At 46.4% G+C, this 144,179-nt stretch overlaps 1 protein-coding gene across 1 annotated transcript; it reads left to right on the top strand.

The window, feature by feature from the left end:
• The first annotated feature begins 53,132 nt into the window (after positions 1-53,132).
• Positions 53,133-140,249, top strand: IL16 (interleukin 16). The gene is made up of 19 exons (XM_065870923.1): positions 53,133-53,148; positions 57,182-57,594; positions 95,088-95,196; positions 100,246-100,388; positions 102,695-102,805; positions 106,272-106,386; positions 111,230-111,303; positions 112,520-112,739; positions 115,651-115,768; positions 117,950-118,082; positions 122,045-122,132; positions 122,850-123,310; positions 126,833-126,983; positions 129,561-130,659; positions 132,392-132,560; positions 134,663-134,764; positions 137,058-137,316; positions 137,547-137,672; positions 140,056-140,249. The coding sequence occupies exons 2-19, from the start codon at positions 57,283-57,285 to the stop codon at positions 140,247-140,249; spliced, it is 3,984 nt and encodes a 1,327-aa protein (XP_065726995.1). The 5' UTR covers positions 53,133-53,148; positions 57,182-57,282.
• Positions 140,250-144,179: the final 3,930 nt, after the last annotated feature.

The following is a 144,179-nucleotide window of genomic DNA, read 5'->3' as shown; positions in this document are numbered from 1 at the left end:
GCCTGGCGTTGCTGCATCCTGAATTTTTAATATCCATCTCCTCCACGTGACTGTGAGCTCTTCGAATACAGAAGCTGCACGTATGCATACATGATCTTCATCTCCGTACCCTCAGCGTTCACACCACTAAAATGCTCGCCCCCTCTTCCCCCTAATTTCCAGGTAGATCAGTGAAAGCTTGGAGAGGTAAACTGTGTCGCCCAACATTGCGCACGAATTAGCGCTCCCTCTGCACAGCACTTGTCACTCTGAGTTGTCATTGTGCGTTTACTCCTCCACGTGCCATGCATGACTGCAGGCTCCCTAAGGACAGGAAAACCGATTTGGAGTTCCATCCCCGGTGTTAGAACATGACCATCAAGATCATCATCATCGTAGCTAACATTTAAGGAGGACTAGGCGCCAGGCGTTGTTCTAAGCACATTTTCATGTGTTAATCAATTGAATCCTCACATATAACTTGTGAGATGGGTGTCATCATTATCTGAATTTATAGGAGGGGAGACAGACATAGAACGGTTAACTTACCCGATGCTGTACAACTAAGTAGGGGCGCCAGGCAGTCTGGATCCAGAGCCAGAGCACTTAATCAGTGAGGGGTGCTGCCCCTCAGCCAGAAAGCTTTTGATGCATTTCTGTTGGATTGAACTGAATCAGTAAGACTGGAAGTTGAGCAATATTTAGTGCATTATGGGGAGCCACCATAGGTATGCCTTCGAGTTCTGCATTCAGAGCTGCTTTAAAGTGTCCTCCAAGGGCACCCGGGAGAGCCTTGCCGGCAGGACACGATGAAACGAGTGGGAGGGAGAGGGTAAGGAGCCTGGCAGCTCCAGAGCCATTCAGTCCTGGCAGCAGCAGGGAGCAGTGGCGGGGGGTGTGGAAGAGGCTGGGAGCTGCCACAGTCCATGGCGGGACCACAGGGGGCTCTTCTCAGCAGGAGGCAGTGCTCAGTTCCCTGGGCACCCAGGCTGCCTTGGCATAGCCGGAAGCTCAGTCACCCAGCTGCATCCTGCAAACCTGGAGGGGTGGTGTGTGGGCTTCATCTTGAGTACCAGCTCTGGATGAGTAGAGGCAAGACTGGGGACATGTCCAATTTCAGTGGAGAGAGCATTCCAGCTGTCCCCATGTGTCCAGCAGGGGGCCGTGGGCCATGCTGGGCAAACCTTCCCTCTGATAGACCCCGATTCCTGCCGCTTCTCCAGGCCTCCCTGGGCAGCCAGGCTGCCTGGCGTTGAGGCTGTGGGTTCTTTCTGGGGCACTGAGTGCATCAGGCTGACCCACCTAGGGCTCTACCCCAGAATGCTGACACTGTGGGCACCATACTCTAACTCACTGCTGGCAGGTCATGCACGAACTCCTCCCTCCCTCCTCCCCCAGAAGGAGGGGAGATGTTGTCTCCATGGTGTCCCCAGCTATGGGGCAAGAGCCATCTCCCCTCCTCTCTCCCCGCAACATCGTCTCTGTGCTGTGTTATTGTTGGCTGGTGTGAACAAGGTTGAACATCTGACAAACATCTGCTCATGTCTCCTGTGTGTGCTCCCAAACAGACGGGCAGGAAGCAGCACCACCCCTGGACCAAAGTGCCAGGGGCTGTGAGCCACCACACAGGCACACTGCCTAGCATGTCTGGGGCTGGTGGGATCCCTTGGGGTCTCTGGGAGCTTGCCAGGTGGTGGGAGAGCTCTCGTTCTATGTCCTTCCCCTCTTTCCCGGAAGGGACAGTACTACGGTCAGGGATCTTCAACAGAAGAGAGACCTGTTGGGGATGGCTGGGGGTAGGGAGAGGGGGGATATGTTAGAATTCCCCCCACCCTGGGGAGGTAAAGACAAGGGTGGATGTGGGAAGGAGAGTAGCTTTCTGGGTGCTCCAGGAAAGGGACCTTGATGTGAGCGCAAGCAGTTTATTTGGTGTGATTCTATTTGAGATGATGTGCAACAAGGAGGAGAAGAAAATCAATAAAAGGCGCTTTATTAAGCAGTTATTGTTGGGGGTACCTGGGACTCCATCCCACTGAGGAACCTGAAAGACAGCCTTATTCCCCCACCTGGGAGGTGGGCACGTGGGGACATTTCTTCTTCACCTCCCCTCTGCTGTCTGGAGAGCGGTGCCGAGGGCATCAGCTTCCTGACTTTTCTGCCTGCCGCAGGGAGTGGGCTGGGAGCAAGCCTGCAGGTGCAGAGGCCCCAGTGCTTGCAGGGAAGCCACAGAGGGGGATGGGCAGGACACGGAGGGTCCCTCCCACCAAGGGAGAAGGAAGGTCAAGGATGAGGCTAGCTGGGCATTGGCAGAGTGGTTGTTCCTCTTCCCTCTCTCCTCTTTTTCTTTCTCTCTCTACCCCTTTCACTTTGAGTTGGCCATCTCCTACCCTCTCCTGTGGTCCTCTCCCTTCTCCGTCTCTCTGTCATCTCTCTTACTCTCTCCTTTTCCATTTGTACCTGCCTCTCCTCTCTGTTTTACTTATGTGGCCCTAATCCTGAACAAGGAAGGGATGGAATCATAAAGCAACTTCATTCTATTTCCCAAGGAAGGGCCCTTCCTCCTGTTCTATGGGACTAGGTAGTTCCTCCCTGTCTCCTGGATGAGTACTCAACTAGTCCCTTCAGTGGTAAAGTGTCCTTTAACTACTTTATGTTGCTAAACACTTAAACATGGACTGCGGTTAGCAATTAAAATGTCATTTTTCCATGTAATAATCAAATTCTGGGCTTGATGGAAAATTGAGCCTTCCTTCCTCCTCCAGCTCGGCCCCCTGATGGCAGGAGGTTCCCTGTGTAGGTCTTCTCCCCCGTCTTACCCACTGCACTTTCTGACCCTTGTGGGGTTGGAGCTTGGGGGAAGAAAAAGAGATCAAGACATCAGGCGAGTTCTTTGCTGACAGCCAGTGCTGGGAGACCCAGCTTCTGCGTGCTCCCATCTTGGCTGATGGCCGTGGTGAGTGTCTGTCTTTTTTTTTTTTTTTGGCCGCACTGCACAACATGTGGGAGCTTAGTTCCCCGACCAGGGATCGAACCCGCGTCCTCTGCAGTGGAAGCGCGGAGTCTTAAGCACTGGCCGGCCAGTGTCTATCTTGAGGGTGCTGCTGTGTCCTCCGGGCATATCTCCCACTCCTGGGATCTTATCTAGAGTTTCCTGTGGAAGACAAATGCTGTTCTTCCTTGTTGCTTGCTCTCAGCCCCTGGGCATCCCCCATGTTTCTGGGTTCTTCCTCCTGAGGTCTGTTTGCTCTTCCAGGGCTCCTTCTGGACAGAACCTAAGATGCCCACATTGTCCCTCTTATGTGATTCATATCTATCTTACAGGAACAGTCATGGATTCCTGGAGTCCCAGCACATTCTAGGCGTGCAGATCTATCCCAGGGCAACCACCTGTTTAGTCACCGGAATAGTATCCCTTGATCTCCCGGGAAGAGGTGGTCCCTTTGCCCTCCCCTCTCCACAACAGACCAGCTCCCTGGGAAGCCTCACTCTCCCTGTCCGTGGCCCGCGCAGGGATCTGGTGAGGACGCACCGCCGGGCTGCTCACTTCGGTGCCCCTAACCGGCACTGCAGAGCCTGGCATTCAGCTAGTGTGGAGTCGGTGTTTGTTAAGTGGCTGAGCGAGTCCTTCGGCCTGGGCCGGGCGGGGGGCTCTGGGTGTGCTGGCTGGGCAGGCCCCTGGCACAAGCGCCAAGGAGGAGTCTCTTACTGAAGCTGATGTTCAAGGTCAGATCCAGCTCCCATCTGCTCTGTGACGTTAGATGCTGTCTTTAGCAGAGAGGGGGAGCATTAAGGGCTGGACCGGGAGACCCGAGTCTGGAACAACGGGAATGCCTATGACAGCTTTGCCTCCTTTTCGTTTGCTTCGTACCAAACGAGCCATTGAGAGAGCTGGAAGAGCTGAAGGAGAGAATGAAGGCTCAGACAGCCTTTTGCTCCGGTGATTTGTACAGCACACCCAGGAACTGGGACGGCTGGCTTCTCTCGGTACTGCTGTTCATCTTTCACTTGGCACAGGGTTGGTATGACACCCTTGTGCAAATTCTGCTTCTCAGAAAGCTGAGGTTTCCTCCTGTCATGGCCTCTTTGCCCCCTCACTGTCGCCAAGTCTTCCTCAGTCCCCTGAGCCTTCTCGCACCTGTTTCTATAGTTTTCCGAGAAAGTCGATTTTCAAGGAAAAACCTTTGGCTACAAGGTTGTTGGTTCAATGGAGTCCATCACTGTGACTTCTATTGCTTCCCCCTTTGCAGGCAGCAGGGTGATCTAAGAGAAGATTCTTAAAATGAAGTATGGTAGGAACCTGACTGATACCAATATGTTTAAAAAACATCGGGGCAATTTCCACAAAGGGAGATTATATACTGGGTTGAACCTATTTTTTATAGGCAACCATGGCTCAAAATTGGTAATTTTATATAGCTCAATCTAATATTTGGTGCAAAGTATGAGTTGGGCATCATGGACTCTTGTCATACTTCAGTGGCGAAGGTGTTGTTAAACTTGATCGAGCCATGTAACTTTTCTGGATCTCAGTTTCTTTGTCCCTTTGATGTTGATACTGAAATAAACTATTGATTCCAAAAAAAAAAAATAAGATAGGGACAAAACAGTCGTTTCAATCAAATGCTTCATTTTGAGGTGTGTTCATTTTACTCACTCATTCATTCAACAAGCCCCTGGTTGTGGTCCGGGTGTTGGGGTTAGATATTCCTAGGCTGGCACAGTCCTAAAAAAGGTTTCGTATAGTCATCACCACGTGCCTGCACACCACGCATGAAAAGAGAGCCTTTGGTCCGCATCTTGTCTTGCGGACTCCTTCCTTCCACGCCCCTGCTCGCACCTGGCTTCACACCCTCAGGCCATTGCCTGCGTGGCTGGCTCTGCTGCTCTTCTTGTCTCTTCTCCATGCCTGCCTTTACTCTTGGTTCCTATCCACAGAGAACCTTCTCAACCTTCCTGTCTTCTTGCCCCTCCCCGGGGTCTCCCAGGACTCATCACTTCTGGTACTTGAGGCTGAAGGGTTCACAGTTTTGTGAAACAAAGAAGTAAATGTGGCAGGGTTGGGACATCTACTCACAGTGCAATTTGAATGTGCCCAACAAAGGACTCTTTTTTTTTTAAACAAATAAAACTTTTCCTTTAAAAATATTTCATTACTTATAAAATGCAGCAGAGGTAGTATTAGTATATGAGTAACGATATAACTTACAAAGTGCAAAAAGTATTTCTGGTGCCGTACTTTTATATAATACGGTAAATAATCATGCTTTTTAAATGTGGTATCTTGATTAAGCATGATTTTGTGTCTTTCCTTTATGAAAATTCATTTAAAAAGTCATTAAAAGGTATACCTTTGGCAATTTTGTTTTATTTTATTTAACTTTGTATTTTGTATTGGAGTATAGTTGATTAACAATGTTGTGATGGAACAAAGGACTCTTATACTCTGCCGCTACCATGATTTTCTTCACAAAGCCCTACCTTTGGGTAAGGGGATGATGAGAAGGGCGCTCATTAGAGCTAGTGCAACCCTGGGATCTTCTTCCAGTGCAATAACTCAAACAGACCCTTTAGGTAAAATTTTTGATCTCTTAAGTTTGTGGTCATTGTCTTTCTCTACCCCTACATGGCATGTGGGGTATGCAGAGGGCTTACCAGGTGTGCCTGGCAGCAGGGGAGAAGGCAGGTCCTCCAGTCCACAGTCTGTCCTGTTGGATCCTCGCTGAGCTCTGCCCTGGGTCACCTGGACTGGTAACTGCTGAGGGGTGACCAGCTCCCTCCCCTGGTATCTGTGGACCCTGATGATAGGAGTCTGTGGTTGGAATGATTAGTGATCGGGCCTCTCCTTTGGCCTGGTCAGGACTTCTTGGTCTTTCCTGGTTGGCCTAGCATCACCTCAGTTCTCAGTGCGCTGTGGCTGTCTTTTTTCTTTTTTTTTAACACTTTTTATTTTATATTGGAGTATAGCCGATTAACAATGTTGTGATAGTTTCAGGTGTACAGCAAAGCGACTCAGCCGTACATATACATGTGTCCATTCTCCCCCAGGCTCCCCTCCCATCCAAGCTGCCACGTCACATTGAGCAGAGTTCTCTGTGCTATACAGTAGGTCCTTGTTGGTCATCTATGTTAAATATAGCAGTGTGTACATGTCAATCCCAAACTCCCTATCTCTTTTCCCACCCTTCCCCTCCGGTAACCATAAGTTCATTCTCTAAGCATCCCCTCAGCATCACCTGAGTTCTCAGTGTGCTGTGGCTGTCTTGATGCCTTCAGGTATGGGCTGCTTTGTCCCTGCAGCAGGGACCTGTCTGGTAAGCTCTCCAGCAAAACCCTCAGCTAACTTCTATGTATCCTTTTTGACAAACTGGAACTTCTCGGTCATGTGCACAGCACAAGGGAATGGGAAGCAGCTCGTTAGTGCTAAACTTGAGGGCCTCCCTCCCTAGTCCCACCGTATCTCAAGTTCACTTTGATGTGATTTCCCTCCAGGTCGTTTGGGTTGTAATTACCTGAGAGGTGAGTCCAGCTTGAATTGGGCAAAAGTATATTCCTCAACTTCCCTAAGTCATCAGGATCAAGGTATCAAGAGGGGATGTATCCCCTCTCCCTTCTTTTGCCAATCTCTCCTCCTGTCCGTTATCTTTTGGGGTCAGAGGTGAGGCTCCAGTTTCTCTACTTCCTCTGCATCGTACCTGCTCCCTCTTGGTCAGCATCTTAGGCCAGAGTCTCCCTCAGAGGGCAGAGGAATTTTCTCTCTATTATGGAAAAAACTAAGAAATTTTGTAACCAGACCTGCTTCCTGATAATCCAGGGGGAATGGGGATGAAAAACCTATTGGGAAATCCTTTTCTTGCAACAAATCTAGTTTATAGAACCACTGTGTGACTGGAGCTCCAAAAATCCCATGTGATGCATCAGAAGCTGAATCAGTAGTTTTGCCTTCCTGCTTTACTGGTCCCTATCTGTTTGCCTTTCCTTCCATCTCCAAGCACAGGTGTGTGCCTTAAGCTGTCTAGGAAAAGCACGGAAACAAATATGAAAGAGAAAAGCACATTAGTACATTTAAAATATTACTACTATCTAAATGCTACCATTAAATACATAGGACTGTGGGAGAACAGAAGAGGGAGGGACACTAGGATGCTTTGTGGGATTAGAAAGACTTCTCAAAGGAAAGGCTAACTCAGGAGAAGGAAGGGCCTGTACACTAGTGCATAATCTTGAAAGAGATTCTTGGAAGACCTATACAGAGAATGCAGATTTCAAATGATCAGGTCAGGTGAACTGTTAAGAACTGTTATCTCCCAAGCAACTGAGTTGACTTAAGTATTTGTAGTTTTCTTCTGATTACAAAGTAATAAATACTCATTGTGGAAAACTGAGGAAAATAAAATAAGTATCCCTAATTTTTAGTGTGCTCCCTTAACATATATATATATTTCTTTTTTTAAATGGCCGTCATTTAATGTGAGGTTTTTTTTTTTTTTTGCAGTACGCGGGCCTCTCACTGTTGTGGCCTCTCCCGTTGCGGAGCACAGGCTCCGGACGCGCAGGCTCAGTGGCCATGGCTCACGGGCCCAGCCACTCCGCGGCATGTGGGATCTTCCCGGACCGGGGCACGAACCCATGTCCCCTGCATCGGCAGGCGGACTCTCAACCATTGCGCCACCAGGGAAGACCCCTGTAACATATATTTTGTATGCCATAGATATGCTTCCAGACTCATCTCAGTCTTTATGTGAACAAGCAAGTGATGTGTTAAACCACTGAATTCGGGGGTTAATTTGTGACCATAATATACCCTAGCTTATTCTGACTTATTTAGAAATTGACAGTAGAAGTAAGGTGCCGCAGTAACAAAAACCTACAATACCTGGCATCGATACATTAGTTAGGTGATCAGCAGTGAGGAAACGGGAGTGGAGGAAACCACCAGCCCCTCTCATGCAGTGGTGAAATATTTGACTAGTCTCCTGTTATTCCTTGGAAGGCACATTTGGTTCCTAACGAACTTGTAGCTCCAGGAAAAGTGATTGGAACATAGAATGTTGGTAGTTGTGTTGGTTGTTACTGGCTCTGTTTAACAAGGTATTACAAGGCAGAGATGCACACAGAAAAGAATCGACTCCAAGAGTAATGAGAGGGAATGGAGCAAGGCCAGAAATGAAGGTTGGAAAAATGAACTGCCTCTAGATGATACAGTCAGAAATGGGATTCAGAAAGACTTCTGAGTGGCCAAAGGCAAATTTAGGTTACGGGTGTGGTACCCAATGTGGTGTCCAGTTGGAATCAGGGCAGAAATCAAATTAAAGGTGTGGGTCTGGTACCTATTATTAAAATTTCACTCTGGTTATTATGTCTCAGAGTAAATAGAAGAAGGATGTAAACTTCACACTTGCTGCTATAGGTTGCCTTAAGGCAGCCACTGTTGTATTGAGTGAAAGAGGCTTGGGGCTGTGAAATAAAGAAATAAAGCAGATCTAGGAACCAAGTCTTGAAAAAACAATGGGTGTGGTTCCTGGAAGATGAAACTGGAAACTGACTACTGAGTTTGAGAGTCATACTGCCAAAAAGAGAACCCTGGCCTTAAAAATCCTGTGATTATTTGAGACCTTTAACCCTCTAGCCACCCTGAAGCTCCAGCCATCTACAGGCAGCAAACAGGCTGAGAAAGCTATGCAGCCCCCAAGGAGGACATACTTTCCAAAGTCTACTTCAGATGTGGCCAAGGAGGCAATGGAAAATGAAGAACTTTCCAAAAGGGGTCCTTCAAGAGCAGTAAATAATTGCAGTGCCCTCCTGAGCGCAGAATAGAAGGCTAGTCAGGGAACACCCCCCCATCCTCAGGCTGGAAGTCTTCACAATGGCTGTCCAGTAGGATTTCAGAATGTCTGTGGACCAATGAGTACTGGGTTCTTCCCATTTTTCTCCTCTTTGAATGGGAATGCCATGGCAATTGAATACTAGGTGTGTAGAGGGCAGCTAAACTGACTTTTTAAATCAGCAGCTGGCAAACGCCACTGGTCAGATCCAACCTGCGGCTTGATTTTGTAAGTAAAATCTGATTGGAACACAGCCATGCCCATTCATTTACAGATTGTCAGTGACAACGGTAGAGTTGAATACTCACAACAGAGACCTTATGGCCCACAAGCCTAACATATTTACTCTCTGGTCCTTAAGAAAAAGTTTGCTGACCCCTGCTCTAGAAGGATGCTTCTCTGGACCGAGGGCAGGCACACCTGGCTCGATACAGGGACCACTGTGCATCTGCTGGAGATTCTGAGCTTTTGAGCTGCGGGCTGTGACTCAGTGGGACTGTGGGTCATCGTCCATGGATTGGGAGTGTTTCCTTGTGGGGGAAGGAGGGAGAAGAAGGATACTGGTGACCAGACTGTAGCCGAGACATTGAATGCTCACTGAATATCCTTGTGCTCTTTCTAGCTGCCCGCCAGTTGGGCACGGTCAGAGGGTAAGTTCTAGGCAATAGATCGTGAATGAAAATGACATGTGTCACGTCTGGCCTGAGGCACTGAAAAGCCCATGCGAAACAGGAGGGAAGGGGGCAGGGCACAACCTTTAAAAGAATGACATAGCCATAGTACATGATGAAACTACTGAGAACTAACTAGGTCCAAGAAGGTGGAAGATTTGACTTCCAGTGGACCTTGAGCCTCATTATACGCTCATTGTAATATATTAGCATAAGCTAAGTGACACACCCACCAGTGCCATGACAGTTCTGAGGCCAACCATAAAAGGCCAAAAAGCGGGTGGTGGCCCAATTCCTGGGAATCCCCGCCCCTTCCCCCAAATAATTGGAATAATCCTCCCACTCATTAGCCTACGAAATTACCCAGCCCATAAAAGTTAACCACGCTGTATTTTGAAGCCTCTTGCCTTCCAAAATGGCCCACCCTCTGTCTGTGGAGTGTTTCTCTCTAAATAAATCTGATTCTCACCTATCACTTCGTCTCTGAATTCCTTCGCGATGAGGAAAGAACCTTGAATTCACTGGGAACCCGTGTATAAATCTCTATGCCATCTTTTATTTTTATTTTTTAAACATCTTTATTGGAGTATAATTGCTTTACAATGGTGTGTTAGTTTCTGCTTTATAACAAAGTGAATCAGCTATACATATACATATATCCCCATATCTCCTCCCTCTTGCGTCTCCCTTCCACCCTCCCTATCCCACCCCTCTAGGTGGTCACAAAGCACCGAGCTGATCTCCCTGTGCTATGTGGCTGCTTCCCACCATCTGTTTTACATTTGGTAGTGTATATATGTCAGTGCTGCTCTCTCACTTCGTCCCAGTTTCCCCTTACCCCCCACCCCCGTGTCCTCAAGTCCATTCTCTACGGTTGTGTCTTTATTCCTGTTCTGCCCCTAGATTCATCACAACCATTTTTTTTAGATTCCATATATATGTGTCTGTCAGCGCACGATGTTTGTTTTTCTCTTTCTGACTTACTTCATTCCGTATATAACTCAGCAATCCCACTCCTGGGCATATACCTTGAGAAAATCATAATTCAAAAAGAGTCCTGTACCACAGTGTTCACTGCAGCTCTATTTACAATAGCCAGGACACGGAAGCAACCTGAGTGTCCTTCGACGGATGAATGGATAAAGATGCGGCACATCTGTGCCCTCTGGTCCTCTGTTCTGGAACTCTGCACGCGTCATGTTGAGACGGTGGAGACGAAGGAGACAGCCAGGGTCCACCCCCCACCCCGAGTCACCACTTGGAAAGTACTGCCTGGAGAGGGGCCTGAGTTGCATCAGATTTTGTGTTGATGAGAAATAAACTTCCGCTGGGGTTAAGATACTGAGAGCTGAGGACTGATTTTGCTATTGCAGCTGAAACCGTTATTCTTTAAAAAAATTTCTTTTTATTGAGGTGCAGTTGATGTACAACATTAGTTTCAGGTGCACAACATAAGGATTAAATATTTGCATATATTGTGAAATGATCACCACCATAAGTCTAGTTAACATCCGACAACAGACATAGTTACAGAATTGTTTTTCTTGTGTTGAGAACTTTTGAAATCTAGTCTTCGTAACTTTCAAATGTGCAAGGCAGTGTTATTAACCGTAACCACCACGCTGTACATTACATCCCCATGACTTATTTATAACTAGAATTTATACCTTTTGACTCGCTTCACTCATTTTGCTCCTCCTCCAGCCGCCCTGGCTGCCCACTTCTAGCAACCACTAATCTGTTCTCTGGAACTATGAGCTTGGGGGTTCTTTTGTGTTGTTGCTGTTTTTTCAGATTCCACATATAAGTGAAATCATACACTATTTGTCTTTCTCTGTCTGACTTATTTCACTTAGCATAATGCCCTCAAGGACCATCCATGTTGTCACAGATGGCAAGATTTCATTCTTTTTCATGGCTGAATAATATTCCAGTGTGTGTGTGTGGGGGGGTGGGTGTGTGTGTATCTCAATGAAATGAAATACATATGTGTGTAATATAATATATATAAAAACATAGCATTTTCTTTTCTTTATCCATTCATCCATCGATGGGCACGTAGGTTGTTTCCATATCTTGGCTATTGAGAATAATGCTGCAGTGAACATAGGGGTGCATATATCTTTTCAAATTAGTGTTTCTGTTTTCTTTGGGTTAATACCCAGGAGTGGAATTGCTGGATCATATGGTAGTTCTATTTTTGATTTTTTGAGGAATCTCCATACTGTTTTCTACAGTGGCTGTACCAATTTACATTCTCACACATAGTGCACAAGTGTTCCCTTTTCTCCATATTCTCACCAACACTTGTCGCTTCTTGCCTTTTTGATACCAGCCATGCTAACAGGTGTGAGGTGATATCCTTTTGTGGTTTTGATTTGCATTTCCCTGATGATTAGTGATGTTGAGCACCTTTTCATATACTGAAACTGCTATTCTGTCTGATATAATATACATCACACCTATATAATATCGATAATTTAAATAAAATTGAGTTTATGCTTGTATTAATTATCATTCAACTATACAATTTTATATTTATATAATTAATAGCTTTCCATACTATGTAAAATAATCTTTGAAAGATGACTTTTAATAACTTCCTAATATTTCATTGTATTATCTCATTGCTAATGCACAGTGTTTAGGAAAGTATGGTGAGAAAGACAAGTTTCTGCATTGCGTGTAAAGCGGTAACTTCGTGCAATCTTTCTGAAATGCAATTTAACAACATGTTTATCTCCTGTGATCCATTAATTCTGTATCTGGAAACTTATCATCAGGAAATAATAAGAGAGGCGGACGAAAACGGATAAACAACGATTTTTGTTTTCACTTTATAATATCAAAGTTGGAAATAATCTAAACATTCGACAGTAACCAAAGAGTTACATAAATGACAGTGCCTCTCCAGGCGTTGCCTGTTTGTTGATGTGGCATGTTTAGCATCAGATGCTTTCAGCTCGAGACGCAACATAGATCTGATCTAATAACTGGCAGGTTGGATGCCGCTGCCTTTCACACTGTACCTATTCATTCCCTGCTGACTGCCTTGGATCAGGAATGGGGCTGGCCAAGGCTTGTCTCCTTTTCATTTCTTTGGCAACTGATGACTCTTGGCTGCAAAGATTCTTCAGATGGTCTCTTGGACATCGAACAGCGACAGCCCAACATTTGGTTACGTAAAGTGCAAATGAATCATGAACACGTGGATTATATTTCCGTTCAAATACACAGGGATTTCAATTTATGGGAAATAGACCGTGGGCTGCACAGATTAGCGCTAGGTTTGGGAAATTGGTCAAATCCCTGACCAGATCCTCAGTTTGGTTATGTCCATCTGTTCCCCCCACCAACTCCCCTCCTTAGCACCCTAGAAAGGACAGCTGTTTCGTTCCAGGGGATGCTAAAAGCTAGTCTTTCCTCCAAGAAAGATGGGAGGCCAACTTAATTTGCCAAAGGTTCCTGAAGTTTATTTCTTTTGTCCCAAAGCCAGCGAAGACTAAACAAAATACAAAATGGACCCTCCTTTCCCCTTGGCTTCTGTGTTGGAACTTTCTTAATTTTTATTTCTCTCTTTAGTTTCTTCTCGGCCTTGATGTTGCATGTCTCTTCCATTGCTGATCCCTTAAATGTTGGAATTTCCCAAGGCTTCCTCCTGAGCCCGTCGTTCTTACTGTATTTTCTAGGTTATTTTAAACCTGAATCCTTGGCTTTGACTACTTTCTCTACACCTATGATGCTCGGATTTCTATCCCCAACCCAGATCTCTCTCCTGACCCCTGATTCCTGCATCCATAATGCCCACCAGGCATCTCTACTCTCTGTAGCCAACAGATGTCCAAATTGCTCTCATCCTTTTCCCCCTCGTTCCAGCCATTCTCTCTGTCTTCACTATTCTAGTAACCGGAAGTGCTATTCAATCACCAATGCCGTGATATGATTAGTGCAGAAAACTTTGAATCCTCACTGTATGTCAGCCACTGAGTTAGATAAGGGGACGCAAAGATGATTAAGACCTAGTCCTGGGCTTCCCTGGTGGCGCAGTGGTTGGGAGTCCGCCTGCCGATGCAGGGGACGCGGGTTCGTGCCCCGGTCTGGGAGGATCCCACATGCCGCGGAGCGGCTGGGCCCGTGAGCCATGGCCGCTGGGCCTGCGCGTCCGGAGCCTGTCCTCCGCAGCGGGAGAGGCCACAGCGGTGAGAGGCCCGCGTAACGCATAAAAAAAAAAAAAAAAAAAAAAAAAAAAAAAAAAAAAAAAAAAAGACCTAGTCCTTGCCCTTAACCTACTCATAACCTCGTGGGGTAGGTGGACATATAAATGAATAATTATAATTATATATATACATGTATCTATTATTTTTCAAATTCTTTTCCCAATTAGGTTGTTAACAGAATATTGAGCAGAGTTCCCTGTGCTGTACAGGAGGTCCTTGCTGGTTATCTACTTTATATATAGCAGTGTGTACATGTCAATCCCAAACTCCCTATCTATCCCACCCCCGCACCCTTGCCCCCTGGTAACCATAAGTTCGTTCTCAGAGGAGCGTTAGGTAGAGAGTATAACAATTTGATTTCTGCGGCTGTGGGAGAGTATGAATTTGAAGAGAGTAAGACAGAGGAGGGTGGAGAAGTTGAGATGCTAGAATTATCTGGGCTACATGTATGAGAGTCCAATCCAGGGAGCGTTTGAGAGATGTTTGGAATGTACACTGGCAGGACTTGAATTGAGAGTAGAGATAAGGAAAAGGAGCCAGGGATGGCTTGTAGATCTGGCTTGGGCGATGGGGAATCTGCTAATGGTGCCAGGAGAGAAAACACAGACGGTTGCACAAACATTCTCCATATGCTGGATCATAATTCCTGAACCTCTCCTGTTTCATGTCTCCGTACCACGGTGCGTGCTGGTTCCGCTGGTGCAGACGGGCTCAGCATCCTGACTCACCTGAACTCACCTGGTGAGAGTCAGCTTATTGGTCCAGAGCCTCTCCAACCTGGCTCTGCGTGGTCTCTGCCCTATTCTGTGCCCCCACGTCTCCCAGGACTAGGCTTTATCCCCGAACCCACCCCACGGCAGTGTACCTGTCTCGGTCCCCGCCATCACTCTCCATCAGACAGCCCCTGAGGACGGCAGCTTGGCACCCATCCAGTGGCTGCTTGCCGGATGCTGACTGCGTCTTGGGGAGATATGAAAGCCGCTCTTTCTGGTTATCAGGTTAAAGCTCAACGCGTCAGCAAGATGAAAACAGCATGGAGGGCATCTGAGCTTTGATTTTATGACTGCTGCTCTGGCGTGGGCTCAGGGAGGTTTGCCGCACGGTGGTGACCATCTGATGGTGTGACCTGGGGCTGTAGCGACTTTTTTGGGCCCTATCTGCCTGTTCGGTGAATAGGAAGTTTCACCTGTGCGAGTGGTTGGCCGACCCTTTGGAGGCAGAGTCCACTGACCGTGGAGTGTGGGCTCAGGCCGTTCAGAGACCCACGTGGGAGGAGAAGGGCGGGTGGAAACGAGGAGTAGCTGTATGAACAGCACGACGGCAACAAGAGGCCACAGCGAGGGGAGCCCAGATACGGGCCCTTCCCTTGTCTCCTTAGCTGCAAATGGAATTCTCGCAGAGGACGAGCACAGCAAATGATTAAGGTGTTGAGGACACAGGGTGGGGTAGTCAGGCTAGAGCAGTGGAAGGAAGAGGAGAGGGGACAATTGGCCCTAGAGGAGCAGTGTGCTGGGTCCACCGCAGACAGCGCACGCTTGGAGACAACCACCGAGAGGCAGGGGGACCGATGGCCTCCCTGGTAGTTCTCCTGACTGTGCGGCCAGTGTAGGGGGAAGGCGGTGTGACGTGGCCTGAGAGGAGTTGGGAGGGCGCCTTGGAGGGACTGAGACTGCCTTTGAGGTGACGCTTAATGCCACCTCCTCCATGAAGTCTAGTCTAGTACGTTGTTATCACTGGGGCTCCTGTCCCGCCTTGAGCTCACTCCAGACCCTTAAGCCAGTCCAGTCTGCCCCCGCACTGTGTCCTCAGCTCCCGATGTCCTCCCGCTCTGTGTTTTGGACACTGGCCTGGGGTCTGGTCTTGGCAACTTGGCTCTTGGGCTAAGCTTGAAAGAAAGCTCTGGCCTTTGGTGCCAACTCTCTGTACTTCAGACTGCCTTGGAGGGGACCCCTGGCCTTGGGTGGAGGCTGGGGCTCTTTTGGGTTGGCGTCCATCCAAGCACATCCAGTTCCCCCTGGAGAGGTGGGATTCAGACAGTGGTCCTTTGTCTCCCTGGCTTAGCACTCTGTCAACCTCCATCTCGGCATCCCCACTGAGCCACGGCCTCCCCCAGGTCTCCCCAGCTGGACCACTGAGTAATTTCTCCACTGCAAGACTAAACTCGCTAGACCTTCCAAACGGTGGGCTTATTACCTATCCACCCCCTCAAGGGAGAGCAAAGACATGACACCTCTGGGCTTACCATGGGGCTTTCATGTTGGTTCTGGTTCCCAAGTCATTCCTATGTCTCCCTCCTCCCCACTCACTGGGTCCCCTATTGCTTCCTGCATCCCTGCCTGGGCTGGTACTGGAGCGACTGTCCTTCTTGCTCCCTGTGCTACAGCAGACCGCCTAGCTGAAGCTCACTGGTCCGTCAGCCAGCCAGAGAGTGGCCGCTAGTATCTGTGGATAACTTGTTAGTTTCTTCCCTACCTTCTTGTCTAGGTTGGAGGAGATAATCAAGCTTTGATGAAGCATTCTGCAATGTGATGCTGACCACGCCTGCCTTAAGGACCTACTGTACAGCACAGGGAACTCTGCTCAATATTATGTAACAACCTCAATGGGAAAAGAATTTGAAAAAGAAGAGATACATGTATACGTATAACTGAATCCCTTTGTTGTACAACTGAAACGATCACAACATTGTTAATCAACTCTACTCCAATATAAAATAAAAAGTTAAAAAAAGAAAAAGAGCTTTAACAAACAGAAAAGGGAAAAAAAGAGGTCACAAATGCAACGTGACTACTACAGTGCCTGACACAGAGTGAAGACTCAGGAAGTGGTCGCTGTCATCACCACCACCATCACCATCCTCACCATCATCATCTCTGTCATCACCACCATCCTCCTCCTCCTTGTTGTTCATCACAATTACTTGCATATAATCTCTCCATTTCCCACTGTCCAGGCCCAGTCTAGGTGATCATACCATCACATGGTACTCAATCAGGGCGGCTGGCAGCCAGTGTCTTGAAGTGAAGGGTCTGCTCCCAGAGCAGAGTAAGCATGCTGCATACCCAGAGAGAGAAAGAAGATGAGCTGTAGTCCAGGGAGTGAAGCCAGGGGCCCTGAAGCTTGGGGGTCACTGAGTTCAGTCCATCCACGGTCAGTCTTGAGTTGGGGAGGGACTACAAAGAAAGAGCAGGATGGGAACCACAGGGGGCAGAGCTGTGGGGAGGGAGACAGGAGCAGGAACAGGTGGAGGGTGGCCGCTGAGAAGATGATGATGTCCTACCAAGAGGTGGCTTGGGTCAGACCTGTGAGGATGGAAGAGGGTGCCGCTGAGAGCAGGCATATGAGCTACCTGTGCTGGTACCCCCGCAGCCTGGTGTCCGAATCAGCACAGGTGCCTTGGAAATCCTGGCTGCCTTGAACTGACTACCTGATGCCAGGTATCATTGTGAGTTTCTTCCTTGTGGCCTGTGCTTGTTTCTCAGTTGCTCTTGGGGGCTCATATAGAGTCAACTTAATATTTGTGGAATTTTGTGTATCGGCTGTGGGTAAACAGTGATACATATGTATGTGTGCGTGTGTATATGTAACACACACACATGCACACACACACACACACACTGCAAAACCTTTGCAATAAGATAGGAAAAGTCCTCCAGAATAAAGCCTTTATACCTCTGGGTCTGCAGAAAATATTTTATGATAAATTAAAAATATAAGACGAGATAAGATATTTACAGGTGTGCTTTCACAAGGACCAAGTGTGTGAAAGATTGCGAAAGGAAGTTCTATCCATCTCTGTGATTGCTGGGATGTCTCCCTGCTTGGGGAACTCCTGTGGACAAAGGAGACCGACCAGGGCATCAGTGGGCTTCTCTAGATCATCTTAGTGTACAGTAGACTGGTCACTAAGGGGTGGTTGAATGGGATCCTGGGGGCAGAGGAGTGGTGGGCATGGGTGGCCTGAGGACTCTCACATTTCTCTGATCCTCTGTCCTTGAGCCAGTCCTTTCTGCTCTAGGTCTCAGTATCTCCACGTGTGTGATGAGGGGGTTTCTTTAGGACTGCTGTTTTCCAGATGTGATCATCAGAGCTCTAGCGGGCTGCTGAAGAGCCGTAAAGGGGGAGGCTGGGGGCCAGGATCACCCTGCCTTCAACCAGAGCAACTGATGTTGCTCTGATCTGCTTTATCTACTGATGTTCCATGTAAGATGTTTGAAAAAAGGGATCTGGTCCTCCTAAAATGTGGATTAGCTCCTCCCCAAGCTCTTCCACCTCTGACTTTCATGGTTCCATGACTATCCCAGCCAAGGCTTGGAGTGGGTACTAAAGATCACTGCCTTCCCATCTGGGGACATGAGGGATTAGTCCTTTTCACTGGTGCAGTTATCTATTTAGTTCTTGACTGCGAAACTGTAATAGGTGTATTTCTTTTTAAAAATATTTTATTGAAGTATAGATGATTTGCAATGTTGTGTTAATTTCTGCTGTACAGCAAAGCGATTCAGTTATACATATATATGTGTGTGTGTATATATATTCTTTTCCATTATGGTTTATCACAGGATATTGAATATGGTTCCCTGTGCTATACAGTAGGACCTTGTTTTTTATCCATCCTATATATACTAGTTTGCATCTGCTAATCTCAAACTCCCAATCCTTCCCTCTCCCACCCCTTCTCCCTCTTGGTAACCACAGGTCTGTTCTCTGTGTCTGTGAGTCTGTTTTTTTCTCGTAGATGTGTTTATTTGTGTCGTGTTTTAGATTCCACATATAAGTGATATCATATGGTATTTGTCTTTCTCTTTCTGACTTACTTCGCTTAGTATGATAAACGCTAGGTCCATCCACGTTGCTGCAGATGGCATGATTTCATTCTTCTCTATGGCTGAGTAATATTCCACTGTATATGTATATACCACATCTTCTTTATTCATGTGGTAGGCACATTTCTGACCTTTACATGAGAATACCGGGCACCTCACCTCCATCGTTTCTTAGTTCTGTGACCCCAGGCAAGCCTCTCAACTTCTCTGAGCATCCACTTCCACCTCTGTAAAAGGTGGGAGAGCAATGAGGATTATAGGATGCTATATCCGATAGGGTAGTTCTTTCTAATCTGAGAATGAGTGTGGACTGTCATTGTTAGGGGCTTAATAGTTAAGCAGGCTTTGTGGTTTCCAGCTCTGTCACAGGTGACCTGATGGAATTTCAGCACTTTTTTCCCGAAATTTTTGATCACCCAGTCTCCCAGTTTAGTCTGTATGTTTGCTCTTCTTTGAATGTTGTAGGAGGTTCAGTATGCCCTTAAAATGAACGTTTAAAAATTATAAAGCATTGTATATATCAGAAATTGTCACAATAAGCCATCTCTATAATTTTCTGAGTGCAAAAGTAAAATTTAAAGGCAGTAAACATTTTAAAGTGAATGCGGGGCTTCCCTGGTGGCGCAGCGGTTGAGAATCTGTCTGCTAATGCAGGGGACACGGGTTCGAGCCCTGGTCTGGGAGGATCCCACATGCCGCGGAGCAACTATCCCCGTGAGCCACAACTACTGAGCCTGCGCTTCTGGAGCCTGTGCTCCGCAACAAGAGAGGCCGCGATAGTGAGAGGCCCGCGCACCGCGATGAAGAGTGGCCCCCGTTTGCGGCAACTAGAGAAAGCCCTCACACAGAAACGAAGACCCAACACAGCCAAAATAAATAAATAAATTAATAAACTCCTACCCCCAACATCTAAAAAAAAAAAAATAAAGTGAATGGGTTGGTTGAACAAGAAAATTTAGGTGCATTTACCATCCACAGGGGTAAAGGCATTTGGGTCAATGATTACACATGAGATTGAAAAATAGTTTACTGGCTTTCACTGAGCCACCCCAAGCTCCCTTGGGGCCACTGTCATGCAGGCTGTCACATGTCCCTCCATGCAGTGTGGCAGCCCCATCTGTGGGCACGTGTGGAGACAGTGCTGACCTCATCTGAGGATAGAACAGGCCACTTACTGCTCTGGCCCTGGTAGAGAATGAAGAGGCAAAGCCTTAGAGGTTTGTGACCTTGGGGCGATGCCGGCAGACAATGGCTCAGCTCGTCCTTCGGTGTTAAATGTGACTTGACAATTTCAGCAGGGAACCCAGATGCCCAGGCAAAGGGGAACAGGAGGATGAGGGCTGTGGAAGGTGGTCCCTGGGCTGCTGCAGGCCACGAATCCATTATGCAATAGGGCTTGGGGGAGCTGGACTTGGTTTGGGCTGTTCCCCTTTGGGAAGCGGCCCATGCTGGAACCTGGTGGCAGCAGTAGCGTGTAGCTTGGAAGAATGGAGCAGGAACAGGCCACAGGCCAGTCTTCAAACTAGAGGCCCCTAAATTTGATGGAGTATACAGTCAAGGGTAGGCTCCAGGTCCAGCAGAGAGTGGACAGGCCAGTCAACAGAAGCAAGAGGAAGGCTTGACAGACCCGGCCAATACATGGGGTCCGGGAAGACGCAGGGCTCATCCAGGCATAGCAGATCCTGCATCCACAGCAGTGAGCATCCTCGTGGGCTCACCAGCCCAGCTCTCTGAGCCTCCAACAACCTGGCTGCCTGGTCAGAATTGGCTCAGGACGGGGTAGGGCTTACTTTGTAACTGGAGGTGTCTTTGTCTATAACCCTGAGGGGCTGGGGGACACAGGGACCAGCAAGGGAAGGCGACCCTATCCTCTGAAGTAAGTGTGATCCAGAGGACTTATTAAAAGTCTGTGTGTGTGGCGGAGGTGGACGGCAAAGGGCAAAGGCCTAGGGTCCTAGTACGGGGTCACTGCAGGTAGAGGCAGAGGCAGAGACCAAGAGGAGGACAGAGAGCTGGAAACGGGGGGGTGAGGTGCCATCTTTCCCCAGGTGATTTGACCAGTAGGAGATAGGACCCCCGCATTCTTTGGTGCAGACCCTAGGCAACAAAAAGATATCCTCTCAGTCACCTTATGCAGGGGAAGGATACCAAGGACAAGCCTTTATTTATGGGAAGAGGCCTTCACAAATGTGAGACCCCTCCATTATATTCCCTTATACTTTGTGGCTATATCTGAGATTGTGCCATTTGACCCCCTCTTCATTCGCTTGGGTTGGGGGTACCTTCTGAGAGTAAGGAGCTGTAAATACATACATATATATATATATATATATATATATATATATATATATAAAATATATAAATATATATGTTCCTTTTGGAAAAATAATTAGAAAAGAAATGAAAAGCACTCATAATTTTTCTCACTAGCCAGAGATAACCTCTATTTACATCTTGGCATCTACTAATAGACTATTTTCAGACAAAAGTCATGTATAAACATGCAGTCTTCCTTATTCCTCTGTTGTTGAACTTAACTCTTAACTCCCCATGTCTGTGGATGATGGAAGATTAATTTTGCCAATCCAAAGTAAATTTAGTCATTCCTGGTTTACTCCTGATTTTACTCAGGTCTCCTCTGGGTACCTACTCAGTCAGTTGAGGGTCTCCCTGCCTGGTTTCTACGTGATATGGTGGCGCTGGGGAAGGTGCACACGGTCCTTGGTCCCCTCGCTGAGACATTCACGGTAGAGGGAACCGGCCAGCCTCTCCTTTGTCCGAGAGGTTCCATCGCCACCATGTTGGCTGCCGAGGTATCTGGTTCTCTCATCACAGAGGTCACCCTGCTTCCTCCACACCCAACTGTGCAGAACTCCTGGGTCAGCTGGGGCATTCAGGCATTCTGGGTACCTCTTCAAGGCACAGGGAACTTTCAGCTACACTCTCTCCTACCCAACCCTCCACCCTCCCATGGGAGACTCAGGGGATTGTCCCAGGATTTTGGTCTAACTCTCCCAGGTGGACATTTCCACTCCGAGTTGGCTCAGGACACTCGAAGGAGGCTCTTTCCTCCCAGTATTTCAGATAGAAAGTGGGACACAGGTCTCTGTGCTAGGTCTTGTCCCCAGTGTGTACTACGTGTGTGTCTCAGTGCCAACCAGGAAGGGGCAGAAGTGAGGGGCTCCTTCCCAGGCCCCAACCTGCAGTCTTTGAAACTCATCCTCTCTTCAGTTGGGCAGACTTTTATCTCCTTTTAAATAAGAAAATAACTTCTCTTATATCTTCATACGTTTTCCCCAAATCTGTGGGTTTATGGTATAAATTTTGTGCTTTGTATCCTCCAGGCTTTGCTCTTTGTAATCAAAACCAAGCTTCTGGCATCAAACAAAATAAAAACAAATCCAAATGTGTTAGCGTCCTATTGCTGCTGTAACCAATCAACACAAAATTAGGAGCTTAAAACAATACAAAGTATCTTATGTAGTTCTGGAGGTCAAAAGTCCAAAATGGGTCTCCCTGGGCTAAAATCAAAAGTGTTGGCAGAGTTAACATTCCTTTCTGGAGACTGGAGGGGAGAATCCTTTCCCCTGCCTTTTCTAGCTTCTGGAGGCCGCCTACATCCTTGGCTTGTAGCCCCCTTCTCCATCATCAAAGACAGCAGTGTAGCTTCTTCAAGACTCTCTCTAACTCTGACCTCCTCCTCTGCCTCCCTCTCCCACTTTTAAGGACGCTTGTGATTTTATTGGGCCCACCTGGACAATCCGGGATAATCCCTTTATTTTAAACTCATCTGATTAGTAACCTTAATTCCATCTGCAACCTTAATTCCCACTTGCCTGTAACATAACAAGTTCACAGGTCCGTGAGAACAGCCTGTGGACACCTTTGGAGGGACAATTACTCTGCTTACCAGTCAAATAATAACTCCTTTGTCAAAGGCTTAATTCTTATGATCAAAAGCTATGACTTTCAAAAGTATAGTTTTTGTTATTGATTTAACAAAATCTACTTAGGAGTTCCAAAGCCAATGACTTGCCTTAAAAAAACAATTTTTTTTTAATTTAAAAATGTTTCTATCATCCTATAGGTGATACAGATTGGAAGCTATTACTGTTCGTTGACCTGTGGGGACAACATAATGGATATTGGAAAGCTCAGTGGATGTTGGGAAGCTCATGAAGAAAAAAGAAATCCCTCAATTTTAGGTCTCCAAATTTAATCTTGTTTCATGTATATGGATCATACTACACGACCTGTGTTTGTAACCTGATTTAAGTCACTTGAAAATGTAAAGCAGATATCTTTTTATGGCAATAAATCTTACTTTATTACATGATTTTAATTTCTGCAAAGTATTCCCTATTTATCTAGCCGGCTTCCCATTGTTGCTGTTACTGGGTATCACTAGAATGCAAGGCCCGTTTCTGGCCCTTATTGTTCTGCATGCGTAGTATAGCTGCAGCCTCCTGCAGGTTCATGACCTAGGCAGTTAGGTGGTTATTCAAAGCAAGGTAGAGCGGGCAGCAGAGAAGTGCCAGCTCTGGGTCCCAACCCTCATCTGGGGTAAGGATGACTCTCGGGGAGCTGTTCTGACTCCAGGTGCTGATAGCAGAGGTTTTCCTGGCACCCTGCAGCACTGCCCTGAGAAATGATTATTTAAGGGATGTGAGGGGTGAGGAGGTGGGGGAGGGGTAGAGTGGTCACAGTGACCTGGAGGTGCTTTGATCAAGTGACGGTGATTCGAGACTATGAATGGTGAGAGTGACATTGGTCAGGGGGCCAGAGGCAGCCATGGCAGGGGTCCATCCCTGGAAGACCTGGGCCACTTGGCAGGGGACAGGTAACCCAGGAACTGGACCAGGCTCTGTCACGCTTGCTTCCCTGGTGACTTTTTCCCTCTCCATCAAACAGAGCAGCCTTTCCCTTCAGTCTGCTCTCACATTGCTGCGTCCCGAAAACCGTCACATTTTTCTGCAGCTTTCAGCTCTGAGTCTTTGCCCACTTATTGTATATTCTTTTGGTCTTTTTGGTGGGGGAATCCAAGGATTTATTTAACCCAGCAATCAAACTGGTCATTTAAAATAATAGTACATCTTGTCCAAGTCTAAAAATAAATCCCCCTGGTATGGGAAGGCTAGCAAGGGGAAGTTGGGTAGAGCAGGCTGCAAACGTTTTATAGCCCAGTTACCCAGTGGGCTTGAGCCCACTTTTCTTTCATCCCTCCTTGTCCTGACATGGGCGGGAGTCAGAGCGCCTTCTGTTTGCCTTGATTAGAGTCAGCCTCCACCTTCCCCCAAGCCCAACTGCCCTTCTCAGGACACAGGCTGCATTCACCATGCCTCGCTCTGCCCCAGCCCTTTGCAGATTTTATGAAAGGCGTTTTCACTTGGATTAAACAGGCACTGTGTTTGTGTGCGGCGTGTGTAAAGGAGAAAATGAATCACTTCGACTTTGGGCAAAGGACTGGAGGTGTTGTGTTTGTCCTTCGCAATTACATAAACACACCAGAACCCATTAAAAAGAAAAAAAGATGTAGGGTGGGGAGGGGGAAAGCCGCGTTGAGGGCTTGGGATGATCTAACAAGTTTAGCACATTTCCCATACGTTCGATCTCAGAAAGCGTGTTCTGCCCGCTCACAACAGACTCCGAGGCCAAGGGAAAGTTTGAGGTTTTACATTTCTGTTTGTGGTACCGGAAAAGGCTTATGATCTGAGGGCTTGATTCAGTGAAATAACATCGCCTTCTACACATTTGCTTCGCAAGGAGGGCAGGAGTTGGAAGCGACCGTTTTGAGATGTTAAAGATTTGCTGGCAGAGGGAAAGGGATTTTTTTCCCTCCCTCCCTGCCGAGGAAAAACAGTTCTAACGAGGAGTTACTTTGTAATTTTAACTCCCATTCAAATACTCCCAGCCCTAGAAGCTGCCGTTGATCCCCCGCGACTTCTTCTTCTTTTTTTTTTTTTTTTAACATCTTTATTAGAGTATAATTGCTTTACAATGGTGTGTTAGTTTCTGCTTTATAACAAAGTGAATCAGTTATACTGAGAAGGGGCCAGTCACGGTGCTCCCTCATCCCTGGAGCCCCCGTCATGAGTTTGCAGAAGAGACTCTTCCCTGGAAGGGAGAACGGTGAGTGAGGCTGCTTCTCGGGGGCTTCACGGGGAGGTGGGGATGGAGGGTCTGACATTCTTTTTTGGACACCGAGGGGTGGAAACCTAGGGAAGCATAATTTTGGTTATGCCGTGTGGTGTGGTGTGTGTGGTGTGTGTGTGTGTGTGTGTGTCTGTGTGTGTGCACGTGTGTGGTGCAGCGGGACACAGTCCCTCCCAGTCTGTCTGCGTTGTCCTCACAGAGGCTGGCTGAATGCTCACTAGGCTGCTTGGTGGAGGGGTGAGAGATGGATGTATCACAGGACCCCCAAGGGGGATGAGAGTGAGCCCTGGCCAGGGCAGCTGCTTTCTACCTGCCTATTCTCCCTCTGTGAGTGGTCCTGGCAACGCTCAGGGGTGGGGATATCAATATCTAAATGCTCAAAGCTGTCAGGGTCCCCATGGCTGGGCTCCGCTTCTAGCAGGATGCAGAACAGAAGGGGGAGCTGCTCAGCACCTGGGGGAGACCGGGGAGCAGGTCTCTGGAGCAGGGGGCCCCCTGAGCCTCATGGATCTGAGCCCTGGGAGGGGCGCCAGGTACCCCGGCCGGACTCCCTGCCTTGCTGCAGGTACAGCCCCGTGGATCAGATCATTTCTTATGACAACCTCCTTCTTTTGCTCCAGAAGCATAAACAAACAGACATCAGGGAAAAGGATTTTAACCCCTCAGCCTAGCTTTTAAAGTCAACACTTGGCAAAACTTCAGCTCTGTCGTAACTTTGGCATAAGAGAATAAACACGTGGTTTTCTTTAAAAAGGAGAGCAAGGCGAGTCAAAGGCACATTCTGACTTTTTCTGCTCCAGGAAGATATGATAGAGACGGCTAGAACACTGGGATCCGTTTGGTTAGGTTCTGTTAAAGAATTCTCTGAATTCTGAAGAAAGGCAGTGGGGCACAGGGGCCCAGAACCCGGGCTGTGGGGACGGAATCTTGGCTCTGAGATGAACAGGCTAGTTGGTGTGGGGAAAGGTATTTAACCTCGCTATGGCTCAGCTTCCTCCTCTGCAAAACAGGGGTCATAAATTCCTACCACACAGGACTATAGAAGCCGTAAATGAGATGAAGCTGGTGAAATGGCCCGAGCAGCATCTGTGCGATACAGAGAATGTTTCAACCCCCAAAGCAGCTGCTCCCCTGTTCCCCTGTCGTGACACAGGAACCCTCACAGAGCACCCAGCCCTTGGGGGTGAAAGAAGGAGTTCTCGAGGGTCCCAAGTGGCCATGGCCTCCCTCTCTTGGCAGAAGGTGGGCCAAACTTCAGAGATAAAGTACAGGATGCATTTTCTTACACTGGGGACTGGACTTCACCTGGTATTTAGTAGGTGCTTGATGTTTGCTGAAACCATTTTATTCATTTTTATTTCCATGGGGTCCTGCCACTTCCTGTCCCTGGCTGCATCACCATCTTTGGTTGGGTTTCCCTGGTGCGTGTAGGAAGTTCACTGGAGAGTGTCCCTGGGCACCTGGGAGGGGTGAGGGAAGCAGAACTGGACAGAGGGAGGAGCTGGGCTGCTCCAACACAAACCTCAGCCAATCCAGCCGATCCCATGGGGCTTTGTACCCTTGCAATGGCCCATCACTGCATGTGGGCTGCCCTGGGGAGAGACTGCTGCCTTCAGCTGAGGGTAAGTCCTGGAGAGAGGTTCCGCTCTGAGCTGTCCCAGGAAACCTGTGTGCCAGCTGTGGGAACGAGTACTCAGTCCTGGGACAACAACCCACAGCATCACTCCTCGACGGTGATCAAGTCCCTTCTTTCCTCTGAGTTCAGCAGCTGGAAGGTTGGGGGTTCAATGCACGGACACCTGTTCAGTTACGTTCTTACACAGCATTGTGACCTTGGATAAGCTCCTTCCCGTATCCAGGACCACTGTCGCTGTCTGTAAGGTGGATGGAAGGTGTTAAGGAGAAATGGTCTCTAAGAACCTTTCCAGCGCTGCCTTTCCCCACGTGCAGATTCTAAGCATGTGACAGGGTGGTTGGTTGTACCCCCAGCAATAGTTGCGTCACGTGATCTCCTCCCCAGGTGCCTCCGTTCCTTCCAGCAGAAAATGGAATCAAGATATACCTGGGGGCCCTTGTGAGTCCCCATGGCCAGCTGTCAGCAGGGAGGGGCCGGGCCTGTGAGATGCAGAGGGAGGGTCTGTGTCGGGCTGGAGGGCAGGCGGTGGGGTTTGAGGAGAATTCTGCTGTATGCTTTCTCCCACCTCACCCCTGCTCTTCTCCCCAAAACAAAGTAAAACCACATTGGACGCTGCCATCCATCTTTTTCTTTCTTTCTTTCTTTTTTTTTTGCGGTATGCGGGCCTCTCACTGTTGTGGCCTCTCCCATTGCGGAGCACAGGCTCCGGACGCGCAGGCTCAGCGGTCATGGCTCACGGGCCCAGCCGCTCTGTGGCATGTGGGATCTTCCCGGACCGGGGCACGAACCCGTGTCCCCTGCATCGTTAGGCGGACTTTCAACCACTGCGCCACCAGGGAAGCCCTGCCCTCCACCTTTAATGGTAAGGAGGTATATAATGTTGCCTGAGACAGGCATGGATGTAGCTGGCTTTATTTTATTGCCTTTCCCACCCCACCACAGATTTTCTATTTAGTTTTCAACCTACAAAGAGTGAAGTCACTATCTCAAACACTTGGAATTCATTCTCAACAGATTATTTATTTAGAGCAGTCTGTGCTTCAGGCATCGTTCTGGGCTCTGATGATCTGATGGGAGACTTGAGATAAACAATCATACAAGCATCAATATATGACAAGAGGGTTGGTTTTTTTTTTTTTTGGAGTATAGTTGCTTTACAGTGTTGTGTTAGTTTCTGCTGTACAACAAAGTAACTCAGCTATACATATACATATATCCCCTTCTTTTGTGGATTTCCTTCCCATTTAGGTCACCACAGAGCATTGAGTAGAGATCCCTGTGCTATACAGTAGGTTCTCCTTAGTTATCTATTTTATACATAGTAGTGTATAGATATCAGTCCCAATCTCCCAATCCATCCCACCCCCACTTTCCCCCCTTGGTGTCCATACGTTTGTTCTCTACATCTGTGTCTCTATTTCTGCTTTGCAAATAAGTTCATCTGTACCATTTTTCTAGATTCCACACACATATGCATTAATTTACAATATCTGTTTTTCTCTTTTTGACTGATTTCACGCTGTATGACAGACCAAAGAGGGTTAGTTGCAATGAGAGGCTCTACCAAGGGAACCGGCCTAGTCTAGTGGTCAGGGCGGGCCTCCCTGAGGAGGTGCCCTTTGAGCTGTGTGCAGGTGTGTGGGAGCGAGGTCAGGTGCAGAGGTAGGGAAGCAAGCTCTAGGTAAAGAGAACAGCATGCCGAAGAATAAGGATGAGAAAAGAGAACTGTCTCAAATCTTACGAGCTTAACTTTGTCACTGTGAGCTCTGTAAGCATCCTTCCATCCAGTCTGTTTTCCTTGCAGAATCTTTTAAAAAATCATCCTGGTGACTTGTTAGCTCAGGGGAAAAGAGATTTTGCTGGTGAGGCCAGGTCTCAACAGCCCTCTCTCCGTGTGTCAGCTGGTTCTCTCTGTTCCCCACATCTGGTGGCCAACCCCCCCGAGGGTGCCTCCTGGAAATCTCTCTGCAAATACTAGCACCTCCCTCCACCTGGGCGCTTTTAGCACCAGGCGCTGATTTAGGACCCTGATGGGCACTGACTCACTGCATCTTCCCCCCACAACCCTATGAGGCCAATGCCTTGTCTTTATCGTATAGGTAAGCAAAAATGAGGCCTGGGGAGCTTATCCACATGGTGAGTGGCGGGACTGAGATTTGAACCCAGGGCAGGTCTGTTTCATTCTAAAGCTTGAGTTCTTAGCATGTGGCTGAAAAATAGCAATAGTGATCCTGAGGTACGTACAGGCTGATTCCTGTGCTGACGTTTCCACTTGGGGTTAGGGTTCTCAGTTCCTGCAAAGTTTTCAGAACCATCACCATTATGGTCCCCACATTATGGACCCTTTAGATTTCTTTCAGTGGTATTTTTTCCAAAATCTTATTAAAAACGTTCAAACATACAGGAGGGTGGAAAGAACTGTAGTCAACAAGCACATACCCACTATCTAGCTTCCACAAGTAACACTTCATTTGCCTTCTCACGTGACCCTCCGCCCCTCTATCCATCCACCCATGCATGCATCTTATTTTTTGAATACATTTCCAAATAAGTTTCAGGCACTACTGCACTCCACTTCTAAACAGTTCAACATGTATGTAATTAAATCAAGTTCAGGATTTGTCTGCTCTTCTCCTTTTAGGTAAAATTTACACACAGTGAAATGTACATATCTTATGTGTACCATTTGATTAATTTCGACAAATAGATACACCTGTGTAAGACAAACTCTTAGCATGGTGGGAACATTATTCTCACCCCAGAGAGCTCTTCCATTCCCCTTCTCAGTTGCTTTCAGTTTTTCCTAATAATATATAACATGTCACTAGATTTAAGGGCCTGGTTTAATAAAGTACAGAACCTGCTTTGTCCTGCCTTGCCCGTGAGGGCAGAACCCTTGGTGGTAAAGGCCCCCAAGTCTGTTGGGGAGGCCTCACAAAGGGTTCAAGTGCAGAGTTTGGCTGGGGTTTTGGGAGAAGGGGACAGCACCAAGCAGAAGGTTTTGCGGGCCTGAGGAGAAGCAGATATAGTTAGTGGTGCAGACTGGGCACGGGCTTAGGTTGGGGCTCTGGGGTCTGTCAGTGGGTTTAGGCACAGGCCAGGATGGAGGAGATGGGGCAGGTGCCCTTTCGTGGGAACTGGACCCTTGGGTGGCGGGGAGAACCATGCCGAGGCTCTGTATATACTCGTGTGTCCTAGGGCCTCACAGGGGGATCCCCACGGGGTCAGGGTGATAGGGACCAAGCTGTTTTCACTGGGGCTGCCTTCTATTTCCTGATGCAGTCCAGACGGGTGCAGGAATTGGAGGCAGTACGTGCATCTGTCGCTGGGAAAATGGACACAGAAGCAACCAAGATGGGTACCATGCAGTGTAGGGCGGATACGTTTCGAGTGTCTGAACAGCTGTGATGGAATGAGATGGCAATGGAGAGGGTCCGGACGCAGGAACTTCCGGCTCCGGCACCCTGCATGCTGTCCTTCCCACTGTGGATGGCGTCTGGGGCATCGCGGGCGGAGTGCGGTTGAAGGAAGGCAGCGCTGATGCTTGTGGAAACACCACCGCACGTCAGGCAGCGACAGCATTCTTATTGAAGTCTTATAATCACACGTTACAAAGGAGACACCTGCAGCTCAGAAGGGGGCGTGGCTTCTTCCAGGTCACACAGCCAGTCCGCAGCAGCCTCGTGGTAAGGGCTCAGGCCTCTGGACTCCTGGACCAGCGCTCTTCCTGCACAGACCCGGCAGTGGTGCGCATATGCATCCCTGGGCATATGCATCCCGTCTGTCTCTACGTCTATATTATATCTGCGGCTATGCATCTGACCACAAAGATCCCTCTCTCCTTCCTTCCTCCTGCCTTTTTGCCCTGTTTCTTTTCTTCTTCTCATCTCTTCCTCTAACAGGTATTTAACATCCACTTTGTGCCAAGGACTGTGTAGGGCAAGAGAGAGAGAGAGAGAGAGAGGAGACACAGTCCCTCGCATCAAGGATCTCACAGTTAGTGGGTAAGACCCAGATGAGAGAGCTTTGAGTGTACAGAAGGGCAGCTCCTTTTTCCATTCATCTGTTGATGGACATTTAGGTTGCTTCCATGTCCTGGCTATATGTGGTACATATGTACAATGGAATATTACTCAGCCATGAAAAGGAACGAAATTGGGTCATTTGTAGAGATGTAAATGGACCTAGAGAGTGTCATACAGAGTGAAGTAAGTCAGAAAGAGAAAAAAAAATATTGTATATTAACGCATATATGTGGAATCTAGAAAAATGGTACAGATGATCTTATTTGCAAAGCAGAAATAGAGGCATAGAGAACAAACACATGGATACCAAGGAGGAACGTGGGGTGTGGGAGGAATTGGGAGATTGGGATCGACACATATACACTCTTGATACCATGTATAAAGTAGATAACTAATGAGGACCTACTGCAAAGCACTAGGAACTCTACTCAATGCACCGTGGTGACCTAAATGGGAAGGAAATCAAAAAAGAGGGGATATGTGTATACGTATGGCTGAGTCACTTTGCTGTACAGTAGAAACTAACACAACATTGTAAAGCAACTATACTCCAATAAAAATTAATTATAAAAAATTGCATTCTCCTCTCAACTGCCCCCACCCCCCGCCAAAAGAAGGGCAGCTCCTAATCCCATCAGTGAGTTGGGAGGGAGGTGTCAGGGAAGACTTCCTGGAGGAGATGACTCTGAGCCAAACCTTGAAAAACACAGCAGAGCTGGCCGGGAAGCAGGGGTTCTGGGAGTTAGAAAGCGCAGTGTGTGCCGAGGCGCGGAGGTGGGAGAAGGCACGAAGAGTCTGGAGGAACTTCAAGCCAAGGGAGACAGTCTGCGACCTCGGGCAGGGACTGAAAATTTTTACTTATTGAATCAGTCATGTCACGACAATAACAAATGAAGAAGAGAAAGCAGGGATTTCTTCAAATTTAAAAATGTTGCTTTCTGATGCAAGGCAGGAAGCAGCATTCCTCAGATAATTGTGTGGGCAGAAGGACTGCAGGAGGGGGACGGGCAGCCTCCCCGGCTGGACAGGCTTGCTCCACCTCGGCTCGTCCCCTGTCCTGTGTGAACACGCTCTGGAGGGGGCCGGGCCCCCCCGGCTGGGGGACCTCTGGCATCCTGTGAGAGCCAGAAAAGACGGGGCACTTGATTGTCTCTACACCCTTGGACCGAACACACGGTTCCTGCCAAAATCTTACTGAGTGGAAACATCCCCAGCGCCCTCTCCTCCCCCTGGGTGTGTCATTCATTAATACCTGGCCTTTTCTTGTGGCCTGGTGAAGGGGAAGCATGCTGTGCAAACCGTCCTGATCTTGGCCTTGAAAAAGCACCGCCCAGACACCAATCCTTCCCTCCTGGTTTGGTGTTTAACCCTTTCTCAACCTCCCACCCATGTGACTGCACGACCGGGGATGGGTAGGGATTTCCAGATCGCTCAACTCGGTACAGTTTATTTATTCAACGTTTATTCCAAGGGCCAGGATTGCCTGGACTTTGTTGTCAGATAACCTTGGGTTCAAAGGCTGGCTCCGTGCCTTGGGAAAACTGTTTTCTCCCCTCCTCGTCTGGAAAATAGGGATAACGAATGGCACCAACCCTACGATTAGAGTTGGGAGATAGATGCTGTGTTGTCGGTACTTAGTGCAGTGTCTGGCTCACAGCAAGTGCTGCACGGATGACAGTTGTTACTATTATTATTATCGTTACTATTTTTGTCCGCAGCACGCAGCAGGAGGGATTTCAGTTCCCCGGCCAGAGGTCGAACCTGTGTCCCCTGCGGTGGAAGCTCAGAGTCTCTCCAGTGGGCTGCCAGGGAAGTCCCAGTTGTTCCTATTATTCGTCAGTCAAGGTTCTGTATCTCCAAGTGTTTTTCTTCATCCCACAGCTATGAATTAAACCAAGTGACTCTGCTTGGCCAATCCAAACGGTTATTGGTGCTCTCAGAAATGAACTCTTTTCCCTTGCAGAGAACATTCTCACTCTGTCCCCATCAGTGACCTTGAGAGACTAGGAGAGAGGGTGTGAATATGTTTTTGAAGTTCCATCTAAATCTGAGCCTAATCACACAAATTAGATGAAGAAAATGTCTGCCAGAGCTCTCTGTAAACGCTAAAATACAAACGAGCGCAGAAGCTCCTTACATGGCACTAGTCATTTATCTATTCATTCGGTTTGCGGTTGATTCATTCAGTAAGTGTTTACTGAGCCCTTCTAGACCAGGCGTGTCGTAGGGCTGGAGACCCTGCAGTGAACAAAGCTGGTGAATTCCTGTTTGGGGTGCTTGACTGTCCATGGGGACTACAAGACACCTCCAGATGGTGATGAGTTCTATGAAGAAAAGGAGACGAGATGGGGAGTAGCCGGGGCCCAGTGTAGACGGGGTGGAGAGGAAAGGCCACATTTAGGATATCAAGGCAGGAAGGAGACAGCCATAGGAAGATCTGGAAGTGGGAAATTCCTGGAAGAGGAAACAGCTTGGACAAAAGCCTTAGAGTGACATGGTCTTGGCTTGTTCAGGAAAGGGGAGACTAAGAGCCGCAAGGCCATGTAAGTCTTTCCGGACGTGGTAAAGAATTTGGACTTAAGCAATGCAAAGCCTTGGGGAGGAGTAATGTGTGGGCCCCAGGGCTTTTAAGGGCAGTGGTACACTACTCGGCATGACACCATAATGGTAGATACATGATGTTAAGCATTTGTCAAAGCCCCTAGAATATGCAACCCGGAGAGCGAACCCTGATGTAACCTGTGGAATTTAGTTAATCACAATGTCTCAGTATTGATTTACCAATGGTAAGAATGTGCCACATTAAGGCAGGATGTTAATAATAGGAGAGACCGTGAGTGGAGCATACGGGAACACTCTGTACTATTTTTCTGTAAACTTAACCCTGCTCTAAAAAAAAACAATCCTTTTTTTTTTTCTTTCTTCTTTTTTTTTTTTTTTGCGGTACGCGGGCCTCTCACTGGTGCGGCCTCTCCCGTTGCGGAGCACAGGCTCCGGATGCACAGGCTCAGCGGCCATGGCTCACGGGCCCAGCCGCTCCACGGAAAGTGGGATCTTCCCGGACCGGGGCACGAACCCGTGTCCCCTGCATCGGCAGGCAGACTCTCAACCACTGCGCCACCAGGGAAGCCCTCTTTTTTTATGTTTTTACTGTTTGATAATTTATGAAACATTTTTAGATACTTTATTACATTTTTGCAATATACTTGCTATGTTATTACATTTTTACAATATCTGTGTTGAAAACAACATTAATGAAGAAATCCATGGATAATCGAAATTATTTTCATAGAAAATTGAACCATTTCCCTAAAGAAGTAGATACAAGAATAATTATCAGAGGGTGATGTTTTAATTCATTTAAAGCACACATTGAGCTGTGACAGATGCATGAAGGTGCCAAGGTGAGGGAGACATTTGCCCAAACCCTCAATCTCCTTGGTGTCTTGTATTCCAAAACCAAAACAAAAGCATGTGGTTACTTCTAACAGCAAAAGTTTGTAGAGCTGTTCACAGGGGCTCCCTCTCCTGTTGTCTCCTTCCCTCTAACACCCTGCGGTGGGAGTTTTTTGTTATTTTTTACTTTTTATTTTTTGGCCGCGTTGGGTCTTCGTTGCTGCGCGCGGGCTTTCTCTAGTTGTGGTGAGTGGTGGCTACTCTTCGTTGCGGTGCACGGGCTTCTCATTGTGGTGTTTTCTCTTGTTGCGGAGCGTGGGCCATAGGTGCTCGGCTTCAGTAGCTGTGGCATGCGGGCTCTAGAGTGCAGGCTCAGTAGTTGGGGCGCATGGGCTTAGTTGCTCCGTGGCATGTGGGATCTTCCCAGACCAGGGATCGAACCCATGTCCCCTGCATTGGCAGGAGGAACCTTAACCACTGTGCCACCAGGAAAGTCCCGTGGTGGGAGTTTTTAATTCCATTTGGCAGATGAGTAAACCAAAGTTGAGACGTGACCAAGATCCCATAGGAAGACCTTGTCTGAGTTTGGCATGTAGCTCGGGCGGGCCCCATTTCTCACCCAGGTGGGGCTCTCCCAGCTGCATCTTCCCCCCTTTCTTCAGGCACAAAATGAGCTCGCCTATGGAGACTGTCAGGGTGCAGAGGGAAGACTCCTTTTTCTGGAAGAGGTCCTGGAGGGCACAGATATGATACAGTCTCCACCACGAGGGAAACCACCCTGTGTCCGTAAAGGTCTGGGCAGGGAAAATGGAGAGGCAGCAGGCTTCCCTGGTGGTCCAGTGGTTAAGACTTTGCCTTCCAATGCCGGGGGTGTGGGTTCGATCCCTGGTCAGGGAGCTGGGATCCCACATGCCTCAGGGCCAAAAAAACAAAACATAAAACACAAGCAATATTGTAACAAATTCAGTAAAGACTTTTAAAAAATGGAGAGTAATATTCCATTGTATATGTGGCACATATATACACTGGAATATTACTCAGCCATAAAAAGAAACAAAATTGAGTTATTTGTAGTGAGGTGGTTGGACCTAGAGTCTGTCATACAGAGTGAAGTAAGTCAGAAAGAGAAAAACAAATACCGTATGCTAACGCATGTATATGGAATCTAAAAAAATAAAAGGTCATGAAGAACCTAGGGGCAAGACGAGAATAAAGATGCAGACCTACTAGAGAATGGACTTGAGGACACGGGGAGGGGGAAGGGTAAGCCGGGATGAAGTGAGAGAGTGGCATGGACATATATACACTACCAAATGTAAAGTAGATAGCTAGTGGGAAGCAGCCGCACAGCACAGGGAGATCAGCTTGGTGCTTTGTGACCACCTAGAGGGGTGGAATAGGGAGGGTGGGAGGGAGATGCAAGAGGGAAGAGATATGGGAACATATGTATATGTATAACTGATTCACTTTGTTATAAAGCAGAAACTAACACACCATTGTAAAGCAATTATACTCCAATAAAGATGTTAAAAAAAAATGGAGAGGCAGGAAGTGGATTCAGGTACAGGTGACAAAGCGTATAAGGGAGGCTGTGGGGTCTGGGAAGGGCAAGGCTGGCCTCCTCACACCTGGGCTACCAGATCGCCCCCCCAGCCTTTCTGCCAGTGAAACAGCCTGGGCAGTTGATGCCCGGGCCCCAGCCTTGACTACACTGCAGGTGTGAGCAGAGCAGGCAACACTGACCGAGGCCCAGGTTTCCTGCACTTTAGAAGTTACTTCACTGCGCCCCAGACTCAGCCCTGCCGTGTGGAACCACCCCCTATACCCACTGACAAAGGCAGTTTTATCCCCAAAGTGCCTCCCTTGTGACCGTGGGCCTTGTTCCCACAGCAGTGGCTGGATCTCCAAAGCCTTGCATGGAATTCCCAGGGCTTCCTACGAGTTGCACCTACACCCTCATTAAAGCCTCCCGTCAGCCCTGAAACATTTAGTGGTGAGCAGAGGAAAGCATTCCATTTGTTAGAAGAGAGGGCCACACAGAAGTCCCGGCCTGGCACATACAAACAGCTCACAGAGACCGTGCTTAGGAGAGATGTGTGGGATGGTCATTAAGGGGCAGACGGGTTAAATGTCACCCTTAGATCAGGCTCTCCAAGGGGACATGCGGGGGAAAAGCACTCTTGTCATGCAATGAGAATCCCGATAGGACACACAGAGCGCCTTGTCCCTTTGTGCCGCTGTTCTCAACATGCTCTACGTAAGTGAAGTCCTCGGTTCTCAAACTTGAGCGCTTGCAAAAGCAGAGTGCCAGGCCCGACCCCCAGAGTTTCTGATTCCGGAGGACTAGATGCAGCCTGAGAATTTGCATTTCTAGCAGAAGTTTCTACGGGCTCAAACTTGTTACATAACTTATTTTTTCCAGTGATTTCCTGGAGGCATCCCTTTTGATGCCCACGACTGGAGTGGGGACCCGACTGGCTCCTGAGAGCCAGTTTCTTATTTTAAGGACAGCCTGGCATAGAGAGGCAGCGTGATGCCATGAAAAGAGCCTGGGCTTTGGAGTTGGCTGGATCTTGTTTAGACTCCTGACGTGATACCTTGCTAGCTACGTGACCTCTGGGAAGGAGCTGGGTTTTGCTGTGCCAGTAGTGGCCTATGACCCAGGGTCACCAGGCCTGGCACATAGTAAGTACTCAGTGAATCTCTGTGCAATGACCTTTTCACCTGTAAAATGAGTATGGTAATATTTACACGACGGACGGCCAGATAGTGTGAGCTGACGTTATGCCAGGCCCTTTGGAGGCACTGAGTAACGTTTGTTACCTTCCTGCCCTCCCAGCCACTTCCAGGTTATCCAAGGAAGGCAGGGGTCAACTGGGACCCCAACGAGGAACCTCGCTGGGCTCTGGGGTTCTGGGCGGCGCTGGCCTCCTGGGTGTTCTCTGCCAGCCCAGCAGATGGTGGACTTTGTTCTGAGCCGAGCTTCCCAGCGCTGGCAGCCCGGCCTTTTTGGACCAAGCGTCTTCACACAGAGAAGTCAGATGGCTCAGGTCGGGAGTCTCCAAGTGAGCCGGTGCCAGGTTGGACACATTTGCCCTGAGTCACCTGTCCAGAGCAGGTTGTGAGACCATTGTCCGGCTCACAGCATCCCAGCCATCAGCGCCTGAGATCCGATTTGAGACCAGCCTCTGAGTGAGAAAGGAGCATCCATTTCTCATTCTTTGCCGGCTCTGACCCAAGCCCGGGCCCTGACTTTCCCGGGATAAATGGTTCCGTGGTCCCGGCTGGGCAGTTGGAGAGCAAAGCCCCAGGGGCTGTGAGCAGAGAGGTAGGTGGGCCTGGGTGAGAGAAGGTCCCTCAGGCAGTGGTTCTGACCAGGTGGCAGTTAACGGACGCAGGAGGCTGGCTTCTCGGACCTGCATGGGGACGGGGCCCGGTTGCTGGAACTTGGGCATCTGTTTGGAGGCTGTGCTGGGTTAGGCAGGAGGGGAAATGGTCACTGGGGTAGGAATCGGGTGCCACCTTTGGTTGCGGGGAGGAGGGGAGGAAGCCGTTTGGGAGGTTGGCGTGGGGAGAGGGCTGTCACTTGTCCTCGCTTTGTAGCCCTGGGAGCTTCTGGTTCTAGGATTTCCGCCTGAACAGCCAAGACCTCATCCTTGGGACTGGGGATATGGAAGGTGGCGGAAGGAAGGATGAAGAGACCAGAGGAGGCCCCCCCACCGCTCACTATGCTTCCCCTCTCCCAGGTGGGCACGGTGCGTGGGCAGCTCTGCCACTGGCCTTGGGAAGACTGTCAGTCACTCCACTTGTTTTAGATGAGGGTCCACTTGCTTCAGACTAATTCCGTATGGTTTTGGTCCCACGGTTGGCGCTCTTTTGGTTGATAAAGCTGCTTGCTTTCTGTTGTCAGAGGACTCAGCAGATTCCTTGCTCCCTGAGGACACAGGGCAGCATCCACTTCCTTCTCTTTTTTTTTAATTTGAATTAATTAATTAGGCCACGAAGCTCGGCATGCGGGATCTTCCCCGACCAGGGATGGAACCCTCTCCCCCTGCAGTGGAAGTGCGGAGTCTTAACCGCTGGACCACCAAGGAAGTCCCATCCACTTCCTTCTCTTGCCAAGTGAAATCCTCCCGTTTCTGGCAGAGTCCATCAAAGGAACCGAGCGCCAAGCCTTCCTTACTTCCCCAAGCAGCCCGGGATGCTGCCCTGTGGCTTCTTTCCCTATGTCCAGGCTGCTGGGAAGGACAGGATGGCTCCATTCCTTTCCTCTCCTCTGTTCTCTTTTTTGTCCTGCAGTTAAGTGGCGGTCAACATTTATGACCACAGTTGAGGGTACCTCCTGTATTCCACGCATGACGAGGGCATGAGCTATCAGGGTGCGACAGCCCCCTCCTTGAAGCCCCGGCTATACATTTATTCACCTCCACTGACGTTTATTAATCACACTGGACACCCAATCATGTCCTGTGCACTCTTCCTGCCCCAGGCTCTGTGCTAAAATCTTTTCCTGCATCATCTCATCTAAGCCTTAACAGCAACCCTGAGTTAGGTAGTGTATCCTCGCAAACTGCGAGACGAGGTGACTCGCCCGGGGTCGCTCAGCTAGAAAGTGGCACTGAACCCCAGCCTGTCTGACTCCAAACTCTACAATCTTAACTGCTCTCCTACATGTCTCAACAAATATTTCTATTTCCAAAACACAAAGATGGTCATATATCCACAGGGTAAAAAAAAAAAAAAATCTGAGTTGGATTATAATTACCTACAGCAGATGTTTTCTAGTTCTTTTTATCCATGGAAACCTGTTTAGAATTGAACTCTTTCATAAAAATTCATGTGTAAACAGTTTGGAGCAGAATGATTCAGACTGAAGGCAGGCTAGGAGTTTGAGACCTGTCCTCTTGCCAAACCCCCCACTCCCCTTTCTGGGCCCCAGCCAGGGTACCCCCGGGGTTTGGAGGTGAAGTGGGGAGGGTGCACTTTGAAATGAAAGCCACTCACTAGCAGAATAGTGTCTTCATTCCTTAAGCACGACTGCTCGGCTACCTGAATTGGCCATTTGACCCTTTCCCCCCTGCTCACACCCAGACTCCAGTGTTGCCAAGAGATCTGCTCCGATCTGAATACAGGGGGGTCTTTTAGAGCTCTGTGCCTTTGCTTGTTGTTCTGTCTGCTGGAAATGCTCACTCTTCTGTCTTTCCCTCCCACGTGGAAAACCCTCATTCAGCTTTCAAGCCTCAGCTCAGGGGCCGATTCCTTGGTGACACCATCCATAAAGTCACTTCAGATGGTGACACTTGATTCAGACCATTATTATGAAACTTCCCACACTAGGAATATTATCCATGTACTCATCTGTCTTCTCTCACTGGCTGTAAAGGACCATGTCTTCATCCTTTACCTCACGAATGCCTGGCACACGACGAATCTCAGAATATAGTTGTTGCGAAAATAAATGAACAATATCAACAACGCGAACTCTGACAATAGCACCTTGTATTTGCATTGTCCATTTGGGCTGGCAACCCATTTTAATATATAAGATGTTTTGGATACTAAGACACAAATTAGTGTGAATAGCAACCTACTGGTATGTGCAGGGAGAAGGATACCCCCCAAGGCAAAATAAACAAACTAAGAGCTTGGACTTTGGCTAGGAAGGCAGCCTGAAATTAGGAATTTCCTTCGAGTTCTTCTCTTGGATCCCAATTTATATAAGGACAAATCTATGTCGGTCCTGTAAGCTAGGCCAGTTATGGCAGAAGGATTAAGGGGTCTGCACGAAAGAATGCAGAGCGGAGTGCTGAGGAAGGCTTGTGGAAGAGCAGGCTGCCTGGGTGGAAGGGCAGAGCCCACTGAGCGCTGTTATGCTTGCACGCTTGGAGATGCTGGAAGAGAGTGTGTGCCTTTCGCGGGAGCAGCTCGTAAGTCTGGCAGTGCCTTTGTGCAGTGCCCCAGATGCTGAGGACCACCCAGAGTGGGGATCTCCACTGGTCTTGCTTCTGGCTGAGACTTGGCACGTACATCTGGGCCAGAAATGTTTCTCAGGTAGACAGCTACAGCAGCTAGGACAGGGCTGCCCTACCTGGTCGACGGGAGGTGCCCCCCCACCCCCACCTCCCGCAAACGTGTTCTCCAAATGATCCAGAAGCTCTCCTCACTCCTGGGATGGCTGGCACTAGGGCTTCCTCCCTGCTGCTCACAGCAGCTCTCATCTGGCAAGGGAAAGCTCCAGTCAACCTGAGCCCCTTCCTCAGTCTTCCATCTGCATATGGAAGATTTGAGCAGAAAATTTCAGGGTCGATCCCACCTCTCAAATCTGGAGAAGCACAGGTCTCTGAGTAAGGACGAGCAAATGCACCCAAATCAACGTACGCGTGAAAAGATTCAGAGGCTCGGAAGGGACCTAAATGAGGAACCAAAGCAAATACCCTCAAATGAAAGTACTGTAGGAAATCAGAGAAAACTTTAGAGTAGTGGTTTTCAAACATGACCCATTAGTGGACTGAAAATCAATTTAGTGGGTTGAGACCAGCTTTTTTTTTTCTTCAACAGGAAAAGAATAGAGTTTATCAAAATGCATCAGGTTCTTGGCAAAATCATTTAAAAATAATGTTTATTGAAGATTAGTTGATTTATAATGTGTTCATTTCTGCTATACAGCAGTGTGACTCAGTTATTATTCTTTTTCATATTCTTTTCCATTATGGTTTATCACAGGATATAGTTCCCTGTGCTGTATAGTAGGACCTTGTTGTTTACCCATCCTATATATAATAGTTTACATCTGCTAATCCCAAGCTCCCAATCCATCCCTCCCCCACCCCCTCCTCCTTGGCAACCACAAGTCTGTTCTCTATGTCTGTGAGCCTGTTTCTGTTTCGTAGATATGTTCGTTTGTGTTGTATTTTAGATTCCACACATAAGTAATATCATATTTGTCTTTTTCCTTCTGACCTACTTCGCTTAGTACGATCATCTCTAGGTCCATCCATGTTACTGCAAATGGCCCTATTTCATTCTTTTTTATGGCTGAGTAATATACCATTGCATATATGTACACATCTTCTTATCCATTCATCTGTCGATGGACATTTATGTTGTTTCCATGCCTTGGCTATAGTAAATAGTGCTGCTGTGAACATTGGGGTGCATGTATCTTTTCGAATTATACTTTTGTCTGGGTATATGTCCAGGAGTGGGATTGCTGGGTCATATGCCAACTCTATTTTTAGTTTTTTGAGGAACCTCCGTACTGTTCTCCATAATGGCTGTACCAATTTAAGAAAAATCATTTTTATATCATCTTTGTCATGTTTTCACCTTATTATACCATAGTAAGTGTGTTGTTCCATAAACCTTTTGTTTTGACTCTTTGTATTTATTTTTATATTTATAGCTATTTATATACATAGACATCTTATGTGTTTATGTGGTACATACTATGGTGTAAAAGGTAAATTCTTACTGTAAGTGAATATTTACAAAGTTTCAAGAACAGTACTGTAGAAGGAACATTGGGTGGGATTTGGAATGGCAGAGATGTGTTAGGAGAGCATTTTCAGCCCCAAGTATTCTTGATCTTCTCTTTGTCCCCGTCATCCAAGGCAGGGATTCCAGACCTAAGTCAGCTATGAGGTGATCTTTCCCTTTTCCTATCCTCACCTGTCCTTAAATCGATTAGAGGGGTTTAAGCAAGGGAAAGAATTGGAAAAAGTGGGAGGCACTCTGGGCTCATGTGCCTTCCCTCTTCTCACCCTCCAAAGGTGCTCAGAGTCAATTCCAGCCACACTGCAGTGGTCCGAGCACCTGGGGCGGCTGCTGACAGAGGGAGGAGACCCATGGCCTTGACTAAGCAATGTCTGGGCACACACTTCCCCTGCACTGAGCTCTTTGTCAAAAGCAAACAGTAGGGCTTCCCTGGTGGCGCAGTGGTTGAGAGTCCGCCTGCCGATGCAGGGGACACAGGTTCGTGCCCCGGTCCGGGAAGATCCCACATGCCGCAGAGCGGCTGGGCCCGTGAGCCACGGCCGCTGAGCCTGCGCGTCCGGAGCCTGTGCTCCGCGGCGGGAGAGACCACAACAGTGAGAGGCCCACGTACCGCAAAGAAAAAAAAAAAAAAGCAAACATTATAAGTGTGTGTGTGTGTGTGTGTGTGAGTGTTGTGAGAAATAGAAAATAATATTGAAAGAGATGATACATAATCTCTTACCAAAACCGAAACTCCAAACAATCGTACACACACACACACACACACACACACACACACACACACGTGTGTGCACACACACAATGGCAGCAGTTGGACCACAAAGTCCAACAGTTCTTTTAGGCCAAAGACTCTATGATGATTTGTACCTGTTATTTTGTTTTTCTTTGAATCTCCTCTCAGTTCGCCTTAGAGATCATTGGATATCAGTTTAATGCCCCTGCAGTTCCTTCCCCAGGAAGGGATTTTTGTTGTTTATCCAGGGGTATGTCTTGAGCATCTTTCTCAATGCAGGTCATTTAGCAAGTAGGTCATATTTTCAGTTTGTCTGTTTTAAATTTTCTTTTTTTGTCTTGATCTTTTCTCTTTTCTAGATTGTAATTAAGTGATGTATACAAATTTATTACCAATGTATGATATTGCCACTTTGCCCACAGAAGGGCACCTGGGACAGCCCTAGGTCTGGATAGGGGTGTGGTTTTAATTCAAAGAAGTGTTATCTAAAAATGGGATCTGAAGAGTGATGAAAATTTAATGTCACCTAGGGTTATAGAGAGCTGGTGAGGCATTAGGAAGTGACTGTGCCTTGGCCGGCAGGTTAGAGAAAGCCAGGGCTGCTCAGGAGGCTAAGAACTTAGCTGTGCAGTGGACGGAGTTCAGGAAAGGAGCAGAGCGAGAGCTGAAGAGGGTGGTCGGGGCAGACCCTGCTGATGGAAGAGCAGATATTTGGGCCGCAAAAGGAGGCTAACTCTAAGTTAAATCTCAATCACTGGCGGTTCTCAACAGGATTTTGAAGTAAATGATAAAAATAATTTTGAAAGAGATAATATATAATGTCCTCCAAACAACCATTTGCTCTGAACTGAGAGGTTGGAATCAGGAGGAAGTGAGAGGATTCCCAGCACCTGTAGGGAGAGGCATCAGGTACAGTGTCTTTCTTGGAATGGATGAAGAGGAAACATCTACGCTCAAACATCACTTTCAAAAATTCTTTATGGAGCCATCCATAATATAAAAATAGAACGTGAAACCTCTAATTCATTAAGGACAAGAAGGAGTGAATGGCTTGCCTGGAAATCAAGAAAAGGAGGCAGTAAGAAGCTACATAGGGCTTCCCTGGTGGCGCAGTGGTTCAGAGTCTGCCTGCCGATGCAGGAGACAAGAGTTCGAGCCCCGGTCCGGGAAGATCCCACATGCCGCGGAGCGGCTGGGCCCGTGAGCCATGGCCACTGGGCCTGCAAATCCGGAGCCTGTGCTCCGCAACGGGAGAGGCCACAACAGTGAGAGGCCCGCGTACCGCAAAGAAAAAAAAAAAAAGAAGCTACATAAAGAGAGCAAAACAAAGCATATCAGAAGGAAGACGTCTCAATTAAGATATGATATAAGGTTGTATATTAAATGTGTATAAGATATACAAAATATAGTATAAGATATAAGGTTATATATTAAAATAAGAAGTCTCCCAGATACAGCTTAAAAAAGGGAAATTAAAAAACCCAAAGAAACAAACTCTCCCTCCCACTTCTATTATATCCCACTTGTAAGGGACACGTTTAAAACTAAATCACGTGAAGTTAAAAATAGTGATGGGCAAGAACCATGCAAATGCAGATTAAAAGAAAGTGGGGTAGCAATGTTAATTCTGTCAGACAAAATAAAAACTGAGGCAACTGTTAAATAGATCAAGAAGTACTTTTTACAAAATGATAAAAAAGACACAATGGAGGTATGAATATCAGAGAACTTTATGCACCTAAGAAAGGCATTGAAATATGTAAAATAAAAATTTTTTGAAATATATTACAAATATGGTACCAGATTTCAATGCACATGACTCTAAGCTTTTTCAGATTAATTAGACAAAAATATAAATAGTTGATGACTTATAAGATTTAATATATACACATATTTTAATATCACATTTGAGTATATACATATTTGAAACTCCAAACAGAGGAAAATCATTCTTTTCAAATGTGCACTGAACATTTAGTTACAGCACATACTGGCTTACAAAATAAACCTCAATAAATTCCAACAAATAAAAAGTGTCCAGGGCACATCCTGTGGCCATGATGCAATTAAATTGGAATTTTCTAGTAAAAAAAATACAAGAACAACAAGGCTAAATCTTGGAAATTTAACCACAAGAAATTAACAATAGGAATAGCAGTCTTCTAAAAAACTGAGTTTAAATTGGAAATCAAAGCTGCAATTACAGGCCATTTCTAAAATAACAACAATTAGAGCATCACGTTTCAAAATTCATGGGTTGTGGCCAAAGGGGTATTCAGAAGAAAATGTCTAGCTTTTTATAATAATGGTGATTATGACAATGGTGGCTATAATAACTAGCCAACAAACTGTGCTAAGGGATTTACATCCAGTATTTCAATTTATTATCTATCACGAAGTTGCTGTGAGGCTGCTCCTACAATCATCCCCATTTTGCAGATAACAAAACTTGAGTCACAGAAAAATTAAGTAGATTTTCAAGTTCGGACACTTATTGGACTGGGATTTAAACTAAGACCTAGTTGGGATCCATGCCAGACCAGGTAATCACTGCATGATATGCTGTTATTTCTAAAATAGAAAGAATGGATTTGGGGGAGCTCAATATTAAACTCTAGAAGATGGAGAAAAGAATAAAACAAATATCAGAAAAACAGGAAGGAAAAAGGAATAAAACTTAAGCTGAAATAAATACGTTGGAAAGCAAACTGAAAAGAGTAGATGTTTTTACTAATTCTAAGAATGAGTCCTTTGAGAGGACCAATAGAATAGCTCTCTTCCATCAGGTAAATAAAAGCAGAGAGGAAGGAGGACCAGAGGACCAACTGAAATGTACGACACTGGCCATGAGAGACAAAACGTATGTATATAATAGTTTCAGATAAAAAAATTTAAATTGTGAATATGTAATGGACAACTCTATACTAATAAATTTGAAAATCTTGATGAAAGGGTCATTTTATGAACAAGATAAGTGATCAAAATTGACAAAGGAAAAGATTTTTGAAAAATTGAATAGACCAATAACCAAGGAAACAATGGAAAGTTTCAAAAGTGATGCCAGGACCAAAAGATTTTATGGAAAACTATTTCAAACTTTTACTGGATATATTTTAAATTAGTAAACTATTTCAGACCCAGGCCCTCGGCAGTGAAAACGCAGAGTCCTAACCGCTGGACCTCCAGGGAATTCCCCCAATTCCTTTTATAATAACCTAAGACAGCCCAAAGTGGGGTGATAGGCCATTTCTTTTTGTGAGCGTAGATACAGAGATCCTAAACTAAATGTTAGCAAACTAAATTCAGTTCTCTATGAAAACAGTTGCACACTAAGATCCAATAGGATCAAAATATTGGGGGCTCAGTCTTAATAATGTCAGTAATACGTTTCTTCACACTGAGAACTCAAAAGAACGATGCACAACATGGCCAAGGAGCTGAAAAAGCATTTAATAAGCAACACCGTTCTTGGAGAAAATACTTCCCAAATTAAAACTAGTAGAATATTTCCTTAATATAATAAAAAATAATTTTATCTCAATATAGCCATCAATATTCTACTTAACTAGAGAATTTCCATTAATATCTAGAAAAAGACATGGAACTCCTCTATTGTAGCCATTATTTACTAAAATTCTGGAAACTTTAGTCAGTAGACTTAGAAAATAAAATGAAATAAGTGGTATAAATATTTTAAAATGAAGCAAGCTTATTAATATTCAGAGATCACATGATTGGAAATGCAAGAGAAACTATTGAATAGTTTCTAGATAAGAGAGGTCTGTAAGGTTGCTGGTTATGAAATAAATACGTGAAAGCCATAACTTACATATAAGCAATAACCAATTAGAAAAAACACTTTACAAATGGTCCATTCAAAATAAAAACAAAAGTGCTGACAAATAAATATTACTAGAGATATTTAAAGCGTATATGAAGAAGAATATAAAAGTGGATTGAAGGTCTGAAAAGAAAAGCTGAACAAATATAAAAACAAAACAACAATTAAAAATATCGTCCTGATGGATAGACTTTCTCCCCAAATTCATCTGTAAATATGAGGCAGTCTCAATAAAAATTTCAACCAGATATTTTCAAATCTGAGAAAATTATTATAAAGTTAATCAGAACTACTAGTTAACAAAAATTAGCCATAAATTTCAATTTTATTCTTTGGAACAGAAACCTTTATTTTTCTGGTTATAATTGTGATACATGATTGTTGTCCAAAGAAATCAGGAATGGGAAATTATTAAGTAGAAAGGAAAAGCTCCTTGTAAATTCCATCTCCCAACATCTTCCTTCACCTTCCAGAAAAAATTATTAACAGTTGGGTTTTTATTCATACAAGTACACTTTTATAACCCAAACTAGTCGATACGTCTACTTTACGGTGTTTCTTACAATATACTGTGGACCTCTTTCCATAGCCGTATATTTTATTCTTGATATTGGTCACATAATGTTCCACTGCGTGAATGTTCCATAATATATTTAATAAAATCTCTCATTGATGTACATTTAGATTGTTCCTACTATTTTACTTTTTCTTTTTTAGTCCATCTGTGTGTCAGGCACTCAGCTGGGTCCTTTTCAGAGCTACCTGCTTTCGTTCCCACAGTGGTTAGCATTGTCATTGCCAGTTTATGGGTGATCAGCAAGTCATAAGAGAGTTCAACACTTGGCTTGAAGTTGCACAGGTAAGGGGCAGACCTGGCATACAAACTAAGGCCACCTCCAGAGTCCAAGCCCTTGGCCAGGACATTTGTGTACCTGCTTGTCACTCCTCCCAATTACAAGCATCCTTGGGGTAGCTCTGGGCAGCTGACTGCTTATTTCATGGTAACAACAATTTTTTAACCTTTTTCTGCAAACATTTTATTTATAGGTAGATAACATATGGTGGTTTTTTTAATTGAAGTAGAGTTGATTTCCAAAGCTGTGCCAATCTCTGCTGTACAGCAAAGTGACTCAGTTATACACATACAGACATTCTTTTTTTATATTCTTTTCCATTATGGTTTATCACAGGATATTGAATATAGTTCCGTGTGCTGTAAATTAGGACCTTGCTGTTCATTCATTCTAAATGTAAGAGTTTACATCTAGCAACCACAAACTCCCAGTCCATCCGTTTCCCTCACCCCCCACGTTGACAACCACAGGTCTGTTCTCTATGTCTGTGAGTCTGTTTCTGTTTTGTAGATAGGTTAATTTGTGCCATATTTTAGATTCCACATATAAGTGATATCATATGATATTTGTCTTTCTCTTTCTGACTTACTTCACTTAGTATGATAATCTCTAGTTGCATCCATGTTGCTGCAAATGGCATTATTTCATTCTTTCTTATGGCTGAGTAGTATTCCATTGTATATATGTACCACATCTTTATCCATTCATCTGTCGATGGACATTTAGGTTGTTTACATGTTTTGGCTATTGTGAAGAGTGCTGCCGTGAACATAGGGGTGCATGTATCTTTTTGAATTATAGTTTTGTCCTGGTATATTCCCAGTAGTGGGGTTGCTGGATCATATGGTAATTCTATTTTTAGTTTTCTGATGTACCTCCATAGTGTTTTCCATAGTGGCTGCACCAACTTACATTCCCACCAACAGTGTAGGAGGGTAACCTTTTCTCCACACCCTCTCCAGCATTTGTTATTTGTAGACTTTTTTAAAAAATTATTAATTAATTAATTTATTTTTGCTGTGTTGGGTCTTCGTTTCTGTGCAAGGGCTTTCTCTAGTTGTGGCAAGCGGTGGCCACCCTTCATCGTGGTGTGCGGGCCTCTCACTATCGCGGCCTCTCTAGTTGCGGAACACAGGTTCCAGACGCGCAGGCTCAGTAGTTGTGGCTCATGGGCCTAGTTGCTCCACGGCATGTGGGATCCTCCCCGACCAGGGCTCGAACCCATGTCCCCTGCATTAGCAGGCAGATTCTCAACCACTGCGCCACCAGGGAGGCCCTATTTGTAGACTTTTTAATGATGGCCATCCTCACCAGTGTGAAGTGGTACCTCATTGTAGTTTTGATTTGCATTTCTCTAATAATTAACGATGTTGAGCATCTTTTCATGTGCCTGTTGGCCATCTGTAGGCAACAACATTTGTTGAGTGTCTCCTATATGTGAAGCCCTCTTCCGAGCACTGGGATTTAATGAAGAATCCGCCTTAGCCAGTCCCTCCAGAGCCGTGGTGGGTGGATGTGCCTTTCTTGAATTTGTCTAGGTTCTTTTTGAGGTTAATTATATTTTCGGCCTTTTCCATCTTGGAGGGAATGCATGCTGAGGGGGAATAGTCCTGTCCATCTTCATCCTTTGTCTCAGAGGCCTGGGTTTTTGGGGGGCATCCTGGTGATCTGACTTGTGCCTGCACGTTGCTGGATTTGATCACCTTCCAGGGTGCTGAAAGTGCAGAGGCCCCTGTGAGGGCCTCCTCTTAGGATCTTACACACGCCTTTAGGATTTTCCCGAGGAGCAGATTCCAGAATGTCTTTCCAATGGCTCTGACTTGTCATCTACTCTCAGGTGCAACCCACTACGACTCCTTATCACTCTGATGTCAGTCGGTTACCTGGAATCCTTCCTTCTGTGGTACTAGAGGGGATGTTTTCCCTGGTGTTTAGTCATAGTGCTGCAGAGAAGTAGACCAATAGGAGGTAGATAGATACATGGATGGATAGATAGATAACAGATAGATGTAAGGAAGGAGATTTATTATGAGGGATTGGCTCATGTGCATACATAGGCTGAGAAGTCCTAAGATCTGCTCTCTGCAAGTTGGGGGCCCAGGAAAGTGGGTGGTGTAGTCCAGTCCAAACCCGAAGGCCTGAGAACAAGGGGAGCCAGTGGTGTAAGTCCTGGTCCGAGTCCAAAGGCCCAAGAACTTGGACCACCGATATCCAAGAGCAGGAGAAGATGGCTGTCCCAGTTTCAGCAGAAAGAGTGATTTTTCTCTTCCTGCACCTTCTTCTTCTAGTCAGACCCTCAAAAGATTGGATGACGCCCACCCACTTGGATGTGGGCAGATCTTCTTTACTCAGTCTATCGGTTCAAAGGCTAATCTCTCCTGGAGAACCCTGACAGACACATCCAGTAATACTGAAAACCCTTAGCCCAGTGGAGTTGACATATAAACTTAACCATCACGCCTGGGATCATTTCACCTTATATTTGTGTGGGAAAGGTCAACTGAAGGCAAAGGAACTTTTGAGATGTTCATCCACCATTCCTCCCTTCCTTCCTTCCTTCCTTCCTTCCTTCCTTCCTTCCTTCCTTCCTTCACTGGACATGCAAATGCCCCTACTCTGTGCTAAGCCCTGTCAAAGGTCTGCAGACATAAAAATAGTGAGATATGGTCAGTGCAGAGGAAGAAAGACCAAGGGTATAAAACTAACTTCAACACCACCGTCTCACTTTACCAGTTGGGAAAGAGGCTATGAGGTGCCATGCCATTTGTCTTGTCCTGTGACCGATGTATACAGACATACACACCACCAATCCCAGCGGCATGTCCCATGGAATCCTATTAAAGATACTCTTTTAGAAAGAGAAGGAGCCATAAATTTCCTCCCTTCATTTCTTATCTCTGAGTCACTCTTTAGCTGAAGACAAAAATTATCCCCTGGGCAAGAGTGACCAAACTTTAAAAATTGCCTTTGATATAGAACACTGTTGGAGAATTCAGAAATTTGAAACACATTTTATCGACTAGTTCCCCTTTCTCCATATGGCTATTTACCGTCTCAGAGTTCGCCAGTCAAGTGAGTATATTCTAACCAGATGGAAGTACCTTTCCTCCAGTGGGTTAGCTTTGCCCAAAAGAGAACAGGCACATAACAGTTTTTCTCAACAAGTGCTTTCCGAGGGAACAAAGGAAAATGAAGGAAGGAAAGAAGAAAAGAAAGGAGAGAAAGAAGGAGTTCACTGATCCTTCTCCTGCGCCCCCAATCTGGAAGTTTTTCAAGCCCCTTGAAAGGAAGAACCATCCATTTCTTTGCACTTCGTCTTTTTGCCTTTGGCTCTGCATTTTCAATACAGGTGACAGCTAAGCCAAGGTGGGTCTAAACATATATTGGGAACTGTGATGGTGAATTGGTTCGTATCCCTTCTGGCCACACAATCTCCTCATATGTGTGATGGGGAGACCCCTTCTGGCCTGAGCATTCTGTGGAAACTCTAACTAAAGAGAATGCTGTCATGGTTTTGGGGGGAAAGGCCGCTCCCAAGGACCTGGTTCCTGGGTGAAGTGGATCCTTTGGATTTTTCTGCTGGGAAGGGGAAGCAGCTGGTCCTTTCAGCTTAGCCATGTTGGAAACCTCAGCTGTGTATCCCTGGGAAGTCTCTGGAAGAAACCCACAAGACAGTCTCATGGAGGACCCACGGGGGGCAGAACACATCTGACAAGAGTTTGGCAAATGCTCTTGAAGCCCAGGGTAAAATCAGAGAGAGCTCATTAGCTTTGACCTGTTGAAGATGGCTGGAATCAGGAATGGCACGGGCTTGCCTCCCACTTGCTCTGCTGGCATTTGGTTCCATTAGGGACCAAGAGCTGGTTCCAATGTCCTGAGAGCAATTACCAAAGCTAAGCTGACACGGTGCTGTGTTTTCAATTATTCTCTCTCTCTCTCTCTCTCTCTCCTCTCTCTTTCTCTCTCTCTATGCCAGGCCTAGAGGCAACACAGTCTCCCACAGAAGTCCAATCCTGGCTTCTCCTCTACAATCCTTCTTTTTTACATTTTCCATAATAACAAGGCTCATTTTGAAAACCCTCTTTGCTCTGGACCGAAGGGTTAACCCCTCATCCCCTGTTCATTGCCCATCCCGCGGCTTCTGCCATCCCACATGACAGCCAAGGCCACAGAAGTTGTGGTTCTCTCTGGAAAAGCTTATTTTAAGAAACTGACAGCCCTCATCAGACACTCGTGCAATGGTCCCCTGGGATTAGCCCAGTTTCCACCAAGGAATATTATCCCTCTGCTCTCCTAAATCCTACATGCCGCCAACTTTTCCACCACTGAGTGAAGCGCACAGCCTTGTACCTGGTCCAGAAAGCCCCCAAATGTTTGTGCCCTGGAAAATGGCCAGTGAGTGAGCTCGCCTTTGCTGGGACAGCTATTGTGGGTTAGGAGAGGACATGGGGAAGAAAGGGAATTGGGTTTGCAGTCTAAGAATCCATGCAGACGGTAGCAATGCTTGGTGAAAAAAGAAGGCAACAGGCCTTTATACCAGAGCCAGGAACTGAAGGGGAAAAGAATTGGGGCCTTGACTGGGGGTGACTGGCACCTCTCCTAGGCTTGGGATGGGATAAAAGACAGTTTCAAAACCCCCTTGGCCCTTGAATGTCTGTAACTTATGCCAGTGGCATCAGAAAGAAGAACAATTGTGCCAGCAGGATTTTTTTTTTTTTTAAACATCTTTATTGGAGTATAATGGCTTTACAATGGTGTGTTAGTTTCTGCTTTATAACAAAGTGAATCAGCTATACATATACATATGTCCCCATATTTCTTCCCTCTTGCGTCTCCCTCCCTCCCACCCTCCTTATCCCACCCCTCTAGGTGGTCACAAAGCACAGAGCTGATCTCCCTGTGCCACACGGCTGCTTCCCACTAGCTATCTGTTTTACGTTTGGTAGTGTATATATGTCCATGCCACTCTCTCACTTTGTCACAGTTTACCCTTCCCCCTCCCCATATCTTCAAGTCCATTCTCTAGTAGGTCTGTGTCTTTATTCCCGTCTTACCCCTAGGTTCTTCATGACATTTTTTTTCCCCTTAGATTCCATATATATGTGTTAACATATGGTATTTGTTTTTCTTTTTCTGACTTACTTCATTCTGTATGACAGACTCTAGGTCCATCCACCTCACTACAAATAACTCAATTTCATTTCTTTTTATGGCTGAGTAATATTCCATTGTATATATGTGCCACATCTTCTTTAGTCATTCATCCGATGATGGACACTTAGGTTGCTTCCATGTCCTGGCTATTGTAAATAGAGCTGCAATGAACATTTTGATACATGACTCTTTTTGAATTATGGTTTTCTCAGGGTACATGCCCAGTAGTGGGATTGCTGGGTCATATGGTAGTTCTATTTTTAGTTTTTTAAGGAACCTCCATACTGTTTTCCATAGTGGCTGTATCAATTTACATTCCCACCAGCAGTGCAAGAGTGTTCCCTTTTCTCCACACCCTCTCCAGCATTTATTGTTTCTAGATTTTTTGATAATGGCCATTCTGACCGGTGTGAGATGATATCTCATTGTAATTTTGATTTGCATTTCTCTAATGATTAATGAAGTTGAGCATTCTTTCATGTGTTTGTTGGCAGTCTGTATATCTTCTTTGGAGAAATGTCTATTTAGGTCTTCTGCCCATTTTTGGATTGGGTTGTTTGTTTTTTTGTTATTGAGCTGCATGAGCTGCTTGTAAATTTTGGAGATTAATTCTTTGTCAGTTGCTTCATTTGCAAATATTTTCTCCCATTCTGAGGGTTGTCTTTTGGTTTTGTTTATGGTTTCCTTTGCTGTGCAAAAGCTTTGAAGTTTCATTAGGTCCCATTTGTTTATTTTTGTTTGTGTTTCTGTTTCTCTAGGAGGTGGGTCAAAAAGGATCTTGCTGTGATTTATGTCATAGAGTGTTCTGCCTACATTTTCCTCTAAGAGTTTGATAGTTTCTAGCCTTACATTTAGATCTTTAATCCATTTTGAGCTTATTTTTGTGTATGGTGTTAGGGAGTGTTCTAATCTCATACTTTTACATGTACCTGTCCAGTTTTCCCAGAACCACTTATTGAAGAGGCTGTGTTTTCTCCACTGTATATTCTTGCCTCCTTTATCAAAGATAAGGTGACCATATGTGCGTGGGTTTACCACTGGGCTTTCTATCCTGTTCCATTGATCTATATTTCTGTTTTTGTGCCAGTACCATACTGTCTTGATTACTGTAGGTTTGTAGTATAGTCTGAAGTCAGGGAGCCTGATTCCTCCAGCTCCATTTTTTGTTCTCAAGATTGCTTTGGCTATGTGGGGTCTTTTGTGTTTCCATACAAATTGTGAAATTTTTTGTTCTAGTTCTGTGAAAAATGCCAGTGGTAGTTTGATAGGGATTGCATTGAATCTGTAGATTGTTTTGGGTAGTAGAATCATTTTTCACAATGTTGATTTTTCCAATCCAAGAACATGGTATATCTCTCCATCTCTTTGTATCATGTTTAATTTCTTTCATCAGTGTCTTATAATTTTCTGCATACAGGTCTTTTGTCTCCTTAGGTAGATTTATTCCTAGATATTTTATTCTTTTTGTTGCAATGGTAGGTGGGAGTGTTTTTTTAATTTCATTTTCAGATTTTTCATCATTAGTGTATAGGAATGCCAGAGATTTCTGTGCATTAATTTTGTATCCTGCCAGTAGTATTTTTTTAAGCAAAAGAGAAGTTTTATTCGTTTGTCTAAGTGAATAGATAGTGTGGCTTCAGGCAAGGCTGAATCTAGGTGTTCATATGGCATTATCTAGGCTCGTCCTTCTCACTCTTTCTCTCTGTCCTCCTTCCTTTCTCTTTTTTTTCTTCCCCTGGGGATTCTGTACCTTCTGTGTTGGCTTCACTCTCAGGCAGCCCTGTCCATGTGGTGGCATCAGCAATTCTGGATTTATATCCCCTCTGTATAGCACCAGCAAAAGTCCAGAAGGATTTTAAACTTTGATTGTCTTTCAATATTTCAAATACCTAATGGACCAGTGCTGGCTGTGACCAACACACGCACACACACACACTTCCTTCTCCATGAGTCCCAGGTGAACTATGGGAAATCCTCATGAAGCTGAATGAAATACAAAGAAGTTTGGAAATATTAATCCCTACGGTGGTGCTGGTGTTGAGAGCTGCAAATTCTAGGATGTTGCATTGGCAGAATGCAAAGGAACGCCGGTGCTAGAGAATGGTGGCAGGAGGGAGAACATTTACAATTTGGATGTGAAAGGTGACATTCGGAAGTAAAGGCTAGTGATGAGAAGAAGGAAAAAAAATGTAAAAAGAACTACTCTAAAAGCTTGAATTCTCTGTATTCTTCAGCCAATAGATCTGAGCATTGATATTTAGGTTAATGAATCCTCTAGAAATGAAGCAGGTTTCGAGCAAGCAGACCATGCCCTCTGGACTTGGGTTCATGACTTCGGTAAAATGCAGAACTGATTAAAAATAAAAAAGAGTTTCAGTGGTTTTCGGGGAAGGAAGCAGACTCTGTGGGCTGTGGCTCAAAGAGGAGGTGAGCCTGAGAGCAGAAAGTACAGAGTGTAAAACGTTTGTTCAAGAAGATAGGAAGGACAGAAGAATGGTCCATTGTCAACATTGTGCCTGTTGATAACAGCATTGGGCTGTACACTTAAAATTCAGTTAAGATGGTAGATCTCATGTTAAGTGTTCTTATCATAATAAAGAAAAAGGAAAAAAAATATGAAGGGGATAAAAACGAGGCAGGTAACAAGAGGAAGATAGGGATTCAACACATAGTTTTTAAAAGACAGACAATTTGAGTATGTTTACATGCTGATGATAAAACCCAGAACAGAGGGAGAGAATGAGGTGAAAGAAAGATGCTAATAAATGGCTGTGTGGAGCCGTGATAAAGATGCAGGCTCCAGAGTCAGACTGCCTGTTTAAATTCCTGCTTTCACTGTGTTCTAGCTGTGTGATCTTGGGGAAGTGGCCTAACTTCTCTGTGTCTCAGTTATCTTTTCTTGTAAAATGAGGATATTGATGGAACCTACAGTAGATTTTGTGAGAACTAAATGGTAAAGCCATTAGAACAGTACATCATAAGCACTAAATAAGTGTTAGCAATTATAATTTTTATTGTTGTTAAGTCTAAAGAAGCTGAGTGGTATGCCGAAAACAGATGGGTGGGTTGACCTCAATAGGAGGGCAAATGTTTCACTACGAAGGGTATGGACAGGTATGTACGTACGGCAAATGGATTTGTATATTCGATCGTGGAAATTTGGGAGGGATTCCTATCTGAAAACGTCTGTGTTTCTATGAAGCAGAAGGTGACATTACCTGTTTATGATGAGGAGAGAGGTAAATCTAGTTTTGAAGACAGTGAAGTCTTGAAATAGTCATTATTGAGAATGGATCATCAACCTAACCATGGAAACACAGTACAGGTGTTGGCCAGAATGTTTCAATCTGCTCAGGAGTGGGGGTGTCCCCAGCAGGGCTCAGAAACCTGCAAGCAGCCATGGAACTTAGTAGCGGAGGATTGGATTCATCCGTGCTTGGGGTTTTGCTATTACAGTAAGTCCCCTACAAACAAATGAGTGCCATTCCGAGAACGCGGTCGTAAGTCCAATTTGTTCTTTAGGTCCAACAAAGTTAGCCTAGGTCCCCAACTAACACAATCGCCTATATAGTACTGTACTGTAATAGGTTTATCATACTTTTCCCACAAATACTACATAAAATACAAACAAAACATAAAGAAGACCTTTTTAATCTTATAGTACAGTACCTTGAAAAGCACAGTAGTACCAGCTACATCACCACTGCTTTTACACTTGCTTCCGGACATCCTGGGCTTGAGATAAAAATACTGTGCTCTCTACAGTACTGTACAGTAAAGTACACAAAAGCACAACCACTTGTAGAGGATGCACGCACGTGACAGTGTATGCCAGACACTTGAACTCACTTACGTGACTGGACAGGCGAACACATGTTCGCATCTTTGAGAGTTTGCAACTTGAAGGTGTGTATGTAGGGGACTTAGTGTGTTCCAGATGGAAGGACACAGAGTACAGGACTTTGGGATATTGGCCAGAGGGTGCTTGATGAAATGGAGCAACATTGAGTTAATTTATACTAAAGCATCAAGAAGAGTGTCTGATGTATAGAGCAGGCTCTCAAATAGTTATCCATTCATTCATTTTAATTCATTGCTATTGGCTGTGAGAGATGATTGGTGGATAAATTGATAAAATTCAAAGGCTAATACAGAAAGCAATAAAATGGTGCAACTGGGTATTGAAAAACACTGTCTTCTTTTAAAAAGAAGTTCTCTTTGGGGGGATTATATAATGTGAAAGGGCTCCTGCTTGATGAAATGCTGAAAGGCCTCTGCTTTTTCTTATTCAATACTAGTTGTGCACAAAGAGCAGTTCCCGTGGGCCAAGAGCATCCCACAGTTTGTTATTCTGGCAACAGGCTTGTTTTGTGGCTTGGGCCTGAGTCAGAACTTCTTTGGATGCAGCATCAGGGCCCCTTTCACCACCTGCCTCACGGAGACTGAATCCGTGGCAGGCCCCTCAAGGTGCAGTGGAGCTGAGCTGGGCTGGGCTGGGCTGAAAGTGATACCGTTGACCTGATGGGTGAAGCCAGACTTTGATCCATCAGCCCGTGAGAGTTTGATCCCATGGCAATAGGTGACAGAGCCAGAGACCCTCGGCCTGGCTGTGATACCGGCCAGGTGTGACCTTGGTCCCAGGAAAGGGCACACAGGTTTGCCAGACACCTGTTTTGTGCTAAGCCCTTTGGCACGAACTGTCCCTGATTCACCTTGTTTTACACTCAAAACAACACTGATGGGTCAGCATTTGGTAAGACTCCCAACCCTCCTAGTTTGTAGGCTCTTCATCTGAGAATTGAGCGCATAGACATCAGTGGTCTTCAGCCTGGGCTCTGTGAATTCTCAGGTTGCTGTGGAGAAGATACGGACGTTACCAGGGTTAGCAAAAAGGGACTGGGGGGGGGGCAGCTTAGTCTTCCCCTTTGCCCTGATCTGCTCTAGAGTCTGGAGTTCCCTGTACACTTTTGACTGAAGAACGGCTTTTACATTTAAAAATCTCACAGAGCACAGGTCTCTGTGATCTCTAAAATTCTTCCTGGGATCTGATCACTGCCTCTCCTGCAAATGCTCTATGTGGCTTTGCATTTGAGCCTCCTTCTCTGTGCCTTGGTGTCCCTGCGTGCAGAAGGAGGTTTGGATAAGAGAAGCTCTGGTCTCCGTGATCCTGGGAGTGGAGGGCGTGGTAAACACTTGGGCTCACTGAACCCCGTGTGGCCGGCACCCTGGAAGGGCCAGTGATACCGAAGGATGATCTCTCCGTCTGTCCTGTCTCACGGGCACCGCACCCGGCACTCGCGGCTCACTTGCAGGGCCCAGGTCTCTCTCCACTTGTCCACAACAAGTCACATTGCCTCTTCCCATTTTCTCTTTCCTCCAGGGACCCATGAAGTGGTGGCTAAACCCAGTTTGGTCGCCACCCGTCCACCGAGGGCCAGAGATCAGGAAAGGAAGAAGGGCAGCTTTACTTCCTCCCTCAGGATGGAGCCTCACAGCCATTCTGGAAAGAGCAGAAAATCCACAAAATTCTGGTCCATCTCCCGGTCCCTGATCCTGTGTAATGCCAAGACCAGTGACGATGGCTCAAGCCCCGATGAGAGATATCCTGATCCTTTTGAGATTTCCCTGGGCCAGGGCAAGGAGGGACTTTTCCTCTCATCTGTGCAGCTGGCAGACACGTCAGAGGCCGGGCCCGACAGCGTTCCTGATCTCGGGCTGTCCTCCGAGGCCGCTCAACTGCAGGCAGCTGGGAGTGATGGAGGCCAGAACTGTAGGAGGACGCTCTTCATGAAGGTACGCCCAGGATTTGTGGGGCTGGAGGAGCCTGCAGTTGCCTTCCGGTGCTGTGAATGCAAGTCTTCGCGTCTTGTTATTCCAAAGTCAGGAAGGCACAGAGGTCTCATTCTGAACAAGAGCAGGGAAGAAGTTGAGGCAGGGCCCACTGGAATGATGACAAGGAGCACAGCAGTGAATCAGGCTCAGTTGACCTTCCTGCTTGAGACATTCTTTGAGATATGTGTCAGCCCCAGGTAAACTGAGCCTGGGTCCCTGCTGGAAAATGCCAGGTGCAATACACTGGGAAGGGCTCATCTCCAGACAGACAGTATCCAGCACACCACAGGCAGCTCAGATCGAATCCAGTAGAGAACCTGATAGAAGCTGACTTATAGGGCCCGGACTGAGAAGGAGCTGGAAGGTCGAGCAGGGCAAGGAGTACAGCCTGAGTGAGTTTGCACTTGAATGCTGACCGAGAACGTTCCCCAGGTGCCCCTTGCCAGTTCCAACACAGGTGTGAGTGAGGGCTGGCAGGCAGAGCCGTAAGGGAAGGCGGAGAGGGAAAACTAAGTAGGGTTTGGAGACTTGCCAAAATACAGAATGTTTTCTCTTCTGTTAGACAGTATTTCAATTTTTGTTATTATAGCAAGGTGGAAATTGCAGGGTACTGTGAGATAGAGGCTGACTAAAGAATTTCACTCTCGAATTAGTCTCTATAAGTCCTATGCCCTCAGCCTTCCATCAAAGGCAGGATTTCTCAAGGGTCCAAACAGCCCTGAACCTTGGAGCCAGTGCGGCTCACTCAGGGATGGGCCAGCCCCGAGGGGCTTCTCCCACGCCTTACTGCCAAGACCCGCTGGGCACAGTCACGTGACTGTCAACAGCAAATAGGGAAGGTGTTCCGGTACCTTTGGAGGAGACGCAGGGCTTTTGCATCCTTCCTTGAGGAAGAAAATCATTGTTTAACACATGAATAGTAAACACCATCATGTAACATTATATAACAGGTTAGCAGGTCCGGCCCAATAATCTCCACACACAAGCAGCTACCTCAAGGGACCCATCCAGCCTAGGGTGCTCCGTCACCCACAAGGTGGCTTCTGTTGATGTGACCTGAGCTCACCCGATAGGGTAGAAGGAGGGAACAGCAGCTCAGTGGGTTTGGAGGAGCCTGGCCAGGCTCCTGGTTTGCCACCAATGATGTGACCAGTATACAATCCACCAACTGAGAGTCAAGTTTATTAATGACAATACCAATTTATCCAGGTCAGAGTTCACATAAATGAAATTTAAAAATCGTTTGGAGATTCCAGCGGACCCCAGAACGAACTTTTCACTTGCTTCTATTTAACTGAACAAGCATTTCCTGAGCACCTGTTACGCGCCAGGCACAATAGGGATCCAGCCCCTGCCTTCAAGGAACTTGTCTCAAGTGGAGGAAAAAAAAATACACTCCAACGGGGCTGTTGGAGGCTCAAAAGGAGGCGGCACATCTCTAGGGGTGGGTATCAGTACATTTAGTCAATGTTTACAGAGTACCGACCCGTGTCAGGCACTGTTCTAAGGAGTAAACCAGACTCAGTCCCTGCCCTTGGGCAGCTTTTCTTCTCGTGGGGGGATACAGGTGTTAACAACTTAGCATATGCTATAATATTAAAGAGTGAAGGGCTCTGAAGAAATATTAAGCAGGATAAAGGGATAGAGAGGAATGAGGAGGGGTCGCTGCCCTTTTTGAAAAGGTGATCACGAAGGCTCCTCTAAAGAAGTGACATGTGAGCCATGACCTGAACGAATGAAGCAGAGAAGGGAGTCGTATGAACATCGCGGGGGAAGAGCGTTCCGGGCGGAGGGAACAGCATGTGCGAAGACAGGAAGAGAAGAGTGTGCTTGTGGAATGCTGGAGGAGAATAGGGTGCACGGGCGGTTCAGGGAAGGGGAGAGCAGGGGAGGATGGAGTCGGGGTGCTAGCCAGGCACCATACGTGGAGTTTTACTCTCAGAAGGATGGGGAAGCCTTGGAAGACGGAGCAGGGGAGTGACCCGATCCTTTTAAGGAGCACTCTGGCTGCTGAGCCGAGAATGGAGCGTAGGGAGGCCGGTTAGCGGAGCTACGACAATAACCGAGGCCGGAAGTGACGTGGCTGGACTGAAAGGGTCATGGGGAAGGCACTGAGGATGCTCAGGGTAGGCATTTATTTTCAAGGCAAAGCCAACGGGATTTGTCGATGGAAGGATGGAGGGGGGCGAGAGGCAGCAAGTTTAACTGCAAGTTCTGACCTGACCTACCCCGGGGAAAGGAGGTGGCCTGTTCTAATATGGGAAATACTCAGGGCTGCAAAAATGATCGGGAAAAGGTGAGATGTTGCCAGAAGGACGCAGGATCTGACAAAGCAGGGGTGGGTGGAAGAGAATCCTAGGTGGAAGGAACTGTGTGAGCAACGATGTGGCGGCAGGAGGTTTAAAAAATGTTTTCACAGCTCTATCTCATTGTCTCCTTCCTGGGAGGAAGGAAGTCACAGCATTTGTATTTCCGAGGGCGAGGGTGGGCAGTATGGAACAGGGGCTGGCGGCGTGGGCTCATTAGTCTGACTGCTTGGCCTTGAGTCCAGCTTTCCCAGTTGTGTGATCCTGGACAATTCACTTTAACTTTTTCTTTTATATTGGAGTATAGTTGATTAACAGTGCTGTGATATTGATAGTCTCAGGTGTACAGCAAAGTGATTCAGTTATACGTATACATGTGTCTACTCTTTTTCAAATTCTTTTCCCATTTAAGTTGTTACGTAACATTGAGCAGAGTTCCCTGTGCTATACAGTAGGTCCTTGTTGGTCACTTTACCTTTTTGTGTGCCCATTTTCTCATCTATGAAATGGAGGATGTTAATAATGATATATGAGTTTTCTTAGGATAAAGTTATAAGTATTTACATAAGAAAATCCACAGTGCAGTGCACATAGTAATTGCTTAATAAATACTATTATTATTATTTCTGTTTTAGGATGGGGGTGCTGTCACTGAGTGATTAAGTAATTAATGAATTCGATAGCATATATTAAATGTGCCAGGCTGTGGGCAAGACTTGTAGCTTTGCAATGCTCATAGGCTAATGAGGAAGACAGGGATGAAACAGATGATTCCTGTTTCGGGGCGTGGCTACAGATCTGTAAGGGAAATCGTGGGGGTGCTGAGGAGGAATGTGCTGTTCTATTTGGGGAAGGGCATCCCGGAGGGGGTGAAAGCAGGATCTCCAAGTAGACAAGTCCAGATCCTAGCAGTGCGAACAGGCAGAGGGACAGGAAGAAGTCTCAGAGGCTGAAAAGTGGTTTGTTTGCTGAGATGGGGGGAGGAGTGATGTGCATTTGAGTCAAGTTCGAGGCAGGGATGAACTGGGAAGGCAGATAGGGGTATTGGCCAGCTCTGAACCCAAGATTGTTTTTTTCTTTTTAAGGAGCACAGGTGATCTTTAACTATCCATTAATGAGTTCTAAACAAGTAAATGTTTCAGTTGTCTGAGCAGGTCCTGTATCAAAAGTGCCAGGGCAGAAAGGCAAAGGTGACAGCTTGTCCCAATAGCCTTTTCTGGAGGAGCCTCTGTGTACTCAGTAACACCCCCCTCCCTGTCCCTTCTCGCAGGGACACTCTAGCCCCCGCCTGGCTCCTGCCCTGCACCCAGGCATGACTCAGTTGGCCCAGATGGACTCCTCAGCTTCCAGCAATGCCATGGTTACACTGATTTCAAAACAACATCTGGAAAGAGGCCCTGTGACATCAGCTTCTTCTCTAGAAACGCCTAATATGAAAATTAAAAAAGAGGAAGTTAGATAAACAGCCAACTGAAAAAAAAAAAAAAAGCCTTATTGGATGTGTTGTGTTTGGCACAATTAGGACTAAGTAAATCATCACCCAGGGATGTGTCAAAGCTGGGCAGGGGTGTGCGGAGTCTGGAGTAAGCATTTGGATCTGTGCTGTGCATTAAGGGACTGGCAGGGTCCTTTTTCAGGAGGAGCTTCCAGACCCCTGGGGAAGAATGTTCAAAGCCAGATTCCCCAACCTAATAAACAAAAACGCAATGTATCAGACCTAGACTTTTCAAAGGAGGGAATGCACAGACTCCTTGGCTACTCCAGACCCACTGACTTTTTCCAAATGGCAAGAGTATTTTTTTTTTTTTTTTTTTTTTTTTTTTTTTTTTTTTTTTTACATCTTTATTGGAGTATAATTGCTTTACAATGGGGTGTTCGTTTCTGCTTTATAATGAAGTGAATCAGTTATACATATACATATGTTCCCATCTCTCTTCCCTCTTGCGTCTCCCTCCCTCCCACCCTCCCTATCCCACCCCTCCAGGCGGTCACAAAGCACCGAGCTGATCTCCCTGTGCTATGCAGTTGCTTCCCACTAGCTATCTACCTTACGTTTGGTAGTGTATATATGTCCATGCCTCTCTCTCGCTTTGTCACAGCTTACCCTTCCCCTCCCCATATCCTAAAGTCCATTCTCTACTAGGTCTGTGTCTTTATTCCTGTCTTACCCCTAGGTTCTTCATGACATTTTTTTTTTCTTAAATTCCACATATATGTGTTAGCATATGGTATTTGTCTTTCTCTTTCTGACTTACTTCACTCTGTATGACGGACTCTAGGTCTATCCATCTCATTACAAATAGCTCAATTGCATTTCTTTTTATGGCTGAGTAATATTCCATTGTATATATGTGCCACATCTTCTTTATCCATTCATCTGATGATGGACACTTAGGTTGTTTCCATCTCCGGGCTATAGTAAATAGAGCTGCCATGAACATTTTGGTACGTGACTTTCTGAGTTATGGTTTTCTCAGGGTATATGCCCAGTAGTGGGATTGCTGGGTCATATGGTAGTTCTATTTGTAGTTTTTTTTTTTTTTTTTTTTTTTTTTTATGCGTTACGCGGGCCTCTCACTGTTGTGGCCTCTCCCGTTGCGGAGGACAGGCTCCGGACGCGCAGGCTCAGCGGCCATGGCCCACGGGCCCAGCCGCTCCGCGGCACGTGGGATCCTCCCAGACCGGGGCACGAACCCGCGTCCCCTGCATCGGCAGGCGGACTCTCAACCACTGCGCCACCAGGGAAGCCCCTATTTGTAGTTTTTTAAGGAACCTCCATACTGTTCTCCACAGTGGCTGTAACAATTTACATTCCCACCAACAGTGCAAGAGGGCTCCCTTTTCTCCACACCCTCTCCAGCATTTATTGTTTCTAGATTTTTTGATGATGGCCATTCTGACTGGTGGGAGATGATATCTCATTGTAGTCTTGATTTGCATTTCTCTAATGATTAATGAAGTTGAGCATTTTTTCATGTGTTTGTTGGCAGTCTGTATATCTTCTTTGGAGAAATGTCTATTTAGGTCTTCTGCCCATTTTTGGATTGGGTTGTTTGTTTTTTTGTTATTGAGCTGCATGAGCTGCTTGTAAATTTTGGAGATTAATTCTTTGTCAGTTGCTTTATTTACAAATATTTCCTCCCATTCTGAGGGCTGTCTTTTGGTCTTGTTTATTGTTTCCTTTGCTGTGCAAAAGCTTTGAAGTTTCATTAGGTCCCATTTGTTTATTTTTATTTTTATTTCCATTTCTCTAGGAGGTGGGTCAAAAAGGATCTTGCTGTGATTTATGTCATAGAGTGTTCTGCCTATGTTTTCCTCTAAGAGTTTGATAGTTTCTGGCTTTACATTTAGGTCTTTAATCCATTTTGAGCTTATTTTTGTGTATAGTGTTAGGGAGTGATCTAATCTCTTACTTTTACATGTACCTGTCCAGTTTTTCCTGCACCACTTATTGAAGAGGCTGTCCTTTTTCCACTGTACATTCCTGCCTCCTTTATCAAAGATAAGGTGACCATATGTGCGTGGGTTTATCTCTGGGGTTTCTATCCTGTTCCATTGATCTATCTTTCGGTTTTTGTGCCAGTACCATACTGTCTTGATTACTGTAGCTTTGTAGTACAGTCTGAAGTCAGGGAGCCTGATTCCTCCAGCTCAGTTTTTCGTTCTCAAGATGGCTTTGGCTATTCGGGGTCTTTTGTGTTTCCATACAAATTGTGAAATTTTTTGTTCTAGTTCTGTGAAAAATGCCAGTGGTAGTTTGATAGGGATTGCAGTGAATATGTAGATTGCTTTGGGTAGTAGAGTCATTTTCACAATGTTGATTTTTCTAATCCAAGAACATGGTATATCTCTCCATCTATTTGTATCATCTTTAATTTCTTTCATCAGTGTCTTATAATTTTCTACATACAGGTCTTTTGTCTCCTTAGGTAGGTTTATTCCTAGATATTTTATTCTTTTTGTTGCAATGGTAAATGGGAGTGTTTTCTTGATTTCACTTTCAGATTTTTCATCATTAGTGTATAGGAATGCCAGAGATTTCTGTGCATTAATTTTGTATCCTGCTACTTTACCAAATTCATTGATTAGCTCTAGTAGTTTTCTGGTAGCATCTTTAGGATTCTCTATGTATAGTATCATGACATCTGCAAACAGTGACAGCTTTACTTCTTCTTTTCCAATTTGGATTCCTTTTATTTCCTTTTCTTCTTTGATTGCTGTGGCTAAAACTTCCAAAACTATGTTGAATAAGAGTGGTGAGAGTGGGCAATCTTGTCTTGTTCCTGATCTTAGTGGAAATGCTTTCAGTTTTTCACCATTGAGGACGATGTTGGCTGGGGGTTTGTCATATATGGCCTTTGTTATGTTGAGGAAAGTTCCCTCTATGCCTACTTTCTGCAGGGTTTTTATCATAAATGGGTGTTGAATTTTGTCGAAAGCTTTCTCTGCATCTATTGAGATGATCATATGGTTTTTCTCCTTCAATTTGTTAATATGGTTTATCATATTGATTGACTTGTGTATATTGATGAATCCTTGCATTCCTGGAATAAACCGCACTTGATCATGGTGTATGATCCTTTTAATGTACTGTTGGATTCTGTTTGCTAGTATTTTGTTGAGGATTTTTGCATCTGTGTTCATCAGTGATATTGGCCTGTAGTTTTCTTTCTTTGTGACATCCTTGTCTGGTTTTGATATCAAGGTGATGGTGGCCTCGTAGAATGAGTTTGGGAGTGTTCCTCCCTCTGCTATATTTTGGAAGAGTTTGAGAAGGACAGGTGTTAGCTCCTCTCTAAATGTTTGATAGAATTCGCCTGTGAAGCCATCTGGTCCTGGGCTTTTGTTTGTTGGAAGATTTTTAATCACAGTTTCCATATCAGTGCTTGTGATTGGTCTGTTCATATTTTCTATTTCTTCCTGATTCAGTCTTGGCGGGTTGTGCATTTCTAAGAATTTGTCCATTTCTTCCAGGTTGTCCATTTTATTGGCATAGAGTTGCTTGTAGTAATCGCTCATGATCTTTTGTATTTCTGCAGTGTCAGTTGTTACTTCTCCTTTTTCATTTCTAATTCTATTGATTTGAGTCTTCTCCCTTTTTTCTTGAGGAGTCTGGCTAATGGTTTATCAATTTTGTTTATCTTCTCAAAGAACCATCTTTTAGTTTTATTGATCTTTGCTATCATTTCCTTCATTTCTTTTTCATTTATTTCTGATCTGATTTTTATGATTTCTTTTCTTCTGCTAACTTTGGGGGTTTTTTTGTTCTTCTTTCTCTAATTGCTTTGGGTGCAAGGTTAGGTTGTTTATTCGAGATGTTTCCTGTTTCTTAAGGTAGGATTGTATTGCTATAAACTTCCCTATTAGAATGGCTTTTGCTGCATCCCATAGATTTTGGGTTGTCGTGTCTCCATTGTCATTTGTTTCTAGGTATTTTTTAACTTCCTCTTTGATTTCTTCAGTGATCACTTCGTTATTAAGTAGTTTATTGTTTGGCCTCCATGTGTTTGTATTTTTTACAGATCTTTTCCTGTAATTGATATCTACTCTCATAGCGTTGTGGTCAGAAAAGGTACTTGAAACAATTTCAATTTTCTTAAATTTACCAAGGCTTGACTTGTGACCCAAGATATGATCTATCCTGGAGAATGTTCCATGAGCACTTGAGAAAAATGTGTATTCTGTTGTTTTTAGATGGAATGTCCCATAAAAGTCAATTAAGTCCATCTTGTTTAATGTATCATTTAAAGCTTGTGTTTCCTTATTTATTTTCATTTTGGATGATCTGTCCATTGGTGAAAGTGGGGTGTTAAAGTCCCCTACTATGAATGTGTTACTGTCGATTTCCCCTTTTATGGCTGTTAGTAGTTGCCTTATGTATCGAGGTGCTCCTATGTTGGGTGCATAAATATTTACAATTGTTATATCTTCTTGGATCAATCCCTTGATCATTGTGTAGTGTCCTTCTTTGTCTCTTCTAATAGTCTTTATTTTAAAGTCTCTTTTGTCTGATATGAGAATTGCTACTCCTTTCTTTTGGTTTCCATTTGCATGAAATATCTTTTTCCATCCCCTTACTTTCAGTCTGTATGTGTCTCTAGGTCTGAAGTGGGTCTCTTGTAGACAGCAAATATATGGGTCTTGTTTTTGTATCCATTCAGCCAATCTGTGTCTTTTGGTGGGAGCATTTAGTCCATTTACATTTAAGGTAATTATCGATATGTATGTTCCTATTCCCATTTTCTTAATTGTTTTGGGTTTGTCTTTTCCTTCTCTTGTGCTTCTTGCCTAGAGAAGTTCCTTTAGCAGTTGTTGTAAAGCTGGTTTGGTGGTGCTGAACTCTCTCAGCTTTTGCTTGTCTGTAAAGTTTTTAATTTCTCCATCAAATCTGAATGAGATCCTTGCTGGGTAGAGTAATCTTGGTTGCATGTTTTTCTCCTTCATCACTTTAAATATGTCCTGCCAGTGCCTTCTGGGTTGCAGAGTTTCTGCTGAAAGATCAGCTGTTAACCTTATGGGGATTCCCTTGTGTGTTATTTGTTGTTTTTCCCTTGCTGTTTTTAATATGTTTTCTTTGTATTTAATTTTTGACAGTTTGAGTAATATGTGTCTTGATGTATTTCTCCTTGGATTTATCCTGTATGGGACTCTCTGTGCTTCCTGGACTTGATTAACTATTTCCTTTCCCATATTAGGGAAGTTTTCAACTATAATCTCTTCAAATATCTTCTCAGTCCCTTTCTTTTTCTCTTCTTCTGGAACCCCTATAATTCGAATGTTGGTGCATTTAATGTTGTCCCAGAAGTCTCTGAGACTGTCCTCAGTTCTTTTCATTTCTTTTTCTTTATTCTGCTCTGCAGTAGTTATTTCTACTGTTTTATCTTCCAGGTCACTTATCCATTCTTCTGCCTCAGTTATTCTGCTACTGATCCCATCTAGAGTATTTTTAATTGTATTTATTGTGTTGTTCATCCTTGTTTGTTTCATCTTTAGTTCTTCTAGGTCCTTGTTAAATGTTTCTTGCATTTTGTCCATTCTATTTCCAAGATTTTGGATCATCTTTACTATCATTATTCTGAAATCTTTTTCAGGTAGACTGCCTAATTCCTCTTCATTTGTTAGGTCTGGTGGGTTTTTATCTTGCTCCTTCATCTGCTGTGTGTTTTTCTGTCTTCTCATTTTGCTTATCTTACTGTGTTTGGAGTCTCCTTTTTGCAGGCTGCAGGTTCGTAGTTCCTGTTGTTTTTGGTGTCTGTCCCCAGTGGCTAAGGTTGGTTCAGTGGGTTGTGTAGGCTTCCTGGTGGAAGGGACTAGTGCCTGTGTTCTGGTGGATGAGGCTGGATCTTGTCTTTCTGGTGGGCAGGTCCACGTCTGGTGGTGTGTTTTGGGGTGTCTGTGGACTTATTATGATTTTAGGCAGCCTCTCTGCTAATGGGTGGGGTTGTGTTCCTGTCTTGCTAGTTGTTTGGCATAGGATGTCCAGCACTGTAGCTTGCTGGTCGTTGAGTGAAGCTGGGTGCTGGTGTTGAGATGGAGATCTCTGGGAGATTTTCGCCATTTGATATTATGTGGAGCTGAGTGGTCTCTTGTGGACCAGTGTCCTGAAGTTGGCTCTCCCACCTCAGAAGCACAGCACTGACTCCTGGCTGCAGCACCAAGAGCATTTCATCCACACGGCTCAGAATAAAAGGGAGAAAAAGTAGAAAGAAAGAATTAGTAGAAGAAGAAAGAAAGGAAGGAGGGATGAGGAAGGAAGGAAAGAAGGAGGGAAGGAAGGAAAAAAAGAAAGAAAGAAGATAAAGTAAAATAAAATAAAGTAAGATAAAATATAATAAAGTTATTAAAATAAAAAAATAATTAAGAAAAAAATTTAAAAAACAACAACAAAAAAAACGGATGGATTAAAAAAAAAAAAAAAAACGGATGGATAGAACCCTAGGACAAATGGTGGAAGCACAGCTATACAGCATAAATCTTGCTCTCATAGTCCACCTCCTCAATTTGGGATGATTCGTTGTCTATTCATGTATTCCACAGATGCAGGGTACATCAAGTTGATTGTGGAGCTTTAATCCGCTGCTCCTGAGGCTGCTGGGAGGGATTTCCCTTTCTCTTCTTTTTTCTCACAGCTCCCAGGGACTCAGCTTTGGATTTGGCCCCGCCTCTGCGTGTAGGTCGCCGGAGGGCGTCTGTTCTTCGCTCAGACAGGACAGGGTTAAAGGAGCCGCTGATTCGGGGGCTCTGGCTCACTCAGGCCTGGAGGAGGGAGGGGTACGGAGTGCGGGGCGGGCCTGCGGCGGGAGAGGCTGGCGTGACGTTGCACCAGCCTGAGGCGCGCCGTGCATTCTTCCGGGGGAGTCGTCCCTGGATCCCGGGACTCTGGCAGTGGCGGGCTGCACAGGCTCCCCGGAAGGGGGGATGTGGATAGTGGCCTGTGCTCGCACACAGGCTTCTTGGTGGCGGCAGCAGCAGCCTTAGTGTCTCATGCCTGTCTCTAGGGTCCGCGCTGATAGCCGCGGCTCGCGCCCGTCTCTGGAGCTCCTTTAAGCAGCGTTCTTAATCCCCTCTCCTCGCGTACCAGGAAACAAAGAGGGAAGAAAACGTCTCTTGCCTCTTCGCCAGGTCCAGACTTTTCCCCGGACTCCCTCCCGGCTAGCCGTGGCGCACTAGCCCCCTGCAGGCTGTGTTCACGCCGCCAACCCCAGTCCTCTCCCGGCGCTCCGACCGAAGCCCGAGCCTCAACTCTCAGCCCCCGCCCGCCCCGGCTGGTGAGCAGACAAGCTTCTCCGGCTGGTGAGTGCCGGTCGGCCCTGATCCTCTGTGTGGGAATCTCTCCGCTTTGCCCTCCGCACCCCTGTTGCTGCGCTCTCCGCCGCGGCACCGAAGCTTTCCCCCTGCGCCACCCGCAGTCTCCGCCCGCGAAGGGGCTTCCTAGTGTGTGGAAAGCTTTCCTCCTTCTCGGCTCCCTCCCACTGGTGCAGGTCCCGTCCCTATCCTTTTGTCTCTGTTTATTCTGTTTTCTTTTGCCCTACCCAGGTACGTGGGGGGTTTCTTGCCTTTTGGGAGGTCTGAGGTCTTCTGTCAGCGTTCAGTAGGTGTTCTGTAGGAGTTGTTCCACGTGTAGATGTATTTCTGGTGTATCTGTGGGGAGCAAGGTGATCTCCGCATCTTACTCTTCCGCCATCTTCTCGGAAGTCCCTGGCAAGAGTATTTTTAAATGCCCTTTAAGTAGGATGTTGAGGCAAAGGGAAGGGAGCCCACTCAGCTGGGACTGAAGCTTACCTAAACCACCTTCTCTTTCCTCTCTCTTCTCCTTTCTCCTTCATCCCTTTCCTTCTGTTTCTCAAACATTGGCAAAGCACCTGCTACGAGCTCTCCTCTGGGGATAGAGAAACACATTTGATACTATTCCTTCCCTCAGATTGCTTGCAGGTGTGAACATAATCAGTCCTGTTCCTTGTCCCCTCCCCTAAGCTATGGCTCTGCTGGTTCAGTTTTCTTATGGAAAGGGTCCCAGGTAGGGGATGAGTAGTTGGGGAATTACATCCTCAAAGGAGCCTTCAAGGTTACCTTTCATTTTCCCAGAGCGTTCTACAGTCATAGGATTTATGTCCTTCATTATGGAACCTCCCTAGAGGCGAATGGGCCCAGGTCAATCACTGTGACATCTAAGCAATCTCAAAACAAGAGAATGGCTTAGGTCAAGCTGACCTAAGGGACCTGCTTGTCCCTCCAGGAGGCTCAGCATGTGTGGACGAATGCTGTAGGTAGTGCTTCCTTGGAGGGAGCCAGAGTGGTGGGGTGTGCAGGTAGGATTGGGGCAAAAAATGCAGAGGGGGACAGTGGAGGGAGGGGCGAGAGAGGAGGTGGTGGGAATGGGAGAGAGATACCACTTCTGCATCCCACAAGTCGAGCTTGACTCCAGATTTACTAGGGGTCCTTTTAAAGAAATTTTTTGTCTATTGCAAGGTCATAAAGATATTCCCCCGTGATGCTTCTAGAGGCTTTGTTGTTTTATCTTTCACATTTAGATCTTTAATTCATATGAAGCCGATTTTTGTATACCTTGTGTACACATTAAAAATTTTTTTTCCTATATGGATATCCAATTGATCCAGCACTATTTTTTGAAAAGCCCGTCCTTGCCCCACTGTACAACAATGTCATCATTTTTATAAGTCAAGAACTATATCTATCTATTTCTGGCCTCTCCATTCTAAGTATTTTTTCTTTTTCCTTTCACTGATATCACACAATTTTAATGATGATACTTTTAGAACAAGTTTTTTGATATCTGGTAATACAAGTCCTCTAGCTTTGTTCTACAAACTAGAGTTGATAATTCTGGTGGGCTTTTTACTGGAATTGCAAACTAGAGTTGATACTTCTGGTGGACTTTTTACCCTAATCCTCCTATAGATTTATTTGAAAAAAACTGGCATTTTTACAATATTGAATTTTCCAATCTGCTGACATGATGTATTTCTTCAAAGTTTGGCTGCATTATTTTTGGTTTTCAGCATATGCAATTTTTTTTTTGTTGCCATTTTTGAATAATCATAGCTCTATTTCTTCCTTCTAATTTTTTTTTTTTTTTTTTTTTTTTGCGGTCTGCGGGCCTCTCACTGTTGTGGCCTCTCCCGTTGCAGAGCAAAGGCTCCGGACACGCAGGCTCAACGGCCATGGCTCACGGGCATGTGGGATCTTCCCGGACCGGGGCACGAACCCATGTCCCCTGCATCGGCAGGCGGACCCTCAACCACTGCGCCACCAGGGAAGCCCTGCTTTATATATTTTGAAGTTATATTTTTACTGTGCATACACATTTAGCATTTAAAAATATTTTCCTGGTGGATTAACACCTTTATAATTTTGGAATAGTCCTCTTTAGTCTATCAATTACTTTTGCAGAAAAATGATCTGATATTAGTATAGCTTAGCCTACTGTCTTTTGGTTAGTGTTTGCATTGCATGTCTTTTTTCCTCTTTTTATCTACAACCTGTGTTCACCTATATAAGGAATATTTCATGTAAACAGCATGTAATTAGGTCATTTTTCTTCCATCTTACAAGGTTTATCTTATAATAGTGAGTATTGATACCATTTACATGTAATGTCATTGCAGGTGAGTTTGGGTCTATATCTACTCTCTTAATTTTTGGTTTCTAGCTGTCCTCAAAGTTTTACATTTGTTTTTTTTTTATTCATCTCTTCTTGCCCTCTTTTAGATTAATACATTTTTTTTACTACTCCATTTGCCCTTCTTTTAGCTTCTTAGTTACAAAGTTTTTACTGTTTTTTAACCATTAAAATATACAACCTATGTTCTTAATTAGAGTCTCCTATAAATTTGTACTCTTACCAGTTCTCAGACAATACTTAGACCTTAGACACACAGCTCCATTTATATGTCCCACTTTTTTTTGGATATTATCGTCATGCATCTCAAGTCTACAAATATTTAAAACTCAAGACCTGATAATTATTATTGTTCTGTACAGTCAGTATTCATTTCCATTAATTCACATGTTTACCAATTCCATCATTCTTCATTCATTCCTGCATTTCTGTGCCTCTCATTGCGATCACTTTCCTTCTGCCTGAAGCAGGTCTGCCTCTAAGACGGGCAGGATCTGGGACAAGAGAGCCAGTGGAGATCTATATGCCAAATATCTCCATGTTTAAAAGTTATAAATCAAGGTAAAAATATGTTTAAAAATATATGTTCTGTCCTCCTCCCTTGACAAACATACCTTCATAAGTACTTGGACAGCCAAGTTCAAGTAAGTTCTTGGATTTCTCAGCATTTTGCACTGGAATGTGGTGGCACAGGGAGAGCCTTTTCTTGGCTCTCGGCCACCGTCCATGTTCCCCTTCTTCTACTACCCACAGCACGGTCCAGTACCACAAGAGGTCTTACCTGCAAGAATGTGGACACCTGCAATTCTCTAATCATCACCACCCCCCCCACTCCAGCAAACAGCCACCCTGGCACCCCTCCAGCCTAGAGCTGTACACGTGAGTGGTGTGATTTGCTCTTGATCAGATAGACCCAGGGGAGAGAGACAGGTTGCGGGCGCAAGGTCCTTTGATGTAACCTGATGCCTCCCACCTCATTTGTTTCTCAGTTTCTCTCTAGCTAAATATTAGCAGATCACCAAGAAGGCCTGAAGCCAGTGTTTATCTACCCTGGAGCTGGCGCTCTTTTTATGGCACTGGATGAGATTGGGTACTGGTACATAGTAGTGGCTCTATAAATATTTGTGGGAAGAACGGTTGTTGCATAAATGAGTATAAGGAGGCCACCCTTAAGGCCTAGAGTCTATTGACATAGCCTGAGCTGGCATTGGTGTTTTTGAGCCAACACATGGGTTTACATTGGACATTCCTTTGGGCATTCCCATTGGAGTCACTGGACACTCGATCTGGGGGTCTGGAGTCACTGGACACTCGATATGGGAATAGGAGAGCAGCAGATGAGGCCAGACGTGTGGGAGGGCCTCCCTCTGGGGCTGCCTTCCTAAAAGGATACAGAATGCTTTGATGCACATGGGAATGGCCTCTATAGTGTGGAAACCCCTGCTTTTCTTTACAAATTCAAATCATCGGTTAGGCAAAGTCACCACTCATGCAGAGTGACTCAGGACATGATGAGGTCAGATCAGCCGTCTGAATCTCTGGCATGTGCTGTTGTGGGGAGAGAGGGTGGTCGAGGCCCTCTGTGAGCAGACAAGTTTCTTCGTCTTGCCGCCTGCGAGCAGCTCAGCCTGTGGCTTTGAGGCCCAGCCTTCCTTGGCAAGTGGGAAACCCAATCCTTTGGCCGCTTGCCTCTTCCTGCCACGGAAGAGCAGCTTGTGGAGGCTGAGAACAGCCCCTGAGAGGGAAGCTTGGGACTCCAGGACTCCCACGGAGTAGCCACATCCCCTGTGTGTGTGTGGAGGGAGCCTAGGGTGGTCCACGTGAAGGAAACTGGAAGGCTGGCCCACAGGTACGATTAAGGAGCACTTGCTGTCTTCCAGACATCACTTCACGTGATTTCTAGTTGCTCTTTCCACAGTCAAAGGCATTTGGAAATATTTGCTTGGAAGCTGGTCTTCTGAACCTCACTGGTTCTGACAGGACACCATTTGGTTAGGGAAAGGAGGTTTGGCGGAGAGAAACAGGAGGAGAAGGGAAATTGGGAAGAAGTAGTAAACCATCTACCTTTCTTACTCTTGTTTCTCAGTATGGCCCTTCATATGTACATTACAGGCCACCTAAGGCTTCTCCCTATCCTTTGCATCCATCCCACTAGTTACTATCTCCAGGCTTCTGCCCTTGATGCCCCCGCTGCTTGGAATACCTTCTGCTTGGAATAACTTCTTGACTGTTGTCTTCATGAATCCATGTCTTAGTCATCCATTAAGGCTCAGCGTCAATAGAATATCGGTCACGAAGCTTTTCCCGATCCTTCCTTTATTCTTTAGTTTCCACTATCCCTACTTGGAACAACCTTCTCCCTCTGGATTTCTAGGCCATGCTGTGCCTCCTTATTTTACTACAGTAACTTATGACAGAAACACAAACGTATGTGTTCCCATTGAAGAATGAATTCTGGGTAGTAGTCACAGGAGAATGTCTGAAAAAATGTTAAAACCTGTGTGAGTTTCCATCACATGGATGTATCATAATTTATTATTTTACGATCTTAAAAATATTTTGTCAAATACTGAGAATATACAAATGAATTTATAAAATGTATATGCGCTCTAAAAAATAAAGTTGCCCCAAATACCTCTCTATCAATCATCAAGTTGAAGGAACAAAACTTACCATGAACTTTGTGGTCCCTTGAGTGCCCCTACCTGTTGCCATCCCATTCCCACTCTTAAAGAGGTAACCACTATCCTTAATTGTGGGGCTCTCATTCCCCGGCTTTTCTTTAGAGTGTACCCTATCTGTTTATATTCCTGAATGATGTATTTTCTAGTTCTAGCTACTTTTTGTGTGTGTGTGTGTGTGTGCGTGTGTGTGCGGTATGCGGGCCTCTCACTGTCGTGGCCTCTCCCATTGCGGAGCACAAGGTCCGGACGCGCAGGCTCAGCGGCCATGGCTCACGGGCGCAGCCGCTCCGCGGCATGTGGGCTCTTCCCGGACCGGGGCACGAACCCACGTCCCCTGCATCAGCAGGCGGACCCTCAACCACTGCACCACCAGGGAAGCCCATAGTTCTAGCTACTTTTGATTAATCTTTTCATATCTTTTTAAAATCCTTTTACTTTTGACCTTCCTATGTCATTATTTTCAAGTGGACAGCATATAGTTGGGTCATTTTAAACTTTTGTCTACTCTGTCAATCTATTTTGGATGTATTTAGATTGTTTACATTTAAAGAAAAATCAGTGTGTTTAAATCATTTACATTTCAAGTAATGATTAATATGTTAAGGCTTAAGTCTGCCACCTTATTATTTGTTTTCTGTTTGTTTCCTCTATTTCTTGTTCCTTCGTTGCTTTTCTCTTGCCTTCCTGTGGATTACTGGAACATTTTTCAGAGTTCTGTTTGGATTTATTTACAATATTCTTGAGTATATCACTATTTACAATTTTCATAGAGGTTGCTATGTTATCGTATTGCTATGTATTGCCATATTGGTACAAGCGTTTTGCTATTTTGAGTGAAAACTGACTTCATTTAGGCCCCTTTACTCTCTTCATGTCTTAAATATTTCCTCTATATCCATTGAGTACCATATCGGATGACGTTACAACTTTTCCTTCAACCACAAATATGATTAAAGAAACTCATGAAGGGAAAAATAATCTATTATGTTTACTCCTGTTTTTACCAATTCTGCTGTTCTTTCCTTCCTGAAGTTTCCAGCTGTTTTATCATTTTCTTTTCATTTGGAGAGCTCCTTTGAGACATTCTTTAAGGGTAGATCTTCTAGCAACACATTCTTTTAGTTTTTCCAACATCTGAGACTATCTTTATCTCCTCTTTGTTTCTGAAGGTTATTTTCGATGAATGTGGGATTTATAGTTGGCATGAATTTTTCTTCGCTTGAAAAATATTGTCTTCCTTCCTCCTGCCTTCCATGTTTTCAGTGAAATCTGTCTTTTGACTTGGTTCTTTTGGGGGAGGTAATGTATCATTTCTCTCTGGTTGATTTTAAGAATTTTTTTCTCTGTCTGTAGGTTTTCAGAAGTTTAATTATGAGGTATCTTGGTGTTAATTTCTTTGGGTTTCTTGAATTCAGTTCTCTAATCTCCATTTGCTTCTTTTAAAAAACCTATTTCTTGGTGGACGTCTCTTAATTTTTCATTTGTATCAAGAGAATTTGTCAATGATTGTTGAAGCATTTCAATGATGACTGCTTTCTAATCCTTGTCAGATAATTCTGACATCTGATTCATCTTTGTAGTGGCATCAGTGGTTGTCTTTTCTTATTCAAATCATGTATTCCTGGCTCTTGATGTTAGAAGTGACTTTTAATTGTATCTTGGACATTTGCATTATTATGTTGGAGTCTCTTGATCTGGTTTAAATCTGCCATTTTAGCCGGCAGCCCCTGCTTACGTTTAACATATAGTTCTGGACTACTTTTGCGGGCTCTTGTTGTAATGACATTTTTAAGAGCCCTTGCTATGCTATTCTGGTCTGCTTCATTTTTCTGGCATGGCTAGAGCTCTCGCTTAATCCCTGCAGTTCTGCCTGCTGGGATGGAGAGAGCTTCTCTGGCCTGCCGGTATCACTGGTGACCATCTGCCACTCAGGGTGAGGATGGGCGGAAGCTTCTGGCCCTGGGTCTCCTTTGCCACTAGCTGGAGGGCAGGAATACTGATCCTGCCCACATAGGTGGATCGACCTCCTGCTTGTGCCCCTGTTATAGACTGGGGGCTGGGTCAGCCTGGGGCTTTGCTGCTGCCACTGCTGCAGGTAGATTGGACCACCTGCCGGTGCTCTAGTTGTAGAACAGGGGCTGGGACGCCCGCCAGGGTTTGCTGCTGCCAAGACAGACATGTCACACCTCCTGTTGGTACCCTGGTTGTGGGGCAGGGGCTGGGGATCCCACTAGGTCTTTGTTGGTGTTTCCCATTTCCTGGTCTTGTGGCCAGACTAGAGAGAGCATTGTTGTTTGTTTGCTTGTTTCTTGTCATTGCCTATTGGCAGTTCTGGGTCGCAGGCCTTTCCAGGGCTTGACTTGGGTGTATAGTTCTTTATAAGAAACACAAAGAATTCACCAGGCTGTCATTCATCAAATTCTGTGGTCACTCGCCAATTAGCCTCCTCCTTGCTGGCATTCAGAATCTTTTTATTGTTATCTGTTGAATAATTTCCAGGGTATTTAGTTGTATTTAGCAGAGAGGAGGAAAGTGAGTTGACACCATCTTGTCCTAGAACCGGAAGTCTCAGTTCTACTTATTTTTGAAGATGATATGATCGCAATTGCATAGACTGACTTCTGTTACTCCGTGTTATGTTCCAGAAATTTATTCATGTTATTCCATTTTGCTGTGGTTCATTGATCTTCACTGCTTTATGGTATTCTATTTTGTGAACACACAATTGATTTATCCATCCTACTATGGACGGGCTTTGGGGATATTTCCCTTTACTTCTCTTCAGAGACTGTACTGCAACGGTCACTCTTGTACATTTCTCCATGTGCATGTCTGCAAGTTTCACTAGGGCATAAAAATAGATGAGGAAGCAGTGAGCCTTAGGGCTTGAATATCTTCATTTGTACCAGATATGCCAAATTGTTTTCTAAAGTGATCGTGGCATCTACCCTTCCATCAACAGGTGTAAGTTTCTGGATTGCTCTGCACCTTCATCAGTTTTCTTTGTAAAGATTTTTTTTGATGTGGACCATTTTTTAAAGCCTTTATTGAATTTGTTTCAATATTGCTTCTGTTTTATGTTTTGGTTTTTTGGCCGTGAGCCTTGTGGGATCTTAGCTCCCTGACCAGGGATCAAACCCGCACTCCCTGCATTGGGAGGTGCAATCTTAACCACTGGACCACCAGGGAAGTCCCCATCAATTCTTGACATCATCAGGCTTTGAAACTTTCCAGTCTGGGGCCTATTAAATTGTCTTTCATATTGATTGTAATTTGCATTTCCCTAATTACTAGTAAGGTTGCACATACTTCCACGTGTTTATGGAACTTTTGAATTTCCTCTTATGTGATAGGTCCTTCCAAGCTTTTTCTGTTTTTCTTTTGAGTTGTTGGTCTTTTTCTTTTCCTAATTTTTAGCGTGTCCTTTTACTCCTTTAGGTGATGGGCAGAAGTTCTTCATTTTAATGTGGGAGTTGTCAATCATGTCCTTTGTACTTTGTGCTTTTTGTATCTTATTGGAAAATTTCATCCTTTTCTAAAGTAAACACATTCTCCTACAATGTCTGTTCTCTTCTACTGTCTTCTGAGCATTGTATAATTCTGTCGTTATGTTTTTAATCCACCTGGAATTGATATTTGTGAAGTGTAGGGGTTTTTCCACATGGTTAATCTGTTTTCCCAGCAGACCTATTGAAGTGCCCCTCTTTCCCCACAGATATAAGTATAGTATTAGTTCTCTCACAGATCAAGTTTCCTCATATGAACGTGAAGCTGTTTCTAGGCTCTCTGTCCTGTTCTATTGGTCAGTTTGCTACTGTTATGCCAAAACTCTACTGTCTTGATCATTATGTTTTTAAAATAAGTATTGTTCTCTTGTATTGAAATTTCTCTCTCTTCGTGCTTTTTAAGGTCTGTGTCTTTCTTTGAGGGCCTTGGCTTCTTGATAAAAATTTAAGGATCAGTTTGTGATGTTCTAAAAAACACTTGAAATTTTGGTTAGTACTGCATTAAATCTGTAAATGAATTTGGGGGAGAACTTACATTTATAGAAGAGTAAGCCTCCCATTTTCATGAACATAATGTACCTCTCTGTTATTCAGGCCTTAGTTAATGCTTTTCAGTAAGCTTTGTAATTTTTCTCAGAAAGGGCTTACATATCTTTCATTGGGTTAGTTCCTAGGCATTCTTTATTTTCTGGTGCAATTGTAAATGTCAGCTTTTTAATAATCCTATTTTCTAACTGCTACTTCCTGGAATATAGAAATGCATCTTAAAATAGTTTTTGAAATGAAATTGTTTCCAGATTATTGTAGATTCATATGAGAAAATAATACAAAGAGTAAAATAATACAAATAATACAAATACAAAATAATACAAAGAGAAAATACAAATACAAAATAATACAAAGAGAAAATAATACAAATAATACAAATACAAATAATACATAGTTTCCCCCAATGGTAACATCTTGTAAAATTATAGTATACTGTCACAGTCAGACTATTGGTATTGAAGTAGTCAGTATACAGAACAATTTCTGTTACTACAAGGATTCCTTATGTTGCTTTCTTACAGCCACACTCAGTTGTCTCCCACCTGTACCTCTGCCTTCACCTATGGCAACCATTTCTATACTTCTGTCGTTTGAAAGCTTTGTGTAAATGGTACCACACAGTATGTAACCTTTGGGGACTGGCTTTTTTTCACTCGGCATAATTCTCTGGAGGTTCATCCAGGGTTTTTGCATGCATCGGTAGTTAGTTCCTTTTTACTACTGAGTAGTAAGCATTGCATGGCAGGGGTGTGCAGTCATCCCTCGGTATCTGCAGGTTCTGCCTCCACGATCCCCAGCTGGTTGCACCGGCGAATGTGGAACCTGCAGATAGGGAGGGCAGACTGGACATAAGCGACTTGAGCATCTGCAGATTTGGTGTCCTCGGGAATCCTTGAACCAATCCTTCCCTAGAACAAATGTAACACAGTTTGTTTAACCATTCACCATCGAAGGACATCTTTGGTGTTTTCACTTTGGGGCAATTATGAATAGCGATGATGTTAACATTCCTGTATAGGTTTGGTGTGAACATAAATTTTCTGTTCGCTGGGATAAATGCCCAGGAGTGCAGTTTTTTGGGTTGTGCCATAGTTTTGTGTTTTAGTTTTAAAGAAACTGCTGAACAGCTTTCCAGCGTGGCTGCACCATTCTGCATTCATGTAAACAAAGTATAAGTGATCCAGTTTCTCTGTATCCTCCTTAGTATTTGATGTCGTTATTTTAAATTTTAGCCAGTCTGATAGGTGTGTAGTGATATCTCATTGTGGTTTTAATTTGTGTTTCACTAATGGCTGATAATGTTAAATGTATTTTCATGTGCTCATTTACCATCTGTATATCCTCTTCAGTGAAATGCCTGCTCCTATCTTTTCCTCATTTTCATTTTTTGAATTTTATTTTATTTTTTTATACAGCAGGTTCTTATTAGTTATCTATTTTACACATATTAGTGTATATATGTCAATCCCAATCTCCCAATTCATCCCACCACCACCACCCCTCCCCCCTGCTTTCCCCCCTTGGTGTCCATACTTCTGTTCTCTACATCTGTCTCTATTCCTGCCTTGCAAACCGGTTCTTCTGTACCATTTTTCTAGATTCCACATATATGCGTTAATATACGATATTTGTTTTACTCTTTCTGACTTAACTTCACTCTGTATGACAGTCTCTAGGTCCATCCATGTCTCCACAAATGACCCAGTTACGTTCCTTTTTATGGCTGAGTAATATTCCATTGTATATATGTACCACATCTTCTTTATCCATTCATCTGTTGATGAACTTTTAGGTTGCTTCCATGACCTGGCTATTGTATATAGTGCTGCAATGGACATTGGGGTGCATGTGTCTTTTTGAATTATGGTTTTCTCTGGGTATGCCCAGTAGTGGGATTTCTGGGTCACAGGGTAATTCTATTTTTAGTTTATTAAGGAACCTCCATACTGTTCTCCATAGTGGCTTTATCAATGTACATTGCCACCAACAGTGCAAGAGGGCTCCCTTTTCTCCACACCCTCTCCAGCATTTGTTGTTTGTAGATTTTCTGATGATGCCCATTCTAACTGGTGCGGGATGATGTCTCGTTGTACTTTTGATTTGCATTTCTCTAATAATTAGGGATGTTGAGCAGCTTTTCATGTGCCTCTTGGCCATCTGTATGTTCTCCTTGAGAGAAATGTCTATTTAGATCTTCCACCCATTTTTTGATTGGGTAGTTTTTTAAAAATATTGAGCTGCAGGAGCTGTTTATATATTTTGGAGATTAATCCTCTGTCCATTGATTCATTTGCAAATATTTTCTCCCATTCTGAGGGTTGCCTTTTCATCTTGTTTGTAGTTTCCTTTGCTGTGCAAAAGCTTTTAAGTTTCATTAGGTCCCATTTGTTTATTTTTGTTTTTATTTCCATTACTCTAGGAGGTGGATCAAAAAAGATCTTGCTGTGATTTATGTCAAAGAGGGTTCTTCCTATGTTTTCCTCTAAGAGTTTTATAGTGTCCGGTCTTACATTTAGGTCCTTAATCCATTTTGAGTTTATTTTTGTGTATGGTGTTAGGGAGTGTTCTAATTTCATTCTTTTACATGTAGCTGTCCAGTTTTCCCAGCACCACTTATTGAAGAGACTGTCTTTTCTCCATTGTATATCTTTGCCTCCTTTGTCATAGATTAGTTAACCATAGGTGTGTGGGTTAAACTCTGGGCTTTCTATCTTGCTGCATTTATCTATATTTCTGTTTTTGTGGCAGTACCATATTTTCTTGATTACTGTAGCTTTGTAGTATAGTCTGAAGTCAGGGAGTCTGATTCCTCCAGCTCCTTTTTTTCCCCCCTCAAGATTGCTTTGGCTCTTCAGGGTCTTTTGTGTCTCCATACAAATTTTAAGATTTTTTGTTTTAGTTCGGTAAAAAATGCCATTGGTAATTGGATAGGGATTGCATTGAATCTGTAGATTGCTTTGGGTGGTATAGTCATTTTCACAATATTGATTCTTCCAATCCAAGAACATGGTATATCTCTCCATCTGTTTGTGTCCTCTTTGATTTCTTTCATCACTATCTTATAGTTTTCTGAATACAGGTCTTTTACCTCCTTAGGTAGGTTTATTCCTATGTATTTTATTCTTTTTGTTGCACTGGTGAATGGGATTATTTCCTTAATTTCTCTTTCTGATCTTTCATTGTTAGTGTATAGGAATGCAAGAGATTTCTGTGCATTAATATTGTATCCTGCAACTTTACCGAATTTATTGATTAGCTCTAGTAGTTTTCTGGGGCATCTTTAGGATTCTCTATGTATAGTATCATGTCACCTGCAAACAGTGACAGTTTTATTCCTTCTTTTCCAATTTGTGTTCCTTTTATTTCTTTTTCTTCTCTGATTTCCGTGGCTAGGACTTCCAAAACTATGTTGAATAATAGTGGTGAGAGTGGACATCCTTGTCTCATTCCTGATCTTAGAGGAAATACTTTCAGCTTTTCACCATTGAGAATGATGTTTGCTGTGGGTTTGTCATATATGGTCTTTATTATGTTGAGGTAGGTTCCCTCTATGTCCACTTTCTAGAGAGTTTTTATCATCATGGGTGTTGAATTTTGTCAAAAGCTTTTTCTGCATCTAGTGAGATGATCATATGGTTTTGATTCTTCAGTTTATTAATATGGTGTATCACATTGATTGTTTTGTGTGTATTGAAGAATCCTTGCATCCCTGGGATAAACCCCACTTGATCATGGTGTATGATCCGTTTAATGTGTTGTTGGATTCTGTTTGCTAGTATTTTGTTGAAGAGTTTGCATCTATATTAATCAGTGACATTGCTTTGTAATTTTCTTTTTTTGTAGTATCTCTGTCTTATTTTGGTATCAGGGTGATGATGGCCATGTAGAATGAGTTTGGGAGTGTTCCTTCCTCTGCAATTTTTTGGAAAAGTTGGAGAAGGATGGGTGTTAGCTCTTCTCTGAATGTTTGATAGAATTCACCTGTGAAGCCATCTGGTCCTTGAATTTTATTTGTTGGAAGAATTTTAATCAGAGTTTCAATTTCATTACTTGTGATTGGTCCCTTCATATTTTTTGTTTCTTCCTGGTTCAGCCTTAGAAGGTTATACTTTTCCAAGAATTTGTCCATTTATTCCAGGTTGCCCATTTTATTGGCATAGAGTTGCTTGTAGCAGTCTCTTACAATGCTTTGCATTTCTGTGGTGTCCGTTGTAACTTCTCCTTCTTCATTTGTAATTTTATTGATTTGAGTCCTCTCTCTCTTTTTCTTGATGAGTCTGGCTAAAGGTTTATCAATTTTGTTTATCTTCTCAAAGAACCAGCTTTTAGTTTTATTGATCTTTGCTATTGTTTTCTTTCTTTCTGTTTCATTTATTTCTGCTCTGATCTTTAGAATTTCTTTCCTTCTACTAAATTTGGGTTTTGTTTGTTCTTTTTTCTCTAGTTCCTTTAGGCGTAAGGTTAGATTGTTTATTTGAGATTTTTCTTGTTTCCTGAGGTAGGATTGTATTGCTATGAACTTCCCTCTTAGATCTGCTTTTGCTGCATCCCATAGGTTTTGGATGGTCGTGTTTTCGTTGTCATTTGTCTCACGGTAGTTTTAAATTTCCTCTTTGATGATTTCTTCATTGATCTCTTGGTTATTTAGTAACATATGGTTTAGCCTCCATGTGATTGTGCTTTTTACGTTTTTTCCCCTGTGATTTATTTCTAATTGCATAGCATTGTGGTCAGAAAGGATGCTTGATATGATTTCAATTTTCTTAAATTTACCAAGGCTTGATTTGTGACCCAGGATGTGATCTATCTTGGAGAATATTCAGTGTGCGCTTGAGAAGAAAGTGTAATCTGCTGCTTTCGAATGGAATGTCCTATAAATATCAATTAAATCTATCTGGTCTATGGTGTCATTTAAAGCTTGTGTTTCCTTATTAATTTTCTGTCTGGATGATCTGTCAGTTGGTATAAGTGATGTGTTAAAGTCCCACACTCTAATTGTGTTGCTGTTAATTTCCTCTTTTATAGTTGTTAGCATTTGCCTTATGTATTGAGGTGCTCCTATGTTGGGTGCATATATATTTATAATTGTTATATCTTCTTCTTGGATTGATCCCTTGATCATTATGTAGTTTCCTTCCTTGTCTCTTTGTAACAGTATTTATTTTAAAGCCTATTTTATCGGACATGAGTATTGCTACTCCAGCTTTCTTTTGATTTCCATTTGCGTGGAATATCTTTTTCCATCCCCTCACTTTCAGTCTGTATGTGTCCCTAGGTCTGAAGTGGGTCTCTTGTAGACAGCATGTATATGGGTCTTGTTTTTGTATCTATTCAGTGAACCTGTGTCTTTTGGTTGGAGCATTTAATCCATTCACATTTAAGGTAATTATTGATTTGTATGTTCCTATTACCATTTTCTTAATAGTTTTGGATTTGGTTTTGTGGGTCCTTTTCTTCTTTTGTGTTTCCCACTTAGAGAAGTTCCTTTAGCAGTTGTTGTAAAGCTGCTTCGGTGGTGCTGAATTTGCTTAGCTTTTGCTTGTCCGTAAAGCTTTTGAATTCTCTGTCGAATCTGAATGAGATCCTTGCTGGGCAGAGTAATCTTCTTTGTAGGTTCTTCCCTTTCATCGCTTTAAATATATTGTGCCACTTCCTTCTGGCTTGTAGAGTTTCTGCTGAGAAATCAGCTGTTAACCTTATGGGAGTTCTCTTGTATGTTGTCATTTTTCCCTTGTTACTTTTCATAATTTTCTTTGTCTTTAATTTTTGTCAGTTTGATTACTATGCATCTCGGTGTGTTTCTCCTTGGGTTTATCCTGCCTGGGACTCTCTGTGCTTCCTGGACTTGGGTGGCTATTTCCTTTCCCATGTTAGGGAAGTTTTCGAGTATAATCTCTTCAAATATTTTCTTGGGCACTTTCTCTTTCTCTTCTCCTTCTGGGACCCCTATAATGCGAATGTTGGTGCATTTAATGTTGTCCCAGAGGTCTCTTAGGCTCTCTTCATTTCTTTTCATTCTCTTTTCTTTATTCTGTTCCATGGCAGTGAATTCCACCATTCTGTCTTCCAGGTCACTTATCCATTCTTCTGCCTCAGTTATTCTGCTATTGATTCCTTCTAGTGTATTTTTCATTTCAGTTATTGTATTGTTCATCCCTGTTTGTTTGTTTTTTAATTTTTCTAGGTGTTTGTTCTTTAATTCTTCTAGGTCTTTGTTAAACATTTCTTGCATCTTCTCAATCTTTGCCTCCATTCTTTTTCTGAGGTCCTGGATCATCTTCACTATCATTATTCTGAATTCTTTTTCTGGAAGGTTGCCTATCTCCACTTCATTTAGTTGTTTTTCTGGGCTTTTATCTTGTTCCTTCATCTGGTATATAGTCCTCAGCCTTTTCATTTTGTCTATCTTTCTGTGAATGTGGTTTTCCTTCCACAGGCTGCAGAATTGTAGTTCTTCTTGCTTCTGCTATCTGCCCTCTGGTGGATGAGGCTATCTAAGAGGCTTGTGTAAGCTTCCTGATGGGAGGGACTAGTGGTAGGTAGAGCTGGGTGTTGCTCTGGTGGGCAGAGCTCAGTAAAACTTTAATCTGCTTGTCTGCTGATGGGTGGGGCTGGGTTCCCCCCCTGTTGGTTGTTTGGCCTGAGGCAATCCAGCACTGGAGGCCACAGGCTCTTTGGTGGGGCTAGTAGCAGACTCCAGGAGGGCTTATGCCAAGGAGCACTTCCCAGAACCTCTGCTGCCAGTGTCCCTGTCCCTGCGGTGAGTCACAGCCACCCCCTGCCTCCGCAGGAGACCCTCCAACACCAGCAGGTAAGTCCGGTTTAGTCTCCTATGGGGTCACTGCTCCTTCCCCCTGGGTCCTTATGTACACACTACTTTGTGTGTGCCCTCCCAGATTGGAGTCTCTGTTTTCCCCAGTCCTGTCGAAGTCCTGCAATCAAATCCCACTAGCCTTCAAAGTCTGATTCTCTAGGAATTCCTCCTCCCCTTGCCGGACCCCCAGGTTGGGAAGCCTGAGGTGGGACTCAGAACCTTCACTCCAGTGGGTGGACTTCTGTCGTGTAAGTGTTCTCCAGTCTGTGAGTCACCCACCCAGCAGTTATGGGATTTGATTTTATTGTGACTGTGCCCCTCTACCATCTCACTGAGGCATGTCCTTTGTCTTTGGAAGTGGGGTGTCTCTTTTGGTGAGCTCCAGTGTCTTCTGTCAATGATTGTTCAGCGGTTCGTTGTGATTCCGGTGCTTTTGCATGAGGGAGTCCATCCTTGGCTGTTATTGGCAAAGAGAGCCCATGATTTTTTGAGGGGGCAGCTATTTTGCATGGAAACATCACTACAAAGGTAGTGACCTCTAAATTGATTCTTGAAGGATGAAGGGGAGCCAGCGTGGGTAACTATACAGATAGGACAGGACACATAAGGTCTACCGATAGGCCGTGTAACTAACTGGGCGCAATGGAGGCTTGAGTCAGTTTGAGTATTTTTTTTTTCTTAATTTTTAATGGAGTATAGTTGCTTTACAATGTTGTGTTAGTTTCAGGTATACAGCAAAGTGAATCTGCTATACATATACATAAATCTGCTCTCTTTTTTTTTTTCTTTTAGATTCTTTTCCCATGTAGGCCATTACAGAGTATTGAGTAGAGTTCCCTGTGCTATACAGCAGGTTATTATTAGTTATCCATTTTATATATAGTAGTATGTATATGTCAGTTCCAATCTCCCAATTTATCCCTCCCCCTTCCCTTATCCCCTGATAACCATAAGTTTGTTTTCTACATCTGTGAATCTACTTCTGTTTTGTAAATAAGTTCATTTGTACCCTTTTTTTTTAGATTCCACATATAAGCGATATCATATGATATTTGTCTCTCTGTGTCTGACTTACTTCACTCAGTATGACAATCTCTAGGTCCAACCATGTTGCTGCAAATGACATTATTTTGCTCTTTTTTGTGGCTGAGTAATATTCCATTGTATATATGTACCACATCTTCTTTATCCATTCCTCTGCTTGTGTATATTTAGGTTGTTTCCATGTCCTAGCTATTGTAAATAGTGCTTCAGTGAATATTGGAGTGCATGTATCTTCTTGAATTATGGTTTTGTCTGGGTATATGCCCAGGAGTGGGATTGCTGGTTCATATGGTAGTTTTATTTTTAGTTTTTTTAAGGAACCTCCATAGTGTTCTCCATAGTGGCTGTACCAATTTAACATTGCTACCAACAGTGTAGGAGGGTTCCCTTTTCTCCACACCCTATCTCCAGCACTTATTGTTTGTAGATTTTTGGTTTTGTTTTTTGTTTTTTGCAGTACGCGGGCCTCTCACTGCTGTGGCCTCTCCCGTTGCGGAGCACAGGCTCCAGACGCGCAGGCTCAGCGGCCATGGCTCACGGGCCTAGTTGCTCCGCGGCATGTGGGATCTTCCCGGACCGGGGCACAAACCCGTGTCCCCTGCATCGGCAGGCGGACTCTCAACCACTGCGCCACCAGGGAAGCCCTGTTTGTAGATTTTTTGATGATAGCCATTCTGACTGGCGTGAGGTGATACCTCATTGTGGTTCTGATTTGCATTTCTCTAATAATTAGTGATGTTGAGCATCTTTTCATGTACGTTTTGGCCATCTGTATGTCTTCTTTGGAGAAATGTCTATTTAGGTATTCTTCCCATTTTTTGATTGGGTTATTTTATTTATTTATTTTTTTGGTAGTGTTAGAGAAGGAAGGACCTTCAATGACATGCCAGGGAGTTTGGATTTGATCTGGAATACGTCATAGATTTAGTTAGGAAGTCTCATGCATACCATCTGCATTTCTGTGAGATCATGCTGTCAGCAGAGTGTAGAGGGGTTGAAGTGAGAAAAGACTGGGGGCAGGGAAACTGTGAATCAATGAATGAATGGATGAATATTCCATTTTAAGTGGTTTTATTGAGACATAACTCACACACCATACAATTCACTTATTTAAAGTATACTATTGAGTGATTTTTAGTGTCTTTACAGAGTGGTGCAACCTTCACCACTATCTGATTTTAGAATGTTTTCATTACCCCCAAAAGCAATCTAATACCCATGAGCAGTCATTTCTCATTACCCACTCCCCACCACACTATTGCTCCATCCTTGATCATCTACTAATCTACTTTCTGCTCTCTATAGGTTTGCCTATTCTGGACATCTACTATAAATGGAATCATACAATGTAGGGTCTTTTGTCACTGGCTTTTTTCACTTGAGTAATGTTTTCAGGGGTCATTATGTTATATCATATATTAGTACTTCATTCCTTTTTATTGCCAAATCATATTCCATTGTATAGATATACAATATTTTATTCACCTGTCCATCTGCTGATGGACACTTGGGTTGTTTCTGCTTTGGGGCTATAATGTATAATGCTGCTTTGAACATTTGTGCACAAGTTTTTGTGTGGATGTATATTTTCATTTCTCTTGACTATATACCTAAGAAAGGGATTGCTGGATCATCTGGTAACTGTATATTTAACTCTTAGAAGAGCTGTCAAGCTGTTTCCAAAGCATCTGCATCATTTTTTATTTCTACCAGCAATGTATGAGGGTTCTATTTTTTCCAAATCCTCCATATATTAGTGGATGTTAAGTGGGTGTGATGACAGCCATCCTAGTTGGTGTAAAGTGGTATCTCATTGTGGTTTTGATTTGCATGTCCTTGATGGCTAATGATGTTGAATCTGTTTTCATGTGCCTCTTGGCTTCTTGTGTATCTTCTTTGGGAAGATATCTAATCAGATCCTTTGTCCATTTTAAAAATTGGATCATTTGTCTTTCTATAATTGAATTGTAAAAGTTCTTTATATATTCTTTTTTAAAAAATATTTTATTTATTTATTTGGTTACATTTAATTTATTTATTTGGTTGCGCTGGCTCCTTAGTTGTGGCATGTGAACTCTTAGTTGCGGCATGCATGTGGGAACTAGTTCCCTGACCAGGGATCGAACCTGTGTCCCCTGAATTGGGAGCATGGAGTCTTAACCACTGAGCCACCAGGGAAGTCCCTCTTTATGTATTCTTGATACAAGTCCCTTATCAGATATATGAGTTGAAAATATTTTCTTCAATTCTGTGGGTTGTATTTTCACTGTCTTGATGGCGTCCTTTAGAACACAAAAGGTTTTAATTTTGAAGAAGTCCATTTATCTGTATTTTCTTTTGTCACTCGTGCTTTTGATGTCATATCTACCAAGTCTTTCTCTAACCCAAGTTCATGAATATTTAGTCCTATATTTGTTTTTCTAAGAGTTTTATAGTTGTAGCTCTTACTTGTAGGTCTATGATTTATTTTGAATTAATTTTTGTGTATGGTGTGAGGAAGGGATCCAACTTCATTCTTTTACATGTGGATATCCGGTTGTCCCAGACCATTTGTTAAAAATATTCTTAAAAATACTTTCCTTAGATTCCATACGCCATTGTAATAGCCTAATCTAAAAGGTATACTATGAACTAGAACATAACCAGCAAGAATGGATGTGTTGGGGCATTTTGAGAAAGTAGAATTACAAGGACTTTGTGGCTGTGGTCATGTAGGGACCACGGGAGGAGAAGCAGGACTTTTGGAGGACTCCTAGGTTTCTGGTTTCCACCCTTCCTCTCCATATCAGGAGGTATGTGGCCTCAGCAGCCCACATGACCATGTGACCATCCCAGAACCAGTCTTCTGGGGCCAGTTATTTAACCTTATGACTTAAAGATCAAGTCTGCTGCTGCATGATCACCCCAACCACAGGAAACAAGCCTGGATCAGGAGGGCATTTGGGTTCCATTTTGTGGCTCCCTTAGACCGGAGCAGCTATAGCATCTCAGTTCAAAGAGAAAATGGAACACTCTATGACATAACTCACAGCAAGATCCTTTCTGACCCACCTCCTAGAGTAATGGAAATAAAAACAAAAATAAACAAATGGGACCTAATGAAACTTCAAAGCTTTTGCACAGCAAAGGAAACCATAACCAAGACCAAAAGACAACCCTCAGAATGGGAGAAAACATTTGCAAATGAAGCAACTGACAAAGGATTAATCTCCAAAATTTACAAGCAGCTCATGCAGCTCAATAACAAAAAAACAAACAATCCAATCCAAAAATGGGCAGAAGACCTAAATAGACATTTCTCCAAATAAGATATACAGAATGCCAACAAACACATGAAAGAATGCTCAACATCATTAATCATTAGAGAAATGCAAATCAAAACTACAATGAGATATCATCTCACACCAGTCAGAATGGCCATCATCAAAAAATCTAGAAACAATAAATGCTGGAGAGGGTGTGGAGAAAAGGGAACACTCTTGCACTGCTGGTGGGAATGTGAATTGGTTCAGCCACTGTGGAGAACAGTATGGAGGTTCCTTAAAAAACTACAAATAGAATTACCATATGACCCAGCAATCCCACTACTTGGCATATACCCTGAGAAAACCAAAATTCAAAAAGAGTCATGTACCAAAATGTTCATTGCAGCTCTATTTACAATAGCCAGGACATGGAAACAACCTAAGCGCCCATCATCGGATGAATGGATAAAGAAGATGTGGCACATATACACAATGGAATATTACTCAGCCTTAAAAAGAAATGAAATTGAGCTATTTGTAATGAGATGGATAGACCTAGAGTCTGTCATACAGAGTGAAGTAAGTCAGAAAGAAAAAGACAAATACCGTATGCTAACCCATATATATGGAATTTAAGGAAAAAAAATATCATGAAGAACCTAGGGGTAAGATAGGAATAAAGACGCAGACCTACTGGAGAACGGACTTGAGGATATGGGGAGGGGGAAGGGTGAGTTTTGACAGGGCGAGAGAGAGTCATGGACATATACACACTAACAAACGTAGTAAGGTAGATAGCTGGAGGGAAGCAGCCGCAAGGCACAGGGATATTAGCTCGGTGCTTTGTGACAGCCTGGAAGGGTGGGATGGGGAGAGTGGGAGGGAGGGAGACGCAAGAGGGAAGACATATGGGAACATATGTATATGTATAGCTGATTCACTTTGTTATAAAGCAGAAACTAACACACCATTGTAAAGCAATTATACCCCAATAAAGATGTTTAAAAAATAAATAAATAAATAAATAAATAAAAGAAAATGGAAAGGCTCGTATGTAAGAGGAATGCAGTCACCAAGCTCCAAAAGGATCAAGCTGTGTCAGCAATGTTAAGGGTCTGTATACAAAATGAATGCTTCTAACAGAGTAGTAGAGCCTTGTAACCTTTGGGGAACAGTTTAGACTCCAGAATAATGTTGCTTGTAGAAAACAATGCCCCAGAACTCTGCCTCTTCATTCCAGGTTTATTCCTTGGTTACATGCGGATCATGGGTTTTTTCCATTTCTTGGGGTTGGCTGTTAAGTCTTAGCGGTTACGTGACTGGTCCTTACTTTGGGAGGGCTCTCTGGACAGTCTACCTCATTCCCCACTCAGGCACCAGTGGGACTGATACATGTAGAGACTGCCACCCAGGTAATGGTGGGGCACACCACCCACAGAACTGCTGCTCTGGGTTGCAGTCTCTGAGGAGAACAAGGGGAGATGTGTCTGGAAATGACTTTGCCAGCCTCTGACCTCAGTGACAAATCCTTGGCCTCAAGAGCAGCCCCACCTTGGGAGCAAGAATAGAAGAGTTCTGTTCTGTGGGCTGTTGGGGGAGCTGTTCCGTGCAAATGTTCGAAGAGCCTCCTACAGAGACTCCTTTGTTGAGAAACCACTCCACCCAGGATACCCTTGCCAGACGGAGAGGGACCAGGGAACCAAGGGAGGATGTTTTCTCCTTGTGAATGATCTTCTGACATGTGGTCATTTCAGAGAGGACAGTAACCCTTTTGCTCTTTAAACATAATTATCAGTTACATTCAAAAGTATAGAGCCAAATGTGGTTATAGAAGTTGTTTCGTCCACCCCTTCACCTGACAAAAGAGGATACCAAGACCAAACAATCAACTGACCAGTCCAGAGTCATAAGAGGCTTTATGCTGCTGGCCTCATGACCCTTTATCTGCTCATCCCACTGTGCATATCTCGTGGAGAAACATTATGCTCAGGGTTTTATGATTAAAAAGAATGAATAGGGCTTCCCTGGTGGCGCAATGGTTGAGAGTCCCCCTGCATGCTCCGGTCTGGGAAGATCTCACGTGCCGCGGAGCGGCTGGGCCCGTGAGCCATGGCCACTGAGCCCGCACGTCTGGAGTCTGTGCTCCGCAACGGGAGAGGCCACAGCAGTGAGAGGGCCGCGTACCACAAAAAAAAAAAAAAAAAAAAAAAGAATGAATAATACCTTGAGATGATCTCAGAGTCTGGAAGAGCACTGGATCCTTGTCAATGTCCAGGAAATAGAAGGTCCATAGCACTTGTGCCATTGCCTCTATTTTTGGAGCTTTTAGGGGCCATATCGTTTTTTACATATATGTCTGATAGAAAATTGCTACTTAGATCTCATCTTCTGTTTATGGGAGTACATTTCCGTTCTTCCCTGTAGTAGCTGTCCAGTGAACTGATTCATACCACAGCCGTGTCAAAGTGAAGCACCTCCACTTTTCACAGCTATCCAAGAGCTTGACGGTAGCCTGCTTAGATGCAACTCATTGAAACCTTCAGCCAGTTCAGAGACTGGCTACATGGCAGAGGTTACATGTCTCATGTCTGAGACAGCTTTGGCTGGAGGACACAGAGTCGTGGAGTAGAAGGACTCGTCCATAAACTTTGTGCAAGCAGCAGAGGGTCTGTGGTCGGCATGTCCACAGTGAGATTACTGCTCCTGGAGCCACGGCCAGAAAAGGCTGAGCCGCTGAAATGTAGAGAACAGGGTGGCCGAGTGGTTGAGCCGGCTGGTTCAATTCCTTTTGGATAAGGTCTAAAGTCTTTTTTTTTTTTGCGGTACGCGGGCCTCTCACTGCTGTGGCCTCTCCCGTTGTGGAGCACAGGCTCCGGACGCACAGGCTCAGCGGCCGTGGCTCATGGGCCCAGCCGCTCCCGCAGCATGTGGGATCCTCCCGGACCGGGGCACAAACCTGCGTCCCCTGCATCGGCAGGCAGACTCCCAACCACTGCGCCACCAGGGAAGCCCAGGGAAGCCCTCTAAAGTCTTTTAAGATTCCCTGTTCTGAATGTGGCGTTAACCATTTCCAGGTAATCTGGACAAAAAAAAAAAAAAAAGACTCCACTTCTATGATTCTTCTGCCATCAATTGGCTTTATATGTCAAGCAATTTCTAAATCATCTTTTGGACAGGGAGCTTTATAAAGAGGATTAAAAGAAAGAAATTTAACAATAAATATACTTTGTCGTAAGTCTTCTAATGTGACAATTGAAGTAAATATAAAATTAATCACTTGCTTCTGGTCTGAAGTAATACATGCTCATTATAGAATATATGAAAAATACAGAAAGTTGTAAAAGAGAAAATAAGTAGCTATAATCCCATCACCCAAACACAATCCTGCTAATTCATGAGAGCAGGACCTTGTCTTTCTCGAGTACTGCCATATCCTTATCCTCGGAATAGTGCCTCATACGTAGTAAATGCTTAGTAAAATATGGTGAATGAAAGAGTGTTACTATTTTGGTGTATTTATTTACAGTCCTTTTTCTAGGCCTATTTTACATGATTGTAGTCAGACTCTATTCAGATCATAATATCTTTTTTTTCTAACTTACCATGATAATACAAGTATATCTATATCCCAAAAGCTCTTTATAAACATTATTTTAAAAGATACTTAGTATTCTATGTTTTGTGTTTACCTCATTTACTTATTTATCTTCATCTTACTAGATATTTGGGGGGAAATACATTACAATTGTACTTTGCAAATAAGGCTTCACTTAAACAAGTAGACATACTGGCTGTTTTATCAGTGAATCCAAAAGAGATACTGAAATAACATGTTATTATTTACTTTCATAGTCTCACTGGAGAACATGAAGAGGTGGGAATAATGCCAGAGGGCAGTCTTGATATTAGAATTAGGACATGACCTCGAGAAACTATTGGAGCTAAGAAATATCTTTTGACTACCATGTCGTATGAAACAGCTAATTCAAAGAACCAGTCATTTTGCTAAGTCCTAGAAATGTGGAGTCTCAAGAATTCAACTGAACTAAACCACCTTCCATATAATCCCTGTTGTCTCCTTTAAAACGTTTCCTGGACTACCCTGGTTAGAGAAGATAATTTTGTTCAGGTTAATATAGCGCCATCTGCTGGTGAAAAGGAAAATGAATGTCTAGGAAGATGAGTTCTCTGATTTTAACATTGATGTGTACAAGAAATAAAAGGGAATTGATATGTGGTTTCTTGCAGGATCCCCTTGTGTCAGAACTGGATACAGTTTTAAAAAGAAAAAAAGGCTGTGAGTGGACTTCTGGCTCCAGACGGTTACATGTACACTTTATTAACTCCCCCACCTCTTAGAAATTTCTATCAAAAAAAAAAAAAAAAAAAAACTACCAATAGGGAGAAAAGCATGTCAGAACAGGAAGCCACGGAAAGGGGCCAACCACATTCTGGAACCCATGAGAACTTTCTGCATGACATAGTGCAGGTGAGACTGGATTGAGGGAAGGGCTTGTTAGCCTGCCGTTGACCACACGGGAGGGAAAGGCCTGGGGAATGAGTGGGACAGGGGCCAGCAGACCCCTCAACCCCAATACCTACCAGCTCACAATGCCGGGGGCTGGAGGGGAGGATGGGTTACTTGGTGCATAGTGAGAGGCAGCGGTAGATCCTCCCTCCTTCCACTCTGGGAAATGTACCAGGTGCTGGAAGTCGGCAGGCACTTGGCACACGAAATTAACCGGCACTGCCAAGGCTGGCTTTGAACAAGACGGACCTGTCAGAAAAGGGTGGCAGGTACCCCTAGCAAACCTCTACGCTAAAACACTAAATCCCGGGTAGCATTTGAGTCAATTAGAGTTTCTAGATAGGATAACCAATACCCCTAAACTCTATACTCAGCAAATCATTCAAGTGTGACGACCACAGGAAGACATTCTCAGACATGCAAATATTCAGAGCTTTCCATCTGCACAACTTTCCTGAGAACACACACACACATACACACACTCTCTCTTTCTCTCCGAAGGATTATGGTCGTGAGGAATAAAACCAACATAACTCAAGAATTAAGTCAAGATCATTGTGGCTAATAAAATTATGCAATAAAAAAAGATACAAAAAGTAGTTCTGGAAAGAGAAGTAAAATAATTAATGCCATTATCCTCATTGTTAACCTCTAGCCTTCTGTCCGTCTGTCCTCTGTTTCTAAAATACCAGGGTGAGGAGAGGGAAGTGCGTGAAAGTTGTTTCAGATTCTCATCTTACCCGAGGAAGGGTCATATGTTTTCTATTTCATCACTGACCCTGATAGAGAGATGAGTTCAAGTATGTGATTTAATACATACTGCTTATAGACTCAGTACAATGAGTTCCCAAATTATTAGTATAAGAAGAAGCAGGGGAAATTGGATCAATATGGCAAGGTAGAAAAAGAATAACAGAATGATAACCAAATTTAACTTAAGAATATTGATTTTTCAAGTCCTAAATGAAATCTTCACGGAGAGAAATCAGCAGTATAAGAAATTTGTAAAACACTCAAGAATGCATGGATGGTTCAATATTAAGAAATCTCTTTATATAATATTCTTTGAATGACGGTTTCTACGTGCCTATTATGTGCCAGAACGATGGAACTTACTTGATCATCTTCTCTAACACATTCCTCCCAGCCTCCCATTTACGTCAGTCTCTAGTTCTTTTCTTGGTAGCACTTATTATTCTCTGTCATTATCTTTCACCTTTATCTGTTTGCTTGTTTGCCGTCGGCCTTCCGTCACGAAAATGCCTTTTCTCAGTGCCCTTCTCTGTCTTGCTCACAGCTAAATCCCTAATGCCTAACAAAGAACCTGACATGTAATAGCTGACATAATCATTCAACATTTGTTGCATTAGTTCAACATTTATGCAATCTCTATTCATTCTTTATTATAATTTGTATTCTTTGTCACATAAAGATATTATATTTTCATATTCTTTATTAACTGAATTAATATATCTATGAGTTAATGGATGACAGTAATTCTAAATCCCTGCTCTCATAGAGCCTGTAATTTAGTGGAGGAGACAGACAATCTGACAAGTACTTCCATGGTCAGTGTCGAAATCTCAGTTTTTCTGTTCTAACTAAGTTGCTGAATAAAAGATGGAAATTGTTTTGCAGGAAGCTTCTACACCTTCCTCTCGAGAAAAGTGTGGAAAACTGGATGCACAAAGTAGTAACTTCCTGTTTCCCAAAGCCTGTCACCAAAGGACACGCAGCAACTCAACCAGTAAGTGTGTCATTGAACCATCTTTAGGAGCAGGGCTTAGATGTTGCTGAATATCGAGAACATCAGTGATGTTGGAGATTTGGGGGAGGGTGGGTCTCTGCTTGTCCAGCTGGACTAGCCCAAGATGGTGGTCTGCTTGCCCCTCTGAGAGCACCCTTCACTGCGTTTGCATGTCCTGGCCAGCTAGAGCACCTCTGCCCTTGCTGACAGAGCTATCTGTGGTTTAGTCAACTTCTCTTCTAGATGGACTTCAAGTGCCAAGTTGGGATGACCTGACACAGAAGATAAAAGATGAGGACTTTACACCTGCTCTGTCATCTAAGATGCTCCTTGGTCTTAGGAAGGCCACTGTCTCTCTCAGGGCCTCTGTCACCTCATCTGGTATAGGATGGGAGCTGGGGCTGGAAGATGTCGTGATTCTTGGTTGTTGCAAAGAGAACGGTGCTAATGCAAAGTCAGGAAAATGTGAAGAATGCAGAAAAGCACGAAGAAATTAAAACAATGCCAAATCCTAATTAGAGGCAATCTATGTTAGCATTGTCAATTATTTTCCTCCTATGCCTATATATGCCTATAGAAAACACACACAAACACACACACACACACACACACACACACACACCCTTGACCTCACGTCATTGGGAATTCTTTGGTAAACACTATTTTTAGTGGATATATAGTGTTTTATTATGTACATAATCTAGTTAGCTTGCTCCCTATTATTAGATAGGTAAGTTATTCTCAGCTTTTTGCTAACATAATCAACATTGCTGAGACTGTCCATGAAATTTTGTTCGACTTTACAGTGATTTTCTCAGGTGAAATATACAAGGCAGTGGACTGATGTGTGGTTAGGAGCTCACACTTGGCAGCCAAGGCACTTGGATTTAGATCCTGCTTCCAGAAATAATTATCTCTGTGACCTTGGGCACATCCCTTAAACGCTCTAAGCCTCGTGTGATTCTGTTGTAGGATGGACCATCATTATATTAATCATTTCCTATTTTTGGACTACTAGTTGCCCTTTTTCATCACTTTTTTTCCTTTAGCATAATATCCTAGAAATGGAGTTTCAAAAGGTAAATATACCTTAGATTTTTATCTGGGCTTCCAAATTTCCAGAGCTAATACTCTAATAAATGTATACAAATAACAATTTCTTCAATCATAGCCCACACTGGATGATAATTTTAAAAATATTTGCCATGCAGGTTTCTCTCTATTCCCCTCTTCCCCTTACCCATTGTCTGCTTTTTTGGTGGAGTGGAGGGTGGGTTGTTTTGCACCCAGGAGCAGCTTCACAATTTGTGGGGATCATTGTAAGATGAAAATGTGGGACTCCTGTTCAAATATTATGAAGAATTTCAAAATGGCGACAGCAGAGCATTAAACCAAGCTGAATACCTTCTAAGTCTGGGGCTCTGTGTGAATTCACAGGTCGCATGCCCGTGAAGCAGCCCTGCTTGCAGCCCAGCCACTGACTCTTTCAGATGGCGTCATCCAGGTGCCCTGGCCCTCTGGTTTCTAGTTGAGTTCAGTCGATGAGAGGATCCTCAGTTGGTTATCTTTCTTTTAACTTAATTTTTTAGCATGAAGATGTTCTCATCTTTATCTAATCAAATTCATCAAATTTTCCTGTCTAACGTTAAAAGTGTCTTCCACATCCAGAGAACTATTAAATATTTGGCTGTGTTTTCTTCTAGTTTTTCCTCATGTATACTTATTTAATTATTACACTCTGACACCTTTAAGTTGCTTCCAGCTTATCAACATTTACAAAATAATTATAGATACACGCTGTACACATTTCTTTTATCATATTTGGTTACATATTTAGGAGAGAATCATTGAGGTTCTATAATATGAAGATTATTAAGTATACAACCACATCGATTAACTTATTTCTACATAGTGTTGTTTTTTCCAGTTTTTTAAATGATTTGCCTTTTTTTTTCCCAACTTACTCTATCTGTAATTTATTTTTGGTGTTTGCTATGTAGCAAGTATCTAGATAGATTTTTTTTTCTAAGTGGGTGATTCCAGCATTACTCATTGGTAGTTTCTGCCCATCCTTTTATTTTACACTTTTTGTTTATTTTGTTTATCTCTTGCAAATGATATGCACTTGGATCTCGAAAGCAAATCTGGCAATCTTTTTAAAGAGAGAAGCTTAAGCCATTGACATTAGTATTATAATTAATATTTGCTTTTACTCATGTTCTTTTTCATACTTATTTACTTATGTATTTGGTTGCACTGGGTCTTACGTGGCAGCATGCAAACTCTTAGTTGTGGCATGCATGTGGGATCTAGGTCCCTGACCAGGGGTCGAACCTGGGCCTCTCGCATTGGGAGCATGGAGTCCTATCCACTGCGCCATCAGGGAAGTCCCTCATGTTCTTTTTATACTTTCTGTTTTTATGGTTACTTGTCATTTGTTTTCTGCCTCTTGCTCTGTGTGTGAGTGTGTGTGTGTGTGTGTGTGTGTGTGTGTTTAGTTTTTACAGTGATTTGTAAGGTTTATTTAATTTTTCTCACCACTTCCAATTTCCTTTAAGTTTAATCAATTAAGTTTAATTAATTAATAATACTTGAGACTACATTTTCCAAATTGTCCCCCTAATGGAAGATGGTGTTATTTACCTCTAGTCCCATTCCCATTTATTTTTCCATTTCATAATTCAATGTAAACTTAAATTAGAAACTCACATTATTATTATATAATCTTCAAAATATATAGTCAAAATTTATTTTGGTTTTTGCATTAGATTTTATAACCACATTTTCAGTGAACTCACTCAGTGCTACATGTTAACTGATTTCAACTTCCCCCACTCAAGGTGATAATTTTGATGTATTTCCTTGCTGTTGGAGCACATCCAGTAATTTTTTGAAAGAGTAGGTGAGGGCTCAGACCAGTTAGTGCTTTCGAGAGACTGCTTGTCCTGACTCTGGGCCTATGTCCTTGCTGATTGGAACTCATAGTGGGAGCAGGAACCACAGAAAGCCCGAGTTTTTATTTTTTGGTCTGGATCAGTGAGGGTAGAAGTGGAGTTAGCTTGGCCTGTTCCCCCTGTGCTTGCCCGTGGCTCTAGGTGCTTCTGTCCTGTGGACCGATCCCAGTTGGCCACGTGATTGCTTGTCCTTATTCCCTCTGAACCCAAACGGTACACCGCTGCCCTTCGTCAGATGGCAGTCACCTTGCACTGCTGTGGGCAGAGAGAATGGGAGACTCGTTTTGATTTCCTCACCATGAAGTGAGGAGCTCAACTCCCTCAAGGTTCCTCAAAAGCTGGACGCATCGCCTGGGGAGCCTGATAAACACACAGAACCCCCGCCCCCACCCCCACCTCCGCCCCAGACCCCATCCATGCAGACATGGATTCAATAGGTCTGGGTGGGGCATTGAAATTTGCCCCACTTACGATACACACCAGTTAAACATGACGCACAGACAGATTTAGGACCATCTGTAGCCCCTCCTCCCAACCCCACTCCAGGATTCCTCGTCCCCGCTTTCTGGGGCGTGGTTTTCTGAACCTCCTGGCTTCCTCTCTCTCCTGGCCCCTCTGGGGTCAGAGGGTCTCTGTGAGTCATGGAGAACCAGCTCCTTGTGTGGAGACAGCTGCTGGGAGCAGCTGTCCTGGCAGGGAAACATTGCCCCAGCCACTTGGAGTGCCAGTGGACCAGGACATCTCCTTTCTCCCCCAGGCCTTTGTCCCTTCTTCCTCTTCCCCTTAGGGATCTCACATCTCCAGGAATGCCCATTCTGTCCCACGTTCTCAGCCCACCCTGGGCAGTGGCTTTCTTTCTTCAGCCTAAGTCTTTACCATGCTAAGAATGAAAGCAAACCAAAAGCTCTGCTCCAACGTCCCTTCTTCGCTCTGAACCACCACCCATCTCGTGTCTTTCTCTTGGGAAATTTCCCACCGAAGCCTTGTCCACTCACTTGAGTGGAGGGACACTAGGAAAATCGGCCCCTCTCTGGGTGCCTGCTGCCCAGTACCGTGGCCGCTGTTCACATCTCGAGCACTTGGAGTGTGGCTCGTCCAAATGCTCAGAGTGTAAAAGACGCGCCCAACTCAAAGACTAAGCACAAAACCAAAAAAAGGATGCAAAATACCTCATTAATAGCTTTATGTATTATATGTTAAAATGACAGGGTTTAGGTCTATTGGACTAAATGCAATACACGATTAATATTAACCTCGCTTTTCCTTTTGACTTGTTTTTTTAATGTGGCTGCTAGAAAATTTCAAATTACATATGTGACTTGTATTATATTTCAATTGAGAAGCACTGATCTAGACAGTGAGGGGCCATAGCAGAGAATCTCTGCAGATTTTTCCAGCTGGAAGAGGTAGAGTTCCCGGTTGGGTGAAAGGAAGTCTGGGGTTCCCCCAAAAGAAAAAGAAGATGATGGCTTTGCATTTTCTTAGATCCCCAAAGAATCAAGAGTTGACCCTGCCTGCCTGTGTTAGGGGTGTGTATGTGCCTGTGTGTGCGTGTGTGTGTACGTGTGCGCGTGTGTAAGAAGCGGTCAGGTGCTGTCGGGAGGTTGGGTGTCGCCATGGCAGATCCCACAGGCTCCTGCCCGGTCTCTTCTCTGGCTCTACATGTCTGGGGGCATTCCTCCTCTCCCTCCTCTCCCTCCTCTCCCTCCTCTCCCTCCTGGGTCGAGATTGCAAACCCCCTGGCAGCAGGCACTGGAGTTGACAGAGCATTGCGGTTTCCTGAGAGCCCAGCATCCTGCTTGACATGTAGGAGATGCCTTGCCAGCTGTCTCGAGTTGAGCTGAGGTGAGATGGAAGTGACAGTCCCACCTGCGCCCTGCGGTGCAGACAGCATGAATGGAGCTAATGCTGCCTACGTCTTCATTGGCCCCCACTCTGCATCCTGCACCCAGCACTGGGCGCTCCATGGTTCAAGTTCACTCTGGCCGCTGGCTCATGAGGGCTGGCCGTTGGCCGGGGCTGACGTTGTTCTCCCTTGAGCTTTGCTTTCTGACAGCACAAATGATCTCTTCCTTTTTTTCCTCTCCTGGGTTAGGTGTTAATCCCTACTGCACAGGAGAGATTGATTTTCCAATGACCAAGAAATCGGCAGCTTCCACAGACAGGCAGCCTTATTCCCTCTGTAGCAACAGGAAGTCTCTGTCTCAACAACTGGACTGTGCAACGGGAAAGGCTGTGGTAAGAACGAAGGCAGGGGACCCTGGAGAGCAGGGGGAGAGGGGAGGGGTCCAGACTCAGCGGCGGCTGAAGAGACCTTCCTAGTGGTTTGACGTCCACAGAATTACAGAGGGGAGGGGCTGGCTTCGTGAGTGTGGGCACCTGCAGGCAGAGAACCACATTAGGAACGGTCACCTATGAGTGCCAGGCACTTGTGACCGCGGCTGCTTTGATGCTATGAGGAGCTGATGTGCAGAGAACATTCCACCCATGCAGACCCTGAACGGGCACTTTATGTGGGTCCCTTTATTTCATCTGCACGGCGACCCTAGGAGGTGGGCGAGGGAAGTGAGGACAAGTTAAGGAAGGCATGTGAATTCACATTGCTAATAAGAGTCCGCCCTGGGACTCGAAGTCAGAGCTTCAGGATTCCAGAACCTGCGCTTTTAGCCCCTGTGATGTAGTGACTTGCTTTACACATTTTGCCTCTACAGTAAGTCCCCTACACACGAACGAGTTCTGTTCCGAGAGCGTGTTCGTAAATCCAATTTGTTCGTAAGTCCAAGAGTTAGCCTAGGTCCCCAACTAACACAATCGGCTCTCTAGTACTGCACTGGAATAGGTTTATAATACTTTTCACACAAACAATACATAAAAAAAACAAACACAAAAACAAAGGAAACATTTTTAATCTTATAGTACGGTACCTTGAAAAGTACAGTAGCACAGTACAACAGCTGGCATCCAGGGGCTGGCATCGAGTGAACAGGCAAGAAGAGTTACTGACTAGAGGAGGGAGAGGAGGTGGGAGATGCTAGAGCTGAAGGATCGTCAGCAACAGGAGACGGAGGGCGAGCTGCGATGTCACTCATGCCTGACATGGATGGCCCATACATTTGCATCTTGGAAAGTTTGCAACTTGAAAGTTCGTATGTAGGGGACTTACTGTAATTCCTGAGCTTAGAATGGAGGGTAATGTTAGCCCCATTGTACAGCGAGGAAGCAGAGGCTTGGCAAGGGGAGTAGCGGTCTGAATTCACACATCTTGAAAACCTAAGGGTCCAACATTGAAACCAAGCCCTCACCAGTCCATGCCCTTCCCACTGTGGGGCATGAGGTTGCAGTCTGAGAGCCAAGCAGGTGTGAAGCACAGGGTCCCCTCACTTGTCACCCCAGCCAGCCTGTTGTGTCCCTGAGCCCCGGCCGAGGCACAAGGCACCCGCAGTGCCTCCTGCGGCCACCTGTGAGCATACAGCGCCCTCCGTCTGCAGCACCCTGTCCCCTTCCCTCACCTCTAGCCTGCAAACCCTACCCCATCCTTCAAAACCCTTCCTAGCACTACTTCCGCTGCGAGCTCTCCTGAGTCCTCCAAGTGCTTGACCCTTATATGTTTCTTGACGCCCATCGTAACGTGTCTGGGCTTCTCTTACAGACTCACCCAACGTGCCTTGTTGGTGTCATTACTTACGTTAGGGTCTTAGCTCCCCTGTAGGGTCCATAGTCAAGCGATGTTTGATTCTCCCCACACGGTACACATCAGATGCTTGAAGATTTCATTTCTCTCTTCCGTTCCCTTCCTTGAGCTATTAGGCTTTTCGCTCACCAGCGGGAATCATCAGGGTTCCAGTGTTAGAAAAAGACAGCTTCCGAAGTGACAGGTGACTTTACAGATAAGGAACCCGAGGCACAGAGGGGTTAAGTCAGTTTCCCAAGGTCACCAGCTGATAGTTGGAGAGCCAGGCAGCCGGGCTCCCAAGTCTGAGACCTAACCACCATGCTCCTTTGCCCCTCTCCGCGGCACTTCCTGTGGGGCGCAGGGCGTGTGTCTGTTTGGCACGCCTGCTCCTATGCAAGTGGGTAATCCCCTGTCTGCCTCCCCCTGGAATTTACATTCTGAGTTTTCACATCTTTGGGTTCCTGACCCTTTGCCCACCACCCTGTGCCTGGCACTAAATGGGGTCTCCGTAAATGTGGCTTGGATTCTGTCGAGGGTGTCCTTGGCCGTTGGCTTCCCAACCTGGGCTGGGGACTCCGGTTATGGGACTCGTTGTCCTGGGGCAGCGTGGTCTGTGTCACTCCCGTGACAAGCCTTAGCGAGCCTCTGGCTGCTGGTCCACAGGGAGATCAGGCTCCTGGGGCCACCAAAACAGCCCCCCTCCACCAGACGCCCACCCACACCCCATTCACCATGCTCTGGCCCATCTCCCTCAGGAGAGAGGGCACCAGGGTCCTCTCCTCGGCTGGGCCTTCCCTGTCCCCGTTCCCAGCAAGGTGTGTGCTGTCGTCCTGTTGACTCATCCTCTCCCCACCCTGGTCCCTCGTTCCAGGGTCCGTCAAGGCCAATACGGTCGCTCAGCACAGCTCAGCTTGTGCAGCCCTTGGGGGGCCTCCAGGCATCCGTCATCTCCAACATCGTGCTGATGAAGGGCCAGGCCAAGGTGAGCAAGGACTGTGGCCAACAGAAGTTACTGGGTCGACACGGGTGCCTGAGGAGCTGTCATGTCGCGGGAAGGGTGGAGAGAGGGACTGGTGATTCTGGCTCAGAACACGAGTGTTCGGATGCTCTCCTGCCGGCACGGGGAGGGGCAGTCAGGGTTGCTCTGCCCTGTGCAGGTCACAGGAAGACAAATGTTGCCCAGTTTTTCCCTGGCGTAGTATTTTCCAGAAGTTAGTTTTACTTGAATTCAAAACATCATCATAGTCAGTTCAGGCTGCTACAGCAGAAATACCATAGACTGGGCGGCTTAAACAGCAGGTATTTATTTCTCACGGTTCTGGAGGCTGGGGGTCCAAGTTGAAGGTGCCGGCAGATGCCACATATGTTGAGGACTCCTCTCCTGATTCACGGATGCCTCGTTCTCTCTGTGTCCACACATGGTGGAAGGAGCAAGGGAGTTCTCTGGGGTCTCTTTTGTGAGAGCGCTAATCCCATTCATGAGGGCTCCACCATTTTTCTTTTTTTTTTTTTTTGGACCAAGGCCGTATTTTTCTTTAGAATAAATATATTTTGTAAACAAAGCAAGTACATATATAAACAAATTAGCCTTTATTTTCTTTTGTTTTTGCCTTTATTTTATTTTACTTATTTTTTTTAATTGAAGTATAGTTGATGTACAATATTATATAAGTTTCAGGTGTACAACATAGTGATTCACAATTTTGAAAGGTTATATTCCATTTATAGTTATTGTAAAATAGTGGCTATATTCCCTGTGCTGGACAATATTTCCTTGTAGCTTATTTTATACATAGTAGTTTGTACCTCTTCACCTTCTATCCCTACCTGCCCCCGCCCCCTTCAGGAGTGCTCCCCCTTTATGGCCTAGTTACTTCCCAAAGGCTCCCCCTAACATATAATTTGGGATAGGGACATAAACATTCAGTCTGTGTGTCTTCCCCAAATTCAGATATTCAGACTGATTTTTGCCCCACAATTGAGAAATATCGAAAGGGGGGCACAAAAGCAGTGGTAATGGTGGGACATCCCAGATGCTCCTTGGCATTGCTTCCAGAACATGCCATCCCATACATGGAGTTGACGTGGGCACTGAAGAACTTCTGAAATAGACATGGCAGCTGCTGCAAAGTCCTCAGGCCAGCCCAGGGAACCGAGATGCTTAAATGATGGAAGGGTAGGTTTCTACCCACCTCATATGATTTTGGTGTGCGGTATGAGGGAAGATCTGTTCACCGATATGGTCTTCCTGCAGGAGGGCCCCATATGTCTGGAGTCCTTCCCTCCACCCCCACCCCTCCTGTCTCCTGGGAGCTGAGCAGAGATAAATGAGGAGACACAAGTGGGAAGTACTGAGATGTTTGTTCCTCTAATCACAAGGGGGTCACTCACGCCAGTGCTGATTTTCTCTAGACAGCCCCTCTTTCTGATTTGTAAATCACAATGCTTGTGCCCCCTTGAATTTAGGTAGAAGCATTTTTAACATGGTTGACTTTTAGACTTTTTTCAATGCTCAAAAGGAGGCAGAGTGGAGAAAAGCACCAACACTCATGCAAAGATGATCAACAGTGGTGTCAGTCATCTCGGTGTGCGTAGACTGTACAGTCAGTAAATAGATTTCGTGGGCAGATGTGTCACTGGGTGGATTGAACTGGCCTCGATGGAGAGCCGTAAGGTGTTTGGTGTCGGAAGCCTGGAGTGCAGAGCAGGGATGATGGGTTAGAAATACGGTGGGTCTCCCACTGTCCTCCTGATACACCTCCACACCGAAGACCTCATCATTAACAGGGATAAGTAGGAGGAGGAAGAAGCAGAGCTAGAAGGTTCCACCAGTGCCTGAGGTAGCCAAAAACAATAAAACCAGCGACCAAAACCCAGGCATTGTGCTAAGGGCTTTGCAAGGATCATTCCTTTAATTCTCACAAAACCCTATTATTATCTCCTGTTAATAGGTGAGGAGACTGGGGATCTGGGACTTACAGGACTGGCCCAACGTCACTTGGTTAGTGAGCAGTTGACTCAAGACTTTCTGAGCCCTGGATCTTGTTCTTAACCACTACACCATCCGGCCTCACCAGGGTGGGTGAAAGTTTGGGTCTAGAGCAATTATTTCAGCCAGGAAGAAGTTGGGCGCCCATACAGGGAGCCCGGAAGCTGCCCTACCTCTCATTTTCCTACCCCCATGCTGCTCCTGGACACCGTTGCTCTTTCCCATCCTGGAACACCCACACCTTCACCAGAAGCTCACACCAGCACCCTGTCCGCACAGCTTTCCTGTCTGGCCCCTGCTCGCCAGGCTCCCTTAGGGTCTTGAAGGTGGCTGCCTGGCCTGCCACCTCTGTGATGCTGGGCCGAGCAGCTGCTGGCCTCGGAGAAATTGCCCAGGCGCGGTGATGCTGTTACTTGGCAGCCATCACTTGGAGGGGTCTTCCTGGGAGCCAAGTTGCTTACTGCTTCCTGGCACGCTTGCAAGCTGAATCCAAAGGCCCGGCCTCCAGCTGGCTTTCGTGCCTTCTGTCTATAACATATGTTTCCCGAGCACCTGCATCCAGAGAGCAGACACTGACAAATGAGATGCGTTCACCACCTCCGGGGAGCTCACAGTCTCCAGAGGAATCCATTGCGACCCAAGCTAAGCCTTCTTGAGAAGAAGGGTGCTCTCAGTCATCAACCAAATAAAGCAGGCTGTGTGTGCACCTCCTTTGCTGCTCTCTGGGTCTGCCTAGGTGGTTGTCCTAACTCACTGCAGGTCTACAGGCAAAGCTGGACCCGCCCGCCTTTCTCTTCCTGCCGTCTGTCGACCTCACTCACGTCTTTCTCTTGCTTCCCCGGCCTCTGGCCTCCTCTCTGCTGCCACCTGGCAGCTCCTGACCTCGTGGTACTGCAGGGGCAGGAGGGAGAGCACAGGACTGTAGTAAATTCCTTGAGAAGGGGAAGGGTGGGATGCAGAACAGAAGGGGAATGAACAGCTTTTGGTAGGAGAAGAGATGTTTCTTCCATTGTCAGCTGCTGCTTTTACGATTATTGGTGTTGGTGTGTTAGTTCTGGTTGCTGGATGTCTTAGTTAATATTCAAACACAACGCTGTGAGTTTGGCGATGTCAGCATCATTTTCCAAGGGGGTAAATTGAAGCTCAGAGACAGGAAGTGATCTGCCCAGAATTGCTAGTCAGAGGGGCAGAGCCAGGGTACTTGCTAGTCTCCATTCAGACTCCCCCTATGTGGGGAACATCAGACTCGTGAGAAAGCTCCAGACACGACACAGCCCAGCGTGGCCTTGAAGTTACCACTTTTCCCATTCCTCTGTTAGGTCCCGAGACCTCTAAAACCAAGGGCACCCCCCTCCTCCCTGAGTCCTCTGTTCAGGGCTGGGGCAGGACCTCAGGACAAGGCAGCCCAGTGAATGGCATGGAACATTCCGAAATCTGACCTTCTCCTCTTCTTTCCCAGGGCCTGGGCTTCAGCATCGTTGGAGGAAAGGACAGCATTTATGGCCCCATTGGAATTTACGTTAAAACCATCTTTGCGGGGGGAGCAGCAGCCGCCGACGGAAGGCTACAGGAAGGTAGATTTCCCGGCCTTCACTAGATGATGTTGGTGGAATCAAAAGCAGAATCACTAGGCTACCAGTAGAAGCTACTGGGGAAGTGACATGTGTCTTGAGCCTTCAGAATCCAGCTTGCGTGGATTCGGGGGTCTGCGGGCCCCGATGGCTCCGTCAGGCCTGGCACATTGGCTGGGTGTGTTTGCACACTCAGTCTCGTTCCTGTTACTGGCCTGGGGCAGAAGACACCTTCCATCCCTCTTACGCCTTTGCTTGTCAAGGCCCCTCTGCGTTGCTGGCAGCCATCGACATCCCCTTTGTTTCGTTTTCTCTGCCCTCCCCAGCCCACAGACACGGGGAACCAGGCCCAGGGCTTCCAGTGAGTCCTCTGTGAGCCTGCCCCGTTCTGGCCTCTAGGAATACAGAGGATTATCAGATAGGTTCCCTCTACTGAGGAGCTCAGGATCCGCCCAGCTGCCGCCCCTCCCCTTCTGCCCACCCTACTCCCATCCACTACCTCCCTCCAGCTTTTTCATCTCTTCCAGGGAGGGAAGCCCCTGGCCATCCTGAGAGGAAGGGGCCCAGGGCGCTGAGGTGTCCCCTGAGTGTCCCTCCCTATCCCCTTGTCCTGGAGGGGAGGGTTTTCTCCCCACCCCCAATCCTACCCCACAGTCACGTGTAGGCTTGGCCCCAGGAAATCTCCCGGTTTTAACTGGGAGGCAAAATTCTGGGGCAGGTAGTCAGGGAGCAGAGGTAAGATGCTGCAGGCCTGACACTGGGCTACAGGTGGATCTTTAAAGAGAAGTGATTTCACAACCTTCTTACCTTCTCTGTCAGGCCAGTTTCTGTAAGCTCTGCTGCGAGCCAAACCACCTTTAATAACCTAACTTGTTCAGGGCAGGGTTGACCAGCTACAGCCCGCAGGCCACGTCTGGCCCACTGCCTATTTTTATAAGGCTCACGAAGGAAGAAGAGTTTTCATGTCTCTTAAACGGCTGAAAAAAAGTCCAAAGAAGTTTGGATTCTTTTGTGAAAATTAAATTCAAATTCCAGCCTCCTTAGAAAAGCTTTATTGGTACACGGCCATGCTCGCTCATTGACCTCTCGTCTATGGTTGCTTTTGTGCAGTGTTGAGTAGTCTCGACAGAAAGCATGTGGCCTGCGAAGCTTAAAATATTTACTATCTGGCTCTTTATAGAGAAAGTTTGCCAACTCTAACATTATGTGTATGGATTTTATTGTATGGGCAGTGGGGAGCATTTGAAGCTTTTTATGATTTGGGAGGGACCAGCCAGGACCAGGGTTTTTAGTTGATTCAGGAAGCCGAGTGTAAGATGAAGTGGGCTGGCTAGACACCAGAAGCAGTAAAACGAGTTCAGAGGCTATTTTAAGAGCCAGGCTCCAGCTCTTAAGGGTCTGCCCTGAGGCTGTAACCCTGGGAGGAGAAAGATGCTGATGGGGGAAACAAGGGCTTCTGGGGAGGTGGCAAATGAGATCAGAGAACACGTGAAGGCGTCTGATCTTAGTAAACTAGAGAACGATGATGAATTATATATAACAGGAGGTGGAGGAAGGGTAGCAAAAGAAGGCAAACGAGGGTGTTTAGGTTTGAGCGGCAGAGCGGAGTGAGGTCTCCAGGTGAGCACTAGGTGGCGCTGTCCAGCAGGCGAATGAAAATTTGGGTTCCAGTTCAGGAAGGGAATAAGTGTTGAATGTAGATTTTTAGGGTCATTTGGAAAATAGCTGAAGTTATAGCGTGGATGCAGGAAGCAGGGAAGAGAGGAGAGAGAAGAGGGCCGAGGCAAGGCTTGAGGGGGATAGCTAAATCAAGAGGCACGCAGAGGAGTCATTGAGAGAAAGGAAGGAAAGTGGGATCAGAATCTTGAGATGGGCGGGTCTGCTTCCTTATCTTCTGTACTTTTCTGTGTTTGACTAAGAGGTGGAGGAGGAATTGAAGTGGCCAGAAGAGAGAAGCCTGCCCAAGCCAAGCTTCATTCTTTTTCTTTCTGGGTATTTGTCTCGCTTAGTTAATAGTGATCGTAAGAATTCGGTGAAAAGGACGCTCAGCTAGTCTGCAGTCCTTGATTCTAGCCTCAAATAATTGACCAAGTTGCCTTTTGTAACTTCTTTCAAAAGTGAAGTTTTAGAATACGCCCTTGAATTCCCCGGGAGATCCGTCAGTTGCAACAAAAGTTTGGTGTCAAGATCAAGGCTAAGAATGTTTTATTTGTATTCCCTTTGCAAACAAATGATTGTGTAAGATTTATAAGGCAAAACCGAGGCTATTCACCTTCCACCAGATATGGCCAAATAAGGCTGAGGACTCTCTGGAGGGCCCAGAGTATGTGGCCCCCTTGGGATGGACATTCTAACAATCTGAAGACAAGTTCAGCCTCTTGTGTCATAAAGAATGGACGTTTCTGAAGTGTGTTCTTTGTAGATCCTGCCTTCAGCAAGTACTTAGTTATATTTTGATTATTTTTAATTTGTCGGTTGTCACACCTCAACTTGGAATCTCATAAGGACAAGGACCGAGCCTTTTATTTTTCTTGTCTAGTTTTAGCAACGTAACAGATTAAGCTGATTTGAATATGCTTCCCACCCCTTTATTGTCATAGACACAAGTTGGCTAAAACAGCACATCGGAACTCTAAAGAAAGAAGTGGAAACACCCAGCTTCTAAGAAACAAAGAAACCACTTTAAGCGTGACATTCCCAGGAGTTGATGACGTGATAGCACAGGGAGCTGCTTACTGGGCCTAAGGCCCAGGGGCTGGGATTCGATGCTCACACAGGGGCAGGAGAGGTGGTCTTGGGCCCTGGGAACCTCTGAGAACCTGTAGAAAGCCTTCATACTAAAGAGCTGCCCTCATGAAAGGCCAGCAAGCCCAGGGAAGCAACAAGGAAACGTAATTTTGTCCTTGGCCCTTGGGTGGGGAAAAGACATCTCGCTGGAGAAAATGAAGAGCCAAACCCGTGTCAGGGTGAGTGTGCAACCTCAGCCGTCAGCCCTTGCAGCTCAGGACTCCCAAGCTGAGGAGCTAACGTTACTACTGGTCCTGAACCAGTCCTGAGACCCCGGGGTGCCTGCTGGAAATAAAGGAAAAAAATAGAAGTAGCCACCTGAGGGGTGTGGAAATTCCACAGAAAAACAAGCTCCCCTTAAAAATGAGTTGAGGGCCTCCCTGGTGGCGCAGTGGTTGGGAGTCCGCCTGCCGATGCAGGGGACACGGGTTTGTGCCCCGGTCCAGGAGGATCCCACATGCCGCGGAGCAGCTGGGCCCGTGAGCCATAGCCGCTGAGCCTGCGTGTCCGGAGCCTGTGCTCCGCAACGGGAGAGGCCGCAACAGTGAGAGGCCCGTGTACCGCAAAAAAAAAAAAAAAAAAAAATTAAGAGAAGGAATAGAAAAACAATAAGGAAACAACAGAACACAATGAAAAAATAGATGGATGTGAAAAAAATAACTTTTAGAAATTAAAAAAAAGCAAAGTCATTGAAAGAAAAAAAAAAAACCTCAACGGATGGGTTAAACAGTAGATAAATGCAGCTGTAAGGAGAATTTGTGATCTGGAAATTATCCAGTAGGCCACACAGAACAATAGAGAAGCAAAAGATGAGCCCTAGAGAAACATGCAGAATAGGTTGAGATGGTCCAAAATAATCTAATGGGAATTCTAGAAAGAAAGAATAGAGTGAAAGAGGGAAAGCGATAGGCGATGAGATCGTGGTTAAGAATTTTCCAGAATTATCCAGAATTTTCCAGAATTATGCAAACTTCAGTATGAGGTAGCACCCTAATACATCCTAGTGAAGCTTCAGACTATCAAAGACAAAAAATATATATATATTAAAAACAACCAGAGAAAAATGATGGATTCTCTACCGTGGGACCGTAATTAAGTGACAGCAGATTCACCCAATAGCACGCAGGCCAGAAACCCGTGTAAAAAATAATGTTTGCATCTGAATTTCCCAGCACAGTGTTGAATACAGAGACAGTGCTCTTTGTTTATGTATTGAATAGATGGAATGAATAGGAGAAAGTGGTTTTCCATCCCCATGAAAATGGATCTCTGGATACAGAAAAATTTCTTCTCTTAGGTGTATAGGAGGAAAAAGCTCTAAGTCCTAACTTTTTACCATATGAACTTTGGACTTCTCTGAGCTCACTTTCCTCTTCTGTAACTTGGGACCTACACTGCATTCTGGAAACATCACATCCAACCCACATTTACTGGGCACTGTGGAGGCCTCACCCAGAATTGGCCCTGAGGATTACAGCATCTGATGTAACAAAGCCCCTTCCCCAGGGAGAGACTTTCACAGTTCATCGATGACCACCGGGGTGACAAGGGCTGTGAGAGTGGTAGGTTCTGGGTGCCACGAGAGTGCAAAGTCAGCAGAGACCAAGCGACTAAGAAGTGGTAGGTGAAGAAGGTAGGAGATGTACATTTTAGTTCAGAAGATGGCACGGAAACAAGCATGGAACTGCACAGACCACTGTGGGAAAGGCAGGTGTGTGGTATCAGGAAATGGTCCAGGGGAGCGAATGGCATGAGGGGCTGAGAGGCAGGAGAGAAAGAGGTGAAACCCAGAGGTGGGCAGGGAGCCGATTGGGCCAGGCCTTGTGTGCCTGGCTAAGGACCCTGGATCTCACCCTGGAAAGTAAGCAGTGCCAGAGAAGGCCCAGCACTGCTGCCTTGCCCACCTCCCAGGGGGAGAGCCCTGAATGAGATGTTCTCTGTGATGCTTTGTACATCTCACAGAAACCTGGACGGGGGGTGGGGGCACTAGAGTTTAAGGGATAACGCCTCCTGATTGGGCAAAACTCTTCTCAGCTACAATTTCTCCCTCTCCCAACAGGTGATGAAATTCTGGAACTCAACGGGGAATCGATGGCTGGACTCACACATCAGGACGCTTTGCAGAAGTTCAAGGTGACCATTTATTATCAATATATGGCCAAACTCTGGGGCCTTCAGACAAAGGAAGCAAGTTCCCAGCATCACCCTCCTTCCTTCAAACCTACAAATTCCAAATGTGGGCTCCTTTACGTGGGGCACCTTGCTGACACTCATCTAGGCACATTGTTCAAAAAAGGCCTTACTCTGAAAATAATAGTGTAATCAGGACTGTTGTCGGGGGCTGCATCAACTATTTGAGGTTTATAGAACGGTTTTATTTTATTTTATTTCTTTATTGGAGTATAATTGCTTCACCACGTTGTGTTAGTTTCTGCTGTACAATGAAGTGAATCAGCTATACGTATACATCTCTCCCCTCCCTCTTGGACCTCCCTCCCACCTCCCCCCCATCCCACCCATCTAGGTCATCACAGAGCACCGAGCTGAGCTCCCTGTGCTATACAGCAGGTTCCCACTAGCTATCTGTTTTACACATGGTAGTGTATATATGTCAATCCTAATCTCCTAATTCATCTCCCCCTCCCCTTCCCCCCTCGTGTCCACATGTCCGTTCTCTATGTCTGCATCTCTATTCCTGCCCTACAAATAGGTTCGTCAGTATCATTTTTCTAGCTTCCACATATATGAGTTAATGTACGATATTTGTTTTTCTCTCTCTGGCTTACTTCACTCTGTATGACAGACTCTAGGTCCATTCGCATCTCTACAAATGACCCAGTTTCGTTCCTTTTTATGGCTGAGTAGTAGTCCACTGTATATATGTACCACATCATTACCCATTCCTCTGTCGTTGGACATTTAGGTTGTTTCCATGTCCTGGCTATTCTAAATAGTGCTGCATTGAACACTGGGGTACACATGTCCTTTTGAATTATGGTTTTCTCAAGGTGTAACGTTCTATGTATTTATATTACAATCTTTAAAGTTTCGAAGACAGTCACTGAAAGATATTTTTTGAGTCTCCATCTAGTTAGTTCAATTCAAGACTCCATCTCTTTGGCATATATATACTTCGTATATAAGATGTCATATCCATATCCAGACATACAAATATATGTCATGTATATGTATACACACATTTCTGTATCTCACACACACACACGCACACACCCGCATGTGGCAACATTTCTTTAAAAAGCATTCTACTGTTGTTCCCCACAAAGACCCGGGTACTTGCCCTTGCCCCGAGCTGCTGCTGGAAGCCGTGGCCCTCTCTCTTTCCTTCCAGCAAGCCAAAAAGGGGCTCCTCGCCCTCACGGTGAGGACCCGCCTGACGGCCCCCCACTCCCTGAGCGGCAGCCGCCTGTCCCCCCCACTGTGCCGCTCCCTGAGCTCCAGCACCTGTGTCACCAAGGACTGCAACTCCTTCATCCTGGAAAGCCCTGAAGCGCCCGCCAGCAGCACCAAGCCCAACTACAGGATCCTGGTGGAGGTGTCCCTGAAGAAAGGTAGGCTGGCCTCCTGGGAGCCCCGCTGTCTTCCTCCGCCCTCTGCCTGGGCCTCCCTCCACTGAGCTATCTCCCAGACTTTCTTTGGCTGGAAACAGGCCCGGGCATTGTCCTTTAGCAGATTTTATGGCTGCTGTTTGGCCCCAAGGTCTAGGGCTCTGTTTGTTAACAGAAGCCCGGGACACACCATCCGAATTCAGTCAACATGTCCCAGTGCAGTGGATAAAATAAAACAAAAGGAAGCAAACACAAATCACACACACACACACTAGACCAGGAGTTGTAGCTCCACAGCTAATCTGCTAAGAGACTTTGGGCAGGTCACTTGCCCTCTCTGGGACTCTTGTTTTCTCATGTGTGCCAGAAAATTGAGATCCTCTCAAGCTCAGACATTTGGGGATCAGCATCTAGTCCCTTCACACACACACACCCCCCACCAAGGGTGGATGCTAACTGCAGGGGGCTCGGCCCCCCCCTGCCAGATTGCAGCTAGGCTGAGACCTGGAGAATGAAGAGGAGGCAGCTCCCGCAAAGGGACCAGCTCAGCTTGTACGGACAGAGGGAAAGCCAGTGTGGCTGCAGCGAGGTGGGCAGCCTGAGAAGTGGTGTTGGAGCACCTGGCAGAGGCAAAGAGAGAGACCCTGTGGGACTTTGCTGCTAGATTCTCTTCTAATTGCAATTGGGAGTCCTTGAGGGATTTCTAAGCACAGGCATAATCAGCTTAGGCTTTAAAAGAAACATCTCCTAGGCATCTCTGTAGAGAATGGCCTATAATGTGACAAAAATGGAGGCTTGGGAACCAGTTGCAGCCATTGGATCAGAGAGGATGAGAACGGTAGGTGAAGACGGGTGGGTGGCTTTGAGATCTGTTGTAGAAGAAGAATGAGGAATGAAGAGGGTAGCTGGCGGGCAGCCTGAGGACTCAGACATCCCTGAGCCCCCAAGCCTGGCATGAATACTAGGCACAGGTCAGTACGTGCTGGCACACGCCAGCAGCTGTGTCCAGGACTCGCGGCGTGAGTTCACTGAGCAGGCGCAAGACATGGGGAAGACACGGCTCTCTTCCTTTCCATGGTGGGCTCCGTGGTCCCTGGCCTTGGGGTGGTGTTTCCTCTGATCACTGGCATCAGAAATACCATAGGCAGGGTTTTTGTTGGATTGCCGTATGTATATGACACAGCTTCTTAATCTCTACCCCCAGAGATTTCTCTTCCACAGTACTAAAAGAGAGGCCCAGGGATCTATAACTTTTATATAAGTACCCCAGGCAATTCTGATGCCCGCAGGGCTTAAGAACTCTCACTCTGGTCAGGAAACCTGATCTCGGCAAAGGGCTCTGACCTTTGTTTGTGGGCCATATCACAGCCAAAATTCTTCATCCATCAAACAGGGTTGCTAACAGTTGCCCATGGCAACCCTCCTGGGACGTTGGGAGGACCAGCATCAGAGGTGAAAATACCCACAACCGTGCTTTGTAAACCACAGGTGCCAGGAGCAAACCACAAGAAGGTCTTTCTCCTACTCCCTGGCCACTCCATCTGGTCCTTCTTACCGGCTACCCCTCATTTTCCAGTCCTTTTGATGCTGGCCAGCCCCAGGCCCTCCTCTCCCACACACTCTGGGGGACCCATCCAGCCCCATGGTCCTAACACCACCACCTCCACGTTGATACTTTCAAACTTCCACTCAGCCTTCTCTGCTGGGTTCCAGATTCATCTACCCAATTATCTACTCCCCATGTCTCCTTGGCTACTTCATAGGCATCTCAAGAGTGACTGGGGCAAAACTGTACACCTGGTCGCCATCCTCGTGATTCTGGTCCTCCATAGGCGTCCTGTTTTGGTGAACCGAATCATCACCCACCCAGTTACTCAAGCCAAAAAGTCTCAGACTTCTTCAAGCTAAAAACATCTCTACGAGTTATCTTCATTTTAATTTATGAAATCCCCATATTGAATCCATCAGCAAGTCTGTCTTCAGGATGCGTTCTGTGTATATCCATCTCTCTCCCATTTCACTAGCGGTAAAGTCCAAGTCACCACTGCTGGGTGAAGAGTAGCCTCCTAACTGATCTCCTTGTTCCCATTCTTGCTTGACCCCTCATAGCTCTTTCTTTTCCCAGCGGCCGGTCATATTGGGGAAAATAGAAATTAGCCCATGTCACTTCCTGCTCGTAAGTTTCCCATGGCATTCCTTCTCAGTGGAGAAGAGCGTCCTTTCACTGACACATCCTTGTTGACAAGGTTCCATTTAAGCTGACCCTTGCCTCCCTGTCCTGAATCCTCTCATACCACTCTCCCCGTGATGGGCTACATTCCGGCCACACTGGCCTCCTTTTTGGTCCCGCAGCATGGCCTGCTTCCTTTCACCTTGGGCCTTTGCATTAGCTGTCACCTCTTTTGGGAATGCCCCCATCACCCCATCCCTGGTTCCTTCTTGTCATTCGTATTTTAGCCTAAATGTTGCCCTCTCTGAGCCCTAAAGAGGTCATCCTCTTGTGTTCTAGTGCATTCCCTATTAATTCTCTGCCTAATACTTACCACCCCCCTGACAACTTCCTCCCTCCTTCCTTCTTTCCCTCCCTCCCTCCCTCCCTCCTTCCCTTTCTCCCTCCCTTTTCCTTTTGTTCCTTCCTTCCTTCCTCCCTCCCTCCTACTCTCTCTCCCTTCCTTCCTTCTTTCCTTCCCTTTCCTTACTTGACCTTAGCATCCTCACCTGCCTTGGTCACTAGCTGCTGACCCTAGAGCAGTGCCTACTCACAGTGTTGCTCCATAAGCATGGGTGGAATGAATGCATTAATGAATAGGAGACACCAACTAACCCAGGACAGGTTTGGCACCTAATAGACTAGTGCATCCCTGGGAAAGCTCAGTCACCAGTCCCCCCACCCCCATCCCATTCTGCCTTCCAGAGGCTGGCGTTGGGCTGGGAATCGGCCTGTGCAGCGTCCCCTATTTCCAGTGCATCTCTGGCATTTTCATTCACACGCTCTCTCCGGGATCCGTGGCGCATCTGGACGGACGACTCCGGTATGTCCTGATTTCTGTTTTTGAAAAGACCCCTGATTTACAGAGGAGGGAAGGAATTCCTTAGTGCATCAGACTGACTGGGAGATGAGATATTTAGAATGATCCAGGGATAGCTCAGAGCCTTTGTCCTCAAAGTGTGGTCCCTGGACCAGCGGCATTGAAATCACTTGGGAGTTCCTTAGAAATGCAGAATCCCAGGGCCCTCCCCAACCCACTGAATCAGAACCTACATTTCAACTAGATCCCCGGGAATTTGTATGCACGTTGCAGTGTAAGAGACATTGTCTCAGAGAATATCAGTCCGAAACAGAAAACATGAAGTTAAACATACTTTAATTCAGATGTAAATAATACAGACTGTAGAGTGACATAAATAGGAGCTTCGAGGAGGTTTACCTGTGGAGTCAGTCTGTATGGAAAAAGAAGCTTACTCATCAAATCAGTAGTATTAACTCCATTTCTTGTAGCATAAACAGAGTATTTTCGGGCATTCCACATATATCTTTTTCCGAATAACTTCTAAGAGAAGTAAAAATCTAAATTTTATTTTCAACAAGGGATCTGAGTTTGGTAATTACATATTTTTTTTTTTGTAATTACATTTTATTCCAGTTTAACTTGTTACAGTACGTTATACTCAGTCCAACACTCGTGTGTGGTATAGCTTCTCTCCTATAGCGTAAGAAGATATATGCTATATATTTATATGTGTCCCAGATCGTATATCTTCATGTATATCTTCTCTACTGGGCTTAGGTTTTGCTGAATCAGGAGAGTTTTGCCATATGTTAAAATGTTTTCCTATCATTGTAGTACTGGGGTTGGCTAAAAAGTTCGTTGGGGTTTTTCCATAAGATGTTATGGAAAAACCCGAACGAACTTTTTGGCCAAGCCCATATACGTAAGCCCTGCTTAGGGTGGTATCTTGATGGAGCTTCGGAATTAGAGGTGGGCTTGCTGCTGTCATGGGCAGGAGGGTGACAGCTGATTTGCTGAGCTGCTGTGCTGTTACCTGGGACCGAGTGGCTCAGTCAGAGTGATGGCCTTAGTCCTAATATCTTTAGACAGAGTCTTCCCTCCTGGACCTGCAGCTGGGTAGGGACTGTTTTGGAAGCTTCCACTTTCCTTGGCATCAGGTGCTGTGTGGTCTTCAGTTACCTCAGTGAAAATGTATACTTTCTTAGCAAGAAGGAGAAAGGGAACTAACTCAGAGACAGAAATGTAGAAGGAAGGGGCAGCCAACCGAGGCAGGAGGAAGTGTGAAATCAGCCACAGGAGACCTGAGTTCCAATCCTGGCCCTGCTGATAACCAGCTAGGGCAGAGGAGGGCAAATGGGGGCCCACCATCTGTTGTTTTTGTTAAATAAAGTTTTATTGAAACAAAGCCATGCTTACTCATTTACATATTGTCTAAGGCTGCTATTTTTAGGCTATGACATCAGAGTTGCACCGTTGCCACACAGATGGCACGGCCTGCAAAGCCTAAAATATTTACTATTTGGTACTTTCCAGAAAAAGTCTTTTAATCCCTAAGTGACGTCTTCTTGAGGAGATAATGTCACCCTCTCTGCCTCATTTTCCCCACGTATGAAGCAAGAGGATTGGATTGTACAAAATCCTCTGTGTATCGATGCAACCTTATTTTTTCTACCTCATTTTTTCCCCCATTTCCCGCCTTACAAGAATGAACTCCACTGCCTTCCCTCTTTATTTCTTTTTGCAAGAACCTTGGCTGCCCCCCACCCCCATCCAGTTATTTCTTCTTTACCTTTTAGCACGTCCCATCTGCTCTTCCTGTTAAACATTCTGCATATGGGAACATTGAAGCCCCAAGAGAGATGTGAGCAGTTCAATTGTGGTTAATTGGTTAATCCATTACATCGGTTAAACGACGCCCTCCATCTCGATCGAGCTTAAGTTAAATGGAAAGGGCAGAAAAAAGTTACAAACTTCCGTGAATGTTGCCCCACACTCGGTATGCATTGTCTCCCACTTTGTGGTCATGCATGAAGTGGGTGTGCGATATGTCACTTTGGTCGGCCCTGTACTGAGTTTCAGTCGGGAGGCGAAGGAGGTCTCCTTATTGCTGTGAATTTGAGGTCTCATCACACAGCCCAGGCAGGACTGGGACCTCGGGGAAGCACACGTCCTGCTGATGGCTTCCTGTCGATGCCTCTGCAGGTGTGGCGATGAACTTGTGGAAATCAACGACTCCCCCGTGCACTGCATGACGCTCAACGAAGTCTACGCCATCCTGAGTCACTGTAACCCGGGTCCAGTCCCCATCATGGTTAGCCGACATCCGGACCCACAGGTGACACCCTGCTGGGCATCCTCTTCTTCCCAGGCCCACTCTCTCAGGACTCAAATGAACCAAGTGTCTGTCGTAACAAGCGTCTGCAGAGAGGTCCTCTGACAAACTCCTAGACACAGAGGCGATTGGCGTTAGCTCAGGGAAGCTCTTGCAGCTGGGTTACAAGCTCTCGGGCAGGAAAATATAGACCCAGGGTTCCTGCTAATAGATAGATGAGATTCACTCATGCATGCATCCAGTGGGTCCCCACTATGTGATTGTCTGGACCCGGGCGCTGAGCACACAGGAAGAAGTGGGCTCGTAGCACGCATGCCTGCCCTCCAGAAGCTTACGTTCCCACTAGAGAGACTGACAGAGAAATCATTGTGATACAGGGTGGTAAGTACTATGAGAATACAGGGATACAGAAGGGAAGGTGAGAGAAAGCAAGAAATATCACAAGTTAGTTTTCTCCAGGCAAAGAATTTGCGGAAGGTCACTCCAGGAAGTGGGAACACAAAGTTAGGCTGCAGAGTCATGAAGGGACCTGTCGTGGAAGGAGAGGGGGGTAGGTTCTCAGGACTGGGATGTAGGGACCGGAGGAGAGCATGGAGAATGGAGTTTGGCGAGGCACTGGGGTTACGTGGCAAAGGGCTTTCCGCAGGACGCTAAGGTGTTTGCATTTTATTCCGTGAGTAGTGAGGAGGCAGGGGAGGTCTCTAGCTCTATATGTAACACGTTCAGGGTTGTTTTTTACCCTTTGATTGCACGGCAGAGGACAGGATGGAGTAGGTGGAACTCGGAGTTTTTTAGAGGAAGGAAACGGATGGTGAGGGCCTGAACTAAACAGCAGATGTGGGAAGAGAACAGAGAAGAAGGGGCAACAAGAGGCAACCTGGGAAGAATCAACAAGATCTGTTGGCTGATTAGCTCTGAGGCAAGAGAGGGGGGAGCCTAGGAGGACTGGAGTATTTTTAGATTAGAAGACCGAGCGATGGCAACACCACCACCGGAGTAGAGAATCAGAGAAGGGAGGTGGGCTTGGAAGGGAAGAGAAAGATCTCAGTGTGGGATACAGAGAGATGGAGGTGCCTGGGGGAGGTTTAGTTAGAGATGCCCATAGGCAATTAGATTTAGGACTGACAGTGACTGGTAAGTGAGATCCAGGTGGGAGCAAGACTTGAGAAGTGCAGCCATGGGCGTGGGTGAAATGACTTTGGGGACCCTGGTGATAATCACCATCACTATTTATTTCATCCTTAGTGTGTACCAGCTGGGTTTGCCAAAGACTTGACATATACAATTGCATTTAGTTGCTATACATCCCTCTGAAGTCGGTATGATTTTCCCCTCCAATTCCTAGATGAGGAAACTGAGGCTTAGAAAGGCAAAGGAACTTGCCCAGTGGTGGAGCTACGAAGTGGAGAAATGACGATTTAAATCCACCATAGCCTGTGTTCTTAACTAGTGGGCTCCCAAACTCCCAGCAGAGATAGGACAGAGAATGGAATGATGGGGAAGATCCACACGTGCCTGTGTGGTGGGATTCAAACCCAGCCCTGCTCAGTTATTAAGCACTGACAATAAGCACACTGGAGGAAAGCGAACCTCTCACTTACGGTAAACAAGTAACTCGTCTAACCTCTGGGCAGTAGAAGAGAAGAGAAAAGAAACGGGTCTCGATTCGGTGATCCGTGCCTCTTGCTGCCCTGGAGGACCATGGCGAGAGAGCAGCGGAGGAGGACGCAGGGTAGGGGGGCGAAGCTATGGCCCCTGCACTTGAGTGGCTTGCATTCTGGCTGGAGGGGTGAGGCATCCACACGGAGAGTCCACAGGAGGTGAGGACCCTGGGCATGAGGGGGTCAGGGGCCCAGCTGCTCAGCCAAGGGAGCCAGGTCGTGAAGGGCAGGCAGAGCTTGGAGCAGCAGAAAGGCGAAGGCACTGCAGGCAGGGGACACACACAGGCAGCAGGATGCCTCTCTCATGCCCAGCTTCGCTGTTTATTTTGAGTGACCTTGGACATCCATCTAACTTCTTAGAGGCTCTGGTTCCTCAACTTTGAAATGGGGGTGTGGTCTTCACCTTACAGGACTGCTGTTGAGGGTAAATCTCTTCTACTGACAGTCTACCATTTGGCAGGAATTGTGCCCAGCACTTTTAATGATTTATTTAGTATTATTTTTTTGCGGGGGGGGGGTAAAATTACCTAACATGAAGTTTACCATCTTAGCCATTTTTTTTTTTTTTTTGGCCGCAGCTCGCGGCCTGTGGGGTCTCCATTCCCCAACCAGAGAGTGAACCCGCGCCCCCTGCAGGTGAAGCGCGGAGTTTTAACCACTGGACTGCCAGGGAAGTCCCCCATCTTAGCCATTTTGAAGCGTGGAGTTCAAAGTGAAGCGTGGCACGAAGGACATTCACATTGTTTTGCAGCCATGACCACCAGCCATCTCCAGGACTCTTCGTCTTGCCAAACCGACACTCTCTACCCCTTAAACAGCTCTCATCCCCCCACCTCCCAGCCCCTGGAGATGACCATTTTACTTTCTGTCTCCATGATTTTACTACTCTGCGTACTTCATACAAGTGACGTCATATGGTATTCGTCCTTTTGTGACTGGCATATTTTGTCACGTAGCATAATGTCCTTTAGGCTCATCCAGGTTGTGGCATGTGTCACCATTTCCTTCCTTTTTAAGGCTGCATAAGATTCCGTTGTATGGATAGACCATATTTTGTATATCCATTCACTTGTTGATGGACACTTGGGTTGCTTCCACCTTTTGGCTATTGTGAATAGTGCTGCTATGAACATAGGTGTACACATATCTGAGTCCCTGCTTTCCATCCTTTCTGGGTATATACCCAGAAGCAGAATTGCTGGATCATACGGTAATTCTATTTTTAATTTTTTTGCGGAACTGCCATCCTGTTTTCCATCGTGGCCGCACCATTTTACATTCTCACCAGCCGTGTACAAGTGTTTCAGTTTCTCCGTATCCTAGTCAACACTTTTCATTTTCTATTTTTCTGATAGTAGCCATCCTCGTGGGTGTGAAGGGACATCTCATGGTGGTTTGGATTTGCATTACCTTAATGATTAGTGATGTTGAGCGTCTTTTCACGTGCTTGTTGGCCATTTGTACATCTTCTTTGGAAAATGGCTGCTCAAATCCTTTGCCCGTGTTTTACTTGGATTGTTTGTTTTTGAGTTGCAGGAGTATGATTTGCAAATGTCTTCTCCCATTTCCTGAGTTGCCTTTTCACTCTGTTGACTGTGACCTTTGTTGATTGATACACAGAATATTTTCGTTTTGACATTGTCCAATTTATCTATTTTTTTCTTTTGTTGCCTGTGCTTTTGGTGTCAAACAACGTATTTCTTAAAACCCTCTGTTCTTACTGTGAAGTAGGTTCTATTGTTGTCATCATTTTACAGAAGAAAAAATTGAGGTTTAGAAGGTCAAATACCCTGTGCAAGTGTGTGCGGTTAGGAAATGGGGGTGCTGGGACTCGTACACAAGTCTGTTTGGCTCCAGGACTCAGACGTTTAACTTTTACTCTGAGGTGATTAATTACCTGTGACAATGTGATGATTAGGGTGATGGTTATGACGTCCTCGTTGTTGGTAATCATGACAGTGATAATGTCCTGACAGCCTTAAGAATGGAATAGCTCCCAGAGGTAAACTCTGAAATGGTAACTTTGCCTAGTTTTGCAGCAAGTAGTGGAGAGAAGGTTGGAGAGTTGAGAGGGGCCGTCTTGGCAACCCTATTACTGACAAGAGTTCGGACTTTACCTAGAAGATACTAGGGAACCATTGATGCCCAGGTGTCTTTGGAAATGGAATTTGTCAGCTCTTTGTAGAGTGGGTGTGAAGGAAAGAAACTAGAATCCAGGGACTCAGCTTGGGAGCTGGTACAGGACTCAGATCCTGATGCGAGAGTTTCCACTGTTTGCTTGAGGAGGTGATGGATATTTTCTAGGTCTCTGAACAGCAACTCAAAGAAGCTGTGGCCCAGGCTGTGGAGAATGTCAAGTTCGGAAAGGAGAGGCACCAGTGGAGTCTGGAAGGTAAGGAAACAGTGAACTTGCCTTTGCAGTATCTTTGTCTTCTTAGAAAGCTTTGAGTTTAGCCATTAACTCACCCTCTCCAATGGATCTCCATTTTACAGATGAGGAAATGGAGTGTGGGGGCCTGGGTTCCCCCGGAAGCTGACTCTGACATGGTGTTTGGCCTGCAGGATGTTTATTCAGAAGCATCCTGGGCTCCACACCTGTGGAAGGGAGGGGAGTCACAGGGCTGGGCAGAGGGACGAGCTGAGCTGAGATGACACCAGACAGCTTCCGCCAACCCCTGGAGCTCAAATGGCCCATCAGAGTTGTCCTGTTGGCAGAAATGGCTGGGCCTTTCTAGCCCCATCTCCATCAGGCTTTGGAGATGGGCTGCCCCTCGGGCGAGGTAGCTCTCTGTAGCCAGGGCGGTCCCTGGAGGGGCTGACAGCTACAGGCCATCTGCTCACAGCACTCGGCACAGCTAGGACATCAAGCCCTTCCTTGAAGGGCCATCGAGGGGGTGCATCTCAGTCTCCATCACGTGGAGACTCAGAGAGTTTGAATGATTTTCCCAACCTAAAGTCACTGGTGCTGGGCACCGGACCCAAGACTGCCGAGCTCCAAACCAAAGTGACCTCGGAGGAGAATCGGACAGCCTGGGCAGGCAGCGTGCCACCCGTGGCTCACCTTGGGAGCAAGGCCAGGGGTGGAGGTTCCCTTGTGCTTCCAATGCAGGTGTCAAAAGGCTGGAGAGCAGCTGGCACGGGCGGCCGACCTTGGAGAAGGACCGGGAGAAGAACTCAGCTCCCCCGCATCGCAGGGCTCCGAAGGTCATGATCCGCTCCAGCAGTGACAGCAGCTACATGTCGGGGTCCCCCGGGGGCAGTCCCAGCAGTGGCGGAGAGCAGCCGCCCTCCGACTTGGAAGTCAGCACGCACAACCCCAGCCTGTCCCTGGGGCCGGAGCCAGGCGTGCCTCCTGGGGCATCATCCGGGCCGCCCCAGGAGAGCCCGGGCGGCCACCCGCCACTGAGACTGAAGAAATCCTTCGAGATTTTGGTGAGAAAGCCTACGTCCTCCAAGCCCAAGCCTCCACCCAGAAAATACTTTAAAAGTGACAGTGACCCTCAGAAGAGTCTAGAAGAGAGAGGGGACGCCCTGTGCCCTTCTGGACACACCTTGCCCACCTGTGGCCAGGTAAGAGCATGTCCGATGGGTTGAGCGTTCTCCCGCGCCAAGCAGGGTTGAGCATTCGCAGAGTGTTAGCCGTGGGCAAAGGAGGATTCTCCTCCATCAGAGAGAAGAGGCTGGGCTCAAGCTTAGGGCCGACTGCGGAAAGAGAGGTTTGAAGCCCGGCAGATCTCAACTGAAGCCCCAGTCTTGTTGATTGGCTTCTGTGTTCCCATCCATTACACACTGGAATTCAGGGTTGTTTTCACAGCTCTCTAAGCCTCAGTTTCCTTATCTGTTAATTGGGGCCAAGTTTAGAGGCTCCCTCCATGGGCTAGCATGAGGATTAATTAAATGGAACCGACCAAGCGGGTGCCTAACAGACTGTCAGACATAATGGTGTTCACTGCTACATTGGCTCTTCCATCGCACCCCTAAAGACCTCATGTCCTCCCATCCCACTCCCCTCCGGGAAGGCAGGCTGACAGCCAGGCAGCTTCTACATCTTGGGCCGTTTTTATGCCCAGGCGCTGTGCTTTGTCTCAGTTAAGCCTGGCAGCCACCTGGGGATGAGGGTGCCCTTCATGCAAAGAGGAAGCCGAGGGACTTGCTCAAGGTCACATTGCCAGTGGGTCACTTTATCACTAGGCTACACTGTCTTTCACTTCTTCCCCGACAGCTGCCTTCTCTGGGCAGGTGGAACTGGGAATCCCCTCTAACTATCTGTAAAGGGGGGGTTGGTAAATTTCAGCAGGAATAAGAAACCCCAGAGAGGAAGCTGTTGAGTAGGAGGGGTGAGAGTGAAGAAGGGAGAGGAAACCAGGTTACTGAAGAGGAAGCACAGTTTTGCAGGCCGGCAGGATGTGGCTGGTTAGCAATTCATGATGGAGTTGCAGACGTGGATCTGTTCCCCTGCTCCTCCTTTCTAAGCAAACATTTCATTTTCCTTCGAGCCTGAGACCTGTAAGTCCAGGAGGGAAAATTAGGAACAGAGAGGCTGAGAAGCCAGGCTTTTTACGTTGTCCCTGGAGACCCAGAAAAGGAGCAGGTTTGCCACAGCAGGTCTGCCCCAGCGATGCCCTTGGGCCACCTGGCCGGGTTGGACCAGATATGGGGCAGGGGAGTCTCCCCAAGTGAGGCTGCTGGAGGAGGAATCAGGGTTTCTGCTTCAAACCTCCTCCTCCTTCTTCTGCAGAAGAGGGAGATCTGCTGCGAGCAAAAGTCCCTTGTCTTTGCCACGCTGTGATTCCTCTTCAGCATCCGTCGCTCCTGCCTGCACCCTCCCACCTTCTGCTGTGGCCCACGTGGCCCACAGACCCTTCTACGGCCTTTTACAAAAGCACAACCGACACCACATTATTTTCCTGGGCGTTGGGGGTACAGAGAAAGGATTACAGCACAGCAAAACCCGGGGGCTGTTTGGTGCACGTCATTCTTAAAAATCTCCACCGCCATGCCTGGGGATTTCTCACTGGGTGTTTCTCTCCTTGGCCCCATCTCTCCATCCTTCTCTCCCTCCCTCCACCTCCTCCTTGTCCATTTTCTGTCTCTGTCTCTCTCTCTCTGTGCCCCCACTTTCCCCTCCCCCAGTCTTTTCTCTCCAGGGTCCCAAGACCCTTCTCAAGTTTTTATTACAACCCCCAAATCTTTTTCATCTACTGTAACTCAAGGGGACTTAACTTTCACTACCAAAATCACCTTCAGCGTATTCCCTTCAACAGAAGACCAATCCTTTCCTTTCTAGAAAATCAGCTTGAACTATCACTTGTGGTTAAAAATCACTTTCTCCCCTAAGCCCACATCTCTGTCTTCTTTCCTTCTTTCCCTTCTCTCTCCCTCTTTCACCAAGCACTGTGCCAGGAAATACTATTTAGAATAAATTCAAGTAAAATCAAATTTATTTCAGGGGCTAATTAAAAAAACAACAACTTCCATATAGAGGGTGCAACATCAGGTGTGCTGATGAAAGGCAAAACACGTCTGTGTCTGTTCCAAGATGCAAAGTTGCTTTGACGACTGTGGTTGGTACCCAGAGCATCGGCCTATGAAAGTGTCAACCAATCACGGATATAGACAAGTGTCACCTCATCTTTCAGAGTTCCAACTGGGTGAAATTAAATTTCAGCCACATATCATTTTTTCCCGCAGATGGGTGTCTTAGATACCGTCAGTCTAATATTTTAAGCTTCTGAGTCCATGGCCAAGCCTTGCTTTTACGAAGGACTAGTTGAAGAAACGCAACGATTCCTTTGAGTTCGTTAGTCTCTCAGTGTTTCCAAGATGCCCCCCTAGACTCAGTTCTACACTAGGGACCTTGGGCTGGGACAGTGCTTTGGGAACATATTTCTAACTTCTGTAGAATTTTCATTCCTAAAGAATGTTTATTGACAAAGTAGGTATTAAATCTCAGGCCACAGACATTTTTGATGTCTTTTTTAGTCCCAAATGGTGCATTTGTTCCTCCTTCCTTCCTTCTTTTTGGGAGGAAGCCTGCAGCCTTGTCAGGTAGCCAGCCCGTCATTCCACCTGACCCTGGAATGAGCAGAACACAGATGCCATCCACAGCAGCATGGCAGAGTATTTCCCTTGCAGAAGAATTTAGGCAGCATCGTTTTGATGATGTCTGCCTCTTTTTTTTTCTTTCTGAGTTGGTACTTTCCTTATTCCTTCTACTGCGTATGTCTATGTCTCTGGAATACTCTCCCTCAGCTTCTCTGCCTAGAAAATTCTTACCCTTTGCTCAAGAACCAGACAAAAAGCACTTCTCTTGGGAAGCCCTCAGCACCTCTCTGGGACAGGACTGGTGCTGGCTGCTTCCTCTGGGTCCTGACAGCATCTCTTTCATGCTGTATGAAAACCCAAACTCTAGTCAAGCATTGGATGGTTACTTGGTGCTTGGTCCATCTCATCCCTAGGCTGGTTTGTGAAGGAGCCTGAGTCCACATTCAGGCTCAGTGGGGAAAACGATGCTGCCCTAGAATGATAATATCACTCTGGGGGCTGCAAAGGGAAGTGATGGCACAGGTCCCGAGTATCTGTCATCCCTTGCAGCACGCTTTCTAAATAACTGAATAATGAATCACGATGTAGAAAGCGACAGACACGTTTTCCTCCAAGTGTTCTAACCTTAACTTAGTGAAGACTAGAGGGCAGTTCTTTGCCTGGTTCTCTTCCCTCCTGGGACGGGGGGTAGTTTGGCAGAATGCAGTGGTAAATGAAGCAGTGACAGTCCCCCGTCCCCACTCCCAAGCCTCTTTTCCCCATCACAGAGAGCCCAGAATCTTCACATATGTCAATAGGATGAGCCCTTGTTCTGGACACCGGCTCGTGGGAAGCAGAGGGATGCTCTGGGCCTCCAGGAGGTGCTGGCTCCCTGGGTCAGCCATGCAGGCACCACAGTGGAGGAAAGGCCCTTGACTGACAGAGCCGCTGAACTTCTCATTAAAGCATCTGAACGTCACCTCTCCAGTCCCAATCAAAGTGCGCCTTGCCTTCTCACAGCTGGAGGCTACCGTTTTGACACGGTCTTTCTTCCTGTTTACACCACAGGAAGCCAGCGAAGTGCTGCCACCGCTGCCTGTGCAGGAAGGCGCAGCAGGGAGAAGCCCTCACGCCACTGCCTGCAGCCCAGGACCTGCAGTCGGCCCGCAGACGACGTCCTCCTCAGAGGGCCAGCTGGGGAGGAGAGGAGGCAGCCCAGGTAGGTTTTCAGTTAGATCTGCCAGGAGGAAGGAACTTCCAGATCAAGGTCCGGTGCTAAGGGAAGAACGTGAGTTTGCCCAGAGCGTTGGAGGTTCTGCACACCACGACAGCTGGACTTGGGCCGATGAACGGTCAGGAGTCCCCCGAGGCGGTGGGACTGCAGGACCGTGGGGTTGCTGTCCAGGGTGGGAACCTCCTGGCTGGATCTGTGATGCTGTGATGGGGGTGGGGGATGCAGGGGGAACTCGGGCCAATCCAGACAGTCAGCTGGAGAACGGGGCCCTCGGGAAAAGGTCCAGGACACGCCCACCCAACCACAGTGAGCAGCTGCTCCCTCTAGGGTGACAGCGTTCTAGTAAGCTGCATTCAGCATTTCCAAGTCTGGGAACGCGGGGTCAGAGAGGGAGGAATAAACAGCGTGTTGCTGGTGGTCACCGCCTCCTGCGGGGGGAGGGGCGGCGTGGATGGAAGGGGTGTGCCCACATGGTGCCCCTGGCAGTGCTGAGACATGAGCTGAATATGCAGAGCTTTGTTAGAAAGAGCATCGGACCTGGGGTCAGGGAGACCAGGGTAGGAAACCTGGCTCTGTCCTTCACGAATGTGACTCTGGGCAGCTTTCTTTACTTTTCTGAGCCTCAGTTCACTCATCAGCAAGTGGGAAATCACACAGCAGCCCAACATGTGATTCAATTCAGCCAGCGTGTACCGAGCGCGGGCTTCCTGAGGCCCTGTGCTAGCTTCTTAGGAGGGAGGGAGGGGAAGAGACAGAGATCGAGGTGGAGACAGAGACCGAGACAGGGAGAGAGAGAGAGAGAGAGAGAGAGAAGATATGAGAATGAATGAGAAAGAGAATGAGACAAAGAAGAAAGACCAGTTCCTGCCATCAAGGAGCTCCCAGCAGTGGCAAGGTAATAACTATGTCGGTTACAAACCTACATATTTATTACTCGACCTGTTTGAGAAACACTACGTGAAAAGCACACGGAAGTCTCTCAGAGGTTAAGGGACATTATGAATGGAAATAGCTAGCACGTCTCACCCAGAGCAGCGGCCCCACCACTGGAGGCTCCTCCCCCCGTCCCTCCCCTGAGCCACCCCAGCTGAGGAACTCGCCAGGGAATACCTTGGTGTTCTACTGGCAAGAGCTCCTCGCCCCGGTTTGCAGAGGGCTCTCCCGTAGAACGTCTGACTACTGAGTCTTACGACAGGCCCTGCAGCAGAGCGATATGTAAATGCAGAACCAGGCTGAGGGGGCTGGGCTCACTTGGTACAGCCCCCGGAGTCAGTACTGACCACCCTGGCCTTTGGGGTGATGCAGAAGGTCTCTTGGGCATCTCCAAGGCTTAGTGCTCTGCATGGTTTGCATACCTTGAGGGTTGGCGTTGAGACCAGGGGCAGGAAGAATCAGCCCTCCTTAAACTGGGTTGCATTCTGATACCAAGCATCCCCCAGAGCATGGGACCAGAGCAGCGTACTCCTAACCAGGGAGAGATCAGACCCGGGGTGACCCAAGGGCCACGCATCTACTTGGCTTCTTGGCTGTGCAGGACTTGGGGGCCGGCCTCCCTCTGTTCCTGGGAAAGAGTCCAGGCAGACTCCCCTCTTCTGGCTTGTTCAAGACTGGCTTCCAAGAAAGACCACCAGTGGTGAGGGGCTGAATTTGACTAGGCGTGCCTGAGAGAGCAGGTTGGAATGACCTGTGGGGCTGCTCCAACACCAATGCCCAGGCTGCATCCCCGGTGCATCCCCAGCACCCAGGGCTGGATGTCGGCATTCTTTAGGTCCTCCAGACTCCAGTGTGCCAGCCAAGCGTGGGAATCGTTGTCACAGAGCTTCTTTCTACCTGGAATCCTCTCATCAGCTCTTTAGGTAGGGGGAATGCTCCTTTGCCGAGCGAGCTGGTTAATTCTTTGAGTAGGGAGAGCAGCAAACTCACACGACTTCAGGCACCGGATGGATGCTTTAATGTGGGAAATGCTGACCTGGTGAGGGTGAGGGCTGTAACTGCGTAGAGCTGGGGTGTGCCCCGTCTGAAGGCGTGCACGCCCACTTTCGCTTTTTAATGATATGGTGGTCCAAACCAAATACGGCTGCCAATTTGTGAGCGTTGGCTTAAAAGTTTAAAAGGTAAGAGGACTGCTTTGGCCTTTAAAGTTCTAATGAGTTATCTAAGAGGCCATTTAGTACAGTGGAAAGAATACGAAAGTGGGGAATCAGGAGACAGGGATTCTCACCCTGGCTCTGCCAACAGGTGACCCTTACCCTCATGACTGTTGGGTTCCTCAATCATACAATGTCAGAGATCAGACTAGGTATTCTATGCGAACCCTTGTAGCTCTAAAATGCTGGGATGCTGTGGAGATGACTCACAGCTCTGGTCCTCTGGTTCTGTGTCCCTGCCTGTTCACACTTAGCCAGGTAATGGCACGTGGGGTAGCAGCTCACCCAACAAGGGATCCACCACTTCTGCTTATCGTCTCCTCTAGCATCCTTGCTATTCATTGTTGAAACTAGAACTTAGGAAGAAAACCCACGATCAGGTGTAACGCACAGCTTTGGCCTTTCTGCTCCCCAGTGACGCCAGTGTCTCCAATAAAACACCCACTGCTTAAGAGGCAGGCTCGGATGGACTATACCCTTGATATCACCGCCGAAGACCCTTGGGTTAGAATTTCTGACTGCATCAAAAATCTCTTTAGCCCCGTCATGAGTGAGAATCATAGCCCCACGCCACTGCAGCCCGTCGTCACGCTGGGTGAGGAAGATGGGATTCAGGGCCACCCAGATGGGACGGTGCCCAAACTGGACACCACCAGTGGCGGTCCCACAGTTTACAAGTCGGCAGACGGCAGCACGGTGAAGAAGGGTCCTCCAGTGGCCCCCAAGCCCACCTGGTTTCGCCAAAGCTTGAAAGATTTGAGGAATCGTGCCCCAAGGCAGCCCCCAGAGGCAGCCTCCCCCAGCCAGCCAACACCCACCTCCAGGGAGCACCCCGGGCCACCCCTACGGGCCTCCTCTTCCATCAAGCAAAGGATCAGCTCCTTTGAAACCTTTGGCTCTTCTCACCGGCCTGACAAAGGAGCCCAGAGACTAAGCCTCCAGCCCTCCGGCTCCTCCGGGGCGGAAGCAAAACCTCCTGGGGAGCAAGAGGGAGGACGCGCTTCTCGGGCTTCTGGTGTCTCAGGGCGAGGGGCTCCCCCCGCCGTGGAGCAGCAGTGGCCAGAGCCAGAGCAGCTGCCCCCAGCCTCCCTCGCAGTCCTGGAGGCCAGCGACCCCGGTGTGCCGGAGCCCCCTCCCCCCGGACAGCAGCCCGGTCAGAAAACCCTCTCCTCGGACCCCGACCCTCTCTCAAGGCTGCTGGCGACGCAGATGGAGGGATCTCGAGGCCCAGGGGTCAAGATACCAAGCCAGCGGGCACGGAGCTTCCCCCTGAGCAGGACCCAGTCCTGTGAGATGAAGCTACTGGATGAAAAGACCAGTAAACTCTACTCCATCAGCAGCCAGGTGTCATCGGCTGTCATGAAGTCCCTGCTGTGCCTTCCGTCTTCCGTCTCCTGTGGCCAGACCTCCTGCAGCCCCAAGGAAGGGGCGTCGCCCCCCATGGCATCCAGTGAAGATCTTGCTGCAATTAGTTCTGCTGAAGCTCCTGCCTCAGACACGGGCTTCTCGCTCAAGTGAGTGTCTCTGCCCAGTGTTGAACTTTCTTGCCTTTCTTCCCCTTATAATCCTCTATGTCTTGTAAAACATCACTCAGGTTTGCTAAAGAGTTGTTCCACCTGTTCTTTTACACGCGCGCGCGCACGCGTGTGTGTGTCACACCTCTGCCTTCCGTACTAAGGAGTTTTCACAACACCCGGCCGTGGGAGGGGTGGGAGGTGGGGGACAGAACTGGCCCCCTGCTGATTTACACGTGCATATCTGGAACAAATGCACCTTGGACATATCCGGCCATTGCTCAGGAAGACCCGAACGAGGCCAGGAGATGATCCCTTGGGGGTTCTTGCCACCTCCCCCTCTCCAAAGAAATCCACCTGTACTCTGCACAGGGTTCAGCCCCCTGGCCTGGGAGTTCGGACACCTGAGCCCCAGTCCCATCTCCCACACTGACGCCTTGACCGTGAGCTGGTTCCTTCTACACTCCCCCTCGGTTTCCTCTTCAGTTGAAATTAGGAGCTGGGCAAGACCTGCTCCACAGAACCAGGGGCGCGGGGGGTTCCCAGCAGTGCCCCAGAGCTCCTGCTGCGGGGCTGGGGTTTAGTCTTCCCTCCTGAATCAGAACAACTGTGCATTGATCAGTATTCTGTATTGTTCTTCTATTGCTGAGAAATGTTTGAGACTCACTGACCCAGATGTTCCATCAGGTGCCAGCTACTGTGATGTTCTATCAGGTGCCAGCTACTGTGAAGGAACAGGAGAGATCCTCCAAAACAGTGGTCCCCAACCATTTTGGCACCAGGGACCGGTTCCGTGCAGACAATTTTTCCACGGACCCGGGGTAGGGGGAGGTTCAGGCTGTAATGGGAGCAATAGGGAGCGGGGGGGGCGGCAGATGGAGCTTCGCTCGCTCGCCCGCCGCTCACCTCCCGCTGTGCGGCCCGGGGGCTGGGGACCCCTGCACCAAGACGCACCCGGATCAGGGGCTGAAGAGCCAGACCAACTCAAGCATTAGAGTTGGTCAGTGGTAGAATCGTAGCCTTTCATCTTTAGGCTTCCCTGGAGCTTGCTTTTTCTGGCTGAGAGTCTGTTCTTCTTCTGGAGCTGTAAGGCTCACCATTAGCATTTACTGCTGTGAGACCCCGTCCTCCTTTTAGCAGTAAAGATCTGTCAATCAGAGGAAGGAATAATCCCTATCACCCAAACCAGAGTTTCATGCAAAAGAAGAAGTGTCATTGCAAAAAATAGCTACAGGTACCTAAGTGAGTTCAAAAGAAAAAGGAAGGCCGGCTGCTAGCTAAGTGGGCACCATCTGTAGCGATTAGGTGCTAAGGTAGGATAGGCAGGTGCTGACAACATCTGTGAAGGAGGCCAAGGTGAGTGTGTGTGTGAAAGGACATCAGTCTTGGTGGCCATCTAGGTGCAGATTTGTCCAAAGCATCAGTTATACTCTGGGGTGAGGTGCTGAGGTTCTGAACACAGACTTTGGAGTCAGACACACCAAGATCTGTGATTTCAAATCCCAGATCTCAGCCTTTCATAACCATGTGACCATAGACAAGTTATTCCCCCTCCCTAAGCCCCAATTTCCTCATCTCTATAGTGGAGGGATGCTGGTATCTGTTTGTGCATTTGTTACACCAAATAAGAGAATGAATATTAGCACCGTCTTGGAAGAGAGTAATTATGCTAGGGATGTTAGCTCTCATTAATATCACGATTCATACTGTGTGTGGGTCCTCCCTATGAAAGCCTTTCAGAGCTGAGAGAGTACACAGAGGGTCTCGGTGAGCCCACGGAAGCTGACGACTCCGACCACTGCACTCCTCAGTCTGGTCAATCAGTTATCTCCCTGCTGAGCTCCGAGGAATTAAAGAAGCTCATAGAGGAAGTGAAGGTTCTGGATGAAGCAACATTAAAGGTAGGTTTCTTTTATAAGCACTTACAGAGATGAAGGCGTTGCTATGAGCAGTGTGGTCACCTCAGGTGGGCCGGAGGGGAAGCAGCGCACGCTGCCCTGGGCTCCTTGAGGTCGAGAAGGGAGTTCCCAGGGGCTGACACCAGACTCGGGTTGTATCCTTCCCCGGGGCAGAGGGGCGGTGTATCACTGGACCGCAGTAAGACCTTCCGGTGTAGGGAGCTTTGTAGCTCATGAAGTGCTTTCAGTCATAGACTTATTGTATCTTTTTGACCCTTTAATAAATGAGGAAGGCGAGGTTCAAGGTCGCAGGGCCTAGGTTTTCTATCTGCACGTTCCGTGCTCTTTCCACGTCCCACGGGCTGCCTGCCCAGTGTGCGTCTCCAGGGAGATGCTGCGTGGGAGTGAGCCATCCATTGCAAGTTCTGATCTCTTGCCTGAAGACTTGCCTGCACACCGAGAGGTGGCTGATCCCAGGGCTCGTAAGGGTTCCCACGCTTCAGTCAAGTCATTCTGAAAGTCCCACTTCCCCTAGGCCTTCAGAGCACGACCCAAAGGTGCATGGAGAGGAAGTGGTCAGGCAGAGCTGAGGCCCATTCAGCTCAGATGAGCATGGGCTCATGGGCCTTGCATCCGCCTGGGCTTCCGTAGTCCATACAGGCTTTTCGTGCTGGAATCATCCAGACTGGGATGAGAGGATAAGGAGGGACCATAGCTGGTGCTCCCTAGATCCAGGGTATGGGTGAGTCTGACAAGATGCCCTGGGCCGGGATTCATCCTCTGGGGCTCTCACTCATCACCTGTGCACTGGGACCATCCTCCCCAGGGCCTAATTCAAATGAAATAACAGAGGCAAAATTGTTGCGTAAAATACAAAGAGCGGTCCTGCCCGGGGTGTTCCTGGGACAGTATTTGCTTTCCAATTTGACAAAGGGCTCTTATAGGGCAAGTAAGCTGACACTTGGGTCAAAGTTGGGAGATTTGGGCCGGTGCTGGCGTAGAGGCGGGACAGTGAGGTCCATTCATCCCTTCATCCTTCCTGGGTGTCGGGGACTCCAGGTCAAATGATCATAGAGCCAGCTGTGCAGCAGATGCCCTGGTGGTGCCAGAGCAAGTGAATTCCTTGACATAAGGTTATTCCCTTGCGCTAAGGCACAAGCTGGTGGTCCGAGAGCCTGCAGGTATATTTTATGTGGTCTGCATGGTGCTTTTTAAAAAAGTATTATATTCTAAATATTATCAAACCTGAATCAAAACCTGGATTTCTGGCTGCTCTCTTTTTATAAAAGGAATGAACGATCTTGTAGCACTGGGTCTGCATTCCTGTGTAGCCGTGGGTCCTCTTAAGCAGATGTGCTCTCAGGTCTCTGCAGTTCCTGTCGCTCACATCTGCCCATTTTGCTCTTTGAAGTCATCTGCCTGGGTCCTGTATGCATTTGGGTTTGAGACCCCTCCACCATCGAGACCGGAATGAGGGTCTCTGACTTTAGACACTGCAGAGCGATTGTTCTGGCTCCAGCTGAGCCCAGGCGCAGGCCGGGAAGTACTGTGTGTGCCTGGGTGGGCGCGCGTGTGTGTGTGTGCGTGTGTGCGTGTGTGTGTGCATGTGTGTTCTAGGGCCAGGAGTCAGCTGGGCTCCTAAATGCAGCTGCTGTGCCACATGGAGCAGCAGGTGTGAAGACAGAGCCGCCAACTTCTGCAAAACAGCACTGCTCCCAGCTGTGCTGACCCAGAGTTCTACAGGCTGACCTCATCTTGTCCCACGCCAAGGTGCCAGAGCTGTATTATCTCACACGCTGGGATTTCCAGCCGACTTAGTCGCACCCAGCCCTGTCTCCGTACAAATGTGGATGTGGATTGCGTGAATAGGAGAGGAAAAGAACTCTATTGGTTGCCTTACGCACATTTTTTTTTTTTTCTTCTGAGCTTCCCATGACTCCAGGAATTATAGTCTTCTCTTTACAAATGATGAAATGGGTCTGACACACCTGGGAGCGTGGCCAAGCTGGGGTTTGAGAACAAATCAGCCTGATGTTGGAACACTTGTTAAACTGTTCACGCTGTTGTGATAAAATGTTTTTTAATATATATGTTTCCTTCTGCAGCAATTAGACAACATCCATGTTACCATCTTGCACAAGGAGGAAGGGGCTGGCCTTGGGTTCACCTTGGCAGGAGGTGCGGATCTAGAAAACAAGGTGATCACGGTGAGTGGCCCAGCCATGGGGGCGCGTCAGAGCCAGAGGTGACGGCCCTGGGAGGGGGGAGCACTTACTAGGAGAGATCAGAGGAATGCATGACCCCAGGCCACTGGGTGTGAGGTTAGGGCAGGAGCTTAAGATCCTTTTCAAGAAGCTTTACAGCCAGGATTGAAGACCTGGCTGTGATATGTAGCATAGCACACCTAGATGGAAAGAGGCGTCACCTGGACAGAAAGAGCCGTTGGGAAGGCAGGTCTCGTACAGGAGGCTGCTTTCCTGGGTTTGCCCACTGGGAGATCGGGGATGTTAACATCCACAATTGCAAAGCAGATCTGATGGTTGGTTGAGGGCAATGGGGCCCAGCTGGAAAGATCAGGAACTGCACAGCACAACCCAGGATGCACATGAGGCTTCAGATCTCACGGTCGAGCCCCCTGTTCTCTCAGGACCAACTAGAGCCCGGGGTAAGACTGGGGAAGGCAGCGGTCCTGGATCATCTGCATCTTCCCCTGTGGACCCTGTTTTCTTGGTCCACACAGTCTGATCAGCATTGGCTGCTGCCCTCTGCCCACTGTTTAGGCCACCTGCACCTGACCCAGATGGTTTCTGGTCATCCCATCTTCATGGACCCAGCTGTGACATGGCTGCTTCATCTCTCCAAAGCTGAGTGCACTGGCGTCACCCCCATGGCTGTGTTGTCTCAGCATATCCTTCACGTGGACTCATCTGAACTCCCTTGCTCAGCTGAAAACAAACCCTCCAGCTCACAGGGGCAGCCAGCGTTAAACACACCACACCCCCGGGCAGTGGTAACTTTGCCCGTTCCTGTTGGTCACTTCGGAGTCAGTTGTGTGTGAGCAGCAGCTTCCTTCTTTGTAAGCAAGCTCTCTACCGCATAAAAGCACGTAAAACCAATGAGGACCTGTTTCTGACACTAAGCACGTAGCAGAGCATCATAAAGACGTTCCTGATGGTGCAGTTTGCTTTCTATTTGAAGGGGAGAAAAGAGAGCTTGCCTGTGGGAAGAGTACTTTGGATCTGTGGGTCTTCCCTTGAGTCGAGACTTCTCTGCATCCCATTCGCTCGCCATCCCTGAGACACTGCCTCAAAAACCAGGAGCGATACACACCAGCTGATCATATGCACCAGACTTCCCTTTCCTCCTTCCGTGTTTGAGCGCTTCCCTTCCTTTCCAGATTCATTAAGAGAGAACTAACATTGAGCACCGTCCATGACCAAGAGCAAGCTGGACTCTCACTGGCATGTTCAAGTCATCTTCCCCATACCTCAGGATGGGGAATTGGTGGCATGTATGCTTCATTTATAGAGGACAGACTGAGATGCAGAGCAGAGATTCTGCTTCCTACTTGGGTCTTAAAACCAAGGGATTTTGACCACATCTGACCCCATAACAGACTTTTTCTAACACTGAAACAGGTTAGAGAAACAAAGAACCTTGTTCAGATGATAACAGCAAAACAACACGTAGCAGGGTTTAGTGATTGCCCATCCATGCTGTCATTCAGTCCTCTTAATTAAGCACATTAGAATTTACATCATTAAAAAGGCTGAGGCAAAGACATGAGATTTTTTAATCCCACATATTTTTCAGAAAGGGAATGGGGGTGGGCGATGGTCCCTTTTAACTGGAGTTAAAGGATCAGAATTTCCAGGGTAGGAGTTTTAAAAACGTCTAGACTTCCTAGGATAGGAATTCTGCATTCTGCAGAAGACGGGGCCTGAGAGTTTCTCTGTGGAAAAAAGGATGCTTCGCTGAAACTTCGGGGGATCACTGTATTATACGGCCTGTTCTTAGAGAATTGTCATGCCAAATAGCACTGTAGAGTCTCTAGGATTTTTTTTTTTTAAACTGTAGGCATTTTCAGAGCTTGTGTTTTATCCAATGCTCTTAATTTTCTTAGACTTCAGAAACTTTTCTTACACAATACCTATTGATATGGCACAGACTCAGTGCTTGAATTAAAGTACTCTGGGAAATTCTGATGTAGAGCACATAAGGCAAAAGATTTTAACTGAATGTTCACGAATTGTAGTGATAGAGTCTCGGACATTGTGTTGGGAAGGATTCTGAGGGCCAATCTGGCCATTTTGGCTAATGACCTCTGGTCTGGGTGGAGGAGGGAATGCTGGCTAGCATCCCTAATCTAGGACACATTTCATCTTACTTTTTTGGCCCAGGGATCTGCTGGGTTTGACTAACTGGTTCAGATCTTCCTGCAGCAAGAATCCAGATCTGATGTGGTGATTCCCGGCTCCTGACTTCCTTTGGTTTGCTCAGGTTCACAGGGTGTTCCCCAACGGGTTGGCCTCCCAGGAAGGGACTATTCAGAAGGGCAACGAGGTTCTCTCCATCAACGGCAAGTCTCTCAAAGGGGCCACACACAATGATGCTCTGGCCATCCTTCGCCAAGCTCGGGACCCCAGGCAAGCCGTGATTGTCACGAGGAAGGCAACTGTGGAGACCACGCCCGACCTCAGCTCTTCCACAGATTCTGCAGCCTCAGCCTCTGTGGCCGGTGACGTTTCCATAGATTCCTGTAAGTTCTCCCCACGTGGTGGAAGCCCCATGGGCCACATCACCTTTGGACAGGTGAGGCCCATGCCGGCAGGGCTGCGCAGTCATTTGTGGCCCCCAGAACACGCGGCCTGGCTTGTATGCCGCCCGGCACACATGCCTGGGTTTATCCGTACACATGCATGAGTTTGCCGGGAGCATTAGCCAGGAGCACTTGAGAGCATCCCTAACAGTCCCCCTGTGTTTTCTCAGCGGCAGAGGCCACAGTCTGCACAGTGACCCTGGAGAAGACCTCTGCAGGCCTGGGCTTCAGTCTGGAAGGAGGGAAGGGCTCCCTGCAAGGGGACAAGCCTCTGACTGTTAACAGGATCTTCAAAGGTGCGGTGTGCGTATGCCTCTCAGCCTTCGCTCCAGTTGCGGGTGTCCGGCCAGGCCCCCCAAAGGCTTCTGAGCACCTTCTAGGCCATGTCGGTTTCCCACAACCCCAGGCCCTTTTGGGAGGCAGGCAAGCCTGTTAAGGACTCCACTTTGCTTTTTCTCCCTGTTCTCCTTGGCTCAGACATCCCTTTAATCTCCCTGTTTTACTGGGTCCTTGTACGTGACCCAGCCCTGGGCTTGGTTCAGCTCGGCAGGGCCGGGGCTGGGGTGAGGCAAGTGAGGCACTGCCCTGGGTGCAAAATTGAAGGCGGCACCGAAATATTCAGTAATCAAGATACATACTGTTTCAGTGCAATATTTTTAAAACTCGAAATTAATTCAAAAAGTCCACAATGAACAAAATATCAAGTTGTAAAACAAAGACAGAGTCCGACTTTCCAGGTGCACAACTTAGCCTTACTCACCTCACCCTAACCCTGGACCTGTCTGCTCCTACTTTTATTCAGAATTTTGAGATTTTGTTCATCATGGACTGGGAAGCAAGCCAGCCTCTAGTGGGGGGTCACTTGGGTTTTCCTGTGAAAATCATGAATGGCCTGCAGCTGTCACAGGCAGTCACCCTGATTCTTCACTGCCTCTCATGCTGGACGCCCCTGAGTCACGGAGCAGGGAGCTGTGGACAGGGGGTCACGTGGCCTGTGCTCTGGTCTAGCTCTGCTTCTAACTTGCCGAGTGACTGCTCCCTTCTGCGCCTGAGGCTCCTTACCTATAAGAAGAGGTATGGGTGTGTGTCTGAGGGCTCTAAGTACTGGGACCAGAGGCCCTCCCAGCTCTGCTCCCCAGCCCCCAGGTGCCCCCACTGCAGACTGGTTTTGTTAGCGGGGAATCCGTTACCTGCTGAAACCCAGGGGGCGGACCAAGGCTCACGTGGAGCTTCCCCAGAAATCCACGTTGACTCCAGTTCTACGAAAGATTTTTTTTTTTTTTTTTTTTTTTTTTGCAGTACGCGGGCCTCTCACTGTTGTGGCCTCTCCCATTGCGGAGCACAGGCTCCGACGCGCAGGTTCAGTGGCTATGGCTCACGGGCCCAGCCGCTCCACAGCATGTGGGATCTTCCCGGACCGGGACACGAACCCGTGTCCCCTGCATCGGCAGGCGGACTCCCAGGCACTGCGCCACCAGGGAAGCCCTGCGAAAGATGTTTTTAACTTTGAAGGTCAACTTGGAATGAGCTTAGGGCTCAAAGTCGAGAGACCTGGATTCCAGTGTTAGTTCTGCCCCTAATGGCAGCATGACCCTGGGCAAGTCCCTTCACCATCTTGGCCCCATTTGCTTACATGGGGATGTAAGGGACCAAGGGAGGTGGATTCTACAGCTGCACCACTCATCAGCTTTGGAGCTTGTGTGAGCTACTTGAGCCGTTGGTTTCCTCCCACATGGAAAGGGACTAGAGCATACATACCTCATAGGACTATTGCCATAAACGCCAAGTGTTAACACAGTGCCCGTTACATATAATTGCCCAATATATTTTAGCTAATTTTATTTTTTTTTTTGAGAAATGTCTGCTTAGATACTTGGCCCATTTTATTTAGTTATTTATTTCTTTCTTGGCCGCACCGCACAGCATGCGGGATGTTAGTTCCCCGACCGGGGGTCAAACCCACGCCCCCCCGCCATGGAAGCGCGGAGTCCTAACCACTGGACCGCCAGGGAAGTCCCTAGCTATTTTTTTTATTATCATCATTACTGTTATCTTTTACTCATTAAATATTTGCAGATATCATTGTGTCAAACAGATGGGAAATTTTCTTTCAACACCAGCGGTAAAAGGGCACTCTTTCCCTACGTGACTCTGAAGGAGTGGGAGCCGTATGTGATTATGTCCTCTTTACGTGGACCCAGGGGTCCTCTCCAGGCCATTCAGAGCCAAAAGCACTGTGAAGATTGTTTCGTGAACATTGCACCAGCTCCATTCCCACACCACCCAATGCCCGGCCACCTCATTAGAAGTAGAGAGACCACATGTGCGGGGGAGGGGTGTTGGGTATTGGGATGGTATCCAAGGAGGCTTAGAGGAGGACCCGGTTCCCCGGGGAGGTCTCCCCAGCCAGGCTCTGGCTTGCAGCTGCTCGAAATCCCCCTTCTCTGGGGACAGCGTGGGCCTCACCTCTCCCAAGGGCCACGGAGAGCTGGAGCCTGGTGTGCCAGCCTTGAAGTCACCGTTTTATGAGATGTCTCATTTCAGAACGACCACCGAGTTCCGGAGGGATGGGTGCCAGCTGCCTTCTGAGCTGTCCCGGCTCCTCAGAGACCAAGGGTAGGAAGTAACTGCTTGTTCCACTGTCACCTGTGGGACCCATTCTCTTCTCTCTCATCCCAGGGGCAGCCTCAGAACAAAGTGAGACGGTCCAGCCAGGAGATGAAATCTTACAGTTGGCCAGTACTGCCATGCAGGGCCTCACACGGTTTGAAGCCTGGAACATCATCAAGGCGCTGCCTGACGGACCTGTCACTATCGTCCTCAGGAGGAAGAGCCTCCAGTCCAAGGGGACCACAGCTGCTGGAGACCCCTAGGCCCAGCGCCAGAGCCGACACCAGAGCCAACTGCGTGTAGCTCTCCACAACCGCTAATTCTCAGGGTCACTGCTAACCCCACCCCGATGGGGGAAAGCACAGGCGTGCTTCCTGGTGGCTGCTTGCCCACGTCCGGACGGACCTTCTGGAACGTCACCCAACAAGCGGGCTGTCCCAGAAAGTTAGGGCAGAGTCACAGTGGGGTGGCTGATACAAACTACAGACTATGTCTAGAGAGAGCTTACTGATAATATTGTGGTGCTGTAAATAAAATGGATATATGACAACTGGACATGAAATCCATGTTTTGCTTTGCAGATCTTCTAAGGACCATCACTGTGTCTTGATCCACCCCAAACAGCACCCTTTGTTGTTCCCATGACTCTGCAATGGTGGCAGATTTGGAGGGGGCAGCACGTCCTGGTCCACTTGACATCAGCTGGTCCAACTCAAAGGCCGGAGGCTGGAACCACCCGAAGGGTCACTCGCTCACTCACACATCAGGCCGCTGATGTTGGCTGCTGGCTGGGAACTCAGCTGGAGCTGTAGGCCTATACACGGCAGGAGGCCTCTCCCTGTGGCCTGGGCGTCCTCACAACGTGGAAAGTGTGAGAGCCGCATCCTTTTTAAGACCTTGCCTCTGACATCAAATAGCATCACTTCTCCTATGATCTATCAGTCAGAGCTGGCACAAACCTGTCCCAGTTTAAGGGGAAGGGAAAGATTGCTGGGGCTGTTTTTGGAAAATACAATCTAGCACACAAAACATTTGCAAAACTGGGGCTTCCCTGGTGGCGCAGTGGTTGAGAGTCCGCCTGCAGATGCAGGGGACACGGGTTCGTGCCCCGGTCCGGGAGGATCCCACGTGTCGCGGAGCGGCTGGGCCCGTGAGCCATGGCCGCTGAGCCTGCACATCTGGAGCCTGTGCTCCGCAGCGGGAGAGGCCACAACAGTGAGAGGCCCGCGTACCACAAAAACAAACAAAACAAAAACATTTGCAAAACTGGATTTGGTTGGGTTGGAGAAGTGCTCCTAGCCAGGTGGTACCCGGTGGCAGAGCGAGTAAACAAACAATGGAAACTCCACGTGTGCTCAGCTGTGCCAATAGAACGGACTAGCGTGAGTCTGAAAGAGTACAACACGATGGCTGCCGTTTAACTCCCACGAGCCACGCACCCGCTGGGTTAAGTGGACACTGTCCTTAGTAATCACAGCAGTGTCTACAGAGCGTGGTATTGTCCCACTGTATAGATGAGGGTACTGAGACCCAGATGTAAGAGACAACTTGTCCAGCTGGTAAATGATATGGAAAGTGAGTCCTTTCTTCTGTGGTCTGGGAGAGACTAACAGGCCAAGGTACTTTTAAGTTTGGTCATCGCTTAAAGCCTGATTGTCAAGCTCGGGACAAGGAAATGCATTAGCAACACCCAGCACCCCCTGACGAGGCCTGGACAGTGTGTCAGCCCTGCTCCTGGCCCTGCTCCCGTGAATAAGGGTGTGAGGGAGGACCTGGCAAGGACCACAGACACGACACAAAAAGTCCTTACTCTTAGGCCAGTATCAGAGGGGCCATTTTTTTTTTTTTTTGGCGGTACGTGGGCATCTCACTGTTGTGGCCTCTCCCGTTGCGGAGCACAGGCTCCGGACGCGCAGGCTCAGCAGCCATGGCTCAGGGCCCAGCCTCTCCACGGCATGTGGGATCTTCCCGGACCGGGGCACGAACCCGTGTCCCCTGCATCAGCAGGCGGACTCTCAACCATTGCGCCACCAGGGAAGCCCGTAGAGGGGCCATCTTAATGTCATCCAATAGCTTCTCCAGGGTCCACAGGAAGCTAAGAATCTGCTTCCTGGCAGTGAACTCTTAGAAAACTCTCCCGGGGAATCATAAACTTCATGCAAGCCCCTTTAGTGACTTCACCACAGTGGGTGCCAGCTCAGTGCCCTATTCTGCCTGAGAAATTATGTGCTCAGAGTCATCTGTGTCAAGCTCTAGAGGAGACAAGAACTTGGAGATAACCATTTGCGTCAGCTCCTTAGATTTAAGAGAAATGCTGAATTTGAACATGGTCTGACAATGAAAGGTATGACCCCATTCAACACCCACCCTACCGGATCTCACTGTGTGCCTGTCCGGGGCTGGGCACCCAGGCCATGGGATTCAGTGGGCACACCCCTCACCCCCGCAATCTCACGTCTGCACACAGTCATGTTTCCTATAATCGGGTTATTGTTTTGAGTCTTATCAAGCAGCCAGGTGATGAATGTGGACCAGCCAGGTGATGAAGGTGGACCAGCCTGGTGATGAAGGTGGACCAGCCTGGGGAAGGAGAGTCTTTCCATCAGGACTGGGAGGTGGTGACATGGATGAGTGCAGTGCCAGCCATGGGCCTGGGGCACGGAGAATGCCTCCTTGGGAGCTCAGATGAATCAAGTGAGTGAGTGGGGCTGTATGAGGACTCACAGGCAGCCAGGGTGTGCCCAGGCCCTCCCAGGAACCCCTTCTGTCTCTGAAGACCCCCTTCTCCCCCAGCTCGCATAGAACCACTGAGGACGCTGCCACTGCCAGCTTTCCGGTTTCAAATGAAGAATCAGCAAGAAAGGGACTTCCCTGGTGGCGCAGTGGTTGAGAGTCCTCCTGCCGATTCAGGGGACACGGGTTCGTGCCCCGGTCCGGGAAGATCCCACATGCCGCGGAGCGGCTGGGCCCGTGAGCCATGGCCGCTGAGCCTGCGCGTCCGGAGCCTGTGCTCCGCAACGGGAGAGTCCTGTGAAGATTTCTTGATGAGAAGAGGGAGTTAGGGGGATGATCTTCATGGCATGATTGTGGGATCTGCAGCTGCGTTAGAGCTCAGAAAGAAGGCTTTCTAACCCCCTGACACTGAGCTTTCACGTTTTAAAGCTTGCTCAGACCTCGGCACATTCAGAAGACAGGCACCCCAGGACTCAAAGGTGGGGAAGCAAGATACTCTGATACGAGGAGGACGTTTTCCATCTGGAGGCGCAAAGGCTGAGGACTCTGGAAATTTTCTGCACAGGGTGCTAGTAACCTGAGAAACTGCAGTACGAGTGCACTCTGGTCAAACACACGTGGGGCCTCCCTCACCAGCAAGTCGGTGGGCCCATGGAGGAGCTTGTGAGGGAATGTTGGAGAATTCCACATAGGACTGTGTGGCCCTGACCGGAGAGAAGGACAGGGAGTCGTGTGGCTGCTGAAGCCCCTTCCAGGTGGCAAGGCCGTGCTCCCTGGTTCCGATGATGCACCGGGCTGGGCATAGCCCGTTCGGGGTCGTTTCATCTTGCAGCAGGGCCTGGGGGGGATTTTAGCCAGCACTGCTGGGGGTGGGACATCTGCTCTTCTGTCCTTCCCGCTGACAGCAGTATGGGCTCACCAGGTCCTGGAGGCCAGAGGACTCCTGTTCCATCTTCTCTAACAGAACACAAGAACCACAAATGCCCAGGGGAGAGGAGGCTCTCCTCCCAGTTCCCCTTGTAGGTGCCCTGAGCCCAGAATCAATTCCAGAGCACTGCCTGGGCCTGGTTTCCCTGGGGCACCTGAAAGCTAACTCATGCAGGGGAAAAAGAGAGAAAAATGATTTGAATAGAAGAGACAACAAAAGGAGTATTGAAAGTGTTTTTTCCTGAATGCTTAACTCATTTTTTAAGCATCATTTTGCCAAGCTGACGTCTTTTAAGGGGGAAAGTCTGGCACGGTATCAGAAACGCACATCCGGGGATCTGTGGCACAGGACTGAGAGCTCAAATGCTACCAAGAGGCTGGGCCAGGTTTTCGGGATTGATGGTGATTCTTCTCAACAAACGGGGAGACATGGTCTCTGAGAGTGATCGGCACAGAAAGGCTTTGGACCCGCGAGCAACGCACGGTGCCCGGGCAGAGTCCCTGTCCAGTGGCCGGGGGGCTTGGGGGGCACC

This window comes from Phocoena phocoena, chromosome 2, assembly GCF_963924675.1.
Source record: "Phocoena phocoena chromosome 2, mPhoPho1.1, whole genome shotgun sequence".
NCBI lineage: Eukaryota > Metazoa > Chordata > Mammalia > Artiodactyla > Phocoenidae > Phocoena > Phocoena phocoena.
This window is presented reverse-complemented; position numbering and strand designations above follow the sequence as displayed.

What these genes read in the sequence shown, in the direction of transcription:
- IL16 (XM_065870923.1), top strand. Translation starts at nt 57,283, where the DNA reads ATGGAGCCTCACAGCCATTCTGGAAAGAGCAGAAAATCCACAAAATTC. An exon ending in TGGATGAAGCAACATTAAAG is followed by an intron (nt 132,561 to 134,662) that starts GTAGGTTTCTTT and finishes TTCCTTCTGCAG; the next exon opens with CAATTAGACAACATCCATGT. An exon ending in TAGAAAACAAGGTGATCACG is followed by an intron (nt 134,765 to 137,057) that starts GTGAGTGGCCCA and finishes TGGTTTGCTCAG; the next exon opens with GTTCACAGGGTGTTCCCCAA.